Source organism: Schistocerca nitens, chromosome 6 (assembly GCF_023898315.1).
Source record: "Schistocerca nitens isolate TAMUIC-IGC-003100 chromosome 6, iqSchNite1.1, whole genome shotgun sequence".
NCBI lineage: Eukaryota > Metazoa > Arthropoda > Insecta > Orthoptera > Acrididae > Schistocerca > Schistocerca nitens.
In genome coordinates, this window is record NC_064619.1 from 89477014 (window position 1) to 89621192 (window position 144179).

At 41.6% G+C, this 144179-nt stretch overlaps 1 protein-coding gene across 1 annotated transcript; it reads left to right on the plus strand.

The window, feature by feature from the left end:
- Positions 1-15828: 15828 nt before the first annotated feature.
- LOC126263239 (ESX-1 secretion-associated protein EspK-like) lies at positions 15829-114179 on the plus strand. The gene is made up of 3 exons (XM_049960323.1): positions 15829-15879; positions 99586-99995; positions 113954-114179. Exons 1-3 carry the CDS (start codon positions 15829-15831, stop codon positions 114177-114179), a joined length of 687 nt encoding a protein of 228 aa, XP_049816280.1.
- Positions 114180-144179: the final 30000 nt, after the last annotated feature.

Sequence of the window (144179 nt, forward strand, 5' to 3'; positions counted from 1 at the left end):
GACACGCTTGTGTACAGATATACAGTTTTATTAAAACAGACTTTCGTCGTAAGGTTATCGTGGGTAGTTTTATTTCATTTCTTATAATACAGTGCACAACTTTCGTAAGGTTTCTTACAGTGTTGTTAAAACAATAGTAAATACGAGAAGGAAATTAATCATCAACGATATATGCGAATTCTCTGATGTTATCTATAACAGTCTGACAATGCACATGCAGTTTATTAATTACAAACATGTAGAAAACTTGTTCTGTGTTGAACATGTCAAACAAGGTTTTAAGAAGAATAAAATGTCACTACTACATGACAGATAACGTAGAAAATACTTTTCTGACGTATTTTGGCACAATGCTCTCTGCCCATACATAATACAAAAGTTTCGAGATGCAGCTGTTGCCTGGCCATCTATTAAACCTGAAAAGAAGAAAATGTCACAGAAGCTACCCCCTTTTTCCACATGCGACTATTTTGGGTTGAGAAGTGAAGGGAATTATGTTCAAAGTTCCATTAGCTTGATAAATTCAGTAATCAGCAGAATTGCGTTTTAAAAAATGTAGCAGTGAATGTACTCGAACTCACGACATCTTATGAATGGAGGGTGACGCCTACCGTTACGCAACTACCTGACACATAGCTACAGCCTCCCTAGAAGCCCAAACAATTTCTCCTGAACTTCCACATTCCACAGTGCTGTGAGCTAATGCATATGGCCTAATCTAGACTCATGAGAGACAGACAGTTACAGCTTTTCTTTTGCACTGCACGACGTTCTCAACAAACAGATAGCGCAATAGAGTAGCTCAAGTGGAAAGGAACACTTACTGTTTACATTTCTGCATCCTACACTGTTGGCAGTTGTGTGAAGGTGGCAGTTACATGATTTTATTTCGGTGATTACAAAATAAAGTCGAATGTATGCACTGGGTAGCCGAGGCAGCTAGTTCATGGCGATTCGGTCAATCAAGTAAATGAATGTACTGAACATGTTGCAAACCACTGCAGGGAGCCTGTGTGTCAGAATTCTCATCCAGTGCGGCACAACGGCGTTATGATAGAAAAATGAGTCACAGATATGAGGAGTTGGTGGTCTGCTGGATTGATGATAAATTCCTTTACTTATAATCTGGGTTCGATTCTAACTTCTGCCTATGAATTTCGATAGGTAGAGACAGATTTTATTCTCTTCTGACTACGCCAAGTGCAAATATTATGGCATTGTGCTCTGAAATTCACATTAAACATGATATTCCTTCTCTACCAAGTAGATGTTCGGTGGAACCACAGTAAAGTCAGGAGTAGCGGCATGTAGAAACTCTGTCACCAGTAACCTTTCTTATACTAGTTATTTATTTCTAGTGACGAAAAGAACGCTATGTAGGGTCACAGGACACTTATTCCATATTTTATTTCAGATTCTCTATGTCCATAAAATTGTTTCTGAAATGGAAATGCAATTCAGACCGCCCTTAACGCGGAATTTGATCCCTTCGTGACAATACAGCTCGACTACAATTTGTTGTTTGTTCAAAACTGCAGATTCCCCAACATCTCCACATATTGCGCGTAAATGGATTCGAATCCTGGTCTGGCACAAATGTTTTCATTATGGATTATCAAGCTCTAGCATGAGAACACCTATCTGCTGGTGGATAATAATTTTGATTTTTAATGTAGTTTCATTCGTGGTCCACACTAACGATATTTGACGTTTTTGACTTCCAGTGAGACACAGAACTATTTGCGAGATCACTGTAAGTTCATGGATGTTATTCCGAGCTGCTGGTGGAGAAAAATTCGGAAGCTGACGTCTCTTTGTGTGCAGTGAACAACGATATGTGTGGGGTTCGATTCCCTGTCAGCACTGACCTCTTCGTCATATTATTTCTAGTTCAAACATGCTAACATGTCTTTGTTGGTGTAACAAACCCATATTTGACGTTCATTTTTTTCCAGAATATAACAGCGATAGGTTCCGGGTTGGAGTCCTGGGAAGGAAAAAATTAATGTTTCGTCTCGTCATTTCAGTTAAAACATCTAGCTACTGCCGAGAAAATCCGATATGTCGCAATCGATTGTGCTTCGATATCGATCCGACTATTTTCTGGGTTCGAATCCCTATCCAACACAAAGCTTTACCTCACGTCATTTCAAGATAAGTTACTTGTGAAGAAGCAATATTTAACATCTCTCGTAGTTCGTTAACAGGGACAATAAATGCTGGGTATGAATTCCAATCCGTTAAAAACGTTTACGTTATGTAATTTAAGGTTGATATTTGCTAAATGATACTGTCTAAAATCGAGGTATATCACTTTCTGTATGTCTAGTCAGGAATGACTTAGTTTCTGTCAGTCACGAAATCTTTGCTGATTCTGCATGACCTGGGTTTGAATCTATATGCAGAATGAGACGGTTCATCTTGTCATTTGAAGTTCATACATATTCTCAACTAGCTGTTCGTGAATAACAAATTTTCAATGTGATTTTGTATTAAATAATACGTACGGCATGTTACTTTGAAGAGGAAATCATGAATACGACGAACTTACTACGTGCATCACCTATCTGACGTAATAATAAGATTGGTAACATTTCAGGTATGCCATTCATTGTTATAAATGTGAGCTTACAACCCTTACGGACAGTCTTATCTGTGCTTAGATGTTCCCTGATATTTGTAGTATCGTGGTATTACTTTACATCTTGAGTTACTGTGATACAGAGCAGTGTTTTCTAGTGGTGACTTGATGGAACCATTTTCAATAGTCAAACGACTGTACCAAGGAGTGATTAGAGTACCTGCTAGATAGCTGCGTTATGCGGGTAGCATGCGAATCAGTCGAAATTCAGTTCAGGTCGTTCGGATACTTTTGAGCACCGCTGTAGATGATTCACAACCGTACAATGCTGTTGTCCAACTGTACAAACTCAGATATTTCTTTCTGAAACTAAGACCTGTATACGATACTGATGGACTTCTTTTGACGAGAAATGCGCTTTTTTCGCCTGATAGTCTTTTTTTTATGTACTCCTCGCTTCGTTCGCAATGTGTTATCTTACTGCAAGATAGCAGAATTGCTTCACATCTTCTACTGTGTGATCACCAAGTTTCATATTAAAGTAATTGGTACTCCTATTTCTTCTACTCCAGACACTAATACATTATTATTGCAATTAATGCAACAAATGGAAGAAAATCAGAGACAAACACAGCAAAAGCTTCAAAAGTTAGACACAATGGAACAAAATCAGAGACAAACACAGCAACAGTAAGACACAATGGAACAAAATCAGAGACAAACACAGGAAAAGCTTCAAAAGTTAGACATAATGGAACAAAATCTTCAAAAGTTAGACACCACACTTGAACAAACACGTGAAGATTTAACTACTGAGTTACATAACATTGAATCGAAATGTCAAAAAGTCTGTAATGACGTAAAAACACAAATTTGTGAGCATTTTCAACCTATTTTTTCGCGGCAAGAAAATGCATTACAGAATCACGAAGCAGCCATAAAAGAACTGCAAACTATTGTTCATGAAAATCATGAGACCTTGCAAGCTAAAATTGACTCAGTTGCATCTACCGATTCGGTTACGCAACTTGCAAAAACTCAGGAAAACTTAAAGGACACAGTAGATACTCTGAAAATTGGTTCAGAAAGACACGTGGAGGAAATTAGTTCATTATCAGAGAAAGTAGTTGAACTTTCGGATCAGCTAAATAATTTATCTACGAAGGTAGATGATAATCTGAATGACACAAAACCGGTAGTCTTTAATGACACAGAAGAGTGCGAACAAATTAGGAAATTCAAACAAAATCAGAACCAAATTAATACGCAACACCAAACATAAATCCGGGAAGTACAAGATCAGCTGACACAGGTAATACAAGAATTACGTATTTCAGAGGACACTCGCGCTCCAATACGGGAAGAGGGACATAGAAATACGGAACAGCCACAAAATAATAACACAGGGCACTTCGGAAATTATGAAAGAAATTGGCAAGGTACACCGAATTTTGAGATGGAACCGCCGACACGACGTAACAATGACCGATATGCGACTCGCCGACATGATGACTTTGACTATAAGCTGTTCATTACTACACGTAAATTCAAAACATTTAAGAATTCTGGCAACGACATTCATCCACAAGCGTGGCTCCATCAATTCTCTCATTGTTTTCCTCCCAACTGGTCATCAGAGCACAGATTAGAATTTATGTGCGGCTACTTAGAGAATGAACCAGCTGTAAGAATGCGATCGGTCATTCACAATTGCCACAGTGAAGGAGAATTTTACCATGCCTTCCTCTCAGCATATTGGTCTCAAGCCACACAAGACCGAGTAAAACATAGCATCATAATGATGAAACATTTCGAACAATCTGAATTTTCCAGACTTGCGAAATATTTTGAAGACATGTTGCACAAGAATCAGTACCTGTCAAACCCTTACAGCCCCTCAGAACTCATCCACATTTGCTTAATCAAATTACCTGAACATTTACGACATATTATTTTGGCAGGACGTTGCAAAGACGACATTGAAGCTTTTCAGGGACTGTTACAAGAATTGGAAATTGACACTGACAATTGCGCGACGCGAAAACAGGAACACAACAATTATGGGTCACATCCGTCACAATTCTGCGATGAAAGAAATAATAACTGGACATGACAAGGCTATTCTTACAACGTAAATCGTCACCAAAGCAGACACCACCCGTATGACAACTTTTGACAGAGTAAACATAATTACAGAGAAAGATCGCATTTCCGTAGTAATGACTATCACAGAGACGACCATAGAAACAGACAATATGGGAACCAAAACAATTATTATTATGGGAGACAGAATAACTTCAGATACAACGGTCCACCATGCAGTGATAATTCAGGGAGAAATTCTCCACCACTTAACCGACAAGAAATAAACTATAGGAACTACCGACATGACGACAGACGATATAATCGTAACGACAGACCTGAATTGCATCAGAACTGGCGGGATTCAAACAGGGCAGGGCCCTCTCGACAAAGTGAATTTGTAAAAGTTAGGTCTCCTAATCCCAATAACGATGCGTGCCAACAAAGAGACAGACAATGACTTACACCGCAGACAGCCACGTGCGCCTGCTGGCTCCAAGAAAAATAACATAAGACGCTAACCTTGAGAAAAATTTTAGCATTCCTTACCGACGTACACAACATGATAATTGCGTTGAAGTTGAAACTCTGCGTACTAGGAAGAGTAGAGGTTTACACACATTTCACATGTAAAACCGTTTATTGAAAGATAATCTGCTTTTTAACTTTGTCTTTGCCATAAAACTTTTCACTTCACACTTCTAGTATGCATTGTCAGACTTACAAACTGTTACCATGCAACAATGTTTGGAGTTAAATATCCAATCAAGAACCAAGAGAACTTATTTAAACAGAAATTACGAATGCATTCTTGTAGTGAACAGACGTCACAGTGTTATTGTGTGTGTACATTCTTGCTTGTTAGTTGCATGATCACGCAACGACTATAAGGCTTACATACTTAGAACATATACCGGCACTGCTAATGAGATTTTCATGCAACATTTTGGTTTACTTGAAATGACATTCTTTATTTGAAGTACTTTCTGTGGGATTAAATATGACTTAGCATTTGGTTTCTTTGACAGCTACACGATTTTATCACTACGCTACTAATGAGTGACCATTTACAATGTTGCTTTTGAGGTGTTTCTGTTTTATATCTGCACAGTTTTTCTGAATTCTTCTGGAAAGTAAAACATGTTTTAGTAGTAACTTTTGTGGTATAGCTACAATGAGACAGCCTTTTCCGTAATACAACAATACGTTACATTATAGTACTTTCTTGACCACGGTAAGGTACGTAATAACCACGGTATCTATACGCAAAGCATTTCACTTTTGTTTATCATGAGGTAAGTACATTGACTTCTGCAGAACTTAGCTTTCGGAGGACGATAACTACGACACTTCCACAGAGATTATCTTACAAGACGCACAGTTTAGCGCTACAGTACACGTATTTGAGTGATTAATGTTGTACTTAATACATTTATTTTTAAAGATTTTTGAATTACAATGATACAAAGGTTTTCTGTGATACATTTCATTCCATTGCTGTAATCTGTAACACCTGAGGGTATAATTACATTAATCCTCAGGGGGGTACACGCTTACTTTGTGTACCACGTGTTTGGCAAGCACAAGGAGCCCTAGCTAATATGGTATTCACTTATACAACTTTACACATCGGTACGATATTTCTCTAAGACATAAATTACACAGCTATCTCATCATTTAACTGAGAGAAACAAATATTCTTTTTACTATGTCTGTGACACATGTTTACGCAATTACACAGCTGGATAATTTCACACTTATGAAATTGTATTTTGTCTGCACTGTGTGAACTGTTCATATTTTTTTCAGAACCATTGTGATGCTATGAGAGCTTTGAATGATGTATTTGGTATGGGATCATGATTTTTAAAGTACGTTTGAGGTAGATGACACTATTGAAATGAGCAGAGAATGTTTCTTAGGTCTTGAAATTATTGAAAGAAGCTGCGACGATTTTGAGATGTGATTGATCTGTTATGATGTTATTATTGCGATGACGATGTGTATTATGCTGTTGAGGTATGTTAATGATCAATAAGCTGATGCTATATGAGGAATCTGATTATGCTATGTATTTATTATGATGAAATATTGAAGTGTCGACGCAATATATATATATATATATATATATTGACTTTTGAACACTAATAAGGTAAATACATTGTTTGTTCTCTATCAAAATCTGTCATTTTCTAACTATGCCTACCAGTAGTTAGTGCCTTCAGTAGTTTGAGTCTTTTATTTAGCTGGCAGTAGTGGCGCTCGCTGTATTGCAGTAGCTTGAGTAACGAAGATTTTTGTGAGGTAAGTGATTTGTGAAAGGTATAGGTTAATGTTAGTCAGGGCCATTCTTTTGTAGGGATTATTGAAAGTCAGATTGCGTTGCGCTAAAAAATATTGTGTATCAGTTTAAGCACAGTCATGTATAATTTTTCTAAGGGGACGTTTCAATTTTTTGGTGTGTCCAGGATTTTTCCAAGTATTCCTCCTTCTTTTCCTGCTCATGAAGTATGTGCTTTGGTAGTGGCAACTGGAACTTGCTAACGAACTGAAGGTGACTTTTTCCTCTCTCATTCCTATTCTCGCTCCAGTATTCTTCCGTAACTCTATCGTCTATTTATTCTGTTACTACAGTTCCCCATGGTTATTGGATTATTCGCCCCCCTTTACATTATGAGTTGCTCCCGCAGTGTCCTCAGTTATTCTCTCTATCTCTTGACCTTCTTCTTAGTAATTCTTCGTTGTTACGTGTAAGACCTTCAATTGAGACTGAGATGAGGAACATCTGTGGCTTTGAAAAGCGACGCTTTACTACTGATTTGTATGTACAGGGGAAACGGAGACTAAAATTTTAGGCCCATTTCGCGTGGAAGAACAGCAGGCATTTATAATTCTAAGGCCGGTAAGGAAGCAGGAATGGATGACATGAGAATGGAGCAGACAAACACTTCGGTTATCAAGCGACAGAGTGGGTTTCGCCGCTTTTCAACAGCTGTATATAAGCCCGTAAGTTCCCTAATGCCTGGAGGAAATCAAGTGTGATTCCTATCTTAAAACCTGTAAAATTGCCAGTTAAGCCAAAAAACTGAAGGGAAATATTCTCGTTATGTCATGTGTTTCACATTAGAGAGCGAATGTTGCTGAGTCGATAATGTCAAGTTGTTGAACGAATTCTGACACAAGAACAAGCAGGTTTCATCCCAGGAAAAAGTTGTACATCTCAGTTCGTCAATCTGCCGCAATTTCTTGAGGATGCCTCCGTTTCACCACTCTTCCTCCTCCATCCTCACAGCAAGCGTATGACCTCAGGAGGGCTGTTCTTAGATGTGTTCGCTTGCTTACTCAGCAAGCATCAGATGCGTCGAGACGTGTTAAGAATTTAGTAGACATAACCGTAAATGACGGCATGATTACGTAAGATGGGCTGACAAGTTCACAGACTACACGAAAACCATGCGTTTTGTGTAATGATAAGTCACCTTAGTCGAGGTAATGGCAGTCGCATGTTAACTGACCCTTTTCCTCCGATAATATCCAACAGTTGTTGGGGAGGTCGTAACAAGCTGTTACAATTTACTTTGATGACTATCTGTAACTGAATATAAAATGGCGATGTATGAGCCATTTTGCTACAGTTTCGTTGGGTCAGTTGTTATGGTCTGCCAACCTGCCCCATGTCACCGAATATGTGTTAAATTCCGATGTTAAAACTACTGTTCAGTATGTTACTTCATCAAAGCGCCATGCGGTCTCTACTGGGAGACAGCGTTAGTGAGCATTATCAGCAGAGGATGAAAAACATTTTGTACTGAAGGATGAAGCTTTTACTCTACCGTGGAGCCGCTATCATGTTTTGCTGACCTTGAAACGTTGTAAATTTGTAGCTGAAAGCGCAGTCATCGTCCTGCTTTGTTATAGGTAAAGTTCAGGTGTTAAGATTACTGTTCCACATGCTTTCATCAAAGTGTTATATAGTCTCCACTGAACAACAGCGTAAATCAACACCCACCAAGTGTAACGGAAGCTGTAAGTTTGTTCAGTAATGCCAGATGTATCTTATCCAGTGACAGAAGGTATCTTTACATATTTGGATGAATAATGCAGATAATTTTTAAGTTTTTTTGAAGTGTGATCGAAAGATCGGCATCTGCACCTTAACGTGTAAATTAGATCAGTAGTGCCACGTGTTACAGAATAAATATTTACATAGCTTGATAAATAATACACATAATTGGAAAAAACAAACTGAACATTGCTTACAAAGCTATTACACGGCGTTTTGTACTTTCAAACCTATACTTGCATATTCTAGAATGAGTTATACAGCAAATCAAAGATCCCACCAAAACACATCAAGTTTAGTACGCTTTGTTGTGCTGAAGTGTCGGAAAACGTGATGACTGTGTATAAACAGCATCTAAATTTTGGTATTATTTAGTAGTTGACTATGGAAATACAGTTTGCAAACTTTTGGTGAGAGCGTTGGAACCCTAATTCCGATCAGTAAATGTCACACACTTCCTCGAGAATTCCTTTTTGTACACCAGTCGAACATTACCATAGACAGGCGCAGCATTAACAAACTGTAGCCAGTAAACAACATGAGTCATATTTTCACAGTTTAACATATGATGCAATACCTTCTTCCCTCCTAGAATGGTGCTTGGTCAGGTGATGAATGTTCCTCTGTGTATCGCCAGAAATATAACCTCATTTAGGCCTAGTAGGAACTGTCAGCTAACACTGTCTTGCCTATTTACATGTTATTGTAGCTAACGTGTGTTTTGTAGATTTATAGAACAGTAATACAGTCAATTCGGATGTGGAAATATTTAATTTGGGGCTCTATTGTGTCTTGCCGCATGAGTGATGTAAAAACAGAACTTTGCTCATTGCACTATATATCTTAACCTTTGGCTTAGATCGGTAGTTTCACGTAAATTTTGGTAAATAATACAGACGTTTTTAACATGAGAATACTGTAATGTACATTAGTAATGTCACTATCTTCACATATACTTGACTTAATTTTTAGCCATAGATATAACATCACAACCTTTGACATAAACAATGTGTATGTGTTACCGACGAACTTACGTACTTTCGATAAGTAATACAGACTTTTAGATGTGGAAATGCTGTGAAGTTACACAAGTATTGTCATTATTTTTATGTGTTTTGATGCTGCACGCACGCACGCACACACACACACACACACACACACACACACACACACACACACACACGTACGTCAGAAATATATCACAAAAAGGAAATGGAGATACGTACAAAAATAAATTAATGCTAGTAAAACAGAACAAAACTCAATATACTGATCGTTACTGAACATTCTGTAGATACGACAAATATTTACGGAATAGAGTTTTGACAACTTAATAACAGCAAAAAGAGAAGGATGTGGCAAGCACTGGAAAAACAAGTACTTATGGTATCAAAATCGCTAATAATTAAGAATGGAAAAATAAGAAAACACAATGAGTTTAGAACCATGGTAACTACAGTGGACTGGGATGATGCTGGAAGGAGACCATTTGCAAAAGAAAACTCTAACGTATGTTCTTACATGAAGAAACAGAGGACAACCGTTGACATGATTAGTGTAGCATCGTATTATCAGAGTCACTTTTCGTACATACATACATACCGCAGCAAGCTTAGTACTGTACCCATGACGTTTCAGGTACAGATTGCCTATATGCAGTGGCAGGATAGTGTCTGTGAATCTGATCTCTCTTTCTCCATCTCAAATGCAAAAATGTGTGTGTGTGTGTGTGTGTGTGTGTGTGTGTGTGTGTGTGTGTGTGTGTTTGTGTGTATGTGTGTATGCGCACGTGTTTGCTCTGGATCAAGAGAGATGAAATTCACTAATAATTTAGAATTGTTTTGATGAAACTGTATCAGGTTACTGCAGACAAAACATCTTGCCACAGACCTGCCTCTGTAGGAACTTGTCGCAACCTTCACTTTTTTCTCTTATTAAGTCGTCAAAATTTTATTCCGCAAGTATTTGTCAAATCTACAGACTGTACAGTGGTGATTTATATATTGAGTTTTGTGCTATTTCACTTGCATTAATTTATTTTTGTACGTATCTCCATTACCTTCTTGTGACATATTGTGACATCTTTTAATAGTATTATTCTTTACATTTCTAGTGTTTCAAGCAACTTTCAAATATTTGTTTCTTTAATATTTAGAACTAGTCTTATTTTATAAATAGCCCAGCATACAAACTGTCACAAAAACGGAGTACATGCTGCTGAAAAATTAAAATTTTTTACCACGTATTCCATAAAAATAACATGGTGCTAGCTGGAGGTCTGAAAGCCACAATATTCGCTTACTGTGAGTAGTTTTTATCACTGGACATTGCCAGTCTTTACTCAAACATGGGTAAGGAGGTGTCCTTCTGCTGGGTGCCTGGTCATGTAGGAATATGGGGCAATGAACAGGCCGATCGGGCTGCCAAGGAGGCCTGCAGAGAGCAGGATGTGGTCCAGTGTCCTATTCCCGTGCAGTCTATCATTTCTGCACTCCACAAGAAGTGCATGGAGTTGTGGGAGGAAGAATGGCTGGCGGTGACGGCCAATAACCTGCGGTTGGTGAAGTCAACAACTCGGCCGTGGCGTTCGTCCTGCCGGTTGCCCAGGCGGGAAGAAGTGACCCTCACGCGTCTTCGGATTGGGCAACGTTCTCTCACACATAGCTTTCTATTACGGCGGGAGGATCCCCCGTTTTGTGATGCTTGTGGTGTGCACATCTCTGTCCGCCACATTTTAAAAGACTGTCTTTTATACCGTGATGCAAGGGCAGAAGCACAAGTGGATGGGGATCTGCCCTGTGTTTTAGCTAATGATGAGGCGTGTGCGTCTAAGGTTTTAAAGTTTTATGATGTGTCTGGACTCAAGCCTAAACTTTTAGGCTGGAGGTTTTAGTGTATTGCAGAGTGGCTGGCTCCTCCCTTGTTTCCTTGTGGTCAGGCAGCCACTTCCATCTGCTGTATTGTTTTAGCTCTCTCTACCACTTTCTTCCTGTGTTGTCCATGTTTTACAGCTGACGACATGTTTTCGGTTCTGTTTTCTCTTCCTGTTCTGAGAGTTTTCTTGACACTCGTCTCAATCCGTTACTGAGCGGGCGCTGAAGACCTTGCTGTCGTGCGCCAAAACAACCCTCTACTACTGCTACTACTACTACTACTACTACTCAAACATACCTATAGAAGAGGCTACAGCAGTATTCCAAAATAACCGTGTGAAAGATAAGAAACCTACATACACAGAGATTGGTGATTTCATGGAACTCCTCCATTTAACTCATAGTTACAACTATTTTACATTTAACGGAAAATTTATTAGCAGCCAGGTGTCGTAACAATAGGATTATTTATACATGGCACCATAGCTGCCACGTAAGTAAATCATTTAGAACAAAAATTGTTTGACGGCCAAAAACCCATCTAAAAGGAAACTGTATTTTATAAGAGATATGTAGATGACCAGTTCTAGCAAAAGGGGATGCCAGGCACACAGTAGACAAAGAACTTGACACTATGAGCCCTCTACTAGCATCACTTTGCGCTCCCTCTGGTCTGGATGTATGCGCTGATACATTAGGTAAGTATGCGGTGAAACCATTGTGTCCTCTCCTACCGCAAGTTGGCCCACAGATGTTGCAGTTTGTCCTTGATGTACTGCATACTGGCGCTGGCACGGAGTTGACGTCCACTTTGGCCCCATACACCCTCTGTCGAGCATTGCACTCTCATTTAAATATATGACCGAAAGAGTAAGCCTACAGGAATCGTGAAACAAACCCTGTCGCCCAGGACCGCGGGCCACAAAGGGCGCAGATTCACCACCAAATGGGGAAACTCACAGGCGTCTGTTGTCTATTGAGACCTAAGCGCTGAAGTGTGCCAGTGAGGCAGAAGAGAACCAACGTCATAGGGAAACCCAGTAGAAGCCTTCTGTGACCAAGGAGCCATAGTAGTGTTAAATATGGCGCACCTAAGATCGGCCATAAAGGGAAACATTTATGAAAACTATTTAGTTCTGTAGTAATGCAGGGAATTAAGCCACAATGATTTTCATCTACCATCCTTCACAAATTTTCATGGTGATCCCAATAAAACTTGAATATTGATCATTTCTACAATAGTTTAGGATTTACTGTTAAAGAGAAATGCTAAAATCTGAACGCTTTGGTCGATCTTAACGATCGACATTTTATATAGAAGCACATCATGAAAATGACAAATGTTGTAAATATCAACTCTGTAACTTTACTTGTTTAAAAGATATAATAAATTGAATTGATCAGTATTTTTAGTTATGCATCAGATCATCATTTCCTCCACACAAAACACATTGAACGAGGACAGCATGACACATGAATTATTAGGTAATAGAATATTTATTGTAAAGTTTAGTGCACAATAGTTACTTTTGTTTTTATTTATTTATCAGAAAGCACATTGGTGCAAGGCTACTGGCCATGGTGTTCAAAGGTAAGAAGGAAATTGCATTGGTTTTATGTAAAAGAATTTAACGTTTATTATGTAATGGATATTACTGCTACTTTATTTAGAACGTGAAAGTGGTCAAGCTATGATTATTTAAGTATGTTAAAATGTAAAATGATGTAGAATAAGCTGTAGCCAATCAGATGGACGGCTTCAGGAAAGGGAACTACCGTAGTCAGTTGAGCGAGGAGGTTCGGCTCGTGGGGAAAGCTGCCGGGGACGGGCAGAGGGACAGTTCGGCTGGAGACACCGAAGTGGACAGTTCTGGTCGAGACACCAAGGGGGACAGTTCGGACTGAGACGCGAAAGCGGACAGTCGGTCTTTAGGCAGCTAAGAGGTGAAACAACTTAGAAAATTTTGCTGGACTTAGTCTCTGATCGGTGAGCAGCCGCGATCCTGGAGTGAACTCTAACTTTTTGTGTAAATATCGAGGTGGAGTATTGTGTTTAGCGATGAGGTTGTGAATGATCGAACTGTGTCAAATGGATATGCGCTCGAGTGTAACAGTAACTCTGAATATGACCACTTTCGCTGTTAGTTTGCTTTCTGAATAAACATTATTCTAACTAAATCGCAACTATGTGGCCTACATCATTTATGGATCGTTAATTTAGTTCTCGATATTATTATTACTGTTATTATATGTTATGTTAACTTTGAATTTCGCAAACTTTCCATCAGCCAGACAACTTTAACAAAGGGTTACGAGTGTCTAAAATAAGGGTGTATAATGCGATACGTGCGGTTCAACCCCTAGACGAGTCTGAGCCAATACGTTTCGACGAAGAGGATCCGCAAGTGAGCCCCAACATCTATCGGATGTTAGCTGGCACAGGACAGATCTGGGGAACTTGCTACACACATGAGTATGTCAGCATCACAACAGACAATGGTAGAGACTCGTACCACATGCGGACGACCGCTGTACTGTTGAGAGATGGCACCACAATATAGACGCATGTTGGATAACAGATATGGACGTAGGATGTCTATGATGTACCGACGTCCTATCAGAATTCACTCACTCACTATCAGCTGCAGCCTGAAGTCATACCCAATAACTCCTCACAAAATTGCCCCAGAAGTAACATCACTGTGCCTCTACAAGGTAGTGGTGGAATGGGACCTCTCCCCAGATCGCCACCTTCTCGTCGGCGATGGTCATCTAGGGCAGTTCAAAAGCATGAGTCATGGCTGAACTCAGTGCGAGGCCATTCGTCAGCAGTCCACGCTACCCAGTCGCAGCACCACACCAAACACAGCCGCTTGTGTTGTTGTGTTAACGGACGGTAATTCCGAAGTCCGGCTGTTGCTAGTATCCGAACAATGGTGCGGGATGAGACAGAATGTTGCAGGGAGTTCATGTATAACATACTCTCGTATGGCAGGAGCAGATGTGAAGGGGTTACAATGTACTGGGTGCAAAATACAGTGCTCCTCCCTCGCGGTAGTCCGACGTGGTCAGCTCGAACCCTGAGGACAAGTGCGCCTGCAGTCACGTTTCATACCTTTAGGCGTACGGCCACCGTCACATCCGAATGGGCAATAAATCTGGATACTGCACCATTCGAACAGATGACCGAATGGATACACAAAATGAGCCCTCTTTTACACTCTGCCAGGTGTTGATAACACTGTCTCTCAAATGCATGTGGCATCTGTTCACACCCCTTATATACCCTAAGAGACCTGGTAACAACAATAAATGCGAACAATGCGAATGTACTTTGGTGTCCTTTCTACTCATCACGGAAATTTCCGACTCTAATCAATTACACACCCACTGAAGGTTTGTGTGTGTGTGTGTGTGTGTGTGTGTGTGTGTACGAAATTACACGGACATCCTACCATGTCTTCTGGATGCTAAACTGTTCTGTCAGGCAGTCGGGGGTAGAAATGGCAGTGTGTGCTGATTTTTGTCCCATCACAGCGGAAGGTAGCAAGATTGGAAGCCCCAAAATTGTACAACAGGGTAGCAGCAATCTGTGTAATGTAGTGGCGGAGGATAAAGTTGTGTACGATTCACGTAAAGTTAATTTGTCGACGGAGGAAAGTAAGGTTTCTGATGTGAATTTATGTAGTGATTTAAATGGTGTATCAGCAGATAAGGTTGCTGAAATGAACGTATATGGTGGTGATGGCTTAGGCATCGATGTATTATATCAGGAAGATAAAATGTTTAACAGTGAAGTGATGTGTAATTTTGTTGAAGCTGCAGGGGTCGATATTTTGGAGGGGAAAAACAGTAAAGTTGTGCATGTTGTGGGTAGTGAATCGGCCAAATGTGTGGAAAAACTAACAGAAAATTTAGAGAGGGGTGAAGTAAACAGTGTGGATGGAGATGGTTTGTGTAATGAAATACGTACAAATTGGTATGTGAAGGAGGAGTGTGATTCTAGTGACACTGATTGGCGTTGGTGCGGTAGAACGTTACGGTCGTTGCTGCCGCATATGTGGAAACGAGAGAACTTTAAAATTGCTAAGGGTATATAGAGAAAGGCAGAAGTGAAAAGATGTTCTAGTCTGTAATTAGTGGTAGTAATTTTGGAGGGATAACTTATATCTTTACTTGGGGATTCATTAGTAATTTGTTAGTTTGTTGTGGCACTGTTAGTGTGCAAAATGGGGAAGTATAGGTACTGGGGGTGCGAGGAGGTCAGTGACCTCGTGAACGTAAGTAAAATAGTATTAATTTATGCTTTGTATAAGACTGTGGCAAAGCATTTAGTGCTCAATTTGAAGGGTATTAAAAATTGTGATTGTATGTGCACGCAATTTTTGGTGCGTGGAGGTAGGAAGGATTTAAGTCAAGTAAATAGAACTTACGGGAATTTGAGCTTACTGTGATTCAGTCGTTTGCCTTGTGACTTTGTTCCTACAGTATCGTTTTCCACTGGAGGGAATCTTTAGTGAGGATCTTGGTTGGTTTGGGAAGTGGTTTGTTGAGGGGTTTCTACTTTTGGTTTTCGTTGTAGACAGATTTGTCACGATAAACGGTGGAACTCGGAATTCAGAGGCAGACACGATTTCTGCGAGGCACTTGGTCAAAAGACTGTTGTGAGTTGATCAATACTTCATGTAAAAATCAGTGCGAGCGTGCGTACTGCAACGGAAACAAAAAAAAATTGTGCATGAATAAGCCTTAGCGCTGAGTGAGTGGCACTAGAAGTGCTTACAAAATCTCACGTAAGTGAAAGTGCATTTAAAAATTTTATTTCTTGTCCAAAAGTTGTTTTGCATAACTGAAATACAGGCATTTAAATAATATGCCATTTCGTTGATAATTTTTGTTAGTTTATTTCGAAATTCATGTTCATTTTTGCATAACTGGAATGCAGGTATTTAATTAATATGCCATTTCGTTCATAATTTGTCAGTTTAAGTTATTTCGCATTTCATGCTGCTCCCACACCACTACATTGATCTTGTAAACACTATTTGGCCTGGCGTTTAATCGTTTAACTCTGGTCTTTGAAATCTGTTTTATATGTACTTGTATGAACTGAAGGGTGCTCTGAACGTTCTGGCAAGCCAGAATGTTAATAACTGGAGGCGTGTGAGGTAACTGAAGAGTCGTCGCGCCCTGAAAATATTCTAAGTTTGGAGGAAGCAGTGTCTGCACAGGCAACTCGGCAAGTGTGGGCTGCTTGGCACGCCGACCATATGGTGCCGGACGTTGGCCGAGGGGTCCAGCTGCCGCGTGGCTTGAAATTCCATAGCGTCAATGAAAGAGACTTGTATGCCGAGAGTGCGGACTTTGTGAAACCGTCATTGCAGACATTTCACAGTTCGTATAGAAATTAATAGTAGCCAGATGAATAATGATACCTCAAAAAGAAACAAGAATATTACTATTATTTGCATGACGATTCTGACCACGTAATCAGATTTTCAATACCTTTATTAGTTTAAATTTTAGTATCAGACGGTAAATTATATAAGTAACACCCAGCAACGAATTTCCAAAATTTAGACGCTTCATCCGATTTCGTCGATCGACGTGTCTTTAGAAAGCTATTAGTGTAAACCTAAATTGGTATAAATCACAGGCATGTAACTTGAATAGTATATGAGTTATTGGAGGTCAAAGTGGCCGATTACTATCGATCGCGTCGGGCCGTAAGTACTCCACAGTTACACTAATAAACGATAGCAGCATGCTTATAAATATATTTATTCATCTATGTCTTTGTTTATATTCGATATATACTATTCATGAAGAAATTGGTTAAATGTTTACTGTGTTTTAGAAAGCACAGAGACATTAGGCTCCTGGCCTACCTTTTGCTGCTATTCCTCTCCTCTGATATATGTTTATTTAATTTGTTTATGTATTTAATAATGTGTGTTAGAGTGTGTTTATGGTCCAGCCGTAGGAATATTTATTTAATTTCAAGTTATTTAAATGTAAATCCAGTATTTAGTATGTGTTTCAATATGTTTGTGAGGGTACGTTGGCTTGGAGACATGGAGGGAGTGCTCTAGCCAATCACAGTACTCGTTACTAAGAGAGAAGTATGGAGGCTGGGGAGGAGCATCGTTTCCGGAGAGGACACGAGGTAGTTCTGGGCAGTGCGGCAGTTCTGGAGAGTACAGCACAGGACACGGGAAGTGCTGGACGTGATGGCGTGACGGACGCTCGGTCGCGGCAGAGACTTGGAGAGTGTGGAGCGGTTTGCGCGTGGTCGTGGCAGATAGAAATACTTTGGAGTGCCAACTTGTGCACTTGTGAGATTTCTGTGGCTGCTATAGTGAAGACGTAGTGTGCGTTTAGAAGTGAATATCCCGTCAGCTGTGTTGTTGTTTATAACTAATTACGTGCTGTAGGAATCTATTGTTTCCCTGTTATTCAACTTATATTTTATTTAATTGCTGGACCATCGACACCAATAAGGGGTTTCCAGAAATATACCGCATTCTCAGAAGTACTTCTACTATCGTACTCAGAATTTAAAGTTGTTAAGTAGTACCTGCAGATTTTATTTAATTCCAATCTTTCATTTATAAATTTATATCTTACACTCATAATTCGCAATTGCCGAGTGATAGAAACCTTCGACCGTTCGACTCATGTGTGTATTCTTATCGTATACTGTAGACTCAGCAGTATTTGGCCTGTAATGCGCAACTATGTATCCCAGTCCCTAGACATCGCAACGAGCCAAAACTTTTAATATTGCAACTCTGACTCGGAGGGTATGTAGTTGGGGGTCACCGCCACAACATCATTACATTTTATTCATTATTCTTGAAAGCCTGCACACTTAACTACATGTGTATTTAATAAAGATAGTAAAAATAGATAACCCTCCTGAGTGACTGATGGACTTCCACGATATTGCTATCACTGTCGAAGGGCGTTTATGATCATATTTTTAGCATGAAGAAGATCCTAATCTTCCGACGACGTAATGCTCAGTCTCTAGCAAGAAAAATTTTTCGTAGGCAAAACTCACAGCCATAGTTAGTACTACCGTTTTCTTGCTTATTGTGCTTCTACTACTTCCTTCTCAGCTGCATGCCATTTTGTGGGTATCACATTACTGTTTGCCGTCTCTATTTAGACAACATAGTACCGGTCTGCTAGATTCAAAAATAATTCAACATGCCTTCCATCATGTTGACTAAAACTCAGTGATCTCCAAGATAATTTCACATAAGCTGTTTTCTAAGAGAGGAAATGCTAGACATCGACACAGAATGCGTTTTTTCGCAAATACCTGCCGACTGTTCTGTTGTTTCTCTAAATCGCATGAGCGGAATGACACTATCGTTCCTCCAAAGAAGGGCACTGCTGATTAGTTCCTCTCGTACTATTGAGAGGAGATGTTCGTTTCTAATGATACTTCGATCATGTGAGTTGCAGTTGTGTAAAAGACCGATGCCACACCAATCTTTTGGAAGCTATGAGTTTCTTTTGACGAAGACTGCTCACAAATCAGCAAAACATTCGCTCGATTAATGTGTCAGTATTGCTCCTCCGTGTCTTGTGTTAATCAGGTGTAAAAAATCTAGATGATAAAAATAAAAATAGCGCAATCTTCTTTAGTTAATGGGGAACTGCAAACGACACCCTTCACATCTCCAGTATTTAACATTCCCAAAAAGAAGGGATTCATCTTAAATTTTCTAGAACTAGCGTTCCAAGGAGAGATAATAAAACTGTGACTAACTTTCATGTAATATATGAATATATGTTACATAATGTAATGATCATTAAATGAGTGTACTGGAGGTTTGTAAACAGGCTTCACAGCAACACGAATCTGAGGGAGTAAATGAAACTGGTGACCAGTTATCAGTGTGCCACGGATCGTACTGTGCTCTACAAGTACACTTGCAGATCTACATACAGGAAGGGCAGGAATCCTTCAACAGTACAGCTACCCTTCACATCCAGTATACCCTGACAAACAGAGGATATGTATCTGAGTCAGCTTTCCTGTGATAACGGAAACTTTATTAAAACTTTCACGTATTTCTTGTAGGTAACTTCCTTTCCTTGTAATTTACATGCCAATTACTTGGTTTTCCTGTTCGTACATCGAGTACCAATTACTCACAACTCTAGCTTTAGCCACGTACGCTCTATGATACTTAGCTATATTATAAAGCTGCTATCTAGGTAGCCTTCTATGTGCCTTCGTTGTGCCTCATCCTTGAGTTTGACCTTGCGCTGAAATTTATTTTTGTGTTTCTTCAACTTTAGTCTGATATTTGTCACCATCCCAGCTCATTGTTTCAGCATCTCCAAGTCTTTAAATCAATATTGACGTAATGTGGAAGATGAAACGCCATGAACCTTTTTTCGAAAGTATTTCTTCCTTCCTCGTGGAAATAATCGCCTACACTCTTAAAAAACAGGTCAGTTTTCCTGTATTTGGCCACAGAAAACTTGGACATTCACCTTGCAGCTAACAATCTCTGTTCGATAGAGTTTCATTTTGGCGACGATTTCGGTGACAGGTCCAATGTCGGACATACAAATGAAAATCATATTCAAGTTGTTTCATAAATAGTTTTAGCCTGCCTTTTAGAACCGTAAAAATTTTAGTGATCGAAATTCCCGGCCGGCGTCTGCATTTCTCGTAGCTGCCAGTGGAAAATAAAAGCAACAGGCAAGATAAACTAACAGTCTGCCTCTTCTGGCTTCTGTGTCGTTCTATGAGAAGCCAGGTTTCTGTCGCTGCGAATAAGCGTGCTGCCTGATGTAACGTTTCGACTTTGGATTTATTCGCTCTCGTAGGAAGACGCCGTCCTAGCGAGACTAATGTAACCAGGTAATGCAAATAAATTTATAATGCCACTTTCAGGTGAATGCCAGAGGATACCATCCCACTGTGGCGGTGTGGTGCATATCAATTACGATTCTGGAACTTCGTCTATTTTGCTAACACACCGCCGTAAATTCTTTACTGTCACATTAATTCAGCTACGCTACTTTGTCTGTCCTCTGTAGTAGTACTCGCTTGTCCAAGAAGCACAAGGAAAAGAAAAAAAAAACGTAAACCGGTCGGTTCTGTGTACATGTTGACTAACACGTAAATGAGGCCGTGAGTCTTCTTTCGCCATCTAGTAGCGGTTGGCGGAGTCGTGCGTGAGTAGTGTCAGTACCTGTGTTGAGATGTCGCTGCGTTCACTTCACGTGATACTCCTAACACTGGCTGCTGTTGTAGACTTTTCCCGCGGAGAACTGAGCGCTTCCAAAGAGGCAATGGATAATAACTTTTATTGTACTCTAAATCCGTTTAATGGCTTCGTCAAAAATGTTCTATTCCATGGAAATAGCCGCCACGAACCCATTGTATCTAACTAACCTCTCCAAAGACTGATAAACATGAAGAGAAAGTAGCTTGTTACACGATCATAGAAACTAGTGTTAGACTGTGTTACTTGCCAGTAACATTTACTTTGTCATTGTGGACAAGCAAAGACTTGCTGCTTGTTACACGAAGCATTGACTTGTCATGAAGGTCCCACTTACTGGCGAGCTCATTCGACGAGAAACCGTTTCTGTAGAATACATCTAATTTTCGGAGAACACCGTTAATATTCAACTGACAATTATTACTTTTACATTTTTTTTTACATAGACGTTACCATCCATTATGTGAATCATCGTCCAAGAACAAAATCAAAAGCTTCACTTGCATCAACACCTACTTCACTGTATTGTTCAATACCGAAAGTAATCTCTATGTGTGCGTGTTTTAATTCCGCACTTAACATTCATTAATGTGTTCATGTGTATATGAGTTTCAAACCATTGTTTATTAAACTGTATGGGTTTTTCATTCCAGTATAGCTGCCAGTTTCCCTTTTGAGGCAATTCACTATATGAGGCAAAAACATCATCGGAATGTAATGGTTAACCAATTACAAAAGGTAGCGCCAGTTTTTTCCATTTACAGTTTCTACACCTCTTCCAACACATATTTTGCCTTTGGTTTACACTGTAAAACAATTATCGTTGCTGGCAGAACTCCTTGAATTGAACGATTCGTCATAACTTTAAAAACAACAAGTACCCAAAAATTAATTCTATTCTGTTGTACATCATTTACCATCTAAATCAGTTATTTCTTCTGATATATGTTTATCCGCTTTCTGCACACTTTTTGGCTATGGGCCTACGGGACAAAATAATGATGAAGCAGACAAAAGTTTCAAGCATATTTCAGTAGAGGTGTTAGAAAGGATGCCACTGGTCAAAAGTTATTCATTACAATAAAGGCACAATTATAAACAATTCCCGCACTTTTTACTTACTTTGTTTATTAACGTAGCATGTGACACAGGCAACATGAGCTTGTATCTGAGAGGAGACCAACCACCAGGTGCTATGGGAAGGTCTGGGGAAACCTATAGAGCAGCACTTGTTACCAAGTGATCGTTAAAACAATTTATTAACCAATAATACAAGGCTCAACTAAAAACACATTAATGATTAAACTTGAGCTTTCACCCTTAATGAAAGCATTAAATGTGAAATGCCAGAAGCAAAACAGTTAACATATTCTTTTTAAATATTTTTTTTTTCAGAGAAAACTGCAATTCATCAAAACATTAAAAATTAATAATTTATATTGAAGGACATGCAGTGATACAAGATAACCTGAAAATTGCAATAAAGTAATAGAGAAGCACCACGTCAGGTAAGGGTGCAGATCCACGGGCGACACAACAGACCACAGAAGTAGACATCGAGACTTAACCCTCGGCAATAACAAGCCGAGAGAGGATAGGTAGTGCACTGTTTTATCAGATTGTCAACTTCTCAGATGATCCTACAACCGAGATGGTTTCATTGCGTCATTGCTGAACATTTAGTTGCGTAAAAGGCCCAGAGGTAGTCGACTGTCCGCCTATGATGGAATGAATCCTAGCTTCAAATAATTAACACTTCATTGTCTACGTTTCTTTTTAGATTCGGCCATGTTTAATATCAGTTATATGCGAAAAAAATGTAAGGGGGGGACGTTGATGAAATTGACCAGAAAATGTCAATTTTCGATTTACTTTTTCATTTCTTAGTACAACTCATCTACAATAAGTAATCATAGTTTCAATGTTTAAATCGCATCCGAAATGCCTGAAAATTGATTAAAAGTGTGATGTGGCCTCCCTGCCACGCCCACGTTTTGAAGCAGCACTTACATACCAGCTCAGTGAACAACGATTCTGTGTATTACTTTCAACCAAACGTGTGCGTGATACATGTACAAGGCCGTGATACATAGTCTTTGGTTTTATAGATTATCTTTGACTCTGTTCTGTATCTTATAAACAATAACATACTACCTGCACCGTTTATGATGAAGCAATTCTTTTTTGCCTTGTGATACTGACGGAGATTTATACAAGTCTTTGATTCTTTCTTCATTCAGTTATGCCACGACCACAAAGAGTATATAAAAACTGGATAAACTGCGTTTGAATTAGTTAGTGAATGGAAGGCGTGAGAAACAACGACAAACCAGCAATGAGGCTACGTCTCTGCAGCGCGTCTCTGCAGCTGAAAAGTCAGTTTAAGACCCGGTAAAGGAACGAAGACAGACAACAAGAAACCAGAAAAGAAGCCTTGAGGGGAAAGATGACCCAGAGTACAAATGACAAATGTAGTGCCTTCTGAAGAAGTGACATAAGGAAAAAGCTAGGTTGAACTTTAAATTGCGTTTCCTGAAAAGTTTGTTTTTTAAAGTTTATGCACCTTTACTTAGATTCTATGAATGCTAGAATTATGAAATATTCTACACATATTTCTGTAAATCTAATAAAGGTCGTCTCTAGAGCAAATTTTGAAATTCTGATTGCAAGCTGAGATATGCAGTAAAGTGCTTGGAATTTAACATCAATTTAAAATTGTACTTGTGGAATTATAAATAAAAATTACGAAAATACTCCTATTTGACCTGTTCCACCTGTTCCAAGAATCTCATGTGTTGAGTGGTACTTAAGTAAATAAATTAGTGAAATAAAAGTGAACTAGAAATTAGAATATAAATGAAAAACTTGGTTTAGTTTAGAGAGTTACATACTCGCAAACAGCGGGCCGAACAGCAGAACAGAAGAGACAATGACCGTGAAGTCAGCTAGTTCCACATAAGCGGGCGCTGTCGATTCAGCCGTCAGGGCATCGCCCGACCGGCTCACGTGTTTCTCAGTTGTCGTATGTGAGCAAAGGCCCTCGCCTACATCCCAAGAGCCAATGACCGACGTTAAGAAGATTCTTCGAGAAGCTTTTCAACGTGACAGAAGAGGCAATGACCGGCTCACGTGTTTCCCAGTCGTCACATGTGATCAAAGGCCCTCACCTACATTCCAAGAGCCAATGATCGACGTTAAGAAGATTCTTCGAGAAGCTTTTCAACGTGACAGACGAGGCAATGACCGTGAAGTCGTTCACCTCCAGTAAACTGAAGTGAATAAATACGCGAGACGCAGTGGGCCAGATAGATGAAGACGGAGACGAAGACGGAGTCGGAGACGGAGACGGAGACGGGGACGGAGACGAAGACGAGAGACGAAGGAAGAAAAGAAGAGTAGCAGTAGTTTTCAGTCAGTTTCGGTGCTGAAGTCCGTCATGCAAGAAGAGTCTGCATCATGCACAGACGAACCAAGTCCGCCGCTGTAATGGAATAGCAAGCAGCAGCCGCGGCGCCAGAAGACAGAAGTTAAAAGGTATTTGAAGTTTGATTTTTACGTACCCGGGTGACTCGTGAGGACGGGAAGGAGACGGCCTCACATCAGTAGTCACCTGTGAGCTGGGATGAAGACCTGACAGCCGAAGACTGGCAAGCGGGAGTCCGTGGTTCGAGTCTGCCACACTGGCCTTCCCCCGCCGCGCCGCTCCGCTGGCCGACGCAGAACACACGCCGCCGCTTAGAGAAGAGAAACACTGGGACGCGACACCCAAGGTATCATCCGATGCACGATTTCGCTCGCAATAATTAAACGGGCCATCTCGCGCTGCGCATCTCCAGTCAACTGGACGAGACGGCGACACGAGATACACACCGCTACGCGTAATCAGACGCCGCCGCCGCCGCCGCCGCTGCCGCAGCAGAAGACTTCACAAACGACACAGCTGCCGCTCTCCGAACCAGAATATTCCGTAAGATACAGTTGTACAAATCTTCAATAAAAGTTATTCTTATGTAAAAATGATGTTTCATTCGACCTCATACCCGAGCCAAGGAAGAACCCACCCTGCCCACATGTTGTTAAGAGAGAAAAGTTAATTTATTTAATATTTTCACCCTGACAGAATGCTTTAGAATGCTCATCCTGACAATTGACAGCATCAAAAGAGAAAACCCAGTTACATTTAGTGACAGAAGTGTCACATTTAGTAACACAACTGTTACATTTGGTATCAGAAGCCGTTGTAGTTGTTACATTTGGTGTCAGAGAAAAAACCCTTGGCTCAATATGAGGTGTGAATGACAGTCACTAATGGTCCACAGTTAGTATTGTTTAATGTGTGAAAGGATAGAGGTTTGCATAGCAGTCGTAATATTTTCTTTATTTAGAAGTGTATTTTCTCTCATAATTTTAAGAGGTTGTCGAAAATATCTAAACATCTTTTGAATTCAGTGTGGTAATATTGTGTAACTAATAGTTTGTAAAATGGCGACACGAAATCGTACAAAGTCAGAGTCAGCACCACAAGCGGTTTCTACTGAGGAAGCTATTCAGAGCTTAGTTAATCAAATAGCACAGCTTAAAAATGATAATAATGCATTATTTAAACAGTTGAGTGAGGTTAGGCAAACCAGTTCAATCCCTCCCACCCTAGATTCCTCAGCAGCAGCCTTAGTAACTCCTTTTTCAGGCAAACCTGGCGAAGACATAACAGCATTTTTTGATGATTTAGTAGCAGCTGCAAAGTTAGGATCATGGTCAGATGAACAGCTCTTACAAATGACAAAGTTAAGATTGCTAGGAGAGGCTAAAGCACACGTCTTATATCATGAAGAATTACGGAATGCTCCAACATTTGAGGAATTGAAGAAAGGATTGCTTAAACGTTTTCAAAAACAGAACAGCTGTAGATTTTATAGGGAACAGTTAAACACTATCACTCAGAGGCAAAACGAGTCGTTAGAAAGTTTTGTAGATAGGATTAGAAAAGTTAATATTAACACCTATCAGTTGACAACTAGTGATGAAGCAAATAAAGTTATTTTACAAGAGGCAGAGGATAGAGCTCTGGATACATTTTTACGTGGGTTACCACCTGAAACTTCCCGTCGTGTCAGGGCAGAGTTTCCTAAAAATTTAGCAGAAGCTGTATCTGTGGCGACGGCTTTTGAAGAAATTGACATTGCCACCAGATACAAGGAGAAGCGAAATGTATTTTCAGCAGGAGTACGATGTTTTAGGTGCGATCGACAGGGACATATAGCAAAAAACTGCAGACAACCTCAATGCACTAATTGTCAAAGAATAGGTCACACATTCAAGGAATGCAGGTCTAAGAAAGTGTTTGGAAATAGAAATCAGTTAAACTCAAACGGGAATGCCGGAGCCGCCGCCAGGCGTTCCCAATAAAATTTCATGCCATTAAGGCGAATGTGAAGGCGGAATGCTGGTTATCTGCTACCATACAGGATAAAGAGGCAAGGATACTAGTGGATACAGGCGCAAACGTATCAATAGTAAGTAATGAATGTATTGGAGAAAAGAAATATGACCCTCCAAGGTATAGATTGAGTGGAGTAGGAGGAGGTAGAGTGAAGTCATTAGGATGTACATCATTGATTTTCTATATTCACGGTGTACAATTTCAAGAAGATGTAGAAGTGGTAACGAAGGTAACTGACGGGTACGACGCGATCCTAGGACTGGATTTCCTGAATAAACATCACGCTAAAAGTGACCTCAGACAGCAAACTGTAGAACTTAGCGGAATAGTGTTTCAGCTAGGTGACACCGCTGCAAAGGGCCCGCTGACGCAAGATTTCCCCAACCGGAAGGCGAAATCAACTATACTGCGTGCAACGTCCTTGAAGGTTGATTCGCGGGATCAGATACCATCTGGCTCAGGAAAACTTTTCTGGATGACCGTTGACCCCGAAGTACCTACAGATACAGTGTGTCTAATAGAGCCTTTAGAGGAAAACGAGGAATTAGATGTATCACATTGTTTTGTACGTAGAAGTGTTGTACGGGTTCAAGACGTTGAGGGAGAAAGAAAAGTACCGGTACATATTGACAATTTCGGAGTGGAGGACAAAGAGTTGCATAAGGGAATATTAGTAGCTACAGTCAGTACTTCTGAAGAAGAAGATTTCATTTGGTCAGATATTAATGATGGTCAGAAACCAGACGCCTATAAAACCGCATTACGCCAGAAGATTGAGCATTTGAAAGGAAATGATAGAGACACGATAGAAGCCGTTTTAGTTGAGTTTCAAGATTTATTTAATGCAGAAGGTCCACTGCCAGCAACAGATATCACACAGCATAGGATCCCAACAGGAAATAGCCCCCCAGTTTATAGGAAGCCTTATAGAGTTGCGCATCACTTACAGCCAGTACTGGATGAATTTATAGAACAGCATCTAAAAGATGGAATTATAGAATATTCTGATTCGCCTTATAATTCAAATATCGTAATTATTCCAAAGAAGTCTCCCGACGGTACGAAACGATATAGATTCTGTTGTGACTACAGACACCTTAACAAACAAACTATCTCAGATGTTTATCCTCTTCCAAACATTACAGACATCATTGACAGTTTGGGTAACAGTAAATACTTTTCAACAATCGATCTACGTAGCGGATATCATCAATTGGAAGTTGCTCCTGAAGATAGGCATAAAACAGCATTTTCTACCCCTGGAGGCCACTGGCAATTTAAAAGAATGCCTTTCGGTTTGAAAAATGCACCAGCAACTTTTCAAAGACTACTCGATGGAGTATTGCGAGGACTCAAAACTCAGCAATGTTGTGTATATCTAGACGATATTATTGTATTCTCCAAAGACATTAATGAACATGCTGTGTGTCTGCGTAATGTTTTTCAGAGACTTAGAAAAGCTAAATTAACATTAAATATCGAAAAATGTACTTTTGCATTGACAGAGGTTACATACCTAGGGCATGTCATTAGTGAAAAAGGAATTAAAACAGATCCTCGGTTAATTTCGGCAGTTAAGGACTTCCCAACACCACAACGCGTTAAGGAAGTACAAAGTTTCATTGGTCTCGCATCGTATTACCGAAAACCAAATTTTGCTGAAATTGCCCGACCCTTAACCCAATTATTGAAAAAGGGTGTGAATGTCCTAGTTGAATCTTAGTAGACTGTGGACAGTATACAAATGTAAATAATTATTAAATTATAATGGTTTATTTTTTAAGAAAGAAAAGTTGAACGTAGAAACAGGTAGATCTTGTAGTTAACAATGTATTACTTCTTTTCTTTGTTTTTGTTTTTACTAGCATTTCCTACACAAAACCTGTCCTACCTCAATGACTCCCTTGACAGTTCCCTTCTGAAGTCATTAGATACGTTCATAAACTCACAGCAAGGCAAAATTGATGCCAATGTTATGATGCAACATGTTTTAAAATTTTAAAGGTGAACACAAAACTAAAATTATAATGCTAGGAACGGGTATATCTGGAACCTTTGTGTTGGTGTTTCTACTTCGTACAGTTTTCTTTTATCTAAGACGAAAAAATAAGCCAAATAATAATATACCATTTCATCAAATCCCTGTTCACTGGATACCACACTCTTAACTGGTGTACTTCAGTAGTTACTTTTGAGCATTAGTGTATTAATTTTGTTTATTGTACTTCACTCTTTATTAAACAGTCTCTGGTTAAAATAAACAATACTGTAGACTAGATATTCTTGCATTCATATAGGGTTGATTAAACAGGTGTTGCTATGTAAATTTCTAAGTGAATAATCTATTTTTTGTTTATTCCTTGTCATCAAGATTTGTTACACTTATTATAACCATTTATGTGTGAACTATGTGATTTATGAGCGTACAGTGCTTTAGTAAAGTGATAAAGTATTTTCAACATACTTAATGTGAAGTGTGTGTAATCTTCTAAGTCGAGAGTTTCATTGCTTATTTTAGTGCTTTTGCCGTGTGAAGAGTGGAGGAATGTTGAGTGGTAAATTCGAGGGCGAATTTCTCCGAAGGGTGGAGGAATGTTGAGTGGTACTTAAGTAAATAAATTAGTGAAATAAAAGTGAACTAGAAATTAGAATATAAATGAAAAACTTGGTTTAGTTTAGAGAGTTAGATACTCGCAAACAGCGGGCCGAACAGCAGAACAGAAGAGACAATGACCGTGAAGTCAGCTAGTTCCACATAAGCGGGCGCTGTCGATTCAGCCGTCAGGGCATCGCCCGACCGGCTCACGTGTTTCTCAGTTGTCGTATGTGAGCAAAGGCCCTCGCCTACATCCCAAGAGCCAATGACCGACGTTAAGAAGATTCTTCGAGAAGCTTTTCAACGTGACAGAAGAGGCAATGACCGGCTCACGTGTTTCCCAGTCGTCACATGTGATCAAAGGCCCTCACCTACATTCCAAGAGCCAATGATCGACGTTAAGAAGATTCTTCGAGAAGCTTTTCAATGTGACAGACGAGGCAATGACCGTGAAGTCGTTCACCTCCAGTAAACTGAAGTGAATAAATACGCGAGACGCAGTGGGCCAGATAGATGAAGACGGAGACGAAGACGGAGTCGGAGACGGAGACGGAGACGGGGACGGAGACGAAGACGAGAGACGAAGGAAGAAAAGAAGAGTAGCAGTAGTTTTCAGTCAGTTTCGGTGCTGAAGTCCGTCATGCAAGAAGAGTCTGCATCATGCACAGACGAACCAAGTCCGCCGCTGTAATGGAATAGCAAGCAGCAGCCGCGGCGCCAGAAGACAGAAGTTAAAAGGTATTTGAAGTTTGATTTTTACGTACCCGGGTGACTCGTGAGGACGGGAAGGAGACGGCCTCACATCAGTAGTCACCTGTGAGCTGGGATGAAGACCTGACAGCCGAAGACTGGCAAGCGGGAGTCCGTGGTTCGAGTCCGCCACACTGGCCTTCCCCCGCCGCGCCGCTCCGCTGGCCGACGCAGAACACACGCCGCCGCTTAGAGAAGAGAAACACTGGGACGCGACACCCAAGGTATCATCCGATGCACGATTTCGCTCGCAATAATTAAACGGGCCATCTCGCGCTGCGCATCTCCAGTCAACTGGACGAGACGGCGACACGAGATACACACCGCTACGCGTAATCAGACGCCGCCGCCGCCGCCGCCGCTGCCGCAGCAGAAGACTTCACAAACGACACAGCTGCCGCTCTCCGAACCAGAATATTCCGTAAGATACAGTTGTACAAATCTTCAATAAAAGTTATTCTTATGTAAAAATGATGTTTCATTCGACCTCATACCCGAGCCAAGGAAGAACCCACCCTGCCCACATGTTGTTAAGAGAGAAAAGTTAATTTATTTAATATTTTCACCCTGACAGAATGCTTTAGAATGCTCATCCTGACAATTGACAGCATCAAAAGAGAAAACCCAGTTACATTTAGTGACAGAAGTGTCACATTTAGTAACACAACTGTTACATTTGGTATCAGAAGCCGTTATAGGTGTTACACATGAGAGACGCTCACAACATATAGAGAGATGCAACAGAGAAATTTTTGTAGGAATCTCTTGAATACTTTCTGAGAAAAAGTAACATTCATTATTTTTTGAAAATAAAACTTCAAATTTCATTAAAAAAGTTATATATATATATATATATATATATATATATATATATATATATATAACTTTTTTAATGTAATATATATATATATATATATATATATATATATATATATATATATATATATATATAATCAAAGGATTTTATATGTAAATGTGTTACTTTCATGTAAAGCGTGGTACAAAATTTCATTGCCATATCTGCAAAACTGTGGATTTGGAGCATTTTTGAAATAGTGTGTGGTTTTCATCAACGTCCCCCCTTAAGCTATCTGGTAAATATTATGAGACATAGCAATCAAAATCCACCCTCTCAACATTAAGTCATAAGCGCCGCGTGCCTGCACAATAGAAGGAATTACAAAAATAAAATAATAACTAACTTACTTTTCTCTGCCACTCCTAAACAACTTGACATTAATTCACTTCAACTATTATGACACCTAATTGTAGTCTGTCACTGAGAGAAGAACAGGGGCTCCCTAGTTTTGGACCGGCAAAGTCGGTAGAAGTCAGTCGACTTCGGCCCGCTCTTATTTTTATCTGGCTGCTGCCAACATCAGAGATGTAACTCAGACCCACTGCAGCCACCTTGAGGTGACTGTCGAGCAGTTTTGTGTCGTGTCGCAAATTAGTACACCTCTTGATGCGGACGGAACAATTTCTGGCCCTTCACGGGCAGCGCCAGATACCCTTTGTACCCCTCGCAAAAGGACAAGGGGTAGTACTTCACGGTGTGGAGACAGAAAAGTAATTAATAATGTCGCTGATTCTTGCGTGCTCTCCTATCTAAGCCGATGAAACGAGCAGTGACGTACACAGACGCAAGCTCCAGCTCTATTAGAGAAATTCGAAATTTTGATTGCGACTTGCCTAAATTATATTTACTCTCGTTGACCTCCAGTTACAGCTGTTTCGGTGTCAAGGACCCCTTGCAGGTTGGGATCGACCTCTTTGGTTTGATACAGACCACTTCAGGAATCATTCGCCTAAATACACACTGGATTCTACAATAATTTAGGGAACGGTTGTGTCTGAACGAGGATAGCGGCGCTAACATTTCTAAAAATAAAAAAAAATTTAAAAAAATAAAAAAAATTTTACAATTGACAACAGTGTATCGCGACACTTGTAAATTTTGCAAAAGTAAGTAAATACATCACGATACACGCGAGCTCTGGTACAATCAATGAAATAATAATCGAAAACGACAAAAATTTCCGATCACATCTATATGTCACACGTTGTTCCACAGTAAGTGAGATTTGGAAGTCATCTTTTATATGAAAGAAAATTTATGAACCGAACGGATTTTGTACATAGCAAAATTTGTCACACCTTGTAAGACGTATGCGTTGCCGGCGATGGGCGAGGCATGGCAGAGTCTCTGACCAGTAGTAGGTAGTTAGTTGTTGCTTGTCGCGAGTCGGCTTTAGTCAGACGGCTTTAGCAGTCTGTCCGTGCTAGTAAGCAGTAGTCTGTGTGAGTAGGCAGTAGTTGGCGCGTGCGTGCGCGTGTCGGCAGTCTGCTCGGGACTCTGGTCAGAACTCTGGAAGATGAGTATTGTTGTAGAAGGTAAAGAAGCAGCCTTGCGCATATCTAGTAATGTATATTAATTGTCATTTAATTTCTTTCAAAAAAATGCCCCAATAATAATTTTTATAATATAAAGTAACTTTTTTAAAGAAAAGCATTCATTTCAATTTAAAGAATATTTCCAATGCATGATCATTCCTTCCAAGAATCAGAAAAAAATATACGCCAGCATTGCACGAAGCTGTGTCAAAAAAATTTCTACGTATGAGCAGATATATTTGCAGTTTTTATTGAGGTAAGAATTTTTTGCTTTTTTATTCAGAATACAGGGCCGAAGGGCAGCGCTGCTGTCCTCATAAAATTTACCAGGTTACTAATTTTTTTTAATTATTTTTGTTGTTTAGGAATTTTTCTGTTTCGAACTTAACATTAAATGAGAAAAGAATTTTGTGGGAACATTAAATGTGAATGCATTTATGCATGGAGACTATAAATGGGAACTAATTTTGTTCAGAGGTTACAATATTAATAGCAAATTCATTTCATTATTATTTTTGTGGGGAGTTTACGCTTGGTTCATCATTTAATTAATATTTTTTTGTGGGGAAGTTACACTTGGTTCGTGGTTTCCATAATTAATATATTTGTGTGTGGAGGTCATACTTGGCGACATCTGGCCAGGATCGTATTTCTTTGTGAATCTTCTGAGAAGTAGTCATATATCTGCTCTTATTTACTTAAATGTAGTTTGCATCTGGCGCAACGCATTTACTAATTTGTCACTCTTTCTTTCACAGATCATCGGCAATTTGTTGCTCTTTGTTGTAATTGTGTTTGTTGCATTTTGCATTGTCCTTGTTTCATTTGTGAATTATTTTGATTTGTGTAAAAATGCCGCGAAAAACTGTTAACAGTACATCGCGATGTGTAATGAGTGAAATAGCCGACTCAAATAATTTGATCGATAATACTTGCGACACTCAGTGTAATGATGACAATCCTACATTTACAGACAATCAGTGCGTACTGACCACTAGTAACGATTTTTATCCTAGTGATAAGCAAACAAATTCGATTGTGTCTTCTGTTAATTTAACGACAATTGATGACGCGCACGTTCTGTTACAATGAACGCTGCCCAGTTTAACACACCCGGTTTGCAAAATTTGCATAGTGAACAGATGAATTTTTCTAACGAAAATGAAGAGTGTACTCAAAATACGGCAGATTTCTTTGATTCCGAGGTAGTGACTAACAGTGCACATCCGATTGGAAAACCTTTTCGAGAATCACAGAATGACCAAATGGTTACACAAAACGTGACAATTGCAGGTACGCCTTCAAACAGTACAGAGAATAGAGTAGGCAATATTGGCATGGATCAAGTTATGGCATTATTGCTACAACTTCATGAATCAAACAAACAAAATAATGAAAATCTCAAACAACAACTTAATGAAAATTCCAAACAACAGAATGAAAGACAAGAGAACAATCACAAACAACATAGTGAAAATTTCAATCAACTTAATGAAAAATATGACAACCTGAATGAAAAACTAGACAACAATTCCAAACAGTTGAATCAAAAACACGACCACCTAAATGAACAGAACAAACAACTTAGTGAACAGATTGCAGCCGTTCCCGCGCAATGTCATGATACTAAAGAACAATTACGTGGAGAAATTAAGGCTTGTGCTAGGAAAAGTAGTGAAGAAATTAGATCTGTTGCTCAAGAATTAAGGAATATGCAAGCAGCTATAACAGAATCACTTAGAGACGAAATTAGTGCAGACGGTAAACAATGCTCTGAAAACGCAACACAGTTACGCGACGAGTTTAAATTAATGTCAGCAGAACTTTCGCGCACACTGGATGCAAAAGTAGACGCGAAATTCGACCAACAGAACAGTCAAATTGACGAACGTTTTAATCATCACCTACAAAACAGTGAAACGCGTTTCCGCAAATTTATACAGGAGCAGAATAAAGTAAAGCAACAAGTCATGGAAACAATTACCGCCCAGAGACGGGAAGATAAACGTAAATTGTTTACGAAAGCAAAAACATACGTAGACAACAATATTGCTACAGTATCAGAAGAAATTAATACTATCAAACAGTTGAACACCGAATTGCGTGATTTCCGATCTTAAAACAAAAACAGATACACATACAGTAGACTTTCAGACAGTGACCGACAGACTTGAACAATTAGAACTAATTCAGGATCCCGATGTCATCAAAGCTGACGTTAAAAAATTGAACGAAACCACACGTAAAATACAAAAACAAAGTAATGCTTGTGACACTAAAAACGATGATCAGGTAAAAATACTGACTGAAAAATATGATGAATTGGCCAGTCGTATTGACGTTATTGAAAATAATAATGACACCAAATCAGACGATACTTCACTGATTTCGTTTAATCAAACACCTGAATTCCAAAATTTACAGCAGACGATCAGTGAGATAGATTCGTCCAATAATACATTACGTAGAAAATTGTGGACTTTACAGCAAGAGGTGACAGAGATGAAAAATATTTCATTCAATAACACGTCACAGAATACGGCACATTCCGAACATTTGTCACACTCACACAGCCAGTATAATTTAGGTAATTTACAGAGAGTACGTGAGTTAGATTCCGAAAAGACACAGACAAACATATTCTGATGCAATCGTGAACCTGTTCACACATTCAGAGACGATAACGTTGATTACGAGCAATTTTTATCCGTAAGAAAATTTAAAGTATTTAAAAATGACAGAGCACAGGTACACACTTTGAACTGGATACGTCGATTTATTTTTGTACTCTCACCACCATTACCTGTATTGCAGAAACTAACATTGGCTTGGATACAGCAATTTGTTTTTGAATTTTTACCACCATTGCCTGTAACGCAAAAGCTAAAATTTATTTGTAGCGCGTAATTGACTTCAGGGGATTCATTACACTTTAATGAATATGTGCCGTAGTGTGCACAGGGCCCCGAGCCATAGTAGTGCTGTTTCATCTTTACTTTCCTGCACTGCTGCTTTCTCTTCTACTATACTTTATATCTATCTGAATAGCTCTTTAACTATCGATCTATCTATAATTATGAAAGTGTAAAGAAAACCTGATAAGACAACTTTTACCGAAAGTGATAATTTTTGATTAGACGCTTCAGAAATGACAACCACAAGAACTTTAATACCTGACAAAAAATTTAATCATCAGTATGTGTAAGATTAACAGCAACAGCAAACACATTTTGGTAACAATAAAGGTTTTTCACCGCAACAGCATCAAAGCCAGCCGGTTAGCATACCTAACCAACAATGTAATGTACAAGGTCAACCAAGCTTTAATGTTTCGCCGCCTGCACGTATAGCGTCAGCTCCAACAAATAGTAACGCACAGCAACAAGGAAACCAGTACGTACAGAAAACACACTATTTCAATTCCTATCGCAGTGCACCGTATAGAAATGACTATCATGACAGACGTAAAAATAATGAGCACAATTTTCAGCGTACGTTTAATAACAGTCGGTCTTATCAGCAGCAGAATCATCCGCAACAACATATCATGAATGAACCAGACAGTGGGTATCATCCCGAACGTAATACGTCAGGAAGAAATAACAGAACAGTACAAATAGTGGAAATGCCACAGTATCCTCCTACAAATAATAGCACGTCAGATAGAATTTGACTAGATACAGTACAGGTTGCATCTTCCAGCAACGTAAGCAATACTTCAGATACACAGAATCTTGTTCACGAAAATGTTATTTGAAACATGCCTTGTTGAATGCACCACTTTTATCGCACCCAGATCTTACTAGAAATTTTTCCATTGCCACCGACAGCTTAACACCGCTTTAGGCGTACACATTTTTCAGGAAATTGAAGAAGATGGTTCTACAGTAATTAAAAACATAGCCTTTGCGAGTCGCATTCTGTCACCTGCTGAACGCAATCATTCTGTTACTGAACTTGAAACATTATGTGTTATATGGGCATTTACAAGATTTCGGCATTTTCTTTATGGAAGACATACGACCGTTTACACAGATCATAGAGCTATACAGTTTTTATTTTCGGCTAAATTTACACACGACAGATGGAAACTTTATTTGCAGGAATTTAATTTTACAATTGTTCACATTCCCGGCACACAAAATATTGTAGCAGACGCACTATCCCGTTCTCTCAGCAACAATCAGCAAGACATCGCAACCAACTTCTGCAAAGCAAATTTCAGCGTCATGTACATTCAACAAGTTGCATTTGAAAATTTCATTTCGTCGTCATTACAAGACATACCACAAGAGCAGAGTAAAGACAACGTGTGGAAAGAAATTAAACACCTTTGGCAAGATAGGAATAATGTTACCATTAGAAACCATTACACTGTACGCAATGACATTCTGTTTCGCCGCTCTCATCGTGACAGCATCAATTGGTTATTATGCATTCCTGACGAACTTGTTAACAAATTAATCTGGTATATTCATTTAAGTTACGCACATTACGGAGCCAGAAAATGTTTTCTTATACTGAGACAGAACTGTTATTTTACCAACATGGAGAAACGTATTCGACGAGTTTTAGCGTCATGTAAAATCTGCCAGAAAGCTAAATCAGACACGACTTCACATATGCCTCAATTACATCCCATTGTACCTGTTAAATTGAGACACATGGCCGCTGTAGACATTTTTGGTCCGATTCCCAGAACTAATAGAGGTTTTTGCTACATCTTTGTCGCTGTTGAACTCACTTCAAAATTTGTTACCTTCACTCCGTTACGCAAAGCTACTGCTAATACTGCTTCGAAAGCATCTGTAAAACATTTTCTATTTCATGTATGGCATGTGTTGAAAGTAATCTCCGACAATGGATCACAGTTTCGATCTGCTATATGGACACGTATGTTGCGAGCTAGAAACATTTCTCCGATCTATATATCCAGGTACCATGCTTCTTCGAACCCTTGTGAACGATTAATGAAAGAAATTGGTAAACTGTGTAGAATATACTGCCATAAAAACATATTGATTGGGACACACACATAGTCTCATTCCAGGATGTAATTAATTCCATACCAAATGAATCTACTATGCTATCTCCGTCTGTTATACTGAAAAATGTTGAACCACCTAACAAAATTAAAGAATTAGTAACCTTTCCTACATCTCGTCGACTACGACACCATGAAATAATTGACATTGCGCTGAAAAACATCAAACGTGCCGCAGAGCGCCGGAGAAGACAGCAAAAACAGGTTTGTACACGCCGTGACTTTCACATTGGACAGAAGATATTAGTACGTACACACTATTTATCCAATAATGGAAAGAGTAGATGCAGTAAATTTGAGCTTCTATTCGCAGGTCCATATCGAATTCGCAGCATTCCTCACCCCAATGTAGTACACGTCGAAACTTTGAGAACCAGAAAAACCAAAGGGAACCACCACGTCTCCAACGTCAAACCTTTTATTGAATGGACATACTTTATGATTTATCACATTGTAATGCTATTTCCTAATTTTTTTATGACCACTTATGCAATTATATTTATGTGACTACTTACTGATGATTATCGTATTTTTTTCTTGGCAAGTGCCCGGCAAGGTAAGGTTAGTAGGTCGCTTTTCTTGTCGTTACACATCAGATCGTGCACATTTTTCCAGATAAACTTACGTATCTTACAAATAATTATGCAATTCTATCTAGTGACATATTAATTTTATTAAATTCTCTCTCCATTAAAGTCTTCAATTCTCGCCTCTATTAACTACACAACATACAAGCTGAACACAAAGAAGGTCACTTTCCTTGTCATTATGTATCAGAGCGTGCTTATTTTCCATTTTTCATGTATGTATGATTGTTTTCCTGTTTTGTTTGGATGCACTATCAAATATTTAAGATATAACAAACACCAGTTCACTTTGACATTTTTGCCTTATGATATCTCAACATCGTAACTATTTTACATTTTTTTTTTTTTTTGCTGCTACATTGTGATACTCTGTATACATTTTTTTTCACCTGCACACTGTCGATGTTTTTGACATATTACGTTTTCTGTCATGCTATGCTGTATGCTCAATTATGTTACTATAAACTAGTTTTTATTTAGTGGGTATATGATTTAAATGCAACACGTTAATCATCGTTCATCATTTTCAGAAAGAAATAACGTGTAAAAGAAATAAATTAAACAGAAATGGGAATTTCACCTTCGGAATGAACGAAAGAAGATGCAATACCTCGTCACGAAGAGTAAATGGATCAGAATTAACAAGCATTAGCAAGAATATACTTTACACATCGTAGAATAGCAGTCTTAACTAATTTTTTCTTTCAGAATACGAGGCGATTAATGCAGGCTGTCAGACAGAACTGCACATCTTAGTTTTAGTGATGAAATATGCTAGAAATAAGGAATAGTTGTATAATGAATAATGAAGTGACTTTTTTGCAGATGATAATGAATGGTGATGAATAATGATGAAGAGTATGCTACTATTGATAATGAAGTTTTTCTTTACAGGTGATGATAATAATGGAGTTATGATGATATGGATAATGAAGTTTTTCTTTGCAGATGAGGATAATGCTGAAGTTTATGTATTTATGCTATGTAGTTATTTAAGTATTTGCAGCAGTGCGTTTTGACATTATGTCTTATGTCGCATGGTATGATGACTGAAGGTTTTGGAAAGGACAGCTAGAGAACATATATATTTCATACACATTTCACTACCTGTTAATTCGAAGTTCACTACTTTTCATCATAATATGCGTTTCTTCTTTCAGTTTAATAATCCATTTTGTATTTTTTGCAGGAGAAATTATTCATGAAATTAATGTGCTATAAGCAGTTGGTCATTAAACCTGTGTCATTTATGAATGTGATCACATATACTCTACTTGTTTCATAACCTTGCTCATGACGAATGTCGTTACACATCTTCATTTGCAGCAACAACTCAAAAGCAAATATTGTTGTGCCCCAGTAATTAATTATCGATCTCAACGCAATGCATTGCTAGCACAAAAAAAGAGAGTTCTGAGTAATACTGAATAATGTTTTCTAGTCACAGACCTTGAATAATAGTTATGTATGTTACATTTTCAATATGTCCTATGTCACTGGAATGATCAGTTCTGAGTAATATGTCATTTGAATGATGAATTCTGAGTAATATTGAATAATGTTTTCTAGTCACAGACGTTGAATAATAGAGTGTTACATTTTCATTATGTTCTATGTCACTGGAATGATGAGTTCTGAGTAATATGTCATTTGAATGATGAATTCTGAGTAATACTGAATAATGTTTTCTAGTCACAGACGTTGAATAATAGTTACAATATGTTACATTTTCCATATGTCCTATGTCACTGGAATGATCAGTTCTGAGTTATATCTCATTTGAATGATGAATTCTGAGTAATGCTGAATAATGTTTTCTAGTCACAGACCTTTAATAACAGTTACAGTATGTTACATTTTCAATATGTCCTATGTCACTGGAGTGATCAGTTCTGAGTAATACTGAATGATGCTTTGTAATAATGCATACATACTATGCCCATAATTTCTGTAAATAATATTTTGTTATACTCTATAAATGCTATGCCAATAATTGACTCTCATTTTGAATGATAACTTCTGAATAATACTGAATAAGGTTTTGTAAAAATATAAGAATACTTTGTAACTGGCCAATGAGTGCCAATAATTATTTTAAATATGTCGCATGTCACTTGAATGATGAAAAATGTTTTGTACTATTCAATACTTGCTATATGTTTTGTAACTGGACAATGAGTGCCAATAATTATTTTAAATATGTCGCATGTCACTTGAATGATGAAAAATGTTTTGTACTATTCAATACTTGCTATATGTTTTGTAATTGGACAATGAGTGCCAATGATTACTATAACTAAGTGAATTATGTTAATACTATGCCATTCATTAGCTCCTGTTTTGAATGATGACTTCTGATGGTTTGTAACTGGCCAATGAGTGCCAATGTTCTCCGTAAACAGATAATTTATAAACATTATTCTGTAATACTTCATACATGGTACATTAATGGTCAGTAACTGGGCGATGAGTGCCACCAATTACTCAAATGAGTTGTTAGACTAGTGTAATTCTCAATGAAGACTAGTATGTGACTTAATGTCCTTCACCTTCTGACCTAATTACCAGAAATTACTGCAATATCCGTTTGTCCTGTCTATCCTCATGATCATGGAGCACTATATTTGGTTTTTGCACTAATTCTACGTTGGTGTACTTTACAAGAACGTGGTGTTGACACGACATGCTGTCCACCACCTTGAGCGATGGAGATGTTATTATGGTCCCACTGTTTGGTGTACCTAATGTACTACCAAAATGATAACATGGAATATTATTACGACATTTCAGTGTCTTGGCTACACTGATTAATACTTCAAGGAAAAGAACTTCAGATTGTCTCACTTGGTGTTGTGCTTCTGTAGAAAGATATGGACTTTCAGTGCAGCTGCGTGCAACCTAATGTGCTACAACCATGATGCAATCCTTCCCATTCCTTTCCTAGTTCTTGTAAAATGGTAAACACTTATACAATGCGTTTAAATTCTTGTAAAATGATAAAGACATGTACAGTGCGTGTGCACTTCATTTCATTTGTTAACAAGATCAGTTGTCCTAAATATGCTAAAGACTTATACAGTGCGTGTGCACTTTATTTCACTCCATGATATGTTATGTAAAAATGCTAAAGACTTCTACAGTGCGTGTGCACTTTATTTCACTCCTTGATATATTTATTTGTTGTAAAAATGCTAAAGAGTTTTACAGTGCGTGTGCACTTTTGTCATTTCTCAATATGATTTGTACTCATTGCCTATACATTTGTGATTTCCTGATATGTTCAGTACTACAGTGCGTGAGCACTTACATTTTGTCATTGCCTGATATGTTCTGTATTCAGTGCATGTGCACTATATTTTATTTCATGTTCTGCACTTATATATATATGTATATATTTTGTGATTGTAAAGTTAGTTAATTAAGAAAAATTTGTTGCTCATGGCAAGTCCAATTGACTCACCATCGCTGCCAAATTTTTGCCCCCCCCCCCCCCCCCCAGTGGAGGGTTATGTAAGACGTATGCGTTGCCGGCAATGGGCGAGGCATGGCAGAGTCTCTGACCAGAGAGTAGTAGGTAGTTAGTTGTTGCTTGTCGCGAGTCGGCGTCTGTCGGCTTTAGTCAGTCGGCTTTAACAGTCAGTCGGCTTTAGTCTTCTGTCCGTGCTAGTAAGCAGTAGTCTGTGTGAGTCGGCAGTAGTCGGCGCGTGCGTGCGCGTGTCGGCAGTCTGCTCGGGACTCTGGTCAGGACTCTGGAAGATGAGTATTGTTGTAGAAGGTAAAGAAGCAGCCTTGCGCATATCTAGTAATGTATATTAATTGTCATTTAATTTCTTTCAAAAAAATGCCCCAATAATAATTTTTATAATATAAAGTAACTTTTTTAAAGAAAAGCATTCATTTCAATTTAAAGAATATTTCCAATGCATGATCATTCCTTCCAAGAATCAGAAAAAAATATACGCCAGCATTGCACGAAGCTGTGTCAAAAAAATTTCTACATAAGAGCAGGTATATTTGCAGTTTTTATTGAGGTAAGAATTTTTTGCTTTTTTATTCAGAATACGGGGCCGAAGGGCAGCGCTGCTGTCCTCATAAAATTTACCCGGTTACTAATTTTTTTTAAAATTATTTTTGGTGTTTAGAAATTTTTCTGTTTCGAACTTAACATTAAATGAGAAAAGAATTTTGTGGGAACATTAAATGTGAATGCGTTTCTGCACGGAGACTATAAATGGGAACTAATTTTGTTCAGAGGTTATAATATTAACAACAAATTCATTTAATTATTATTTTTGTGGGGAGTTTACGCTTGGTTCATCATTTAATTAATATTTTTTTGTGGGGACGTTACACTTGGTTCGTGGTTTCCATAATCAATATATTTGTGTGGGGAGGTTACAACCTTCTACATTGGGACGCCAAAGATGAACACTGCAGTGACTGTAGATGCCAGGCAAAATTGTAACAGGTACTGTAACACAAACGAAGCACGTGTTCTGCTTGTGGTGGCTAGTAAAACCACATCTTTGGCGGGATATTCCTCAGCTTCACATAATTTAAGCGACTACATTCCATTATCTTTGTTCTGTTTTCGTTGATGTTAATCTTATATGCTCTTTCAAATACGCTGTCCAATCCGTTCAATTGCTCGTACAACTCTTTTGCTGGCTCTGACAGAATTACGGTATCACCAGCAAACCTCAAAGTTTTTATTTCTTCCCCTGAGTTTTAATTCCTATTCCAAATTTTATTTTGATTTCCTTCACTGCTTGCTCATATACAGACTGAATAATGTTGGGGATAGATTTCAACCGTGCCTCATTCCCTTCTCAACCACTGCTCCCCCTTCATACCCCTTGACTCATAACTACCGTTTGGTTTCCACACAGGTTCAAAACAGCCCTTCTCTCCCTGTAGTTTACCCATACTGCCATTAAAATTTCAATGATAGTATTCCAGTGATAGTTGTCATAAGATTTACCTATATATACCATTGCTATAAAAGTAGGTTTGCCGTTGCTTAACCTAAGAGAAGTTGTAGGATCAAGATTGACTTACGTGTTCACACATTTCCCAGGAATCCAAACTGATCTTTCCCGAGATCAGCTTCTACCAGTTTTTCCATTCTTCTATAAAGAATCCGTGTTAGTATTTTGCAGCCATGACTCATTAAACTGATAGTTCGGTAATAATCACACCTGTCAGCATCTAATTTCTTTGGAATTGGGATTATTACCTTCTTCTTGTAGTCTGGAGATATTTTGCCTGACTCTTGCACACCAGATGGAACAGTATTGTCTCGACTAGCTTCTCCAAGTCTATTAGTAGTTCTGATGGAATGTCGCCTACTACAGGGACCCTGCTCAGAATTAAATATTTTAGAGTTTCATCAGATTCTTCTCGCAGTATCATATCTCCCGTCTCATCTTCATCTACTCCCGCTCCCTTTCCGTTACTCTGCCCTCAATTTCATCCCCACATTTCAGCTTTCTTTCTTTGCGCGGTACTTGTTTTCCATCGGGACTATTGATATTCACACAGGTGCTTCTTTTTTCCCAAAGGCCTCTTGAATTTTCCTGTAGGCGGTATCCATCTTTCCCATAGTGAAATATGCTTCGAAGTCCTTACATTTGTCCTCTAGCCATTCCTGCTTAGACATATTGCACTTCGTGTCAGTCTTATATTTCAAACATTTGTATTCCCTATCGTCTGCATCTTATTTTCTCCTCTCATCAGTTAAATTCAATATCTCCCGTGTCATCCAAGGATTTCTACTAGGCTTTATGTTCTTACGTATTTGATCTTCTGCTGCCTCCACCATTTCATCACTGAAAGCTACCCATTCGTCTTCTGCAGCATCTATTTCCCCATTTCTCGTCTATTGTTGCCTAATTCTCCCTCTGAAACACCCAAAAACCTCTCATTTTTCCAATTTATCCTTATACCAGCTGCTTAATTTCCTACCTTTTTGCAATTTCTTCAGTTTTAATCTACAGTTCAAAACCGTTAAAACGTGGTCAGACTCAACATCTGCCCTTGTAAATGTCTTACAGTTTAAAATCTGGATTTGAAATCTCTGTCCTACCATTACATAACCAATCTCAAACCTTCAGGTGTCTCCAGATCTCTTCCAAATATACTCCCTTCTTTCATGAATCTGTAACCTAGTGTTAGAGATGCGCCGGCCGCGGTAGTATCGCGGTTCTAGGCGCGCAGTCCGGAACCGCGCGACCGCTACGGTCGCAGTTTCGAATCGTGCCTCATTCATGGATGTGTGTGATGTCCTCAGGTTAGTTAGGTTTGAGTAGTTCTAAGTTCTAGGCGACTGATGACCTCAGAAGTTAAGTTCCATAATGCTCAGAGCCATTTGAACCATTTGAACCTTTCCCCCAGTTCATATTCATCTACTTTTTTTCCCCTTCTTTTTCCTACTACCGTATTTCAGTCATCCATTACAATTAAAGTTTCTTTTTAATTTTATCCATATTCACAATAGGACATGAGGACAATAAAAGCATAATTTACCTGGATCTTAGAATCACCAACCACCAACAAAAAGTTCAGCATACACAGAAAACGCACATACACAGACACAACGCTGGACAACTCATCATGTCATCCTACCACACAGAAACATGCTGCGTTTAGGTCCATGACACACAGAGTACACTCCCTTAATTTAGAAGAAAACACTGTCAAGAATGAAATAGATACAATAAAGAGCATTGCCTTAAGCAATGGCTACACAGTCAAAATAATCGACAATTTAAGCAGAGAGATACACAAAAGCAAGACAACGAATGGATACACTGTGAAAGAAGAGAAAATATTCGCCAGTATCCCATACCTGGACCCCATATCACAAAATTCGCCAACCTTTTCAGAAAAACACATGTAACAGTTGCGTGCTCAACCAATAATAAGTTAGGAAACCTACTCATCCATAATGTAAAATCAAATACACAAACATACAAAAACAGTGTACTGTACAAAGTGTCATGCCCCAGTTGTCCTGCCTCCTATGTAGAGAAAATAGGCAGAATCTTCAAGACCCGTTTTCAAGAATAGGCTCAAGATTTTCGAAAAATCAGTCACTGCACAACATATGTTGGAAACGAAACATGTCATCAACAGTCTAGAAAACAATTTTATAATACTACATAATGAACCTAATAGTAAGACCCTAAGTCTGTTAGAACAACTGGAGATATACCTACACAAAATCAAAAAGCCAGAATCTATGTTAAATGAACAAACAGATTACGCAAGCCACAGTTATTTCAGTAATTTAAAGAGATATTCTAAAGTTATTTCTTGCAAATGTCAATTGTTTAATATTTATATCTTTAGCACTACGAATAAATTCATCTCTGACACCACCACGTACAAAAACATCTGTGAAGTGTTTATAAACATGTGTGTGCAAATGTAGATCCTGAATGAAGCGACATGTACTAAAACGACGGAGAAAAGAATGTGTGATGGTACCAAATTGTTACAAATGCTTTCCTTGGTTTATGTGGTAAGTTTATACTGTTCATTTTCCACTATTTTGCACATATTTTCCGCATTCGACTTACGAAATTCATAACCAAACATTAAACCTTTTCGTGACAGGAATATGCATTTCACCTCATGCAGGAGAAGAAACAAAACATGTATTAAGAGAAATTACACCCGACGATGGACCCACAGGGTTCAAAATGCATCGTGTGGTTAATAAAACACGAAAACGTTGTGACTGAAGGCGTTGTTTAATTCATTCCCCCAAAGAATGAAATTTTCCTTTCCCTTAACTATCGGGGTAATTTCTTTTATCTCATCATACGTTTCTTCAATCTCTCCATATGCAGAACCAGTTGGCATATAAACTTGTATTGCTGTGGTTAGCGTGGTCCTAGTTTCTATCTTCTCTACGATGATGCGTTCACTATGCTGTGCGTAGTAGCTTACGTGCATTCTCATTTTCTTATTCATTGTTAAACCTACTACTGCATTAGTCCCATTTCATTTTATATTTGTAATCCTGTGTTCACCTGACAAGAAAGTCCTGTTCCTCCCGCCACCGAACTTGACTAATTATCACTACATCTAACTTCAACCGATCCATTTCATTTTTCTTTTCATTTTTTTTTTAAATTTCCTAACCTACTTGCCTAACTAAGTGGCCTAACATTCATAGCTGCGCCCAGTAGAATGGTAGATTTGTTACTTGATGACGACATCCCGGCCCCGAGATCCGAATGGGGTACTGTTTTACCTCCTGAATATTTTACCCTAGAGAATACCATCATCATGTAACCATACAATAGAGCTGCATATCCTTGTGAAAAATTAAGGTTGTAGTTTCTCCTTGCTTTCTGCAGTTCACAGTACCCGCAGAGCAAAGCCATTTTGGCTGATGTTACTAGGTCGGATCAGTCAATCATCCGGACTGTTGCCCCTCCAACTACAGAAAAATTTGCTGCCTTTCTTCAGGAACCACACGTTTGTATGGTCCTTCAACAGATACCCCTCCGTTGTGGTTTGCACCTACGGTACGGCTATCTGCATCGCTGAGGCACGCAAGCCACTACACCGACGGCTCATCTCATTTCTGGACTATTTAGAGGTCACGTAGTGTGAATTACCATATTTACGCACTCTGTGTGCGCCGTACAGTATATTTACTCTGAACGTTGGTGACTCACTGTCTGTTGATGCACAGTATGTAAATACGACATTATCCCTTTGAGAGCCATGATGAAATTACTGTAGTATTTCATTGGTTTACTGCCGCTGTCTCTAGCGGCTCAAATATTGGTCGTACTGCTTTAATAATCTCGTTGCCAGTTTGACACGCCTACCGAGAGAACTGTTATAGCACAAACCGTTCTGCATTCGAAACTGTAACAATTATCGGCGTAAACGTGTGAATAAATGTAGACTATACAGTGTTCACAGCGCATATTATGTTAAAACAAGAAAATGAACAACATGATTATGCTGAAAATACCCACTAGTGAAGTATAAGAGAAAAAAAAAAAAACACAAAAATCTTCAGGACCTGTTAAATTAACGAAAACCTATGGATAAAATGCACCTTTGACTTAAATATCAACACTCAGCCCGGTAACACAATAATGATACAATGAATGTAAGTCACGGGTTTGTCTTGAATTTATAAATTAAGAAAAACTTCTTCCTCATTTTAAAAAAATCTGAGCCAACAGTTCTTGACAAATGGACAAATGAAGTATTGATTTTAAAATTAAAGAGTCCGCTCAAGACAGAAATGTATTGCATCCGACGGAGACAAGTGGACCAGATCTCTTGAAGTTTTATAATAGGCAGCTGCGGCAACACCAAAATACAGAAGGTATCTATAATAATTAGAACCAATTTCACTTTCGGTAATCCAGATACAGATGGTAGAGTATCATATCTTGACGAGTAATTCAGCACATGTAGCTCCACGGCTCAAGTTTAGACGGATGTTCGACTAAGACTGGATACAAACAGGTGTCTTACAACATTTTACGATGGACGAGACCCCATTTGGAATACAGTGATAAAACTTCGAATGAAACAGCCACTACCGAGTAAAGTAGTGATGCTGACACGGCTGTAGCAGAAGATCATTGGAGCGGAGAAGCCCAGCAATGACCAAACGCTGTAATGTCAGATGTAGCAACACCACCCACCGATTACGACGTTGTGGGTGTGACGAGGAGCCAGCACCGTAGTAACACTGACATAGAAGAAAGGCAGAACTACTGTGGTACCAGTGGGGCAGTTACTACGCGTCCCAGTCAAGTGATTGTTGTAGCCTATGTGGCAGAAAACGGTGATTTAGCAAATAATTACACACTGAACTAAGATAAAGAAAGACTCGTCATTTTTAGTCACACCAGCAGATAGACGAAAAGACCGTGGTGGCGAGCACTAGATATCAAGGGAGTCTGAATACTTATTATTATAGATGATTTGTTAAGGATACGTTTTGCACAGAGGTGTTGTGGATCGGCCGGGAGGCGTGTCGAGATACTCCTCACATTTGTGATGAACAGTGTGTCCGGATAAACAGTGGGTCTGGTCTGCCTAGTAAAAGGGTCATCAGGGTAAGAATCCCGGTGCAGCACAATTTTCGTTCTTAGCCGCTGAATGCATATGAAGTCCCAATGCAGCTGATATCAATAGTTCCTTCCCTTTCTTCCCTCACCCCCCCCCCCCCCAATTTACATAATATTTTCAGATTGTTCTATATTTTCGGCGATGATTTTAGAGGGGGTCACTATGTTGTTTGTTGTTGTGGTCTTCAGTCCTGAGACTGGTTTGATGCAACTCTCCATGCTACTCTATCCTATGCAAGCTTCTTCATCTCCCAGTACGTACTGCAACCAACATCCTTCTGAATCTGCTTAGTGTATTCATCTCTTGGTCTCCCTCTACGATATTTACCCTTCACGCTGCCCTCCAATGCTAAATTTGTGATCCCTTGATGCCTCAAAACATGTCCTACCAACCGATCCCTTCTTCTAGTCAAGTTGTGCCACAAACTTCTCTTCTCCCCAATCCTATTCAATACCTCCTCATTAGTTACGTGATCTACCCACCTTATCTTTAGCATTCTTCTGTAGCACCACATTTCGAAAGCTTCTATTCTCTTCTTCTCCAAACTAGTTATCGTCCATGTTTCACTTCCATACATGGCTACACTCCATACAAATACTTTCAGAAACGACTTCCTGACGCTTAAATCTATACTCGATGTTAACAAATTTCTCTTCTTCAGAAACGATTTCCTTGCCATTGCCAGTCTACATTTTATATCCTCTCTACTTCGACCATCATCAGTTATTTTACTCCATAAATAGCAAAACTCCTTCACTACTTTAAGTGTCTCATTTCCTAATCTAATCCCCTCAGCATCACCCGATTTAATTTGACTACATTCCGTTATCCTCGTTTTGCTTTTGTTGATGTTCATCTTATATCCTCCTTTCAAGACACTGTCCATTCCGTTCAACTGCTCTTCCAAGTCCTTAGCTGCCTCTGACAGAATTACAATGTCATCGGCGAACCTCAAAGTTTTTACTTCTTCTCCATGAATTGTAATACCTACTCCGAATTTATCTTTTGGTTCCTTTACTGCTTGCTCAATATACAGATTGAATAACATCGGGGAGAGGCTACAACCCTGTCTCACTCCTTTCCCAACCACTGCTTCCCTTTCATGCCCCTCGACTCTTATAACTGCCATCTGGTTTCTGTACAAATTGTAAATAGCCTTTCGCTCCCTGTATTTTACCCCTGCCACCTTCATAATTTGAAAGAGAGTATTCCAGTCAACATTGTCAAAAGGTTTCTCTAAGTCTACAAATGCTAGAAACGTAGGTTTGCCTTTTCTTAATCTTTCTTCTAAGATAAGTCGTAAGGTTAGCATTGCCTCACGAGTTCCAACATTTCTACGGAATCCAAACTGATCTTCCCCGAGGTCCGCTTCTACCAGTTTTTCCATTCGTCTGTAAAGAATTCGCGTTAGTAATTCACAGCTGTGACTTATTAAACTGATAGTTCGGTAATTTTCACATCTGTCAACACCTGCTTTCTTTGGGATTGGAATTATTATATTCTTCTTGAAGTCTGAGGGTATTTTGCCTGTCTCATACATCTTGCTCACCAGATGGTAGAGTTTTGTCATGACTGGCTCTCCCAAGGCCATCAGTAGTTCTAATGGAATGTTGTCTACTCCCGGGTCCTTGTTTCGACTCAGGTCTTTCAGTGCTCTGTCAAACTCTTCATGCAGTATCGTATCTCCCATTTCATCTTCATCTACATCCTCTTCCATTTCCATAATATTGTCCTCAAGTACATCGCCCTTGTATAAACCCTCTATATACTCCTTCCACCTTTCTGCCTTCCCTTCTTTGCTTAGAACTGGGTTGCCATCTGAGCTCTTGATATTCATACAAGTTGTTCTCTTCTCTCCAAAGGTCTTTTTAATTTTCCTGTAGGCAGTATCTATCTTACCCCTAGTGAGACAAGCCTCTACATCCTTACATTTGTCCTCTAACCATCCCTGCTTAGCCATTTTACACTTCCTGTCGATCTCATTTTTGAGACGTTTGTATTTCTTTTTGCCTGCTTCATTTACTGCATTTTTATATTTTCTCCTTTCATCAATTAAATTGAATATTTCTTGTGTTACCCAAAGATTTCTATTAGCCCTCGTCTTTTTACCTACTTGATCGTCTGCTGCCTTCACTACTTCGTCCCTCAGAGCTACCCATTCTTCTTCTACTGTATTTCTTTCCCCCATTCCTGTCAATTGTTCCCTTATGCTCTCCCTGAAACTCTCTACAACCTCTCGTTCTCTCAGTTTCTCCAGGTCCCATCTCCTTAAATTCCCACCTTTTTGCGGTTTCTTCAGTTTCAATCTGCAGTTCATAACCAATAGATTGTGGTCAGAAGACACATCTGCCCCTGGAAATGTCTTACAATTTAAAACCTGGTTCCTAAATCTCTGTCTTACCATTACATAATCTATCTGATACCTTTCAGTATGTCCAGGATTCTTCCAGGTATACAACCTTCTTTTATGATTCTTGAACCAAGTGCAAAATTCTACAAGGCGGCTTCCTCTTTCATTTCTTCCCCCCAATCCATATTCACCTTCTATGTTTCCTTCACTCCCTTTTCCTCCCGACGAATTCCAGTCCCCCATGACTATTAAATTTTCGTCTCCCTTCACTAGCTGAATAATTTCTTTAATCTCGTCATACATTTCATCAATTTCTTCATCATCTGCAGAGCTAGTTGGCATATAAACTTGTACTACTGTAGTAGGCATGGGCTTTGTGTCTATCTTGGCCACAATAATGCGTTCACTATGCTGTTTGTAGTAGCTTAACCCGCACTCCTATTTTTTTATTCATTATTAAACCTACTCCTGCATTACCCCTATTTGATTTTGTATTTATAACCCTGTAATCACCTGACTAAAAGTCTTGTCCCTCCTGCCACCGAACTTCACTAATTCCCACTATATCTAACTTTAACCTATCCATTTCCCTTTTTAAATTTTCTAACCACCTGCCCCGATTAAGGAATCTGACATTCCACGCTCCGATCCGTAGAACGCTAGTTTTCTTTCTCCTGATAACGACGTCCTCTTGAGTAGTCCCCACCCGGAGATCCGAATGGGGGACTATTTTACTTCCGGAATATTTTACCCAAGAGGACGCCGTCATCATTTAATCATACAGTAAAGCTGCATGTCCTCGGGAAAAATTTCGGCTGTAGTTTCCCCTTGCTTTCAGCCGTTCGCAGTACCAGCACAGCAAGGCCGTTTTGGTTAATGTTACAAGGCCAGATCAGTCAATCATCCAGACTGTTGCCCCTGCAACTACTGAAAAGGCTGCTGCCCCTCTTCAGGAACCACATGTTTGTCTGGCCTCTCAACAGATACCCCTCCGTTGTGGTTGCACCTACGGTACGGCCATCTGTATCGCTGAGGCACGCAAGCCTCCCCACCAACGGCAAGGTCCTAGGTTCATGGTGGGGTGGGGGGGTCACTGTTTCGCATGAAAATTGTTATGATAAGGGTAGCAACGCGTTTTTCTTAGTGATTGTATATTGTGCAAGAGTGCAGGGATGTGGACGTAGGTGATTAATGATGTAGCACCCTTAAGGGATTTCTGTTTGACAATTAATAAGGGATTTAAACGATTTGCGGCATATTGAAAATTTGCCATTGGTTCTATGAATTACCCGCAATCACTGCTAACACTTTCATTTTGTCTTGCATAATTTTGTAGCGAATATCGTTTATATCATTTCATCAGTGTACATGTAATAATACTGATTTGTTATAAGTAATTGGGAGGATGGACATATTGTGACAAGGTAGCAACAGGGAACGAGTTGTGGACTATATGTGAAGCATAAGATAGAATTGAGGAGGACCACTTGCTGTGAAAAACGAGTAGTTAAGAAAAATAATTCTCTGTTACTATTTGTAATTCGTTTAAAGAAGTGTCAGCTACGTAAATTAGATATAAATGCAGTTCTGATAGGCATAAGGACCTTTTTAAGTGAGTCACTATATTGTTAAGTAGTTTTTAGGGAATAATAAGCTGGTGCGAAGAATCGGGTAACATTACTCTGTCAGTTTGCTGATTAAAAGAAGTTGAAACTTCCTGGCGGATTAAAACTATTCGCCGGACAGAGACTCGAACTCGGGTAGAGCACTTGCCCGCGAAAGACAAAGGTCCTGAGTTCGAGTCTCTGTCCGGGAGTTCCAAATCAGCGCACACTCCGCTGCAGAGTGATAATTTCAATGTAAAAGAAATTATTGGTCATGGGGAAATGGAAAATTTAGTGGGATAATGCTGTAGATTAAGTATGCAGTCAGTGTTTCTTGAAGTTTCAGCTGATTACTCTAAAGCAAAATTACTGCACACAGTTATCAGTTTGACGATGTAAGTTGAGTCTGTGCAGAATGACCGTGAGCTAAGATCTGGAAACGGGAATGACAGAGAGGAGAGGTGTGTATTCCACAACTGTGTTTCAACACTTGTGAATAAACCAGCGAGCTGCCATGGCTATGAGATAAGGTCGCGGAAGCAGGCGAGCTCGGCACCGACCAAACATTGTTATGTCAGATGAAGCAACATTGCCGGTTGAATACTGAACTTGCGAGCAAATGAAGGAGCCAGCACTGCAATAAAGACGACACTGTAGAAAGGCAGAGCTACTATGGCATTAGAAGGCCAATTAGTGCGCATCCAAACCACGGGTTTGTTAAGGTCTACGTGGTTGAAAGTGGTGCTTCGGCGAAACAAGTAATCAGCAAGCCAGCATAAACCCTCGTCATTTTTTAGTCAAAGGTATTGCTGTCTGGCATCCATCTTCTGTAAGAAGAGGTCAGCACTGGTGTACGATGCGACTTGGTCCCACAAGTAGCCGCGAAGTGACTTGGCGTCCACTAACTGCAGGTGTACTGCTGGCTCGACGTCCAATGCTGCGGACGTAGCACCACCGGCCTCCCACCAGCTGCAACCAACTTTCAGCCCTGGATGGCAGTCATTCCAGACCAGGACAGTGATGCTGCTCAACCACCTACACCTACGCTGTCATAGTGATGGCGTGCACGTCTACTCGCTTTAGCCGGCTACTGTCTTCCTCCACAAGAACCACAGCAGAAGTCCATGATTACTGGTGCAGTCTTCTTTGGGCTGCAGGGCTGTGCCCAGTTGCCATACGCGCTGTCACATACTATACGCACTTCAGCGGCCCTGCCAAGCTGCTAGCGAGACAGCAGGTCGTGGTCAGGTGGTTGCACTAGTGCTTCACCACTTCATGCCACGCAGGGTATCGTCATCACAGAGAGCCACTACGAGGGTTGCAGTCTCTTGTTCAGTAAAATGTATGACTAACATTGATGTATCTCTGAGCAGCCATCAGTCATCACCTTGACAACTATCCCCATTTTAACCTGAGATGCGGCAGTGACATGGGTGTCCACTGCCCACGCTCACAGTACTCCTCGTCCACATTTGATTAATTACTATAACTAAAGAACAACTGGGCACGTAGCAGCCTACCTATAGAGAATTTTACTAGGATAACTATGGTGATATTCCGCACAAATATTGGAACTCGTGAGGCAATACTGACCCTACGCCATATCTTAGAAGATAGATTAAGGAAAAGCAAACCACGTTTCTAGCATTTGTAGACTTAGAGAAAGCTTTTGACAATGTTGACCGGGGTAAAATACAGGGAGCTATTTACAATTTGTACAGAAACCAGATGGCAGTTATAAGAGTCGAGGGGCATGAAAGGGAAGCAGTGGTTGGGAAGGGAGTGAGACAGGGTTGTAGCCTATCCCCGATTTTATTCAATCTGTATATTGAGCAAGCAGTAAAAGAAACAAAAGAAAAATCTGGAGTAGGAATTAAAATCCTTGGAAAAGAAATAAAAACTTTGAGGTCCGCCGATGACAATGTAATTCTGTCAGAGACGGCAAAGGACCTGGAAGAGCTGTTGAATGGAGTGGACAGTGTCTTGAAAGCAGGATGTAAGATGAACATCAACGAAAGCAAAACGAGGATAATGGAATGTAGTCGAGAAAACTGGGGTGATGCTGAGAGAATTAGATTAGGAAATGAGACACTTAAAGTAGTAAATGAGTTTTGCGATTTGGGGAGCAAAATAATTGATGATGGTCTAAGTAGAGAGGATATAAAATGTACACCTGCAATGGCAAGGAAAGCGTTTCTGAAGAAGAGAAATTTGTTAACATCGAGTATAGATTTAAGCGTCAGGAAGTCGTTTCCGAAAGTATTTGTATGGAGTGTAGCCATGTGGTGAAGTGAAACATGGACGATAAATAGTTTGGGCAAGAAGAGAATAGAAGCTTTCGAAATCTGGTGCTACAGAAGAATGCTGTAGATTAGAAGGGTAGATCACACAACTAATCAGGAGGTATTGAATAGAACTGGAGAGGAGAGAAATTTGTGGCACAACTTGACTAGAAGAAGGGATCGGTTGGTAGGACATGTTCAAAAATGGCTCTGACCACTATGGGGCTTAACTTCTGACGTCATCAGTCCCCTAGAACTTAGAAGTACTTAATCTAACTAACCTAAGGACATCACACACATCCATGCCCGAGGCAGGATTCGAACCTGCGACCGTAGCGGTCGCGCGGTTCCAGACTGTAGCGCCTAGAACCGCTCGTCCACCCCGGCCGGCTGGTAGGACATGTTCTGAGGCATCAAGGGATCACCAGTTTAGTATTGGAGGGTACCGTGGAGGTAAAAATTGTACAGGGGAGGCAAGAAATGAATACACTAAGCAGATTCAGACGGATGTAGGTTGCAGTAGGTACTGGGAGATGAAGAAGCTTGCACAGGATAAAGTAGCATGGAGAGCTGCATCAAACCAGTCTCTGGACTGAAGACCACAACAACAGCAACAACAACAACTATGGTCAAAATTGCAACGTGGTTCGAATAACGGCTCACGAGACATTTGCGTTTTAATTCAGCTAATCGATCATAATTCTCAAGTGTTCGAAGTGAGCTGGCTCTGCAAAGAATCCGGAGCGGGATATTGTGGGAAGACCACGTTTCGGGCGGAAGGTTCGAAAGCTGACGGAGTGATACAAAATGTACCCTAAATCAAAAATACCTCGCAGTTTGCAGCAACGGTCACTCCTCATTTTCGAACAGTTGAACGAGTCCAGACTAACATGAAAGGTCCTGATAATGTTAACGATTCTAATAGGTAAAACAGGTAAAATTCTGGCAAATATCATTTTTCAAGTGTCTCACTTTTAGATGCCGGTGTATAGTATTCAAATATTAAAAAAAAATTCACAGTTATTAAAGGTAGTAGCGTGACGTCATTTTCGGCCTAGTGGGGCAACAAGCTGGAGCATGCACCATTGTTCGGGAGAATGCGGTTCGAGTCTGAAGCGAACGGACGTATCGAGAGGCAGGTTGACAGTAATGGCAAAATAAGGTTTGTGTTTATACATATTACATAAATAACGTTGTCGGTAGTCAAGACGTGTAGGAATTATACTGCTTTAGTATATATTTCGCTATTACCAGCTGAAATTCAGATCAGAACTCAATCAGTCTTTCTACTCTCTTATTACTAATATCGTGTCCACATTCTCCTGTAAGTCATTCTTCTACTACCTACTGCAGCATTCAATTCGTCAATGATTATTAGAGGTTTGTCTCCCATTACTGTATCATTTGTTCGATATCCTCAAATACTTTCTCTATCGCCGGCCCCTGTGGCCGAGCGGTTCTAGGCGCTTCAGTCCGGGACAGCGCGACTGCTAAGGTCTCAGGTTTGAATCCTGCCTCGGGCATCGATATGTAGGAAGTCCTTAGGTTAGTTACGTTCAAGTAGTTCTAACAAGGGAACCTCCCCATCGCACCCCCCTCAGATTTAGTTATAAGTTGGCACAGTGGATAGGCCTTGAAAAACTGAACATAGATCAATCGAGAAAACTGGAAGAAGTTGTGTGGAACTATGAAAAAATAAGCAAAAATATAGAAACTGAGTAGTCCATGCGCAAGAGGCCAAATCAAGGACAATCTGCGCGCAGCAGCGCCGTGGTCGCGTGGTTAGCGTGAGCAGTTTCGGAACAAGAAGTCCTAGGTTCAAGTCTTCCCTCGAGTGAAAAGTTTACTTCCTTTATTTTCGCAAAGTTATGATCTGTCCGTTCGTTCATTGACGTCTCTGTTCACTATAATGAGTTTAGTGTCTGTGTTTTGCGACCGCACCGCAAAACCGTGCGATTAGTAGACGAAAGGATGTGCTTCTCCAATTGGAACCAAAAACGTTTGATCGCAAGGTCATATTTCAACCGATTCCTTCACAGGAAAAGACGTCTGATAGATTCTATACGACACTGGTGACGGCATGTGCGTCACATGACAGGAAAATGTTGTCGACCCACCTAACTTGTACACTTGGCGAATGGGTAAAAAGATTCTTCTACCTTGCCCGATTTAGGTTTTCTTGTGGATATGATAATCACTCCCAAAAAAGTGATGAAAACATAAGAGTTTGTCAAATAAACTGAAAATAAAAAATTAAACCTCTCGCTTGAGGGAAGATTTGAACCAAGGACCTCTCGATTTGCAGATGCTCACGCTAACCACGGGACCACGGCGCTCCTTCGCGCCATTGCCCTTGATTTTGCCTATGTTGCACATGGACTACTCAGTTTGTATATTTTTCTTATTTTTTCATAGTTTCACACAACTTCTTCCTGTTTTCTCGATTGATCTGCGTTCAGTTTTTCAAGGCCTATCCACTGTGCCAAGTTATAACTAAATCTGAGGGGGCGCGGTGGGGAGGTTCCCTTGTAAGTTCTAGGTGACTGATGACCTCAGATGTTAAGTCCCATAGTGCTCAGAGCCTTTTGAACCATTTGAACCCTTTTCAGATCTTCTAGTTTCCCTTCCACGTTCAAACATCTTAAATTTCACGCGGCGACTCATGAAACTATACCCTTTCGTTGTTCATTTAATCTTTTTCTCATGTTCACGTTTTCCTTGTCATCTCCCTGCCTGAGTTCCGAAGGAGGGACTAATATGGATAGTGCTCAGAGCCATTTGAACCATTTTCAACTTTCTCTATCTCTTCACATTCTGCCTCTGATGTCGGTGTGTATATCTGAACTACTGTTGTTGCAATCGGTTTGCTGTCGAATCTGAGCAGAATAATCCTGTTACAGAACTGCTCCCACTAATTCACTATGTGCCCTACCTTCCCATTCATGACGAGTCGTACTCCCGCTACTCCATTTTCTTCTGCTGCTTCTGTGGCCGTATAATCGTCTTACCAGTTCGTCTTTCCATTTAGTTTCAATGATCCACACTATATCTAGACAGAGTATTTGATATTTTGTGTATTCTAGTTTCTGACATTTCAAGCTTCGATTCTTGGTAGGAAAGATGCATATTTTGTTAGACAGAGAATCTTCAACAGACATAGAATTATTTTCAGTTGTTTCATCAGCGAAGTGTGTTGGGCTGCTGTTCATTTCGTTTGTTAATGATCTAGCAGACTATCAACAGTAACAGACTTTTTGCGGATGGTGTACTTGTATTTAAGGAAGTAGGGGTGAGTGGGGGATACTGTTCATAGGAACGCATGATATTTCCTGGTCGACGTTTCAATCTAGCGACTGATTTTAGAAGCACATAAGGAAATGCGCACTCGAATACACCAAAAGCAGTTTACGAAATTTTTAAATGTTTTTGTTGTTTTCAACGAGAAGTTGTGCTTTCTGCAGCAGTTGTAAATATTTTGAGTTTTACTCGTTTAAATGGTGCAACCACAACGGAGGGGTATCTGTTGAAAGGCCAGACAAACGTGTGGTTCCTGAAGAGGGGCAGCAGCCTTTTCAGTAGTTGCAGGGGCAACGGTCTGGATGATTGATTGATCTTGCCTTGTAACATTAACCAAAACGGCCTTGCTGTGCTGGTACTGCGAACGGCTGAAAGCAAGGGGAAACTACAGCCGTAATTTTTCCCGAGGACATGCTGCTTTACTGTATGATTAAATGATGATGGCGTCCTCTTGGGTAAAATATTCCAGAGGTAAAATAGTCCCCCATTCGGATCTCCGGGCGGGGACTACTCAAGAGGACGTCGTTGTCAGGAGAAAGAAAACTGGCATTCTACGGATCGGAGCGTGGAATGTCAGATCCCTTAATCGGGCAGGTAGGTTAGAAATTTGAAAAAAGGAAATGGCTAGGTTAAAGTTAGATATAGTGGGAATTAGTGAAGTTCGGTGGCAGGAGGGACAAGACTTTTGGTCAGGTGAATACAGGGTTATAAATACAAAATCAAATAGGGGTTATGTGGGAGTAGGTTTAATAATGAATAGGAAAATAGGAATGCGGGTAAGCTACTACAAACAACATAGTGAACGCATTATTGTGGCCAAGGTAGATACGAAGCCCACGCCTACCATTGTGGTACAAGTTTATATACCAACTAGCTCCGCAGATGAAGAAGAGATTGATGAAATGTATGATGAGATAAAAGAAAGATAGTGAAGGGAGACGAAAATTTAATAGTCATGGATGACTGGAATTCGATAGTAGGAAAAGGCAGAGAAGTAAATGTAGTAGGTGAATATGGATTGGGGGGGGGGGAGAAATGAAAGAGGAAGCCGCCTGGTAGAATTTTGCACATAATATAACTTAATCATAGCTATAACTTGGTTCAAGAATCATAAAAGAAGGTTGTATACATGGAAGAAGCCTGGAGATACTAAAAAGGTATCAGATAGATTATGCATATAATGGTAAGAAAGAGATTTAGGAACCAGGTTTTAAATTGTAAGACATTTTCAGGGGCAGATGTGGACTCTGACCACAATCTATTGGTTATGACTGTAGATTAAAACTGAAGAAATGGATAAATGTCTCTGAACACTATGGCACTTAACATCTGTGGTCATCAGTCCTCTATAACTTAGAACTACTTAAACCTAACTAACTAAGGAAATTCTACACATCCATGCCGGAGGCAGGATTCGAACCTGCGACCGTAGCGGTCACGCGGTTCCAGACTGAAGTGCCTAGAACCGCACAGCCACACTGCCTGCAAAACTGAAGAAACTGCAAAAAAGTGGGAAATTCAGGTGATGGGACCTGGATAAACTGAAAGAACCAGAGGTTGTAGAGAGCTTCCGGGAGAGGATTAGGGAACGATTGACAAGAATGGGGGAAAGAAATACAGTAGAAGAAGGAGGGGTAGCTTTGAGAGTCGAAATAGTGAAGGTAGTAGAGGATCAAGTAGGTAAAAAGACGAGGGCTAATAGAAATCCTTGGGTAACAGAAGAGATCTTGAATTTAATTGATAAAAGGAGAAAATATAAAACTGCAGTAAATGAAGTAGGCAAAAAGGAATACAAATGTCTTAAAACTGAGATCGACAGGAAGTGGAAAATGGCTAAGCAGGGTTGGCTTGAAGACAAATGTAAGGATATAGAGGCACATATCACTAGGGGTAAGATAGATACTGCCTACAGGAAAATTAAAAAGACCTTTGGAGAAAAGAGAACCACTTGCATGAATATCAAGAGCTCAGATGGAAACCCAATTCTAAGCAAAGAAGGGAAAACAGAAAGATGGAATGAGTAAATAGAGGGTGTTCTTGAGGACAATATTATAGAAATGGAAGAGAATGTAGATGAAGATGAAATAGGAGATGAGATACTGTGTGGAGAGTTTGACAGAGCACTGAAAGACCTGAGTCGAAACAAGGCCCTGGGAGTAGACAACATTCCATTAGAACTACTGACAGCGTTGGGAGAGCCAGGCCTAACAAAACTCAACCATCTGGTGAGCAATATGTATGAGACAGGCGAAATACCCTCAGACTTCGAGAAGAATGTAATAATTTCAATCCCAAAGAAAGCAGGTATTGACAGATGTGAAAATTACCGAACTATCAGTTTAATAAGCCACTGCTTCAAAATACTAACACGAATTCTTTACAGACGAATGAAAAAAGTTGTCGAAGCCGACCTCGGGGAAGATCAGTTTGGATTCTGTGGAAATGTTGGAACACGTGAGGCAATACTGACCTTACGACTTATCTTAGAAAATAGATTGAGGAAAGGTAAACCTACGTTTCTAGCATTTGTAGACTTAGAGAAAGCTTTTGACAATGTTGACTGGAATACTCTCTTTCAAATTCTAAAGGTGGCAGGGGTAAAATAGAGGGAGCGAAAGGCTATTTACAAATTGTACAGAAACCAGATGGCAGTTATAAGAGTCGAGGGACATGAAAGGGAAGCATTGGTTGGGAAGGGAGTGAGACAGGGTTTTAGCCTCTCCCTGATGTCATTCAATCTGTATATTGAGCAAGCAGTAAAGTAAACAAAAGAAAAATTCGGAGTAGGTATTAAAATCCATGGAGAAGAAATAAAAACTTTGAGGTTCGCCAATGACATTGTAATTCTGTCACAGACAGCAAAGGACCAGGAAGAGCAGTTGAACGGAATGGACAGTGTCTTGAAAGGACGATATAAGATGAACATCAACAAAAGCGAAACGAAGATAATGGAATGTAGTCGAATTAAGTCGGGTGGTGCTGAGGGAATTACATTAGGAAATGAGACACTTAAAGTAGTAAAGGAGTTATGCTATTTTGGGAGCAAAATAACTGATGTTGGCCGAAGTAGAGAAGATATAAAATGTAGACTGGCAATGGCAAGGAAAGCATTTCTGAACAAGAGGAATTTGTTAACATTGAGTATAGATTTAAGTGTCAGAAAGTCGTTTCTGAATGTAATTGTGTGGAGTGTAGCCATATATGGAAGTGAAACGTGGACGATAAATAGTTTAGACAAGAAGAGAATAGAAGCTTTCGAAATGTGGTGTTACAGAAGAATGGTGAAGATTAGATGGGTTGATCACATAACTAATGAGGAGGTATTGAATAGAATTGGAGAGAAGAGAAATTTGTAACAAAACTTGACTAGAAGAAGGGATCGGGTGGTAGGGCATATTCTGAGGCATCAAGAGATCACCAATTTAGTATTGGAGGGCAGTGTGGAGGGTAAAAATCGTAGAGGGAGACCAAGAGATGAATACACTAAACAGATTCAGAAGAATGTAGGTTGCAGTAGGTACTGGAAGATGAAGAATCTTGAACAGGATAGAGTAGCAAGGAGAGCTGCAACCAACCAGACTATGGACTGAAGACCACAACAACAACAAATGGTGTTTAACATATTAAAGTTTTTTGGAGGATCTACATCTACGTCTACATCTCATCTTCATCTAATCTGCAAGCCTCCCTAAGGCGTGTGGCGGAGGGAATTTTGTATACCATTGTCACTTCCCGTTCCAGTCGCGTACAGTCCATGGGATGAGCGACTGTTGGTATGGCTCCGCGTGGGCTCGAATCTCTCTCTTGTTTTATCTCCAAGGTATTTTAGAATGATATTCTTTGGAGGAAGCAATGTATTGGTCGACTCTTCTAGCAAACGTGTGCTACCGGAATTTCGACCGTAGACCCTACTGTGATACACAACGCCTGTCTAGCAGCATCTGCCACTGAGCTGACTGTGAATCTCCAGCTTTCGTGCTTACTAAATGAACTACTTTTGAGTATGAAATATTAATTCTATTGAAACTTCCCGGCAGATTAAAACTGTTTGCCGGACCGAGACTCGAACTCGAATTCTTCTGTTACAGAGTTTTATGATGAGTAAAATTCTGCTTAGTTTTGAAGCTAGTTATGTAATTTAATTTTATCCATGTTTTGCAGCTTCAAACGTAACTGTAATTAATACCTTGTGAGCTTTTCTTGGATTATGTGGCAAGTTTATACTGTTCATCTTTTCCACTATTTCGGACATATTTCCGCGTTTGACTTACGAAATACATAACCTGACAGTAAACCTTTTCGTGACAGGCATATGCATTTCACCTCATTCAGGAGCAGAAACAAAACATGTATTAAGACAAATTACAGCCGACGATGGACCCACAAGGTCCGAAAATCATCGTGTAGCTAATAAAATACGAAAATGTTGTGATCAACGATTCAATCCCTCTAATGCGATGCGTAGCGCAATATCCAGATAGTATAAGTTCATAACAGAGGCACGCCTTAGATAAACAAGCTTGTCTCCCGATTTCACTCATCAGGGTCATCATACTCTGCTGTTATAAACAGTGTCACACCGGCAAGGCGAATGCCCGGGGGGGGGGGGGGGGGAGGAACGAGCTGGATAATACTTTGTAGTCATCTGCTGATTGATGCAGGGCTCTGCAAGACGTATTTCGTCCCAGTCGAACTCAGAAATTGGCACTTAAACACCATTCGATGCATTTTCAATTTCTATTCTCGCATGCAAGACCCAGACATGATGTGCTTCTATACTAACATTTACACATTTAGTTCCACTGGGAGTTAAATTGTATATAGAACTGAAAAGCATAGGTACATTTGATGTCTTCTTATCCACAGCATCTGCACTCTGCACCTGCACTAGCACAGAGATGTTCTGCTGGGATGGGTTGAATGTTGATGACCAGTACTGTCCTCCCTCTTGCTATTGTTTAGGACCTCCAGCAGCGTTCTATGAATTGGGAGCAGACTACGAGTCTCCATCACAAAAATTGCACGCAGACTATACACAAATTATTGTGTAATGTAAAACTACTCACACTAAACTCAAATTCTTAAATAATGTAGAGCTATACACACTGTCTGTTAGTGTTAGGGCCATAGCGACGACGTTTGGTTTCCATTTTGTGTACCGCAGCTCCTATTTGCTAGCCTAAAAAACTGAGTCAGGCTTCCCTCTATAATGAATAAAAGTTGAGTTCAGAAGGAAAATATGGGGTTAGCATTGTGCATTTCATAGTTTCGGAAGTAAGGTTTCCCAGGAAAAAGTAAAGATTACTATTACCCCTATTCAGCGCACGTAGAGGCGTTTAAGCAGTTTCAATGACCAACTATACTTCAATGGAAAGGGTAGAAGCCCTAACACATTTTGATCTAGATGACTCTGCCGTTGACTAGGTCTTGGCAAATGGTTTGTAGAATCACTTTCAAAACACTTCCCGTCAAGTTCCACACTCGATCAGCACTTGAGAAAAACGAACACTTAAATCTTTCAGTGCGAGATACGATTTCTCTCGTTTTATTAGGATGGTCACTTCATCCTACGTAAGCTGGAGCCAATGAAATATTTTCGCATTCGATGAGAAGATTGTTGACTGAAATGTAATCAAAATACCTCTTTACAAAGAAAAACGGTTTTGTTTTAATAATTTCCACCTTATAGAATTTTCTTGTTACGCCTATCACCTTTTCAAGTTTAGACATAGTTCTGTATTAGATTTTAATCTTATCCATTGCTGCTTTTGAGACGTAGTACTTTTTTACCATTCTTTCAAGTTTTGAAACAATAATTAATAAAGATTGTAACAGAATGACTACAGAAATATTTGACTTACTAAACAATTTCAAATCCATAATGACGTAGCTGAGAGAAGAAGGAAGAGATATCGAAAATGTACTAGTCAGCTTGGACATAACAAGAAACAGAACACTTTTTAAAAACGCAGCAGAAACGACAGGCTTCTAGCGCAGGAAAATATCAAGAAGTGGAAGAAAAAGGATACAAGAACACAAGGAAAAATATTTTCGAAGAATGAAATAAGTATGGGCCCAAAGGTAATGACAATTGAAAGCACAGAACCAGAAACAATGTAGTCTTACAGTACGCTCCAAAAGGATTATTTGATGTATAAACAAAAATTGCTACCGCAGCTGACGTATCATGTCCGTGACTCGCTCCCACCTAATTCGCTTAAAAAAAAAAAAAAAAAAAAAAAAAAAACTTGCCTTTTTTTAACATTGTCGATGTCCTCTATCAATCCTATTTGCTTACGATCCATATCATGCCGCTTTTCTCCAGAAGAGGATGGAAAAAAGTAGTGTAGGCAACTCTTTATTAGGTTCGTTGCATTTTCTAAGTGTTCTGCCAATAAAACATAGTCTTGGCTTTGCCTTCCCGACAAAATTTTCTGCTGGGTATTTGGGATATAAGTGCAGATATTTCTGTTGACGACATCGTACTGAAGAGTGTTACACCAGTATTTCCTTCATTTGTTGACCAATAATTATATTTGTCACGAGTAGTATGTTGCCCGCCGCGGTGGCCGTGCGGTTCTAGGCGATGCAGTCCGGAACCGCGGGACTGCTACGGTCGCAGGTTCGAATCCTGCCTCAGGCATGGATGTGTGTGATGTCCTTAGGTTAGTTAGGTTTAAGTAGTTCTATGTTCTAGGGGACTGATGACCTGAGGTCAGTTATTGACGTGTAGACAGTGTTTACAGGAAGGCTGTAAGACGCAAAGAAGAAACCACTAAAACACTGAAGTGGGTACATTAAGGTACCAACTACCGCAATATCTGTACTTATACTCCCGACTACATGTTCTACAGGATGTTATGGATATAAGTGCAGATATTTCTATATGACCGATGACAGTGTACTGAACTAGGTTACATCAGTATTTCCTTAATTTGCAGACTAATAATTATAATTATTAGCTATAGTTACAGCAATAAGGAGTAGTAGTTTTTAGATTGACTAGTATCTCCAAGTATGCATGGCACAAGCAAGCCTCCAATATTTCATTTCTCCTAAGCACCAAGTCAAGTACTGAAGTGTGGTTGCATAACAGACAGTCTATACTGACAGCCATAGTCCACTTTGTGGCACACTTCTGACTGTGCTGAAAATACCATATAGTAAATTATGTAATGTGTTTACAGGAAGACTGTTAGAAGCAAAAAAAAGAAACCACAAAAAAATACACTGATGTGGGGACATATCTGTACCTACATCTCTAACACTTTGTATGTGATGCTTCTGATTTACCTTGTTCGTAATTGTAATCCCTAGGTAATTACTTGAATCGACAACGTTTAACTTGATGTGATTTATAATGTATCCAAACTTTAAAGCAGGGTTTTTCTGATTCACGTGCATTCCTTACACTTTTTATTGTTTAGGGTCAATTCACCATAACATATCTCGAAGATAACGATCTACTGACAAACTGCCTGTATGGATACAAAAAATAGTTATCTTTTAAAATTCAACTGGCACTTTATACACATGAAGTAATGAATGCTATCGGCAGGGGATCTCAAACTGAGATTATATTCATAAAATTCGTTGACACTGATATCTTACGTCTTCAGTTTAATTTTGCGCCTTGCTACTCCCGTTCCCATTCTGGTTGAGAGTCTTCTTGGGACATTTATCTCTACAGCTCAGTTTGGCGAGCTTCTGCTGCAGTTGTAATGGCTGCTGTTGGAAGGAGGAAGCTTTGCCTGGATTTCAGTCATGATGTAAAACCAATATCCACGAAAAGGACGCCCTAGATGTGTTTCTTGCTTCTTCTTTTCAGTCTCTGAGACTACCTGCCCTCTTTTATCTGGACGTGCCAGTCCCATGAGTGCAAAAATCTTGTTGACTGGAGTTGGTCTTGGTCACCACGACACTGTGCACCATGTCTCAAGAAGAGGCACATCACATTGATTAACATTTGCTTAGATCTCCCACACTCGTGTGGAGTACTCTGCAGCAGAGGAACACAGAGCAAGGGGAGATGTGCAGAAGACGCTCGGCTGCACTCCCCATTTGGTGTTTGTCAGTTTTCGGAAGAAATTGTTTCTGTTGCGTACCTTTTGTCTTGCGTCTATTCAGTGTTCTCTAAAAGTTAAAGCAGTATCCAATTTTAACCGTATGTATTTAGGGCGAACACAGTGATTTAAACTGCATCCTCTCCAGTAGATGTTCAACTTTCTTGTCACCTCCCTTATTGCGTAGCTGGAATGCACACCATGTAACAGGGTAAGCCACTTCACAGGTCGGAGGAAGTTACGACACACCACCTCCAGTAGGACTGTGTCTAGTAAGACACTGAGAGCGAGGCGAAAAGAAGGAAGGAAGGAAGGAAGGATTCGTTCACTTTATGTCCATACATGTGACACGGTTGCAGAGCAGGACGAAGGGAATGTGTTTGTGTGTGTGACGAAGTGTGATGTCAGCCATTGACGCCATCACAGCGCAGGTCATCCCACGACGTGGATGGCGCCTGTGTTCGGTGCTGCCTGAAATCACGTCCCGGGCCTCGACAAACTCTTGTTAGGCGCAATCTGGCGCCCCCGGGGGGCGTTTACTTGTCGCTAAGAGCTGCTCTGCGTCTCCACAAGTTTGGCACCAGCTCTGCGGTCGGCGATCGCTGAGGGGTGGGCACCACAGCAGTGGGTGGAAAAGGCGCCGGCCCTTCCGTTTCCGCTCTCTGAAGACCAGACTCGCACAGACGGCGAGGAAAAATAAAAGGAAAATAAAGGAGGTAAAAGAGAGAAAAAGAAGGCTGAGAAAAAAAAAATCTGGGACCAGCGAATTCCCCCGGTGACCTGCTCAGCAGGAAGAACTGGCAATGAGGAAATGGCGCGAGAAACGTCAGAAAATGCCAAGTGAGCAGTTACAGTTGCTCATCTGAGATCTGTAGGTTCGCAGGAAACTTTGAAAGAATGTTCTGCTTCTTTCTGCTCGGATTTTGCTAAATTTGTTTTATCGTGATTATATTACAGAATGTCTAGCTTTATTGAGTGTTAAGACTAGACGCGAACACGTGATTTTCCGTTGTGCGACTTGTTTGTCGCAAGCATCTGCTGCAAAACGGCCGCAACTCACTCACAAATAAAAATATTCAACCTATTCGTACGTAACATTATTTTATGAAAAATATTAATGACGTATGCTTGAAACAAGACAGGTAGACAGATAGATGTACAGATAGACAGACAGAGAGACGACAAATTATTGAAATTTTAGGCTCCAAAGACGTCTAACATGGTTATCCACGTTCGTAAACTGTGTTTAAGTGTTTTTGCAGGTAACGTGCTTTAATATTATTTTAAAGCTTTAAAACTGTTGACGTTTGTGGATCTATGACACCTGCTCCGCTCACCGTCATAACGTGCCATCATAGTGTAACGTAGTCTGAAGATGGTCATATTGTCATAGAACCGGTTACCATTACCAATAAATATTTTATTGCCATCAAGACTGTTTTTAAGCCAATTTTAAAACATTTTATTGGGACCACTGATATCCTGCACGAGAAATGTTCGCAAAAATTACTATTTTGAAGTTTGTTTCTACAGGAATACACACTTTCGTTAGGTTTCCTCAGTTCCTTTTGCAATGAATCCTAGAGGACGTGGTTCAGATCTTCCCAGTTTCTGGATGTCTTCTGTATGTTGGAAAGTCTATCCTAAAGAGATACTATAATGTCTTCTGGCAAGACATGCTTTGTAACCATGCAATTACAATTTAATTTATATATAGGCACTGATTACGTCTGAATAATAATAGAATAGAGACAATGATGTTATATTTTGTATTTGTAAAGGATTACGTACTGGATTTGTGAAATAATATCTGCATCGGCGAGTTCTGAAACCGTCACAGACAAGAATTAGTAAAGGAAAACTCAGAGATTTCATGACAATCAGCCGTTGTATAGATAGTAGTGTAAGAATAATAATGTCGTCGTCTTCTTGGAGTCACGTAGAGAGGAGCAATCTGTGACGCTATGTTTAACGCACAGGTAGCTTTCATTTGTCAAGATCGTAAGCAGGACGCCATTAGGCGCTGATTATAAAGAAAGGTGTGTGAACTTGTTATTATTCGAGTTTTAAATATAGTTATTTAATGAGAACTCGCATGGTATTATTAGAAAGCTTGCCTCGTATTTTATCCATTTCTTTAAGACATTTTCAGCCTTTTTAAGTAGAGTTCGTGGTGCAGAGCTACGACACGGCGGAACGAGCCACCACCGCGGCAGATTCAAATCTGATAATAAGGGCAATCATACGGCAATAAGCGGTCAGGTAAAAGGTGAATTTAAAATTATTTCTTACAGTAGTTCGCGATCGGAGTACAAAGCTGCAGATTTTACGTTGTGTTTCACTGGCGGACGCGGGCTGCTAATATTGTAAACTTTAACAGTGTCAAAATTAAAATACTTTCATGTTTCAGAAGGAAATCTTGCTATGCAAAAATTCTGGACTGATAAGAGTTACAGAAAAATCATCTTCTAGTTAATAATGATGGTCTCATGCTCTAGTGTTAGCCGTGGCACTGGTTAATAATTAATGTTGACGAAAAATCCACTGCAAGATTTGAGGTTCTTTAAGCATTGCATACGTTAACTTCATTATTTTTGATAACAGAAATAATTTCATAACATTTTTACGATAGTTGTAGCAGAAATGGATATATTGTGCATTCTATTGAGTTACAGTAACAAAACTGTTCATTTAATAAGAAGCCAGTTCCAGTATAATAATAATTAATCTCATTTGTTCGCAACATACAATTAACCAAAGTAAACCAGTGTCAGAAAAAATATTGGAGCGCGAAAATACACAGGATTATCATGCGTGCTTCAGCTTTAGTCGAAACAATGGCAAAACATGTCCTTTCGGACCTTCTTGATATATCTCGGTTTTTAGGATTCCGTACCTCAGTCGGTAAAAACGGAAGCCTTGTACTATCACTTCGTCCGATTGTTAAGAAACCCTTTTTCTCAGGAAGGCGTAGACATATGAAGTTGAAATTTGTGTGATTAAAGTCTATGGACGGTTGGCGATGTAAAAGAGTGAAGCTTATAAGGTCATTTATGTCACAAATTTTCATTCCCTCAAGCTCACTCACCAAAACCCGTATGGTACTTTCCATTGAGCTAAAATAATTTGGCAAGCAGCAAGGTTTCGCACTGCAAGTAAAAGAGAAAATCCGAAATTCGAAAATTGTTAATTTGTAAGCAAAACCATCTAGTAAAAAGATTTGTCGAATATTTGAATGCTATTTAAGCTGTACTAAATGAAATTTTTCTTCCTCTCTTTGTTGCCATGCATCACGCGCCAAATACCTAGTTGGCAAGTAAAATTACAGCAAAAAAAGGATAACAAATAACTAAATTAGACTTGCTGTGTGTATACAGTGTAGGAAGAATAGATCACTGAATTTATGACGCACAGGGGGCGAAATGTAGTACACAGAGCACCTCCTGTCCTAGCAACAATGACTCGCTTACTATAGAAATGAATTGAGCTTGGATGACGAATGACGTTACGTTAATTCAAACTGCTTCAAATCTATGTCGGACTTCAATGATCGTATGGTTGATGCGTCGTGGCGCCCCAGTCTCTAGGCCGCTCATGACCAGATGTTTCTGACCGGTTAGAAATCTCAAGAACCTGCTGACAAGGGTGACAATCGAACACACTCTGCATTAATGTAGGTAAAGAGAGTACAGGGAGTATGCGGTCTTGTATTATCTAGTTGAAATATAAGGTCATACAGATATCGAAGATAAGGCACGGACCCCGACCCTAACACATTGTAAGTAGGCTGTTTAGGTTTCTATGTTGGTAACGCCACGTAGCGCTCTGTATGAAAATCACTGGCTGTGCTGTGTGAAGTCTGTGGCTGGTTGGCATTGTCGTAATATTCGCTATTGTAGTGTTGGGCAGTTGGATGTGAACAGCGCGTAGCGTTGCACAGTTGGAGGCGAGCCGCCAGCAGTGGTGGATGTGCGGAGAGAGATGAAGGAGTTTTGAGAGCGGATGATCTGGACGTGTGTCCATCAGAGACAGTAAATTTGTAAGACTGGATGTCATGAAATATATATATATATATATATATATATATATATATATATATATATATATATATATATATATAATGACTTTTGAACACTATTAAGGCAAATACATTGTTTGTTTTCTATCAAAATCTTTCATTTGCTAACTATGCCTATCAATAGTTAGTGACTTCAGTAGTTAGAATCTTTTATTTAGCTGGCAGTATTGGCGCTCGCTGTATTGCAGTAGTTCGAGTAACGAAGATTTTTGTGAGGTAAGTGATTCATGAAAGGTATAGTTTATTGTTAGTCAGGGCCATTCTTTTATAGGGATTATTGAAAGTCAGATTGCGTTGTGCTAAAAATATTGTGTGTCAGTTTATTGATGATCTGAATAAGTAAAGAGAGAAATGTCTGTGCACGTTCAGTTTTGCTCAGCTGTTTGAAAATCAAACAACGTAAGGGGTTTATCAGCACAATCATTCATAAATTTTTATAAGGGGAGGTTTCATATGCCGACCCTTAGCCGAGGATACCTCACTGGAATCTTCTGATTTTTTCTTGTAGTTTGTGTAATTAGTGTAGCTTTTGTTTATTGCTAGCACGTAATTCTAGAGACAATCTTCTTTGTAGTTGTAGTCTTTCATTGTTGTACAGTAAAACAGTTGTAGCATGCATGTAGATTTGCACCAAGTATTTCGCAGCTGCGCTTGCGATTAACTAGATATTATTTTCAGTGCTATGTTAATGTGTTTTCTTATTTTTGCTCTTCAAATTGTGCTTTTCTTGTTATCGTTTGAAATTATAGTGACGACGAGCGTAGCTTATCAGCACCAAAATAATGGTGTAGACAGTGACACAATTAGTGAACAGGGAAACGTTGTCGATCGATCGGTCGACAACGGCTCGCCTCAGGAATCCGAAATGACAGGACAAAATTTTACAAATACTGCAGATTCAGGTTTTGCGTCATTACCCGTTTCTCAATCAATTCAAGACACTTTTCTGCCTTTCAAAATGCGAATGTTGCCTGTTATGCACCGCCGATAAGCAGAAAGAAACAAGTTCCAGACACTAATACACTGTAATTGCAATTCATGCAACGAATGGAACAAAATCAGGAATGAACACAGCAACAGCTACACAAGTTAGACACAGTGGAATAAAATCTTTAAAAGATAAACACAATTGAGCAAACGCTTGAACAAACTAGTAAAGATTTAACTGCTGAGTTACTTAAAGTCGAATCGAAGTCTCAAAAAGTCTGTAATGACGTAAAAACACAAATTTGTGAGCATTTTCAACCTATTTTTTCGCGTCATGAAAATGCATTATAGAATCACAAAGCAGCCATAAAAGAACTGCAAACTATTGTTCATGAAAATCCCAACACTGTAATTTTACTGTGATGCACGATCAGGACTGTCTTTATGGACTGTGAGAAAATCTTTGCTTTTGACCAACAGTATATTAATAAGTGTGTTCATTTGATTTCTTTGTTATTGTAATTATGAAAAAATTTATGAAATCATTATTGGCCACAGCCAAAAACAATTTGTAAATTTTTTTTTGGGGAGCATGAGGGCTATGTAAGTAGGCTGTTTAGGTTTTTATGTTGGTAACGCCACGTAGCGCTCTGTATGAAAATCACCAGCTGTGCTGTGTGCCGTCTGTGGCTGGTTGGCGTTGTTGTAATATTCGCTATTGTAGTGTTGGGCAGTTGGATGTGAACAGCGCGTAGCGTTGCGCAGTTGGAGGTGAGCCGCCAGCAGTGGTGGATGTGGGGAGAGAGATGAAGGAGTTTTGAGAGCGGATGATCTGGACGTGTGTCCACCAGAGACAGTAGATTTTTAAGACTGGATGTCATGAACTGGAAATTGAAATAAGAACACCGTGAATTCATTGTCCCAGGAAGGGGAAACTTTATTGATACATTCCTGGGGTCAGATACATCACATGATCACACTGACAGAATCACAGGCACATAGACACAGGCAACAGAGCATGCAAAATGTCGGCACTAGTACAGTGTATATCCACCTTTCGCAGCAATGCAGGCTGCTATTCTCCCATGGAGACGGTCGTAGAGATGCTGGATGTAGTCCTGTGGAACGGCTTGCCATGCCATTTCCACCTGGCGCCTCAGATGGACCAGCGTTCGTGCTGGACGTGCAGACCGCGTGAGACGACGCTTCATCCAGTCCCAAACATGCTCAATGGGGGACAGATCCGGAGATCTTGCTGGCCAGGGTAGTTGACGTACACCTTCTAGAGCACGTTGGGTGGCACGGGATACATGCGGACGTGCATTGTCCTGTTGGAACAGCAAGTTCCCTTGCCGGTCTAGGAATGGTAGAACGATGGGTTCGATGACGGTTTGGATGTACCGTGCACTATTCAGTGTCCCCTCGACGATCACCAGTGGTGTACGGCCAGTGTAGGAGATCGCTCCCCACACCATGATGCCGGGTGTTGGCCCTGTGTGCCTCGGTCGTATGCAGTCCTGATTGTGGCGCTAACCTGCACGGCGCCAAACACGCATACGACCATCATTAGCACCAAGGCAGAAGCGACTCTCATCGCTGAAGACGACACGTCTCCATTCGTCCCTCCATTCACGCCTGTCGCGACACCACTGGAGGCGGGCTGCACGATGTTGGGGCGTGAGCGGAAGACGGCCTACCGGTGTGCGGGACCGTAGCCCAGCTTCATGGAGACGGTTGCGAATGGTCCTCGCCGATACCCCAGGAGCAACAGTGTCCCTAATTTGCTGGGAAGTGGCAGTGCGGTCCCCTACGGCACTGCGTAGGATCCTACGGTCTTGGCGTGCATCCGTGCGTCGCTGCGGTCCGGTCCCAGGTCGACGGGCACGTGCACCTTCCTCCGACCACTGGCGACAACATCGATGTACTGTGGAGACCTCACGCCCCACGTGTTGAGCAATTCGGCGGTACGTCCACCCGGCCTCCCGCATGCCCACTATACGCCCTCGCTCAAAGTCCGTCAACTGCACATACGGTTCACGTCCACGCTGTCGCGGCATGCTACCAGTGTTAAAGACTGCGATGGAGCTCCGTATGCCACGGCAAACTGGCTGACACTGACGGCGGCGGTGCACAAATGCTGCGCAGCTAGCGCCATTCGACGGCCAACACCGCGGTTCCTGGTGTGTCCGCTGTGCCGTGCGTGTGATCATTGCTTGTACAGCCCTCTCGCAGTGTCCGGAGCAAGAATGGTGGGTCTGACACACCGGTGTCAATGTGTTCTTTTTTCCATTTCCAGGAATATATATATATATATATATATATATATATATATATATATATATATATATATATATATATAATGACTTTTGAACACTATTAAGGTAAATACATTGTTTGTCTCTATCAAAATCTTTCATTTGCTAACTATGCCTATCAGTAGTTAGTGACTTAGTAGTCAGAATCTTTTATTTTGCTGGCAGTATTGGCGCTCGCTGTATTGTAGTAGTTCGAGTAACGAAGATTTTTGTGAGGTAAGTGATTCATGAAAGGTATAGTTTATTGTTAGTCAGGGCCATTCTTTTATAGGTATTATTGAAAGTAAGATTGCGTTGTGCTAAAAATATTGCGTGTCAGTTTATTGATGACCTGAATAATTAAGTAAAGAGAGAAATGTCTGTGCACGTTCAGTTTTGCTCAGCTGTTTGAAAATCAAACAACGTAAGGGGTTTATCAGCACAATCACTCATAAATTTTTCTAAGGGGAGGTTTCAACATAAGAAATGATAGGCTTTCTATTCAAATTTTCAGCTATGTTAACCGGACGTTGTCGTGTTTTGCGTCCAAGCGAACCACACACAATCAGACCAGAGATACTGCTTACGTGTGACTATTACACATTCTGACAACGTTAGTTTACCTCAGATCTTTACGGCAAGTTAAAAAAGAGGGAGTTAGAGAGAGAAGGAGATATTTATACGTGCGTGTGATAAACCTCTTCCCTCAAAGATATTTTTTTCCTTCATACCTCCTCAGTGTTAGTACAGGTGACGAGTCACTGATGTCGTTTTTACTAAGATTGCAGTATAAGTGAGGTGCCTATTTGCTTCCTCCACCCTGATTGGTATGCGTAAGTCCCAATAGTGTTCACCAAACTGCAGTCTTCTACAGTTGTTGTTCTCTGCGCCGAAAACAAGACGTTGGTCGTGGATCGGTAATCTTTAGGCTGTAAGAAACTCTTAGCGAGGAACTGTTGTTTTAGAAATTATTAAATTTCCAATCAGTTTGTTTATACGGGATGCCACTCGCTTTTTATTAACAGAACACGAGAAACTGCACAATTACATTCCACTTTAGAGTCACAAATTATTTCTATTCTTCAATAAATTAATGAACTGCATATTTCCCAAATTAGTATCATACTGTTTTCAATTATATGTCCAAATAACCATTCATTGCTAATAAAGTCCCAACTAACACCGACTGCGGCAGAGTACATGTCTTCTGACACTGCCGAACCAGCTCTGATTTACACAGTACACATTGCTAATTAAGTCGTAAGTGATACCGCTGCAGACAACATACCTGTACTCCGACACTGCCAAACTAGCTCTGATCTACAGCCGAACTACTTCGCCTGCCATCCAAGTTAGGCGCTATCCGAAGATCACCGAAGTGCTTCGTCTGCCTTTTCGTCTCAGTTGTTAATTAATCTGCTGGTTACTAATACTTGTGAGATAATGAAATGACAGCACGCTTTTGAGAGATGCTTTAATTTTGAAATGCAAGCAAATACGCTGATTAGTTTGTCTAATATTAATAATAGAAGATTGTCATTATGGCGCGCAACTTCCGAATGCAGCAGCCAATCGCGGAGAAGGAACACAATTTAGTCGGTCTTTCTCACCATATCCGTGCCTAACAAACCAACTGTCATCGGTACCTCACACCACATTACATCTTGCAACTGCAGCCTTCTCAGCTGCACTACGAAGAGCTTCTTGTACCTGAATATGATGGCTGCTAAGCCAGAAATATTATAGCTTCAACAAACGTTTATAGTGACGCAATGCGCACAACAGGGACTCGTCTGAAAAGACAATATGTTGTTATTTCTGTCTTCAGTTCTGATGTTTTACGCACTACTCTCTGCAGCGTCGTTAGATGAAAAAGCAACAGTGATCACCTTGCTGAATGTCGATGGGGCTTCAGACGTCGTCAGACTGTCAAAGTGTTTTCCGCAACGTAGTCGCAGGGTCTGTTGTTGCTCAGGATCAGCTCCGTCTTCTGTATCCAACTGTACTCCACACCATCGCACCAAGTGCTAGGTCTGTATGACTGTGATGCAGTATAACAACGTAGACTCTTCTCCGAGTTTCCTCACAGAAATACGTGTACCGTAACGCAATATGCAGAACCAGGACTCGTATGAAAATAACACGCGGTGCCACTTCTGTGTCAAGTTTCGACGTTGGGCGCGCTTCTCCCTGCAGCAGTGTCGATGAAAAGCGCGACAGTGATCACAGACCGACAGTAGGCAGTGCTTCAGGCGCCTTTGCACTGTCCGAGCCTGTCAACGAACATGGTCGCTGGCCCGCTTGTGCCTTGATTTCGGCGCTGCGTTGAAATGACACATTCGCGTTGTAATAATTGTTGTTAACAGCTGGTGTTTATATTCGCAAGGACCGTGACATTTGCCATGGTGGGTGAAATTTTGAACTATTTCTTAGTTTACTGATTCTGAGAAGCAACGGTCGATACACGATAATACGAGGGGCGTTCAGAAAGTAAGCTCCGATCGGTCGCGAAATGGAAACGACTATGAAAATCCGATAAAGGTTTGCACAGATGTGTTGGGTAGTGTCTCTAGTATAACCCCAGTTAGCATCACGTCGCTCTTCTCATTTCTGAGCTCGCAGTGGGTGCGTAAAGATGTCTAGAAAATAGTGTCTGCCGCCAAGTACGAGGGCCTGGTGAGAAATTTCGCCTGAAGCTATGCAGCTAACATTACATAACTGTCGTGCTGTTTCTTCTTCAAGACAATTCTCAGCCGCATTCTGCAGGGGCAATGAAGATGCTCCTGCATCGTTTTCAAATGGAAATGTGAGATTACCCACAATACAGTCCGCAATTGTCTCACCCTGAGTTTCATCTCTGGTCACATGAACCGCTGTCTTTGAAGACAACATTTTGACACAGACAACGAAGTGTAGGCCAGCGTGGAGAATTGGCGGAAAGCACTGGCGGCTGCCTTCTATGATGAGGCTATTGAAAAGTTGGTACAACGCTATGACAAAAGTCTAAGTCAGAACGGCGACTACGTAGAGAAGTAGCTGAAAGGTGTAGCTAATTGTTACAAGTAAAACATTTCTGATGTTCACTGTGGTTTCAATTTGGCAATCAATCGGAGCTTACTTTCTGAACAGGCCTCGTACATTAGAGAAGACAAATTTCTTTGCCAATACCGCTAATAAACAAACTTTATTTTCGATAACCCATTTCAGTAATCAATGTTACAATCTTCAGATCTTCGAAAGCATTTATACAGTGTGACGAAATAAAAAAAAAATTGTAATATACAGGGTGGTCCATTGATAGTGACCGAGTCAAATATCTCACGAAATAAGCATCAAACGAAAAAACTACAAAGAACGAAACTCGTCTAGCTTGAAAGGTCAAATGGAAATCATCTCCGTTTTTTAAAATACGAACCCCCATTTTTATTACATATTCGGGTAGTACGTAAAGAAATATGAATGTTTTAGTTGGAACACTTTTTTCGCTTTGTGACAGATGGCGCTGTAATAGTCACAAACGTATATCACGTAACATTCCACCAGTGCGGACGGTATTTGCTTCGTGTTACATTACCCGTGTTAAAACGGACCGTTTATCTATTGCGGAAAAGGTCGATATCGTGTTGATGTATGGCTATTGTGATCAAAATGCCCAACGGGCGTGTGCTATGTATGCTGCTCAGTATCCTGGACATCATCCAAGTGACCGGACCGTTCGTCAGATAGTTACGATATTTAAGGAAACAAAAAGTGTTCAGCCACATGTGAAATGTCAACCACGACCAGCAACAAATGATGATGCCCAAGTAGGTGTTTTAGCTGCTGTCGCGGCTAATCCGCACATCAGTAGCAGGCAAATTGCGCGAGAATCGGGAATCTCAAAAACGTCGGTGTTCAGAATGCTAACTCAACATCTATTGCACCCGAACCATATTTCTATGCACCAGGAATTGCATGGCGACGACTTTGAACGTCGTGTACAGTTCTGCCACTGGGCACAAGAGAAATTACGGGACGATCCCAGATTCTTTTGCACGCGTTCTATTTAGCGACGAAGCGTCATTCACCAACAGCGGTAACGTAAACCGGCATAATATGCACTATTGGGCAACGGAATATCCACGATGGCTGCGACAAGTGGAACATCAGCGACCTTGGCGGGTTAATGTATAGTGCGGCATTATGGGAGGAAGGATAATTGGCCCCCATTTTATCGATGACAATCGAAATGGTGCAATGTATGCTGATTTCCTACGTAATGTTCTACCGATGTTACTACAAGATGTTTCACTGCATGACAGAATGGCGATGTATTTGCAAGTGATGGATGTCCGGCACATAGCTCGCGTGCGGTTGAAGCGGTATTGAATAGCATATTTCATGACAAGTGGATTGGTCGTCGAAGCATGGCCCGCACGTTCACCGGATGTGACGTCCCCGGATTTCTTTCTGTGGGTAAAGTTGAAGGATATTTGCCATCGTGATCCACCGACAACGCCTGACAACATGCCTCAGCGCATTGTCAATGCATGTGCGAACATTACGGAAGGCGAACTACTCGCTGTTGAGAGGAATGTCGTTACACGTATTGCCAAATGCACTGAGGTTGACGGACATCATTTTGAGCATTTATTGCATTAATGTGCTATTTACAGGTAATCACGCTGTAACAGCATGCGTTCTCAGAAATGATAAGTTCACAAAGGTACATGTATCACATTGGATCATTCGAAATAAAATGTTCAAACGTACCTCCGTTCTGCATTTTAATTTAAAAAACCTACCTGTTACCAATTGTTCGTCTAAAATTGTGAGCCATATGTTCGTGACTATTACAGCAACATCTATCACAAAGCGAAAAAAGTCGAACTAAAACATTCATATTTCTTTACGTACTACACGAATGTGTAATAAATAAGGCGGGTTACTATTTAAAAAAAAAGCAGTTGGTATCCGTTTGACCTATGGCAGCGCCATCTAGCGGCCCAAAGTAGCGACATCTGGTTTCCCCCTTAAAGCTAGACAAGTTTCGTTCTTTGTAGTTTTTTCGTTTGACGCTTATTTCGTGTGATATTTGGCCCGCTCATGATCAATGGACCACCCTGTATACACAGTTATTCACCACATTCATCTGTCTCACGTCACTAGCAACGGAGTACATCAATGCAGTCGGGGCACTTCTAGATAACAGACGGTAAGTCGTAAAGGACAGGCGGTCACAATTGGACCGACAGGTGTCACTAACGTAACACGTTTTTCTTACTTAAAATTATGTATGTGATTACATCACAGTGTACTAGCCAAAGAGGTGGACGAAAAAAACATCTAAAAACCTGTTTACAAAATTATTGAAAATTAATGATCAAGCCAGATGTTGAAGAATTATAATTATAGCGTTAATTACGCAACATACCTTTTTAGAAGGTGAATGCACATTTGGTAGAGTTACCGCAAACTTGTATTCAATAGATTAGTTAAGACAGGATCTCTTAATTAACAAAAAAAAAACATTCACACCTAAAAAGCCATAAAAAATACTCAAAAAATTTAAAAAGGTATTTTACGAATCTTAAAAATACAGTGGTGAAAATTACAATCTGCATTTCTACAATGTCATTAAAGTAACAGTGTAATCTGTGGTTACATTCAAAGAAACGGCTCTGTACTCGAGTAATAATATATCAAAAAAATTATTTAAAAAATGCGGAGGTATAATTATCAGCTGGGCTTTGTGAATCTGGGCTTCCATCATGTCATTTAAGTAGCAGTGTAAACAATGGTTACGTCCAAATTAAGAACAGTGTCCTCAGTAACATAATAAAAGTAAAATTAAAATAAATTTTTTAATAATTGTGTGGAAATAGAGTTATCAGGAGGGATTTTATATGTCTTTTTGGTAATCTTACTTGCTGCAGAAAACCTGAATAAGCACCACGCACGGTAAAAAAGAATAATTACAGTAATAGTGGTTACATAGTTCATCGTGGTAGCATAGATCGACGATGTGATCACCTACTTCAGAGACACACTTTATCCAGACACTGTAATTACATTAAATATACACAGTGTACATATTACAGTGGACTAATATTTGATGTGGTAACCAAAAATTACAAATGTTTACTTAAAACACGTTTAGCAATTTATGAAATCCACAGAAACAATTACAGAGCTATCAAAAATCCATAAAAAATTTTGAAAAAATTTTCCTTTACAATCCAAAAACTAAAGAGGTAACGCTACAAAACGTACAGCCACAAAATCATTTGGCCAGCAGTGTACGCTGCGGTTATAGTCTCAGTCAATCTTCCGTAATCACAACAAAAACAAAAAATAAAAAAAATTAAACACAAATTTTCAGAAACGCGGAAATATAGTTGCATCCTAGGCTTACACAATGTCATTTTAGTAACAGCCTACGCTGTGGCTACATCTTTTGCATATCAGTAATTAACGCTGTAAGTTTAATTTTGTAGAGCCTACCTTTATTATTAATTGGCAATAATTTTGTAAACATGTTTTCAGATTTATTTTCGTCCACATGATGGCTAGTAAACAGTAATGTAATCACATACACGATTTTAAGTAAGATATACGTGTCACACTAGTGGCATCTGTCGCTGCAATTGTGAACGCTTATCTTTCACTCCTCACCGCCTGCTACCTAGCGGTGCTCTGGCTGTTGTGATGTACTGTGTTGTGAGTGGTGTAAGACAGATGTTTATGGTGAATAACTGTGTATATAGCTGTTTTAATTTTGACAGGCCTGTGTATCACTCTTCTAGTCTGTTTCGTATCTGGCAATTCTTGAGAAAGAGTACTTTTACTGTTATTTTATAATGTATGCAATAATCTACGCTGTCGAGGTATGCTGTTTTTTCTGGTTTTTTACTTTTTTTTATGGGGCTGGTCCAGGTGGAGGTTCGAGTCCTCCCTCTGGCATGTGTGTGTGTTTGTCCTTAGGATAATTGAGGTTAAGTAGTGTGTAGGCTTAGGGACTGATGACCTTAGGAGTTAAGTCCCATAATATTTCACACACTTTTGAAAATTTTTTATTTTATGTTGTGCGTGATACTGTATATTTAAAGTTTTCTATGTACGTATATTCACGCTGTATAAATGATTTCTAGATCTGAAGATTGTAACATTCATAACGAAATTGGAAATTTGTGATAAGTTCCTAAGAGACCAAACTGCTGAAGTCATCGGTCCCTAGGCATACACACTACCTAATCTGTCTTAAACTAACTTACGCAACGGACAACACACACACCCATGCCCGAGGGAGGACTCGAACCTTCAACGGGGAAAGCCGCGCGAACCGTGGCAAGGCGCCCAAGACAGCGCGGCTATCCAGCGTGGCATCATACCGAAACCTGTTATCAAAAATAAAAATTATTGTTAGCCATCCCGGCAAAGAAGCTTAGATCCACTAATGTATTAGGTGTTAATAAGCCCGTGGGAGTAACAAAAGTTGTAAAGTGTAATCGGTTACCACCAGCGTGGTGGGATCACTGCAGTCCCATGGTGCTGCGCACGAGAAGGTGTTCGCGCTTTGTCAGCGCTTCATGTAAGCCCACCTGAGCTGCGGTAACAACACGTGGACTTCACATCTGCCTCAGATGTCAGCAACTGCGCGTGGTTCAGCGGACCCCCTAGTGGAACCTGTCTGCAGCATTCCAAAACTACATTTCCGGGATGTTGTTTCGGAGGTATTCTCAAGAGCGAGATCTCTGAGTGACACTCTAATCGAATGTCACAATCTATCCATTAACGTAAGATGATAATTCCATGGCTACTGCTGTTGGTCTAGGACGGGCAAAAATGCCGCCGCAGTCTCGCACAGTGTAAACAGGTGGTATCTCAGTTCTTAACGCTTAAATTCGACAGTAATTCATGTACTTTAGTGGGGAGAGCTGGTGGTTGGCCGTCGTTTGGCATGTGTAGACTTGCGATCATCTCGGTGAAGTGTTTGAAACACGAAAGGTCAACCTTTTGACCCATGACCTTACATGCTCGCATTGTTAAGTGCGGACATTTGAGCACTCTACGAGGTCTTCGCTCGAGGTAGCTGCCGCTAGTCCAAAGAGCGAGGAAGGTGGTACCCTGAGGTCATTGTTAACTGTAGTATGGAAGGCGAGTAGAAAATTGACACCACTAAGTAGGAATACAGGTTCTGTAAAGAGGTTCAGTTCCTGTGCATGGCTGTCAAAGGAGCACATCCGAGTACATCGCAATTGAGAAAATCTCAACAGTTGATAAGACTGTAAAGTGACCTACAAACCAGGCTGACGAAAAAAAAGACAGTAACATCTACAACAATATCTGCTCAAATTAGAAACGAAATCCGTGTACTGGCACTGAAGATAAAATTCAAGGCCCAGGACAAAGAATTCAGTATAGAAAACGAACACCTACGTCGTGAATTCGCAGCATCGGGTGCGCCAGATGCGTAGGCGAAAACAGAAAGAGAGGCTTCAGAAGCTAAGAAGCTAAAGCGGACAGCACACAACTTAGAATCGAAGGAACACCGCCCGCACACCCTGCCACATTGATTCACGTCGACGGTCCTAGCTGGCACTGCTCTATTTTTTATTTTTAGTCATCAGTCTAAATCTTCAATTATTTGTGTGATATCTTCCAATCGCTGTCTCGCCCTGCATTTTTACACTATACAACTCCCTCTAGCACCGCGCTGTGTGTACTCTGCAGTCTTAAAGTATATCCTACTCTAAAACTTATATTTTTCCGCGACTTATCACCCACACATGGGGAGGCATCAGTAGCAGCATCGTCCAGTCCCTTACAAAGGATGAGTACTTAATTATGAGGGTCACTCCAAAAGAAATGAACACTATTTTTTTAGAAATACATCTTTTATTCTACATGTTTGAAAGTTTTACAGTGTGTAGATACAAACTTTAGGAACAATATTTTCATTTCTCCACATAATTTACATCCCTCTCAACAGCCTTACGCCATCTTGGAATCAGCGCCTGTATACCCGCACGGTAAAATTCTGGACCAGTCTGTTGGAGCCACTGTTTGGCAGGGTGCACAAGGGAGTCATCATCTTCAACCTTTGTTCCACGAAGAGAGTCTTTCAGTCTCCCAAAGAGATGATAGTCAATCGAGCCAGGTCAGGACTGTAAGGCAGGTGTTTCAGTGTTGTTCATCCGAGTTTTGTGAACGCTTCCATGGTTTTTTGACTGACATGTAGCTGTGCACTGTCGTGCAACAGCAAAACATCCTGCTTTTGTCGATGTGATCGATCACGACTCGGTCGAGCTTGCAGTTTCTTTGTCGTCACATATGCATCAGAATTTATGGTGGTTCCACTTGCCATGATGTCCACAACCAAGAGTCCTTCGGAATCGAAAAACACCGTAGCCATAACTTTTCCAGCACAAGGTGTGGTTTTGAATTTTTTTTCTTGGGTGAATTTGCATGAAACCACTCCATTGATTGCCTCTTCGTCTCTTGTGAAAAATGATGGAGCCATGTTTCATCACCTGTTACAATTCTTCCGAGAAACTCATCTCCACCATTCTCATACTGATCCAAAAGTTCGCTGTATACCGTTTTTCTTGTTTCTTTGTGAGCCACTGCCAACATCCTGGGATCCCACCTGGCACAAACCTTTTTTAACGCCAACACTTTCAGTATTCTGCAAACACTTCCTTCCCCTATCCCAACGTAGCGTGACAATTCGTTCACTGTGATGCGTCTGTCAGCAGTCACCAATTCTTTAACTCTCTGCACATTGTCTGGAGTGTGTGCAGTACGAGGCATGCCGCTGCGAGAACAATCCTTGATATTGCCGTGCCCCCTTTCATCACGTAACCTGCTTGCCCACCGACTAACTGTACTGCGATCCACAGCAGCATCTCCATACACCTTTTTCAACATCTTGTGGATGTTTCCCAGTGTCTCGTTTTCACAGCACAGGAATTCTATGACAGCACGTTGCTTCTGACGAACGTCAAGTGTAGCACCCATCTTGAAGACATGCTGTGACGGGAACAGGTTGAACTAAGTTTGAAAATAAGCGGGGAAGGATGTATCTACACACTGTAAAACTTTCACACATGCAGAATGAAAACTGTATTTTTACAAAAATAGTGTACATTTCTTTTGGAGTGAGCCACGTATTTCAGTAATAATATTTCCAGTCACAGATTCTTACGGGACGCAAAATTACAAATCCAGTGACAGTAATCACGGGCCGATTTTGTGAATCGTTGGCATTTTGGAAAACTAAATAGCCATATTTCAGTTACAATATCAATTTTTCTCGACCTTCCGGACCCACGCATTGCCTAATTCAACACCATGAGATGTTGGGAGCGAATCAGATAAATAACTGCAGCGAGGATTAACATGAAAGAAAGGTTCATTGGTGATGGGATCCTACTCTGAATGATGGAAGGTGGCAATATGTACAAGCGCGCTCGAGAAATGAAATGAGGTCAGTCATGTTTAACAACTCTTCAGTTAAAGGGCACACTAGTACAAGCCTACTAAACCAAGATTGATGACTAGGGCAAGAGTATTAAAGTGGTCACAGTGCTGGTTACCGTTTCTGCAACTAAATGCTTTTAATGATATCTAGGACATTTTTAATCACCATCCACTTTCCATTGATGAGGTGGTCTACATATGCGCTGCCTACGACGATGCATGGACATCAGAAATAAAATCGGTATGGCATGTGAGGTGTCGAGTGCACTAGAAGACAGAATCTGTCGACTAGGAATCGAACACGGGCCCTTATGACAACACGAGGGTGATTAAAGTACGTCACAACCGTTTACGTGTTAATAAGAGATAGCGTTCAGGTCTGTTTTTTTTTTTTTCTTTCTTTCTAACAAAACTACATACACTATTATGTGAGAAATGCGGACGTCACAGTATGTTACAAATGCATAACTCTTTGGGATGGAAACGATGTGAGAAAGGCCGTACCAAGTAGTCAGTAACACAGATTGCATTTTGATAACGGCAGCTTTCTATAAATGCTTACTCAAAAGTTTGATTTCTGAAAGAAAAAAAAAAGTTGTGGGTTATGAACGTTCTGTTAATCCATTATTTCGCTGTGGAACTAGGAACAGTCTACCTGCGTTTGTTCCAGCTTCGACTCGTCTCTGCAGAGGCAGATACTACTGACAATGCTGGAAAGACAATCAACTCTGCCAAAGTTTTCTGATACATATTCACTGGAGCCTGAAAAATGTTTTAACACTATTGGCTCAAAAATTAAAATAAATGAGTTAACACTGTGAAAAGTATATGCTACAAGAAAATTAGTTTAATTATTTAGAATACGATGCCACCCAATGCAAAAATGGCTCTGAGCACTATGGGACTCAACTTCTGAGGTCATTAGTCCCCTAGAACTTAGAACTAGTTAAACCTAACTAACCTAAGGACATCACATACATCCATGCCCGAGGCAGGATTCGAATCTGCGACCGTAGCACACCCAATGCAGAGTAGGCGCCGAAAGTAAATAGCAATGTCGTGTAGGAAAAGTAAGTGAATTGATATCTATGGCAGCAACAATAGTGTTTTATAACAGAAGTGTTTACTAATGTTCAGTTGGCTAGAAGAAGCCTGACGGAACTCTGTCCCAGGGTACTTCATCAGTCGTTAGATTTAGCATTAACTATATCGCTGCGACAGAATAATTATGACATTCTAGATAACATATTTTCATTATTCTACATAATACTGCAAGCCTTGACTTGCAAAGAGTTTATTAACCTTGAACTTATGCTAGTGATTTGAAGAAAGCTATGTTACGAGTATTCCAAATCCAGGTTTCATGTTTCCTGCGTGGTTTGCTTTAATATCGAAATAAAAATCGTAATAAACCTTGGAAGCAGAATCATTCCTGCAAGTGGCCTGTAACGTAACACACACACACACACACACACACACACACACACACACACACACACACACACACAAAATTAGAGGAATGTCGCAGGGGAGTTAGAGAAAGTCCTTAGAAATAAGAGTTTAAAAGGAACCAAAACTATTCTCGAAAGTTAAGCACGAATTTACCATTTTATTACCGCTGTTAATGTAATCATACAAAGCGTTGCTTTCTAATATACACTCCTGGAAATTGAAATAAGAACACCGTAAATTCATTGTCCCAGGAAGGGGAAACTTTATTGACACATTCCTGGGGTCAGATACATCACATGATCACACTGACAGAACCACAGGCACATAGACAGAGGCAACAGAGCATGCACAATGTCGGCACTAGTACAGTGTATATCCACCTTTCGCAGCAATGCAGGCTGCTATTCTCCCATGGAGACGATCGTAGAGATGCTGGATGTAGTCCTGTGGAACGGCTTGCCATGCCATTTCCACCTGGCGCCTCAGTTGGACCAGCGTTCGTGCTGGACGTGCAGACCGCGTGAGACGGCGCTTCATCCAGTCCCAAACATGCTCAATGGGGGACAGATCCGGAGATCTTGCTGGCCAGGGTAGTTGACTTACACCTTCTAGAGCACGTTGGGTGGCACGGGATACATGCGGACGTGCATTGTCCTGTTGGAACAGCAAGTTCCCCTGCCGGTCTAGGAATGGTAGAACGATGGGTTCGATGACGGTTTGGATGTACCGTGCACTATTCAGTGTCCCCTCGACGATCACCAGTGGTGTACGGCCAGTGTAGGAGATCGCTCCCCACACCATGATGCCGGGTGTTGGCCCTGTGTGCCTCGGTCGTATGCAGTCCTGATTGTGGCGCTCACCTGCACGGCGCCAAACACGCATACGACCATCATTGGCACCAAGGCAGAAGCGACTCTCATCGCTGAAGACGACACGTCTCCATTCGTCCCTCCATTCACGCCTGTCGCGACACCACTGGAGGCGGGCTGCACGATGTTGGGGCGTGAGCGGAAGACGGCCTAACGGTGTGCGGGACCGTAGCCCAGCTTCATGGAGACGGTTGCGAATGGTCCTCGCCGATACCCCAGGAGCAACAGTGTCCCTAATTTGCTGGGAAGTGGCGGTGCGGTCCCCTACGGCACTGCGTAGGATCCTACGGTCTTGGCGTGCATCCGTGCGTCGCTGCGGTCCGATCCCAGGTCGATGGGCACGTGCACCTTCCGCCGACCACTGGCGACAACATCGATGTACTGTGGAGACCTCACGCCCCACGTGTTGAGCAATTCGGCGGTACGTCCACCCGGCCTCCCGCATGCCCACTATACGCCCTCGCTCAAAGTCCGTCAACTGCACATACGGTTCACGTCCACGCTGTCGCGGCATGCTACCAGTGTTAAAGACTGCGATGGAGCTCCGTATGCCACGGCAAACTGGCTGACACTGACGGCGGCGGTGCACAAATGCTGCGCAGCTAGCGCCATTCGACGGCCAACACCGCGGTTCCTGGTGTGTCCGCTGTGCCGTGCGTGTGATCATTGCTTGTACAGCCCTCTCGCAGTGTCCGGAGCAAGTATGGTGGGTCTGACACACTGGTGTCAATGTGTTCTTTTTTCCATTTCCAGGAGTGTACAACACAGGGAATGGATCTTGAGGAACAGATTCAACTTTCAGTAACGACTGATTCATGCGACAAAACTTGTAGCGTAGCATGACTGAATAAATATACAGTAGCGCTATTTAGCCAACGCCCTTGCCGCAGTGGTAACACTGTCGGGCTGGGTTAGCACTTGGATGGGTGACCATCCGGTCTGCCGAGCGCTGTTGGCAAGCGGGGTGCACTCAGCCCCCGTGAGGCAAAGTGAGGAGCTACTTGACTGAGAAGTAGCGGCTCCGGTCTCGTAAACTGACATACGACAGGGAGAGCGGTGCGCTGACCACATGCCCCTCCGTATCCGCAACCGGTGACGCCTGTGAGCTCAGGATGACACGGCGGCCGGTCGGTACCGTTGAGCCTTCCAGGGCTCTTCAGACGGAGAGAGAGTTCTATTTAACTGCTATAGCTGACTCGTAAAACTCATACCGATTTGATTACAGGGTTATCGTCAGCAAAGAACTAATGACTGAATATTTGTTTCATTTGTAGCTGAGAGTTAGTGCAGATAAAGAAAATAATAATAAAATATAAAAACTAATCTTACAGGAACTTCGAAATGGCCAGTCTTACAAAATACCTACCTTGCAATCTCTATTTAAAAAAATCTATGAATGGGAGCGGTAATTGGTTGCAGTTTCGACTTTTGATAAGTAATTTTTTACTGTGTTCCACAGCTTTGCTAAGTCAGAAATTAAATTATGTAACACGTGGAGCTGCTGCATCATTTATTTTTGATTGTACGACCAGTTCTGTCAGACCATTTTCCATAACAAACTTTTATTGGTAACTGGGGTTTATTATTATTATTAGTCGTAAAGCTCCCAACATGGAAGACGCTAAGTAAAGATGGTTCACTTCTGGGGCTTCCTATTCTTCTTGTTTGCCCACCAGGTCTTCATTCTTTGCGAGAATTCAGCTTTTCTTTCTTCGCTCCATTTTGTTCCAGTTCTCGGCGCTTTTGTCTCTGGTTTGACCTCCCATTTGTCAACTTTAAGTTTGAAATTGTTTCTTTTGTTCATGTCTTCAGTAGTAATGTTGGCTAATTCCAGATCTTTCTTTACATTTTTGATCCATTCTCCTCCATTAACAAGGGATGCTACGTATCTTACTATTTTTTTTGTGAGTCTGTGATCGGGAAGTCTCATTATGTGGCCATAGAATTTTAGACGCCTCTTCCTCATGTCTATCTCTATGTTAGAATATTCTTCAATTTTAGAATTTTTCTGTAATCTATACCCCTCTTTGGTCCATCTTGGTCCCAGAATTTTCCTAATGATTTTCCTTTCCTCTTTCTTCAGGTTTTCCATATCTGTTTTCCTTTTAAGTGTCAAGGTTTCGCTGGCATATAGCATTATTGGTTTAATTACCGACTTATAATGTTTAATTTTTGTATTTATAGATAGACATTTTTTATTGTAAATGTTTTGGACCAGCCCTAGACCCCTACGAGCTTTTAATATTCTTTCTTGTTGTGAGTATTTTTCAGAAATTATCTCTCCTAAATATTTAAAGTATGGTACCCTCTTAATTTCTCCATATTTGGTTTGTAACTTAGAAATTTCTAGATTTGTTGTTGTAAACACCGTTTTCTCAAAAGATATTTGTAGGCCAACTTTTCCTGCACACTCTTTTAAGGTTTCTATCTGTTTGACTGCCATTTCACTAGAATCTGCCATTATTGCAAGATCGTCTGCGTAGGCTAAGTAGGGGATTTGTTGGTCATCTTTTTTGGTTCCCAGTGATATTGGTTTCCAGTACTTTTCTTTTTTGAGTTCTTTTTCCCATTCTGCCATGACTCTATCCAGAACTAAGTTAAATAACAGAGGTGATAATCCATCACCTTGTCTAACCCCAGTTTTTATCTCAAATGATTTTGAAAGTTTTCCCATGAATTTCACTTTGCATTTTGTATTTGTTAATGTCTGCTCTATGATGTTCCGTGTCTTCTTATCTAGTCCTTGTTCTTCAAGAATTTTAAATAGTGTGGGTCTGTGAATTGAATCATATTCCTTTTTAAAGTCGACAAAGACATATACTGTAGGCTTCCTTCGCATTTGTCTCATCCTTGTAATCAATTTCAAGTTTAAAATTTGTTCTGGACATGATCTGTTTGGTCTGAAACCAGCTTGGAAATCTGAGATTTTGGGTTCTAGCAGTTTTTGTGTTCTTTCAAGAAGACAAGCTGATAATATCTTGTATGTGACGGCAAGTAAGGAGATTCCTCTATAGTTGTTCACATCCGATTTATCCCCTTTTTTATGTAACGGATGTATTAGGGCACATTTCCAATCTTCTGGTATTTCTTCAGTAACCCATATGTTTTGAATAATTTTAACTAGCTCATTTCTTGAGTTAGACCCTAGACTTTTGAGAAATTCGGCTACAATTCCATCTTCTCCTGATGCTTTGTTATTTTTGAGTTTGTTTATGTGTTTGATAATTTCTTCTTCAGTTGGCGGTACAGAGTCTTGCTGTTGCGGGGCTTTAGTGCTGGATATTGGAAGAGCTTCTGTTGGTTCTGGACAGTTTAGTAGCGTTTCAAAATATTTGGCTAATTCTTCACAGTTTTCTTCGTCGCTTAGTGCCAGATTCCCATCTGATTTCCGAAAACAGACATTTTGAGGGATATACCCTTTAATTTGGTTTGCAAAAGTTTTGTAGAATCCATGCGTATTATAATTTTTAAAATCTGCTTCTATTGATTCCAGTTGCTGAGTTACATACTTTCTCTTCTCTTGTCTAATAAGTTTATTTGAAAGTTTCCGTGTTTCTAAAGAGTTTTGAAGAGTTTTCTCATTTTTATTTGAACTGTACTTCGCAAAGGCTTCTGTACGAACTTGAATTGCCTTTTCGCATTCCATATTCCACCATGGATGTTTGTGCTTCTTCTTCAGTGGTATTTGCTCCTTCGCTATTTTTGTGATTTTTTCCTTGAATGTTTCCCAGTTGTTTGCGGGAGAATTTTCCCATTTTTTAATTGTTTCTGATTCTGTTAGTTTTTGTAGGTCAAATTTTGGGATTGCTGGTGGAATTCTTGGTGTTTTCCTTCTTGGGGTGAATTGGACCCGAACTCTTGTGAGATAATGATCTGAGTCAATATTTGCACCTCTCCTAACCTGGATATCTCTGATCTCTTTTTGGAAGTTATATGAGATGGCCACATGGTCAATTTGAAATTCTCCCAGGTCTCTCCAGGTCTTCTGTTTTCTTGGTTTCTTATTGAATGACGTTGAGCTGATTTTCATGTTGAATTGTTGACAAAGTTGGATTAGTCGCATGCCATTTTTGTTGGTCAATTTGTGTGCTGGGTATAGCCCAACCGTCTTCCTGTATTTCTTTTCTCTGCCAATCTGTGCACTGAAATCTCCAAGAAGTATTTTGACATCATTCCTCGGTATCTTTGACATTTCAAGTTCTAATCGTTCCCAAAATTTATCCACATTGTCTAGGTCCTTTCTATTGTCAACGTTGCAGGGTGCGTGAACATTAATTAGGGTGTATTATTTATTCTTGTGTTTCAACCTAAGAAACATTAGTCTATTGCTAATAGTTTTTACAGATTTTACAAATTTAACTGAGGATTTTTCGACCATAAAGGCCATACCAAGCATGTTTGCCCCTTTACCAATTTTTCTGTCCGTTCCACTTTTGAAAATTCTGAAGCCATTGTAGTCAGTGATTTGATTATCAGGAAATCTGGTCTCTTGTACTGCTAGGATTTGGATTTTCAGCTTCTTTAATTCTTCTGTTAATGTGTATAATTTTCCGGTTTGTATTAGTGTCCGTATGTTTACTGTTCCAATGTAATCTTCATTTTTGGGAAGTTTTCCAGAGTGCTCCGATCCACTCACAAGTCGTGTAGGTCCGGTCTCCCCAGAATCCGATAGACCGGTTGCCACCTTTCTGCTAGGTGGGTGGATTTCACCACCTGGGGTACTTTTGTTATTACATACACGAAACATGATTACTTGTAATTGTATTTTGGTCTGACATGTGCCAGTTGGTAGGATAAAGGTTGTGGAGCCTTGAAACACAAATCAGCCGCCACTAACATGTGGAACAGACGCTGTCGGGAAACCGCCACTGACATGTGGAACCGTCGTGCCCTAGTTTGCTAGTTTTGGTCCACCCCGGGTATTTTATTTCCCCGGTACCCATCATATCTGGTGAGCATTCCCCTATCCGCCACATGGGGAGGCGCCTGGTAGGAGACTAGCAACTCCCAACTGGGGTTTATTATGTATATCATAAAATAAATATCAAAATCTGATGCTTATGTATAATACCTTGTTATGAAAAAAGGTAGATGTATAAGTATTATGTAAAAATATTATACTTTCACATTTATTTTATGATATATAATTATAATAGCTGACACCTGTGTGGGGTTGTTAGGTGCCCCATCGGGAGCCTCTCCAGGTGGAATTACAGCAAAAAATATACAATACCCCAGGCCCCACTAGATATACTGAACTTTTCCGGTCATCGGATATTGGGAGAGCAGGAACATCACAAGAAGGAGAAGAGTTGGAGCTTCCTGAAATCTCTTCGCAACTCTGTGTTGGCACACTCACCACAATTACGATTGTCAAGATGGGTAAACTCAAACAGCTTACGGATATTCTGGAAAAGTTTCACTTCAAAAACCTCGCAACAGAGACCCGTTTCACAGACGAAAACCACTGCAACACAGAAAACTACAGAATATACAAATGAAAACCTGAATGTTAGAAGAGGAACACCGACAATGTTTGGCACAGGATTTGTAGTTCACAAATCAGTCATAGACAACATCCTAGATTTCAATTCAATGTAGAAAGAAACTCTACAATAATCTTCAAATCAGGAAACAAAAGATACACAATCGTCAATGCACATGCACTGACATACGATCACAACAGAATGAAACCAGAAGAAGTCTAAGACTTTTGGGAAGACAAGGAAGAAATAACAAATAAAATACCACAAAGACATATTAAAATTGTATTAGGAGATTTCAGTCTACAACCAGGCAAAGAGAAGAAGCACAAGCAAATCATAGGGCAGCACACATCACACAAATGCACCAACAAGAGGGGGGGAACATCTCGTACTTTACTGTAAAAATTTTAACTTAAGAATTGTGTCAACGCATTTTCAAACGCCAAAACGAAGACTCACAACATGGAAAACGCCTAAAAACGTATGGGGAGAATTTCAAATAGATCATGTAGCCATAATAATCAAACATACAAGCGAAATTCTAAACGTGAAGACACCCAAAGGATTGTTGTAGTACGACCATCATTTGCCACAGGTAAAAATTAGACCACACCCAAGAAACAGAAAGACAGCACAGAAAAAAATTATAAGATCGGATCCAGAATATTTGAAAATAAACAAAGAGAAAATTACTGAATGAATTAATCAAAGTTCCACAGAAAATTGGACAGAAGTCAGTAAGAAAATTCAGAATGCAATGCGTTAAAGTCAGCCTCCAAGGAGACGTGATCAGGACATTCAACATAGAATCCAGGCCTGGAAGAAGTTCAACAGTAACAGAACAAAAGAGACATGGCAAGATTCCCACAAAGTCCAGAAAAAATCTTCGGAAGATATTAGAAGAGTAAAGAGGACATACGGCAAAACAAGACTAAATGAAATCGAGGAAGACTTCAAGAGAAATAACACGAGAAATTTCTACATAATACGCATGTAAAATATAAGGGATTATCAGCCTCCAAATACATGAATCAAAAGAACAGACAGATCGCTGGAAATAAACACTAAAGAAAATTGCGAAATTCTTAAAAACTATCTTGATAAACTTCTCGGTTGAGAAAAGTCTAAAGAAAAATTACGCTTCACGAAAACAGTACCAAACTCGGATTCAAAACCGCCTTCAGTAACAGAGGTAGAAGAGATTATAAAACAAATAAAAACAGCTGAGCCGCAGGAGAAGACGGCATTATCTCCGAGATTTGGAAACTCGAAGACCAAACCATGACAAAGAAAACCCATAAAATACTCACAGAAATATGGAATACACAGAAAATTCCACAGGAATGAAAACGAGCGTTGATTTAAGCATTCCCGAAAAGGGCGACAAGACAGACCCTAATAGCTACAGAGGTATCTCATTGTTATCGGTCTCCTACAAAATTATCTCCAAGGCATTACTCAACAAACTAGAATTACAAGCTGATAGAAACACTGGTGAATACTAAGCAGGCTTCAGAAAAGTATGGCCGCGCGGGATTAGCCGAGCGCTCTTAGGCGCTGCAGTCATGGACTGTACGGCTGGTCCCGGCGGAGGTTCGAGTCCTCCCTCGGGCATGGGTGTGTGTGTTTGTCCTTAGGATAATTTAGGTTAAGTAGTATGTAAGCTTAGGGACTGATGACCTTAGCAGTTAAGTCCCATAAGATTTCACACACAGAAAAGGATGGTCCTGTATTGAACAGATTTGGAACCTGCTGTTGCATGCCAACCTTGTGTAGCGCAGTAATACGGGTAAAGTTTTCAGAAGACCCAGAGCGAAGCTACCTCGCTACATTACAACGTCGACACGTGGCGGCCGCAATGAAATTATTTCGACACCGAGACTGGGTCAGGGCAAAACACAACATCGGCTGTCTGGTGAGCCAGCCAGCAGATGTCAGCAGAACGTAGAGGGTCAGAGCAGCCAAACAGGCTCTCGTCACCTTAGTTATGTAAAGAAAGAAGAGCTGAGACGAGTCCAGCAAATGGTACCAGGAGCTTTTATGAACCTGTTCAATACTATATCAAACTCATCAAGCAAGCAGGGCAGAAGGAAAACTGCTGATACTTTCGTAATAGCGTGTCCCATGAGGTCATGACGAATGACGTCGGGTAAACATTAGCCATTACTTCGCTCCATAAATACCCCACCAGTTTGGTCCGTAAGTCCGTGGGTCAGATGGATCGACGTCGTACATGGTGCTCGCACTCGATTCCCTGATTTCAGCGAGGTGACATCTGGCACAAGTCATTTGTAGATTTCCTGCATGTTACGGACAACAACAGCCGCTGCTGGGAGAGTTGGATACCTTGCCATAATCACCACAGATTTCAACACCACAGTCTGCCTCTGTGAGGACGTCGAGGTCTTTCCTTCCCTCCAGGATCAGGACACCAGAGTCCCTGACATTCCGGCATACTGAATAGGGCCTACCTGGATGGCAGACCAATACCATCGAACTTGACGGCTACACGGAAACTGTCATCGTGGTGAGGTGGATGACGAAGAAGTGTGGTGAGAGGGAGGCGACGGAGCACCACCCAAGTCGGAGTGTGAAAGATCAAGAGACGCGCCGCCACCACTCACAGCCTTTACGTCGATGTACAGCTGGTCCCGGGGTGACCGCTAGCGGCGAACCGGCAGTGCAGCAGCCGACTGGAACGAAGCCGAAGTAGTCTGTTTAGGTTTTTATGTTGGTAACGCCTCGTAGCACTCTGTATGAAAATCACTGACTGTGCTGTGTGCAGTCTGTGGCTGGTTGGACTCATTGTAGGAATATTCGCTTGTGTACTGTTGGGCAGTTGGATGTGAACAGCGCGTAACGTTGTGCAGTTGGAGGTGAGCCGCCAGGTGTGGTGGATGTGGGGAGAGAGATGGCAGAGTTTTGAGAGCGGCCGATCTGGACGTGTGTACATCAGAAAAAGGAAATTTGTAAGAATGGATGTCATGAACTGTTATATATATATATATATATATATATATATATTTTATGACTTTTGAACATAATACATTGTTTGCTCTCTATCAAAATCTTTCATTTGCTAACTATGCCTATCAGTAGTTAGTGACTTCAGTAGTTTGAATCTTTTATTTAGCTGGCAGTATTGGCGCTCTCTGTATTGCAGTAGTTCGAGTAACGATGATTTTTGTGAGGTAAGTGATTCATGAAAGGTGTAGGTTATTGTTAGTCAGGGCCATTCTTTTGTTTGGATTTTTGAAAGTCAGACTTCGTTGCACTAAGAATATTGTGTGTCAGTTTAGTGATAATCAGATTAAGTAAAGAGAGAAATGTCTGAGTACGTTCATTTTTGCTCAGCTGTTTGAAAATCAAATAACCAGTACAGTCATTTATAATTTTTCGAAGGGGACGTTACACCTTGAGCAGGCTGAAGGCCACTTACGACTCGATTCCTCAGCGGGCAGTGACAGACGATGCCAATAACGAGTCATGACGCTACCTGTATTTTTGTGGAAATAAGTAACTAATTCTGAATCATCATTCTGTGTGTCTACCGGAAACCGCAGGTCACTACTATCCTTCCGAGGAAAACTGGCAAGGAGCGAACTGGGAGATTGTCTCCTGTCACAGAACCAGCTCTACTTCCACCCTCCCGACATTCCCTCTTGCACTGTGAACAATCCTGAAGGTCAGACAGAGGAGCAACACTGTACTCGCATTCGTGGACTTTACGAAAGCCTATGGCTCCACAGACAGGCAGATTCTCCTTGTCACACTGTAAGAATGTGGAATAGACAGAAAAAAGTAGGATACTCATACAACAGACACTTACAGACACTACATCCGAAACGAAATTTATGGGAGAAATATCAGACCCATTCGAGGTACATACAGGGGTCAGATAACATGGTCTTGGACAAAATTATCAAACAATGGGAAGAAAAAGTGTTATATCCTAGCCAGTAATGCCACCCGAGACCGCTGCCAAAAGGTTGGCAGCATCAAAGTCCGGACGCCGTCCGCATAAGCAGCGCCAGCGAGACAGGAAATCGCCGCAAGTCTGCGCGCGCCACCGCTGGCTTCTGGCTTCTTAAGCGCTGGAGTCGCGAGCGCTAGGACAGTTCTGGATTCGCCGCTCAGTTGTATACTCGCCACCGAATTGTGTACCTGCTAGTCAGTTGTGTGTTCATCGCAGCAGAGTTGTTGTTTGTCGTCAGCCGACGCTGACCAAGCCGCTCCGACTCGAACTAGACAGATTTCTGTAGACCATGTTCACCACTGTGTTCTGTATCGTCGTTAATAAAGATAAGTACCGACTTTCATTTAATCCGAGTGTTTGGGTTTTCATCTTTCTGTTCACTGTTCCAGCGGACCGGTCGGCCCGCTATTAAAAGTGTGGCGGTGACTTCGTAGGCCGTTTCTACAGCGAAGTGTTGTCGCTACGAAGGCCGTCACAAAACTGGCGACGAGGACTTCCGAACTCGTGTGCAGGGCTGGTTCAACTTGTTTCTTGAGATAGAATTTTGGGGGCTGGTTTAATTTGTGTTCACTATGTCTGCCGAATTACAACAGTTGATCTTGTTACAGAGTCAGCAAATACAAAGTCTGGTGGAAGCAATCGCCAAACAAGCGGCTAATCCACCACCACACAAGGAACAAGCACAGGCAGCACCGCCTTTTCGTGCTTTTGAGGCATCACGAGAAGAATGGCAAGAATATTTCGCGCAGTTGCAGGCGCACATGTCAGTCTACAAAATCACAGGTAATGAGCGGCAGCTTTATTTAATTTCCACTGCAGGCGTGGAGGTCTATAGACTACTTTGTAAGTTGTTCCCGGAATCCAAGCCAGAAGCTTTAGACTATGACGTTGTTGTTACCAAGCTTGCTGAGTATTTCGAGTCGCGAGTTCATGTGGCAGCGGCCAGATTCAAGTTCTCCAGATTAAAGAAACTGCCACATCAATCTAATAAACAGTGGTTAACAGATTTACGGGGCCTCACCCGTCAGTGCCGATTTAATTGTGTGTGTGGAGCTTCCTACAGTGATGTCATGTTACGCGACGCTATTACTCAAAACATTACAAATTCTCGTATTCGTGCTGCTATCTTAAAGTTGCCTGACCCGTCATTAGAGACTGTGATGAACATTATTGAAGCCCAAGATACTTTTGACTATGCTGAGTGTGAGTTAGATCAGCCATGTATTTCTCAAATTGCCTGTGCTAAGCAAGTTATGTCACGCCCGCGGCCCCACCGGCAGAGTCAGTCTGTAAACACTAGCCGGCCGCGTCATGTTAAACACATTCGTCAGCCGCGTGTGCAAAATGATAGACTTAAGTCTTGCCCTAAGTGTGTTCTTGCTCATCCTCGTGAACGTTGCCCGTTAAGAAACGCGGTTTGTCACTTTTGTCAAAGGAAAGGACACATCCAGACTGTTTGTTTGCGTAACCGCAAGAACAATCCTAGTGCTGCCCAGCCCTTGGATATTCATGTTCTTCAAAGCCAGCCCGCCCAGAAGGTTGCGTTTAAAGACTCTTCCACGGTTCGTGTGGGTAATAAACTTGTTCGCAATAAGCCACCCACCCAGCCCTCTGCTATGCGACCCAAGCGTAATTCAAACGCTGTAAAAAGTAATGTACAGACTGCAAGTGAAGCGGGAGTTGTTGTTCCACCCGCCCAACCCACGAGTTGTCGTAAGCAGCGAACACGCGCTAAACGCGCTGATTTTGTGTCTTCCGCCTCCACTGCACCGATCCAGAGACAGTGTAATAAACTATTTGTGAAGCTACGCATCCAGGTTAAGACCTTCAATTTTCAATTAGACACTGGTGCGTCTGTGACTCTCATAAATAGTGCTACGTATGCGGCTATCGGCCGCCCTAAACTTTCAGCGGCAAAACATTCTTTGGCTACTTATAGTGGAGAACAAATTCCTGTGTTAGGTGTATGTAGCGTGCCAGCCACATTCCGGGGCAACACAAAAACAGTTTCATTCACAGTGCTCCGCGCTACAGACAGTGTAAACATTTTCGGATTAGACTGTTTTGACTTGTTTGGCCTGTCTATCCAAGACAATGTGTTGCAACTTAATTCTGTTGTTGTTCCTCAAGACAGCATCACCGATTTGTGTAAACGATACAGTGACATATTTAAAGACGAACTCGGTTGTGCTGCGAACTTTGCCGCTCATATTACGTTAAAAGATAATGCTCAGCCTCGATTTTTTCGTGCTCGTCCAGTGCCTCACGCCCTCCGGGCACCTGTAGAAGATGAACTTCGTCGTTGGCAAAACAACGGTGTTATTCAACCCGTTTCAGCGAGCCAGTGGGCTTCTCCCTTAGTTATTATAAAGAAACCGTCTGGCAAGTTACGTTTGTGTGCTGATTTTAAGTCGACAGTTAATCCTCAGACTGTCATTGATTCTTTTCCTTTACCTAGACCGGACGAGCTGATGGATAAGTTAGGGGAAGCTCGTTTCTTTTCCAAAATTGATCTCCGTGAAGCATATTTGCAATTGCCCCTCGACGAGCAATCACAACAGTATTTTGTCATAAACACGTCGTTGGGGTTGTTCCGTTTTCTGCGTTTGCCTTTTGGTTGTGCGTTTTTTGTCACAACTTCTGGCTAATGTGCCATCGTGTTGCAACTATTTAGACGATATTGTTGTGTCCGGTCGGACGCCTGCTGAACATTTCCGTAATTTGGAGTGTTTGTTTACAGTGTTGTCTCAGGCAGGCCTCCGTTGCAACATCGATAAATGTTCATTTTTCCTTACGGAGTTGGAGTATCTGGGACATGTTATTAATGCTCAAGGCATTCATCCCTCCCAGTCACATTTAGCAGCTATTCGTGATTTGCCCGCCCCTCGCAATCTGCATGAATTGCAAGCAGTTCTTGGCAAATTGACATATTATATTAGGTTTATACCTAATGCATCACAGATTGCTGCACCGTTGCATCGTCTCCGCCGTAAGAATGTTCCGTTTGTGTGGTCAGCTGATTGCCAATCAGCCTTTCAGCAGCTTAAAGAGGCTTTATTGAATGATCGTTGTCTGGTCCATTACGACCCTAACAAGCCTCTGGTGTTAGCTTGTGATGCCTCTTCTTTCGGCCTCGGTGCTGTGTTGTCTCACCGAGTCGGTAACACCGAACGTCCTATTGCGTTCGCATCTAAATTGCTAAACAAAGCTCAGTGTAATTATAGCCAATTGGACAAGGAAGCGTTGGCTATTGTGTTCGGTGTCACAAAATTCCATCACTACCTCTATGGTAGACCATTCTATTTAGTAACAGATCACAAGCCCCTGACGTCACTGTTTCATCCGTCTAAACCAGTTCCTCAGCGGACAGCTCAGAGACTACAACGTTGGGCTCTTTTGTTATCACAATACCAGTATGAGATACTGTATCGCCATACAGCCCAGCATGCAAACGCTGACGCGCTTTCTAGATTGCCGATTGCTGCGGATGATGTCTTCGATTCCTCTGACGACTCTTGCCATCAGATTGACGCCGATGAACATCAATCCCTCCGGGATTTTCCGATTGATTATCGTCAGATGGCACGTGAGACAGCTACGGATCCTCATCTGAGTTTACTATTACGTTTTGTTCAACGTGGTTGGCCGTCCAAGGCAAAGGACATATCGGATCCTGTGGTTCGAAGCTATTATCCGCAACGTCATCTGTTGTCTGTTTCGCACGGAGTTTTGCTGTTACGCACCGAGAATGACCAGCTTCGTGTAGTGGTTCCCCAAGTGCTCCAATCCAAGGTCCTCGACTTGTTGCATCAAGGTCATTGGGGAGTGGTCCGCACCAAGCAGCTAGCCCGCCGTCATTGTACATGGATCGGCATTGATAAGCAGATTACGCAGATGTCTACAGATTGTTCGACGTGTGCCGAACACCAAGCTGCTCCGCCTCAACGCTATTTTGAGTGGGCACGCCCTGCCGGTGCCTGGCAGCGAGTACATATTGATTTCGCTGGTCCATATTGGAATTCTCGTTGGCTCATCGTGATAGATGCATTTAGTAATTTTCCGTTTGTTGTGCCCATGCAGCCTACAACGTCTGCACAAACTATACAGGCGTTGACTTCAATTTTTTGTATTGAGGGTTTTCCAGAAGTTTTAGTGTCTGACAATGGTCCACAATTTACCTCTGCTGAATTTGAAGGTTTTTGTTCTGCCAATGGCATTCGCCATGTTCTTACTCCGCCGTTCCGCCCTCAATCGAATGGTGCAGCGGAACGTTTTGTACGCACATTCAAGGATCATATGGACCGCCTTCGTGCTACGCACTCTCGTCAGCAGGCCCTCATCACGTTCCTGTCGTCGTACCGGACCACGCCACGCGACGGCCCTTCGCCTGCGGAGCTTCTCCACGGCCGTCGTCATCGCACCCTACTACGGTTGTTGCACCCCCCGGATCGACCCGCCGCTTCTGAGCATCGCACGCGTTTTCAGCGCAACGACGCCGTTTTTTTCAGAGTTTATCACGGTCGCCGTCGTTGGGAACGTGGTACCGTGATAAGTGTCCAGGGTCGCGGTTTTTATACTGTTCAAGGTGCTACTGGGGTGCACAGGAGGCATCAGAACCAGTTGCGCCGCGCTGGCCGCCCGGATTCTGCCGCTCGTTCTTTGTCCACAGATTTGGTCCGCGGCGGGTTCCATCCGCGCCTTCAGACTTCGCTGCCGCCCCCAGGGCCGACAGCCCGTCCCGTTGATGCCTCCCGCGCAGCTTCATCCGGGAGCGCCCCAGGTGGTCGCTCCGGCGCCCGCGGTCCCTCTTCAGTCGCCACCGCCTTCGGAGCTGATGGACGTCGACCCCTCAGCCGGGCCGCCTTCCCAAGCGGTGGCTGTGCAGCCTGTCCTGCAGCCGCTTTCCTTGGGCACCCCCAAGGAGTCTGACAACGCAGCGCCTTGTCCGGCGCCCACTCAGCAGCCGTCGACGCAGCGTCAGGAGACGCTGCCTCTCTTCGTGGGTCCCGACGCCCCGTCGCGTCCAGTACCAGAAGCTGCGCCCGTGGTCACAGGCGTGCACCCTGACCTCGGTTTTCAGTCGGTGTTTCCCGAGGCCCCGCGCAGCCAATGCTGGGGTGCGGACCGGGGACTGCCACCGACAACAGTCTCCGCCCCGGTCTCTTCTGCTACGCCTGCGGCCAGACCCCTCCCCCGCCGTCGACGCTCGCCACGTCATTATTCAACGACGGTGCGGCGATTTGGGGGGGAGGAGTGTTATATCCTAGCCAGTAATGCCACCCGAGACCGCTGCCAAAAGGTTGGCAGCATCAAAGTCCGGACGCCGTCCGCATAAGCAGCGCCAGCGAGACAGGAAATCGCCACAAGTCTGCGCGCGCCACCGCTGGCTTCTGGCTTCTTAAGCGCTGGAGTCGCGAGCGCTAGGACAGTTCTGGATTCGCCGCTCAGTTGTATACTCGCCACCGAATTGTGTACCTGCTAGTCAGTTGTGTGTTCATCGCAGCAGAGTTGTTGTTTGTCGTCAGCCGACGCTGACCAAGCCGCTCCGACTCGAACTAGACAGATTTCTGTAGACCATGTTCACCACTGTGTTCTGTATCGTCGTTAATAAAGATAAGTACCGACTTTCATTTAATCCGAGTGTTTGGGTTTTCATCTTTCTGTTCACTGTTCCAGCGGACCGGTCGGCCCGCTATTAAAAGTGTGGCGGTGACTTCGTAGTCCGTTTCTACAGCGAAGTGTTGTCGCTACGAAGGCCGTCACAAAAAAAAAGTAAGAGGAATTAAGTTAGGAAGAACGTGTTCAAACAAGACGACCATAAAATGCCTAGTGTTTGCACACGACCTGGCAATACTCAGCAACAACAGTCATGAAGCAAAGAAGCACTGGAATACTTACATGAAGTCTCTGCCAAAACTGCCTCTACAGATACCGTGTGAGAAAACGCAGTACATGGAAAACAGAGTGGAAAAATTAAAATATCTTGGGAATTGTATACAAATAGGAGTTTAAAACAAGGCTTCCAACATAGAAAGAACAGTAGAACTTTAGGAAACGGGCAAACTGATGCGGACGCACTATAATAAAAGAAATGCTTCAAGACAGGCCAAACTCAGGCATTACACCATAATTCTACTACCAGAAGCACTCTAGACATCAGAAACGTGCTCAATCAGAGCATGACAGAAACAGAACAAATATAACGTAAAATCCTCCGAAATGTTTTTGGAGCAATAAACAGAAATTGTATATGGATGAACAGACCAACCAAAGAATTATATGAACGCACAGACAGGCTTACAGACATATTCAGAAAACGCCGACTAAGATTTTTATGGACACACACGTAGAATGAACAACAACTGCCTCACAAAGAGGATTTTTGATGCAGTAAACAGTTCAGTCAAATAACCAATTACTTTCAAGAAATAGCAGAAGACCTAGAACAAGCAGGGATCAGTACTGAAATGATGTATGAAAGAGACAAATTCAGAAACAAAACTGTGAACACGAAATCTTACGTAAAAGAAAGGAAGAAAACAGGCAAAATATTGGCAGAGCAAAGGAAAAAGAAACACAGCTAAAGAACGAAGAGGTTATGAGTAGAGAAAAAGAAAAACGAAACAAGAAAAAATGAATAATCATATAATACCCAAGTTAAACGCTGTCCTGGAGGCAAAAATGTGTAATAATAATACTGCCTGACAAACCTGGAATTGACCACGTATTCGTTTTGCCGGTTTTATATTAGAAATGAGAACAAAAATTAACGGTGTTTGTGGTGTAACATCGAAAAAATTTAATTTCAAAAGTATTAGTCAAAGCACCTTTGAAATTCTGCAGCAGACTCGGTATGAAATGACCTCAGACAGTTGCAGTACGCTGGGCGCCGTTACTTCGAGTGTCTGAAATGCGATTTTGTCCGTACATGGCTTTATAAACGGCTATTCTTTTCGCCTAAAGCTATTTATGCTTCGCAATTAAGAGCTCTCAAAAGCTCCGCCAGGTGTCATGGATTTCCGTAAGTTGACTCGATTGTAGGAGTGTCTTAGTGGTAAGGAATAAATGTTTTAAAATTTCATGCATTATGAGGCATTTGTTCACACATCTCAATGTTCAAGAATTCGTATCTCATGAACTGTGTATCGCACAATTATATGAAGGGCTTATTTCAATAGTGGTACAAGTCCATTTTTGTTCATTCTGAGATACAGAGTCCTAAAGTTAAATGAGCGCTGAAACATCTGGAGTTGAGATACCAGAAATATTCAATCATATATCAAGTGTATATATATATACAGGGTGGTACATTGATCGTGACCGAACCAAATATCTTACAAAATAAGCGTCAAAGGAAAAAACTACAAAGAACAAAACTTTTCTAGCTTGAAGGGGGAAACCAGATGGAACTATGGTTGGCACGCTAAATGGCGCTGTCATAGGTCAAACGGATATCAACTGGGATTTTTAAAATAGGAACCCCCATTTTTTATTACATATTCATGTAGTATGTAAAGAAATATGAATGTTTTTGTTGGACCACTTTCTTCGCTTTGTGATAGATGTGCGTTGTAATAGTCACAAACATATGGCTCACAATTTTAGACGAACAGTTGGTAATAGGTAGATTTTTTAAAATTAAAATACAGAACGTAAGTATGTTTGAACATTTTGTTTCGGTTGTTCCAATGTGATACATGTACCTTAGTGAACTTACCATTTCTGAGAACGCATGCTGTTATGCGTGATTACCTGAACATTCCACATTAATGCAATAAATGCTCAAAATGATGTCCGTCAACATCAATGCATTTGGCAATACGTGTAAAGACATTCCTCTCAACAGCGAGTAGGTCGCCTTCCGTAATGTTCGCAGATGCATTGACAATACGCTGACGCATGTTGTCAGGCGTTGTCGGTGGATCACGCTAGCAAATATCCTTCAACTTTACCCACAGAAAGAAATCCGGGGACGTCAGATCCGGTGAACGTGCGGGCCATGGTATCGTGCTTCGACGACCAATCCACCTGTCATGAAATATGCTATTCAATACCGCTTCAACCACACGCGAGCTATGTGCCGGACATCCATCATGTTCGAACTACGTCGCCATTCTGTCATGCAGTTAAACATCCTGTAGTAACATCGGTAGAACATTATATAGAAAATCAGCATACATTGCACCATTTAGATTGCCATCGATAAAATGGGTGCCAATTATCCTTCCTCCCATAATGCCGCGCCATACATTAACCCGCCAAGGTCGCTGATGTTCCACTTGTCGCAGCCATCGTGGATTTTCCGTTGCCCAATAGTGCATATTATACCGGTTTACGTTACCGCTGGTGGTGAATGACGCTTCGTCGCTAAATAGAACGTGTGCAAAAAATCTGTCATCGTCCCGTAATTTCTCTTGTGCCCAGTGGCAGAACTGTACACGACGTTCAAAGTCGTCGCCATGCAATTCCTCGTGCATAGAAATATGGTACGGGTGCAATCGATGTTGATGTAGCATTCTCAACACCGATGTATTTGAGATACCCGACTCGCGCAATTTGTCTGCTACTGACGTACGGATTAGCCGCGGCAGCAGCTAAAACACCTACTTGGGCATCATCATTCGTTGCAGGTCGTGGTTGACGTTTCACATGTGGCTGAACACTTCCTGTTTCCTTAAATAACGTAACTATCCGGCGAATGGTCCGGACGCTGGGATGATGTAGTTTTTTTCCTTTGACGCTCATTTCGTGAGATAGCTGGCCCGGTCACGATCAATGGAGCACCATGTATATATACACTTGATATATACGTGAATATTTCTGGTATCTCAACTGCAGATTTTTGAGCGCTCATTTAACTTTAAGACTCTGTATCTCAGAATGAACAAAAATGGACTTGCACCACTATTGAAATAAGCCCTTCATATACACTAATGGAAAAAAATCGCGTCACCATAGGGAGTTATGTGACATAAACGAAAATTGGTATGCGTGTTCCTGTATGTAAAAGATAACGTCTATTCAGATTTCGCGCCAGTCGCGTAGCGCCACTATGAGGAGGAAAGTCAAGGTATGCTTTAAATACACTCTGTAACGGTCGTGAGAGTTACCTTTCAGATTGGACGGGGTGAGATGATGCCTTAAGGCGTCTCGATTATCAGGTCGTGTAAGAGGGCAACGACAAGCTGCATGGTCCATCTCCGATTGTGCAGAAAAACGTGTAGGAATGTAGACATTGCACATGATTGCTGTCAATTGTGATCAATAGAAAGTACGGCCGAAAGAAGATCGGGCTCCGATAGGCCACTTGGCACTACCGGGACGGAAGATCATCGTGTGCGGCGATGGCCCTGGCGCATCGTACTGCATCTGCAGCAGCATCGTGAGCAGCTGTTGGCTCCACAGTGACTCAAATAACTGTCAAAAATTGGTTACTTGAAGGACTGATCTGAGGGAGACGGACGGTACTGTGTATTCCACTGACCCCAAACCATCGCCATTTGGGACTTCAATGATGTCAAGCTAGAGCTCACTGGAGGGGGGGGGGGTGGAGGTCTGTTGAGTTTTCTGATGAAAGCTGGTTCTATCTCAGTGACAGTGATGGGCGTGTGTCGGTTAAGGTACCCAGCTGAGGGCCTGCATCAAACTGTCTACGTGCCTGCCACACTGGGCCTAGACCTGAAGTTACGATCAGGCGTGCGATTTCGTATGACAGCAGAAGCTCTCTCGTGGTTATGCCACTCACCATGACTGCAAGTTTGTACGTCTATCTGCTGATTCGACCTGTTGTGCTGTCATTCGTGTACAGTATTTCAGGGGATGTTTTCCAACGGGATAACGGTCGCCCACATACCGTTGTTGTAATTCAACACGTTCTACAGGCTCTCGATATGCTGCCTTGGCCTGCTCGATCACATTGATCTGTCTCCAATCGAGAACATATGGCACATCATTGAACAAGTCGTCCGCCCCTGGTAGCTGAGTGGTCAGTGCGACGGAATGTCATATCTAACGGCCGGGCTTCGATTCCCGGCTGTGTCGGAGATTTTCTCCGCTCAGAGACTGGGTGTTGTGTTGTCCTTATCATCATCATTTCATCCCCATCGACACGCTAGTTGCCGAAGTGGCGTCCACTCGAAAGACTGGCACCAGGCGAACGGTCTACCCAATGGGAGGCCCTAGCCACACGGCATTTCCATATTGAACAACTCTAGCGTCACCCACGAAGAGCATAAATCATCCCTGTATTGACCGATCAGGAGAAACGGGCATGGAACTCCATCCCAAAAACTGACATCCGCCACTTGTGCGACACAATACATGTACATCTGGATGCTTGCATTCAACATTCTGGCTGTTACACCACTTATTAAAGTACCAACATTTCAGATATGCAGTGGCTTATCTCGGGCTTACATTATCCTGTGGTCTTGCAATATCAGTCACTTAAATATCCCAGCTAGAGAAATTTTATTGCCCAAATTTCATTACTCTACATGAACTACTTTTATTTTGGTGTTGCGATTTCTTCCTGTCAGCGTATTTGTGCAGGTACCTTCAGCGGCAGACGTGGATGCTGTCTGCAAAATGTGTTCCGCATGGAAGTAATAACTTTAAACGACACGCAGAATGCAGCATTGTTTCACGCATCTCAGTGTTTATAACGTCATATCTCTTGAAATATGTTTCGTACCATGATATAATTTTTTAATTCAATTTAGAGGCGTAGGCGAATACTGTCAGGAAATTTATTGCGAATAGAGTTAGTAACAGAGAAGTAATAAATTTAAACGTCAAAGATGATGCGGCAGCTTTTCTCTCGTCTAATTACTTACGACTTCATGTCTCCTGAACTTTGGTGGTATATGGTTCTTACCCGATAAAAAATTGTTGCCGGGGGATAAGAGATATGTATACCAAGTTTGCTTGAAGTCGGTCCACTCTTAAGAGGAGATGTGGAACATACACGCATACACACACATGCTTACAAAAAAATGGTTCAAATGGCTCTGAGCACTATGGGACTCAACTGCTGAGGTCATTAGTCCCCTAGAACTTAGAACTAGTTAAACCTAACTAACCTAAGGACATCACAAACATCCATGCCCGAGGCAGGATTCGAACCTGCGACCGTAGCGGTCTTGCGGTTCCGGACTGCAGCGCCTTTAACCGCACGGCCACTTCGGCCGGCACATGCTTACATCCCTTTTTGTAATATTTGTGGGTGTAACACCTGCTAATAACAGAAATTTGTACTAAAAATGATCTCTTACCGAAACCAGTCGTAAAATTAAAAATGAATTACGCAGGAGCTTCACGTTTTAGGGTATGCCGTTTCTAAGATTTTTACACTACTGGCCATTAAAATTGCTACACCAAGAAGAAATGCAAATAATAAACGGGTATTCATTGGACAAATATATTATACTAGAACTGACATGTACTTACATTTTCACGCAATTTGGGTGCATAGATCCTGAGAAATCAGTACCCAGAGCAACCACCTCTGGCAGTAATCACGGCCTTGATACGCCTGGGCATCGAGTCAAACAGAGCTTGGATGGCGTGTACAGGTACAGCTGCCCATGCAGCTTCAACTCGATACCACAGTTCATCAAGAGTAGTGACTGGCGTATTGTGACGAGCCAGTTGCTCGGCCACCATTGACCAGACGTTTTCAATTGGTGAAAGATCTGGAGAATGTGCTGGCCAGGGCAGCAGTCGAACATTTTCTGTATCCAGAAAGGCCCATACAGGACCTGCAACATGCGGTCGTGCATTATGCTGCTGAAATGTAGGGTTTCGCAGGGATCGAATGAAGGGTAGAGCCACGGGTCGTAACACATCTGAAATGTATCGTTAGAGCCATGCGAATAAGATGCCTGTCATCTGGACTACTAGTGATACGAGGCCGTTGGGATCCAGCACGGCGTTCCGTATTACCATCCTGAACCCACCAATTCCATATTCATTAGATCTCGACCAACTCGAGCAGCAATGTCGCTATACGATAAACCGCAATCGCGATAGGCTACAATCCGACCTTTATCAAAGTCGGAAACGTGATGATAAGCATTTCTCCTCCTTACACGAGGCATCACAACAACGTTTCGACAGGCAACGCCGGTCAACTGCTGTTTGTGTATGAGAAATCGGTTGGAAACTTTCCTCATGTCAGCATGTTGTAGGTGTCGCCACCGGCGCCAACCTTGTGTGAATGCTCTGAAAAGGTAATCATTGGCATATCACAGCATCTTCTTGCTGTCGGTTAAATTTCGCGTCTGTAGCACGTCACCTTCGTGGTGTAGCAATTTTAGTGTCCAGTAGTGTACACGTACATAGTAGGCTGTATGAAATATCTTGCTACACTCAGTAAGCGGTAGAGGAATTTTATTGGAAATTAGAAGGGAGACGGAATTTGTTCCACATTTTTGTCTTTGATGGGTAGTGATACGAGCCTCTACAGCATTTAGGTATTTTAGTGGCAGCTGATGACTGATGGGGTTCAGAGACTTTTGTAAGGCTTGTTACTAGTTGGTATGTCCGGCTCGGGGCTGAAAGCTGCGCCTCCAGGGCTAGCTGTTCCTCTCGCTTCGGTGTTCCAGCAGTAAGTGAAAGGAATAGCCGGACTCTTCCAAGTCTCCCGGCTCACCGACCAGCGGTGGCGGACAGATACGTCCTCCTTACTGCTTCCCAGCGGAACGCCTGCTGTGACTGTGGGGCGTCCATCGGTTTAACCATAAGAGATGTGCCCTTTGTTGCGAAACGTACAAGGGTGTTAGAGTCTGCTGCTATCCCTAAGAGAATTTAATGTAAAGAAAGAAACCAAATATTGTCAATTGTTTCACGCTGTGCCAAATCAGTGGAGGAAATATTACGCAGTAGAACGCAGAACACTCGCCATAGCCAAGTGCGTCACTGTAAGGTGTTTGAGCAGATACACGGAAAAATTTATAGTAGTGAGATTATGAAATTAACCAATGTGAGAAACTCTGAGCTTGAGACTCTAGGAATAACTGTAGAGCGTTTTTTATCTGTTACCACTCCCACATTTTAACAAGGCTTCTATTTAGAAAGAGACCTTGTACCAACACTTAGTCACCGCTCTATTTGGCTATAAATACAGAAATATATTCCTTACTGTATTTCTCCAGTGAAAGGCTTAGCTTTGATGATGACCTGTGTACGTGTTGGAGAATATTCAAGTCGAAAATTGCTGAAGGAAAATGTAAGTGATGTATTATTTCCAACATTTTTATAATGTACTAAAGTTGACAGATGTGAAAATTACCAAATTATCAGTTTAATAAGCTACGGCTGCAAAATACTAACACGAATTCTTTACAGACGAATGGAAAAATTGGTAGAGGCCGACCTCGGGGAAGATCAGTTTGGATTCCGTAGAAATGTTGGAAGACGGGAGGCAATACTGACTCTAGGACTTATCTTAGATTAAGGAAAGGCAAACCTACGTTTCTAGTATTTGTAGACTTAGAGAAAGCTTTTGACAATGTTGACTGGAATACACTCTTTCAAATTGTGAAGGTGGCAGGGGTAAAATACAGGGAGCAAAATGCTATTTACAGTTAGTACAGAAACCAGATGGCAATTATAAGAGTCTAGGGGCATGAAAGGGAAGCAGTGGTTGGGAAGGGAGTGAGACAGGGTTGTAGTCTATCCCCGATGTTATTCAATCTGTATACTGAGGAAGCTGTAAAGGAAACAAAAGAAAAGTTCGGAGTAGGAATTAAAATCCACTAAGAAGAAATAAAAAGTTTGAGGTTCGTCGATGACATTGTAATTCTGTCAGAGATAGCAAAGGACTTGGAAGAGCAGCTGAACGGAATGGACATGATCTTGAAAGGAGGATATAAGATGAACACCAACAAAAGCAAAACGAGGATAATGGAATGTAGTCGAATTAAATCGGGTGATGCCGCGGGAATTAGATTAGGAAATGGGACGCTTAAAATAGTAAATGAGTTTTGCTATTTGGGGAGCAAAATAACTATGATGGTCGAAGTAGAGAGGATATAAAATGTAGACTGGCAATGGCAACGAAAGCGTTTCTGAAGAAGAGAAATTTGTTAACATCGAGTATTGATTTTAGTGTCAGGAAGTCGCTTCTGAATGTATTTGTATGGAGCGTAGCCATGTATGGAAGTGAAACATGGACGATAAATAATTTGGACGAGAAGAGAATAGAAGCTTTCGAAATGTGGTGCTACAGAAGAATGCTGAAGAGTAGATGGGTAGATCACATAACTAAACAGGAGGTATTGAATAGAATTGGAGAGAAGAGAAATTTGTGGCAGAACTTGACTAGAAGAAGGGATCGGTTGGTAGGGCATATTCTGAGGCATGAAGGGATCGCCAATTTATTACTGGAGGGCAGCGTGTAGGATGAAAGTCGTAGAGGGAGACCAAGAGATGAATACACTAAACAGATTCAGAAGGATATAGGTTACAGTATGTACTGGGAGAAGAAGAAGCTTGCACAGGATAGAGTAGCATGGAGAGTTGCATCAAACCAGTGTCTGGACTGAAGACCACAAGAACAACAACTATAGTTTACATCTCACGTTTGTGCGGTTTTGGGTATACACTCAGTGCATGATTTTTGCATTGTTGTAGCTTTTTGCAGTACCACTTGAAAATAGCCCAGAGGCCGAAATTACGATTGTGAAATATGAGGTGCGTTCAATCAGTAACGCAGCACATTTTTTCTGACGGCAGGATGGTTTCATTCACGATACCAGTACCCACATTATTCGCAACTCCTACTACACAAGGAGGCCCAGGTTCGATTCGCGGCAGGGTACTGGGTGTTGCGTGTCCTTCATCATCGTTGACACGCAAGTCGCCGAAGTGGCATCAACTAAAAAGACCTGCTATACGGCGGCCGAGCGCCGAAGGGATATCCCGGCCAATAAATGCCATACCATCATTTCATTTTATTTCGCTAAAAAACCCTATTTTTCAGCATAATCTGCGTTCAATGCGACGGCCTTACGCAGCCTTCCTGGGAAGGTCTGTATGCCCGCATGGTGCCACTCTAATGGTCGACTTCAGAGCCAACGTCTCGCTGCATCAGTAACCCCCCTATCACCCATGAACTGCTTCCCGCGGAGTGTGTGAACCAAATACGAGGGTCACTCCGAAAAAATGCAAACAACTTTTTTTAAAATCCATCTCTTATTCTACATATTTGAAAGTTTTGCAGTGTGTAGATACAGCCTTTAGGAACAATATTTTCATTTCTCCACATAGTTGCCATCCCTCTCGACTGCCTCACGCCATCTTGGAACCAGCGCCTGTATACCCACACTGTAAAATTCTGGACCAACCTGTTGGAGCCACTGTTTGGCAACGTGCACAAGGGAGTCATCATCTTCAAACCCTGTTCCAAGAAGAGAGTCTTTCAGTTTCCCAAAGAGATGATAGTCACATCGAGCCAGGTCAGGACTGTAAGGCGGGTGTTTCAGTGTTGTCCAGTTGTCCATCCGAGTTTTGTGATCGCTTCCATGCTTTTTTGACTGACGTGTGGCCGTGCATTGTCGTGCAACAGCAGAACGTCCTGCTTTTGCCGATGTGGTCGAACACTACCCAGTCGAGCTTGAAGTTTCTTCAGCGTCGACACATATGCATCAGAATTTATGGTGGTTCCACTTGGCATGATATCCACAAGCAAGAGTCCTTCGTAATGGAAAAACACCGTAGCCATAACTTTTCCAGCGGAAGGTGTGGTTTTGAATTTTTTTTTCTTGTGTTGGGCATGATGCCACTCCATTGATTGCCTCTTCGTCTCTGGTGAAAACTGATGGAGCCATGTTTCATCACCTGTCACAATTCTTCCAAGAAATTCATCTCCATCATTCTCGTGCTGTTCCAAAAGTTCGCTGCATACCGTTTTTCTTGTTTCTTTGTGAGCCACTGTCAACATCCTGGGAACCCACCTGGCACAAACCTTTTTTAACGCCAACACTTTCTGCATTCTGCAAACACTTCCTTCCCCTATCCCAACGTAGCGTGACAATTCGTTCACTGTGATGCGTCTGTCAGCAGTCGCCCATTCGTTAACTCTCTGCACATTGTCTGGAGTGTGTGCAGTACGAGGCCTGCCGCTACGAGGACAATCCTCAATATTGCCGTGCCCGCTTTCATCACGTAACCTGCTTGCCCTCCGACTAACTGTACTGCGATCGACAGCAGCATATCCATACACCTTTTTCAACCTCTTGTGGATGTTTCCCTCTGTCTGTTTTTCGCAGCACAGGAATTCTATGACAGCACGTTGCTTCTGACGAATGTCAAGTCTAGCAGCCATCTTGAAGACATGCTGTGATGGCGCCACTCACGGGAACAGGTTGAACTAAGTTTGAAAACAAGCGGGAAGGATGTATCTACACACTGTAAAACTTTCACACATGCAGAATGAAACCTGTATTTTTAAAAAATAGTGTGCATTTCGTTTTGAGTGACCCTCGTGCATAAGAGTCAGAAGGTGCGAGATCCAGGCTGTGGTGTAGATGAGGCTCCTCCCAGATACGTAGACTTGTGAGAGGCCTTGCATTGTCATGGAGAGGCAGAAGTTCTTTTGAATGTTTGTAGCGACGGACACGCCGAAGCCGTTTCTTCAATTTCATGAGGATAGCACAGTACACTTCAGAGCTGATCGTGGAACTATTATGGGAACATCCAAAATAATCCGTTCAGAGTCCAAGAAGACTGTCGTGTTACTTTCCAGGCAGAGCGTGCGGCTTTGAACTTTTTCTTAGGAGGAGAGGTGGTGAGTGAGAGGTACTGCATTGACTGACCGTTTTGTTTCCCATTGGAACTGAAGTATCAATACTTCATAACATTTGACGACGTTCCACAAAACATTGTTACGATTAACCTCGTAACGCGCAGGCAATTCCATACAAGTGATCTTTCATTGTTCCTTATGGTCTTCTGTTAGGCCGCGAGGAGTCAAGCGGGGAAACACCTTACAGAGGCGCCCAGTTGAACATTTTTTTTAAATTTATTTATTGTCAAATTATAGACCTGTTACCTGATGTGTAAAACAGGTCGTACATCTTACAATTTTCGTTTTTCACCTTTTTACAGTTTTCTTTTGTTTTACCTTCAATATTTACAAAGAATGATACTTTTCAAAATAACAATATTTTAAGGTTGAAATATAAATAAAATTTTGTTGTTTTTTAAGAAGAATATAAAAAGAAGATAGGATAGAGGAGAGATTTTTTAGCACCATCACCGAATGTGACTGACGGTGAATACCTCGGAATGGTTTCTTCGAGCCGTTGACCGCCAGTCACACACACACACACACACACACACACACACAAATGGTTGTTAGTAGAGAAATAATGTTGCTTATCCTATTTATTACTAATCCTATGTATTAACCACTTTAGGTGCCCATCCATGTACAGCATTTGGTGGTTTATTGGCTAGATCGCCAGCGCCTTATGCTTATTTACTGTCACATCTCAGCTTCCTCCTCCTGTTCCTCCTCACTGTCACTATTTTCGCTGTCACTGTGGGTATCGCTATTCACCCTCTGGAGATTGTTGTTACGCTGCACATAGGCATGTCTGTAATGTCGTGTCCGCATGTACTCTTCATGTGTTGTTTTTGAAATACTGTTTGTCAGTGCGTTTAATTGTGACCATTGTTCTTCGAATCTTATTGCTGTGTATATATCTACGTCGGTGTCTGTGTAGTCTAAGTGTAGTGTATGTCTATTGTTCGCGTATTGCCCGCAGAAAAGACAGTGTGTTCTGGGGAACTATCTTCCCCGCATGTGCATGTAGGTGTCTGCCTCAGACTCACGCGGTTTAAGTGTGTGGGATAAGGTCCGTGTCCGGTTGAGAAATGTACCATCCGCACCTGGGATCGATATGTCTCATTCTCAACCTCTCCCTTATGTCAGGGAAGAAGTCGTGCAGTCTACGTCTCTTATCACTTACATCCCAGTTGAGCAGCGAGGTGTTTGACTGTGATCCGTCCATCGCATGGAATGAAAGTGTCCACACGTCCTAATATTACAAGAGTCCAATCTGTGAGCGGCCGGCCGGCAGGTGGAAAATGGGGCATGTTTGGGAGATGATGACAGACGCGCCGCCCTAGGATTCACCGCGCTTTTGTTCACTGTCAGGTCTCCAAAGTACCTGTGAATATCTACGATGCTCTGGTGTTCCACACACACACACACACACACACACACACAAAAAAGGGAAAACTTAATGAATGTAATGATTATAAAGAATATGCCTCGACTGCAAATAGAAACCGGATGTTGACTCAGGTTTCGGCGCCGATAACCACGCCTTCTTCGGAACACACTAAAACTACAAACTGCCTAAAGAGGCATGGTCCACAGTTTTACTGTGTTCCGAAGAAGGCGTGGTTATACGTGACGAATCCTAGGTCAACATCCGGTTTCTATTTGCAATCGAGGCGGATTCTTTATAATCTTTAAATTATTCACGATTGCTGACGAGCTGTAATGTTAAAAGTTCTCAACTCAATGAATGCTCACCGCCTGGAATTCATCTCCGTTACAGACGCCGTATGAAGGTTACATATAACGCCGCCAAATATCGGAATTTCATGAACCTACAGAGGCAGAAGCAGGAATATTCCACAACGACCCGTAACAAATATTCATTTTTTCAACCGAATTTATTGAATGCCCACAGTAAACAGTTTCTACAGTCAACGGCGAATACGACATCCTTTAAAAAGTTCTACTTGAGTGGGAACCCCGACCACGAGAAATTTATCGGATGCACTGAGTGTCTGAACTCATGTACGCGTCACGCGCATTGCTTCAACGCAAGTAGTGGCTTCGCTTGTAGAGAGAGCTGGTGCTCAGGCGGCTGCCTGGAATTTCAATTAGGGAACTGTGTTGGTCCTCCCCGAGACTTTAAGCACTCTCCAACTGCCGGTTGCGTCAGACTCATTTGGCTCTCGCGGGGAAACGAGAGGCAGTGGCCATTGGGGACGCATCGCATCGCATCGCATCGCAGGGCTGAGGGTGCCTCAGCTGAGAGGCGGCGCGTGTTCGAGGGCGGCGGCGCCGGGCTGGACCGGGAGCGGCCTAGGGCCCGCCGCCCACGGGCCGCCGCCCACGGTCCACGGCAGATAACGACTGCCGCCGCCCACCGGTCGCCATTAGCCGTCTCCGGCGCGCCGGACCACCGCGCTTCCTCTGGCCGGCCCTTGGTCACGCAAGAGGCTGTCCGTCCTGCCTAACGAACCGGACCCCGTGTCGCGGCGACAGTTTGCGGAAATATCCTCCACGTCTCCGGCGATCCGTAAAGGGCCGGAGAGGCTACCAGAGAGGTCACCAGGCCGAAAAGACCAATATATCGTCTCGATATCGACCGCGGGGAAGTGGACGTCACGGGGGAGGAGGCTTGTGAGCATCCGGTTTCGAGTCTGTAGAGCAGGAATATCTTCGGAGTGAGCCTGTAGACTGCGCGTGTGGCAGGCTTCGAACTGTGATTGACACGCCAATTTCGTAGAAAGCTGTTTGCTACGTTTTGCAGTAAGTCCAGAACTTAAGAGTTCGTATAACAATTTACTACATCACGATCACCTACAAATGTGTAATATTCAAATTATCGGCATGAAGTTGGTACCTTTATATGTCACTAATCCACCAGACCGTATCCTCACGATATATAGCAACTACAGTTGCGCGTTTCTAGCACCACGAAGTCCAAAATAGTCAATCAACGTGCATGATATCGCCACATGGTAAAAAAAGACCTGCACTAAACTACTGCATTGTGTTATTTATACTCGTGTATTGGTTATGTGGGAAAGTTCTAAGGAAAATATGAAGAGGAGAAAGGCTACAGGCAAAGCTCTTTATGTCTCTTAATATTTGTTCTAAGCAGTGCCTAAAATTGGTATCTTAAAAGCACCGACAGGAGTATAAATAATTAAAATTAATTGAAGTTACACAGTCATAAGTTTTAAAAAAATCTTAAAGTATCAACGTGTCATACCCTATACATATGAAAGATGAGGCATTGATGCCAAAACCGCTAATGCGAATGTTACATATTTTTAGGCAATCATGGCATATTAAATTGTTATACTAAAATTTACGAAGGTCGCAGACTTTCATTTGGCAACTTGTCATTTCTTATGAAACTGGAATACCACAAATATTCGCTCTGTTTTAACACATTATTACTAACAGAAATGGTGAATGATTATTGTTGATGGAGATGCAAATTCAAATATGTCAGAAGCAAGAAGATTGCTTTTCATGAAGAAATATCATAAAGGTGTAATTACAGCTATAATACTAGCAAGATGCGCTTTTTGTGTTGAAAAATGTCGAAACAGTGTAATAAACAGTTACAGCAGGACTAATTTACGTGAGGCAAGTGCTAGCATGCTGCCAGCCAGTCTAGTCAATCGAATTTACTTACATTTCGAGCAACTGTTCACCTCTAGATGAAATTTATATATGCCAGTTAGAGTTATTTCCTGCGAATTATGCAAATATAAAACTATCATGCTTATTTTAAAGGAGTCACAATAGGGAACTGTACTGTTCGAGTCTCGGTCCGGCACACAGTTTTAATCTGCCAGGAAGTTTCATATCAGCGCACACTCCGCTGCAGGGTGAAAATCTCATTCTTGAAGTTTCAGGGAACTGTACTGCTACTAGCTATGACATGCAGAATGACTATATGCCGTTAATGTTTATATTAAACTTACGGCAAACAAAGAATAAAGTGTGCGTGATAAACAGCAAAATTTACTCCATGTCACAACAGCAAGATCTAAGTACATTCTAACACACACACACACACACACACACACACATACACACACACACAACACACACATACACGCAAATAGGAAAACCACGGACCACGAAGTAATAATCCGAAGGCAACGGATATCAATACATGCGATGTACATTGGCAGACATACAAGTGATGTCAGTTTAAGAAAAATTGGATTATTTTTATCGGGAGAAAAAGCTTCGCAAATTGAGCAAGTCAATAACGCGTTGATCCACCTCTGGCTCTTATGCAAATAGTTATTCGGCTTAACATTGATTGACTGAGTTGTTGGATATCCTCCTGAAAGGCGCCGTACAAATTCTCTATAACTGGCTTGGTAGACAGTCAATATTCCTTGCTGGTTGGAAGGTGCTACCCGTAATGCTCCAAACGTTAGCAGTCGGGGAGAGATCCGGAAACCTTACTCACAGAAAGACCCGTACCGAAAGACTGGAAAATTGCTCAGGTCACACCAATACCCAAAAAGGGGAATAGGAGTAATCGGCTGAATTACAGGCCTATATCACTAACGTAGATTTGCAGTAGGGCTTTAGAACATATACTGTATTCGAACATTATGAAGTACCTCGAAGAAAACGATTTATTGACATATAGTCAGCACGGATTCAGAAAATATCGTTCTCGTGAAACACAACTAGCTCTTTATACTCATGAAGTAATAAGTGATATCGACAGGGGATGTCAAATTAATTCCATATTTTTAGATTTCCAGAAGGCTTTCGACACTGTTCCTCACAAGCGTCTTCTAACCAAACTGCGTGCCTACGGAGTATCGCCTCAGTTGTGCGACTGCATTCGTGATTTCCTGTCAGAAAGGTCACAGTTCGTAGTAAAGTCATCGAGTAAAACAGAAGTAATATCCGGCGTTGCCCAAGGAAGAGTTATAGGCCCTCTATTGTTCCTGATCTATATTAATGACAAAGGAGACAATCTGAGTAGCCGTCTTAGATTGTTTGCAGATGATGCTGTCATTTACCGTCTTGTAAAGTCATCAGATGTTCAAAACGACTTGCAAAATGATTTAGATAAGATATCTGTTTGCTGCGAAAAGTGGCAAATGACCCTGAATAAGGAAAAGTTTGAAGCTATTCACATGAGTACTAAAAGAAATCAGCTAAATTTCGATTACGCGGTAAGTCACACAAATCTGAGAGCTGTAAATTCAACTGAATACTTAGGGATTACAATTACAAATAACCTAAATTGGAACGATCACACAGATAATATTGTGGGTAGAGCAGACCAAAGACTGCGATTCATTGGCAGAACACTTAGAAGGTGCAACAGGTCTACCAAAGAGACTGCTTACACTACGCTTGTCCGCCCTATTGAGGAGTATTGCTGTGCGGGGTGGGATCCGCCTCAGGTGGGACTGACGGATGACATCGAAAAAGTACAAAGAAGGCAAGCTCGTTTTGTATTATCGCGAAATAGGGGAGATAGTATCACACACATGATACGTGAATTGGAGTGGCAATCATTAAAAGAAAGGCGTTTTTCGTTATGTCGGGATCTTCTCATGAAATTTCAATCACCAGTTTTCTCCTCCGTTTGTGAAAACATTCTGTTGGCACCCACCTACACAGGGAGAAATGATCATCACAATAAAATAAGAGAAATCAGGACTCGCACAGAAAAAAATTAAGTGCTCGTTTTTACCGCGTGCCTTTCGAGAATAGAACGGTAGAGAGACAGCATGAAGGTAGTTTATTGAACCCTCTGCCAGGCACTTTATTGTGAATAGCAGAGTAATCACGTAGATGTAGATGTTACTGGCCAAGGTAGGGTTGGGCAAGAACGAAGAGAAGCAGTAAATACTCTCGCGGCGTACAGGAGGGCATTAACTTATTGAAATGCAACCCCAGGATGGCTTGCCACGAAGGACAACAAAACAGAGCGTAGAATATCGTAAACGTACCGATGTGCTGTAAGGGTACCGAGGATGACAAAACGGGGGCTGCTGCTATCCAGACCGTCTCTCCTGACTGCCGAGCCGTACAGGTATGCCGGGCGACAATCCGTTTGGCATCCCATCGCTGTCTCGGGCTTCTCCAGACACCTCTTTGATGGTCATCGTGGTTCAGTTCGAAGCGGGACTCATCAGTGATGACAGTTCTACTCCAGTCAGTGAGATTCCAGGCCGAAGGTGTGGCTGGAGACGCCCCAGACGGCGATGGGATACCACCCTGAATGTCGCCCGCTATACGGCGTGACAGCCAGGAGTGATGGTCTGACTGGCATTTCTTTTCATAGTAGGAGCTCCTTTTTTGTCATCCGCGACGATATTCTACGCCCTGTTTTGTTGTCCTTCGTGGCAAGCCATCCTAGGCGATTATTTCAGCAAGGTACATAACGAGAGTTTCTACTGCCTGTCTTCGTACTTGCCAAACCCTGCCTTGACATACGGTCGCAGGATAATTCCCCAACGGAGAGCGTATCGAGCATTACAGGCAGTAGCCCAGTCTAATAATGCTCAGGAAAACCAAACAGCGGAAAGTTTTGCAGAAATTTTTTTGACAAGTTTTCCATATGTTTCCGAAGGTGCTGCATCCAAATTTTCAAAGTCTCATAAAAATTTGTGGCAGGCAATGGGTCAAAAATGGAAAAACGTGACTTTTTAGGATTTACCCTTGCAACTAAGAAACAACGAATTTTTTGGCAAGGTTGACTATCTTGACACTAAAGAGGATAAAATTTCCCACAGGCTACATCTATGTGACGTGTTTGTCAGACCAACCGTAAGGTATGTAGCGCGTGTTAAAGACAGCGCGATTTCACAATTGAGGAGATGGGGCCGTCTCCCTTCCCCCCCCCCTCACTCCCCCTCCCCACAACCTACGTCTCTCGTGTTCTTGCCGTAATTTTTGGAACATCGACTACCGAATTCCATGGCCCCGTAGCATCTCGATGTTTCTGGAGTGACAGGTTTGCCATGGTGGAGGGATAAGGCGTTTGTGAGATGTGACTGATGTAACCCTCCTCACAGGGGAAAGACCTGTCCTTTGTGTTTGTCCCGTGCGCCGGCAGTTATTTACCAATTCACTCTCGGGAGGTAGCTTAGAACGTATCTGCGGTCAGCAAAAAAAAAAAAAAAAAAAAAGGGTCTGAGCACTATGGGACTTAACTTCTGAGGTCATCGGTCCCCTAGAACTTAGAACTACTTAAACCTAACTAACCTAAGGACATCACACACATACAGTCCCGAGGCAGGATTCGAACCCGTGACAGTAGTGGTCCCGCGGTTCCAAACTGTAGCGCCTAGAACCGCTCGGCCACACCGGCGAGCCAGTAAATGCAGTTTAAAATAGTCATATATATAACGGGTGCAAGTGAGAAGTATGTTTTGGCAGACGGGAGAAAATTGCCATCACTTACACCCAGGTGGACTTGAAGAATATTCTTGAAAGAAGTAAGAAGAAGAAGGGTGGGATAGATGAAGGGCAAAACCGTAGTTAAGGTTCATGATCTATGTCGAACAAAACACACTAATGAAAAATTAAGGAGAAAGAGCGAGGCGAGAAGGTCCCACAAACACAGACATGCAGAAATAATCTTCAACGAAACCATGGTCACACGAATCGGCCAGTAAAAATTCCTCTGTAATTCGAAGAACGAGGAGTGCTTAATATCATTGTTACTGGTCAAACTGGCCAAAGAAGATATACCTTCTAAGCAAGTTGATACCTCAAAACAAGCGCTGGAATAATTTTTGAATAAAACACATGAAAGGTGGGACCACATTTTTCGTCATTTATTGTTTCATGGAATACACTTTATTCTCTAACAACGATCATTACGATTACATGTTAAAAACCTTGCCAAAATAATAAGAACTCTCATAACAATTCAAAGAACTTGAACAGGATCAATTAAATACTAACAAAGTTTATACCATCAAGAGCAGGGCTTGAAACCAGGAATATACAGTCCACAAATACACTCCTGGAAATTGAAATAAGAACACCGTGAATTCATTGTCCCAGGAAGGGGAAACTTTATTGACACATTCCTGGGGTCAGATACATCACATGATCACACTGACAGAACCACAGGCACATAGACACAGGCAACAGAGCATGCACAATGTCGGCACTAGTACAGTGTATATCCACCTTTCGCAGCAATGCAGGCTGCTATTCTCCCATGGAGACGATCGTAGAGATGCTGGATGTAGTCCTGTGGAACGGCTTGCTATGCCATTTCCACCTGGCGCCTCAGTTGGACCAGCGTTCGTGCTGGACGTGCAGACCGCGTGAGACGACGCTTCATCCAGTCCCAAACATGCTCAATGGGGGACAGATCCGGAGATCTTGCTGGCCAGGGTAGTTGACTTACACCTTCTAGAGCACGTTGGGTGGCACGGGATACATGCGGACGTGCATTGTCCTGTTGGAACAGCAAGTTCCCTTGCCGGTCTAGGAATGGTAGAACGATGGGTTCGATGACGGTTTGGATGTACCGTGCACTATTCAGTGTCCCCTCGACGGTCACCAGTGGTGTACGGCCAGTGTAAGAGCTCGCTCCCCACACCATGATGCCGGGTGTTGGCCCTGTGTGCCTCGGTCGTATGCAGTCCTGATTGTGGCGCTCACCTGCACGGCGCCAAACACGCATACGACCATCATTGGCACCAAGGCAGAAGCGACTCTCATCGCTGAAGACGACTCGTCTCCATTCGTCCCTCCATTCACGCCTGTCGCGACACCACTGGAGGCGGGCTGCACGATGTTGGGGCGTGAGCGGAAGACGGCCTAACGGTGTGCGGGACCGTAGCCCAGCTTCATGGAGACGGTTGCGAATGGTCCTCGCCGATACCCCAGGAGCAACAGTGTCCCTAATTTGGTGGGAAGTGGCGGTGCGGTCCCCTACGGCACTGCGTAGGATCCTACGGTCTTGGCGTGCATCCGTGCGTCGCTGCGGTCCGGTCCCAGGTCGACGGGCACGTGCACCTTCCGCCGACCACTGGCGACAACATCGATGTACTGTGGAGACCTCACGCCCCACGTGTTGAGCAATTCGGCGGTACGTCCACCCGGCCTCCCGCATGCCCACTATACGCCCTCGCTCAAAGTCCGTCAACTGCACATACGGTTCACGTCCACGCTGTCGCGGCATGCTACCAGTGTTAAAGACTGCGATGGAGCTCCGTATGCCACGGCAAACTGGCTGACACTGACGGCGGCGGTGCACAAATGCTGCGCAGCTAGCGCCATTCGACGGCCAACACCGCGGTTCCTGGTGTGTCCGCTGTGCCGTGCGTGTGATCATTGCTTGTACAGCCCTCTCGCAGTGTCCGGAGCAAGTATGGTGGGTCTGACACACCGGTGTCAATGTGTTCTTTTTTCCATTTCCAGGAGTGTACAAATGAGAAGTCACACCAATTACATGTGGCTGCAATCGATTTCAACAAGCTGAGTTTTACCAGTAGAATGAATTACAAGCGATTGCCACTAAATGTACAAACAATTCCCAAGGGTGGATAACACGTTAAACAGATAACGCCCATTCAAAAGGACAAGGCACACCACTGATTGTTGTCGTTAAAATGCCCTTAACGATCTATAAGTCTTAATAAAATCCCTTAAGAAATAAAATGCACAATCCCACAAAATACAAGCAAAGCTTGGAAGACATTCAATTTAAAATTTGACTCCCAACTTGTACACACCAGCAGATACATTGACAATGTTCTTGAATAAATATACAATCTCCCAAAGTACAAGATAAGCTAACAAATACAGCAGGCGGGTATCACAGCAAAGAGGCAACAAGCAGGTAAGTTTTACAATGAGTGGAGTTAGCTGAAGACTATGAATCAAAGAGGAAAGAACTTGACAGTTCATACTCATAAGTAAAGGGGTTTAAAACTTAACACACTCCAGAACCAGCAATAAGGATATAAGATTTAGACGAGTACTTAAAGAGCAGGTGTAATGACAAGGAACTTCGGGCTTGCAGAACACGCTTCAAAGCATATGTGCTTGCTTAATCCACAATGTTGATTAGGTCAAGATATCCGGATTAATTGGTGACACTCCGTCCTGCCACGTATCAAACGATCAAATTTACTTAACTTGAGACAATACGCGGTGACTGGTAGAGGCGTCATATTACCGGACGTCGTGCAACGACGAAAGTTACGCAACAGCAGAAAGAAAACACGTCTGTGCCCTCGGCTTGGGTTACAGGAATGCATCGTCCACTGCCAGAACAACCTTGCCAACAGACATCACAAGGGAACAACAATCCGCCCAAATAAGGCTACAGACAAGAATGTCTAGCATGTAGGCAATATTAAGTCATTGTGGAAACAAATACAAGGCCAAATATCAGCGCCTGCAAATCAAATTATTGTGGGTATGCTCATCTACAAAAGGGTCCCTTGTCTTCGACACAGACTATACTGCAATTTCAGTTTCAAATGGCTCTCAGCACTATGGGACTTAACATCTGAGGTCATCAGTCCCCTAGACTTAGAACTACTTAAACCTAACTAACCTAAGGACATCACACACATCATGCCCGAGGCAGGATTCGAACCTGCGACCGAAGCAGCATCGCGGTTCCCAGCTGAAGCTCTTAGAACCACTCGGCCACAGCGGCCAGCAATTTCAGTTTCATCAGCTCAATTTGTGACAGAGAATGTTCATATATTTGCACAGAATATGGCCTGGAACAACAAATTTTCATCACTTCCCCTGACCGCTGACCACGCACACAATCACTCGGAGGTGCGTTAATATGACAGGTCAAATTCCACATTAACGTAGACGTGGCGTTACGATAACAAGTACCAATAAACTCCACACACGTGTGAACGAGCCGCGACTTCCAGGATTCCAAGCAGGGTTGTTATTGCCTCCAATACGTACGGGATGTCTTCGAGGTGCCGTAAAATTTTAGCCTGCAGTGTTGGCCGTAACTTGCTGACCAGGTTGCACACGGTGTCCACTGCTCTTCCCGCAGCTCACCGCTATCAATCCTTAAACCATCCGACAAGGCTTGCCTCCCACCGATTTAATCACTCGCGGCTTCTCGAGACCCATACCGGACAGCAGGTTTCCCAAAAACCGACAACTTGCCAGAAACATGCCGCCCAGCTAACTGGTAGTACCACGGCACGCCAAAAACCAGCAGCACACTCCTCGACAAACACCCTAGCCCCCGACATATGATCAGGGTCGATATCGGCAGCCCAAGTAGTTAGCGGCTCCAGCGGAATGCCATGCTCGCCAAAATTAAAGGCGCCACGGCTCACAAGTTATGGAAGATGCAAATACCTCGATTGTCAACGCCCATTCAATCGTCGCATTTGTTGGAGAAGAAGTGGACCTTCTCATCACTCAAACGCGCCTCAGGCAACAAAGTAATACATTATTGATGAAACCAGAGAGAGGGAAAATCCCACACCAATTTTACTCTCCTCAGGGAATTAGCTACCCCGCTCCTGTTTCTGTATGCGCCACTGGTTTTGACACTACTTCTGCTTGACTTAAAAGATTCTGAGTGTCGTACCGCGTCATAGTATAAAGAGAAACTATACTGAAAAAAAACCAACGTTATGGCCACGGTTACAGCGGCCTTCTTCTGGGTCTAATGATGTGCTATAACCACGTAGAGCCACTTTTGTTTTGCCATCCCTGCTCACTGAACATGACGTTACTTCTTAATTTTAAAAGGAAAGTTGTTGTGGTTGGTCACTTGAGGAGGAAGGAGTGGAGACATTATTCACACATAAAAAAAAGGTTTGCATCACCTCGTTTCAGCCTGCCGCGGTGGCCGAGCGGTTCTAGGCGCTCATTCCGGAACCGCGTGACTTCTACGGTCGCAGGTTCAAATCCAGCCTCGGACATGGATATGTGTGATGTTCTTAGATTAGTTAGGTTTAACTAGTTCTACGATCTAGGGGACTGATGACCTCAGATGTTAAGTCCCATAGTGCTTAGAGCCATTTGAACCATTTGAACCTCGGTTCCGAGAGTTCCGGAATCTGTACAGAAAATTGTAATAGAGATCAATATAAACATCTTTTCCTCCCTTTTTATTACTCATGAAAACCACACATTACATGTTGTACCACCATACATCTAGACTTTCAAAGGTGGTGGTCCACACTGCTGTATACACCGGTACCTCTAATACCCAGTAGCACGTCCTCCTGCATTCATGCATGCCTGTGTGTGTCGTGGCGTACTATCCACAAATTCATTAAGGCACTGTTGGTCCAGATTGTCCCAACCCTTAACGGCGATTCGGCGTAGATCCCTCACAGTCGTTGGTGGGTCACGTCCTCCATAAACAGCCCTTTTCAATCTATCCCACGCATGTTCAATAGGGTTCATGTATGGAAAACATGCTGGCCACTCTAGCCGAGCGATGTCGTTACCCTGAAGGAAGACATTCACAAGATGTGCAGGATGGTGGCGCGAATTACCGTCCACGAAAACGAATGCCTAGTCAATATGCTGCCAATATAGTTGCACTATCGGGCGGAGGATGGCATTCACGTATCGTACAGCCGTTACGGCCCCTTGCATGACCACCAGCGGCGAACTTCGGCCCCACATAATGTCACCCCAAAACGGCAGGGAACCTTCACCTTGCTGCACTCGCCGGACAGTGTGTCAAAGGCTTTCAGCCTGACCGGGTTGCCTCCAAACACGTCTCCGACGATTGATTGGTTGAAGGCACATGCGACTCTCATTAGTGAAGAGAACGAGATGCCAGTCCTGAGCGGTCCATTCGGCGTGCTCCTGGGCCCGTCTTTACCGCGCTGCATGGTGTCGTGGTTGCAAAGATGGACCTCGCCATGGACGTCGTGAGTGCACGAAGAGCCTTATTCAACACGGTGGCGTTGCTGTCAGGGTTCCTCCGAGCCATAATCCGTAGGTAGCGGTCATCCACTGCAGTAGTAGCCCTTGGGCGTCCTGAGCGAGGCATGTCATCGCCAGTTCCTGTCTCTCTGTATCTCCTCCATGTCCAAACAACATCGCTCTGGTTCACTCCGAGATGCCTGGACACTGCCCTTGTTGAGAACCCTTTCTGGCACAAAGTAACAATGCAGTCGCCATGAAACCGGGGTATTGACCGTCTAGGCATTGTTGAACTACAGGCAACACGAGCCGTGTAGCTCCTTCCTGGTGGAATGACTGGAACTGATCGGCTGTCCGACCCCCTGAATGTGGTAGGCGCTGCTCATGAATGGTTGTTAACATCTTCGGGCGCATTTAGTGAAATCTCTGAACAGCCAAAGGGACTGTGTCTGTGATACAATATTCACAGTCAATGTCCGGAGTTCTGGGAACCAGGGTGATGCAATACTTTTTTTGATATGAGCAATAGGTTGCTACGGCCGAGGGAGAGTGGATCTGCTGTTGTCTATTGCTTCTCGCATTGCTTGCTATGATTGGTGCTCATCGGCGAATGAGGCGTGGGCTCCTGTATTCCTCCTGCAGGACGCATGCAGTGCGCCGGAAGTTGCTCGCCGGTAGCTCTCGAGTCACGTGTTGTTGGTGCGGCTTGTTGGACTCTGAGGGCTGCCAGCCAGGATTGGGGAAGCTTGTATCCACGCGCTCTGTTCACGTTGTTGGGGCGTTTTATAGTTTCTGTGGCTTCTCTGATCTTGCTTTTCGTCAAGGCCAGGTGCTCAACCAGTAGGCGAGTTTCGTTAAATCTGATTCCTTCCCGCGATCTTGACGATGTTCTTTCACTGCAGACATGCTGTGTTGCACCACATGAATGTAGCGCTCTTGTTCTCGTATGCGCGTTGCTTCTCAACACAGACTTTCCACCTTGTACACACATTGTGAAACCTACCACACTCTGGATCTTGCGGCTGCTGTGGTAGACAGGCTGGATACCAACCCGTCGATATAGTTTTTCAATCTGGCCAGCAACGTTTTTCACGTAAGATAAGCGCACTGCTGGATGTAGTTTGTCGATTTCTTGCATATCATTCTTTCCTCTGTTTGTTGCCATGGCTGTTTGTACCGATTTATGGATGTAAGCAATGGCCACGAACGTTGTGTGAAGCCTTTGGAGCTCATGTGTTTTGTTTTGAGCATCGCTTAAGGCGCTGCGAACGGATGGCCAAAGAACGGGTAACAGAACTGTTTTGCTCTGGATGGTGGTTAGTTTGGGAGTGCAAATACCTGTCTATAGATGTAGGCTTCTGGTGTACTCTGTATCCCTGTGTGCTTTCGGTTGCCATTTATACTTCCACGTCCAGGAAATTTGTGGTAAGGTCCTGTGGGACCAAACTGCTGAGGTCATCGGTCCCTAGGATTACACACTACTACTTAATCTAACTTAAACTAACTTACACTAAGGACGTCACCCATGCCCGAGGGAGGACTCGAACCTCCGATGGGGGGGAGCCGCGAGAACCGTGACAGGACGCCTAAGACCGCGCGGCTACTAGTCCAGTGAAACTGTCAGAAAAAAAGCTTGTACCTTGCAAAAGGTGGGGTAGAAGATTTTATTTTTTTAACTCGTTCATATTGTTGGAAAGGTTAGAAAACCAAGTTTTGCCAACAAAATTTCTCTTGGGAAAACTTTCTGCAGTCAAAAAACTTCGAAAATTTCGGACTTTTTTCAGTTGTTTCAAAATATCTCAGTTTCATTTGCTCCTATCGCTTTGACGTCTATTTTCTTTGTTGAAGAGCACAACATTCTCTACAAATTTGATTCTTACCATTTTTTTCTACTCCCAGTATCTAAGGCGCTACAGTGCGTCAAAAAATACCAATTTTTCAAATTTCGAGCAAAGTGGCAAATTACCTAATTTTTGAAAGCTGTTATTTCATTTTCTATTTGCGTAGTGTAAACATATTACTCATCATGTTATTCATTGGAATTTACCATCTCACTCTGCTGCAGGGCCAGGACAAACAGCATAATATTCAGTAACTACGAACACATTCACGTCGGATTGCGTGAAGTTTATTTGTGTTACAATATGTAATACGATTGCATGCAGGTGCCGTATATTTTCTACAGTTGATTGACGTTAATGATCAGTTATAAGAAAAACTATGTAGGAATTGTTCTTTAGCGTACAAAAGCGTATTTATTCTTTGGCGGGCGGAAGGCGATTATCTCTGGTGATTCATCACAGCGCACTGACAGCTATTAGCACACAACAATAAGGGTCCTACAGTTTGGAGTCGCTTCCATTCAGTATATGTTGTGGTGCTCAAAATGAGTATGTCTGACATGAATTTGTGTTTCATTTGCGAAAAAACTCTGGTGAGTGGTGGACGCAATATGGAAAAATAAGGACTGAGCACACTTATCGGTTGTAGTGCTAAACGCAGGGAGTCTGCTCACACCCGTTTTTTGAAAACGCTCAGTGAAGTGATGGTGCATGAAGCATGCTACAAGAAGTACATTAATGAGAGAATGATGGAAGCTAGCCTTCGACATCCTCAGGAACCAACAGGCGTGCTACGTCGGTCGCAGGAAAAAGGTCAGTTCAATTTCAAAGAGAAATGCTTCTTACGTGCAAAAGGGAATTCTGATGACTTTTTAACCAAGCAGTTAAGATTGCCATATGCCAAACGAAATTTTGTTTACAATGTAATGAAATTGGAAGTGCAATCGACAGTATTAGAACAGGCTAAACGACGTGGTGATGAATTTGGTCAACAAGTGATAGAGCGGGTTCAAAATGTAAATGATTTGGTTGCTGCAGATGGGTGGTACCACAGATTTTGCTACAGAAAGTTCTTTCACCATGTTTCAGCTATTGGACAGAAACGAGGTTACCGTCCTGCAACACAAGTAGATGAAGGCATGGAGGCTGTATTTGCCTACCTGGAAACCAATACTGAAGAATGTCAGTTTTCTATTGACGATCTGTAAGAGCAAATACCCACATCACTTCGTCCTGATATTCGAACTGTCAAGGATCGCCTTTTTCAGAAATATGGTGACGATGTGATGATACCTGAAACAGCTTCAAAGCCAGCAGTCGTATGTTTCAAGAATGTTGGGCACCAACTACTCAGTGAAAATTGGTACACCAAAAGAAATTCAAATCCTCAGCAAGGAAGACTAAGAATCGTCAAAGCAGCTGCAAATATCATAGTAGACGATATAGGATCAGTAGCGTACGATGTACAACAGAAACCTCCCTCTAATAATTTTTTATGTGATGTAGAGTCTGTCATACCAGAATCTGTCAGATTGCTCTTTGAAACTATAATTTTGAAACCCAAGCGGTCTCCCAGAAAATGGGGGAAAATATGTGTTGATTTTGCTCATGCACTCATAAGTGCTGCGAGGCCACGTTCATTTATTTAATCACTTTTGACTGCTATTAGTGCATACTTGTACCGGAAGTTTGACTCAAAACATCTCATCCAGGTTTTGTCTTCTCTTGGCTTTGCAGCATCTTTTACGGAAGCTGCCCTATTGGAAGTGTCTTCAGTCCTTCAGCTTGACAACGAAAGACAACGAAGTGACGCATTTTGCCAATTTGTGTTTGATAATGCAGATTTCAATGTAAACACCCTAGATGGAACTGGTACTTTTCATGCAATGGGAGGTATAATGTGTGTTACTCCTCATGATGCATTGCTTCCTCAGAAAAATATTAAAAAGATGAATCATCGTCCCTCAGCTCAACTTGTTAGTGAAGCCGGAAAAAATGATATACAGACATTTCATAGAACAGAAGTTGTAGGGCTGAAGGCTATAAAAATTGAAGATTTGGACATAATTGCTCCTGCAAAAGGTGAGATCGTCATCTCGACAACGGAAATTACGTGGTTATATTGTAAATGGTCTCAGAATGCAGTTGTTTCAGGATGGAATGGTTACATGGAACGCTTGATGGCAGGCAAAGAATATGAACGTTCTAAACTAAAGTGTCTTCAATTTCTTAATTCATCACCATCTCATTATGACACCATATATACTGCTCTGATGATAACTAGAGATGCCTGTAAAAGACATAATCAGACTACATGCTTTGTCACATTTGATCAGCCTCTGTATTGGAAGGCAAGGGATATTGTGGAGATTGACCTTCCTGAATTTCATAATGTGGAGGTCCGACTTGGAGGTTTCCATTTCCTTATGTCATTCATGGGATGTATCGGTATGATCAGGGTGGAAGTTGATTAAAGGACTTATTTGGTGTAATATTCGCTGAAAACAGCGTTGAAAAGATTTTGTCAGGACATGCATATTGCAGGGCTGTGCGAGCGCATTTACTGTGTGACCTTGCTTTGGCCTGTCAAGTGTGGGATCACATTGAACTAACAGAAGATGAACGTGGGACATTGAATGACTTGTCTTCTCCTTGTGGTGACTCAGAACTGTCAGTTGGCCAGGATACCAGTGTTCTCAGGGAACAAGTCATAAAAAAATTTGTAACTGCCCTGAAAACGATTGAAAGTAAGGGACCCACAGCAAAATTATGGGTTCAGTACTACAAGATGGTCACTCTCCTGAAACAATTTATTGAAGCGGATTGATCAGGCAATTGGAAACTTCATCTTGAAAGTGTGCGAAAAATGCTTCCCTGCTTCCATTCAGCTGGACATTTTATGTACGCTAAAAGTGGCCACCTCTCCTTACAGGATATGTTGAGACTCGAGGAAAAAATGGATTTATCAGAATATGAGAAGTTCACAACGAAAGGGCATTTTACAATCCGGCGGTCAGAAAAGTATTGGTCAGGGGTTCCTTCTGACATGACTATAGAACAAACATTGATGAGAACCATGAAGAGTTCTGGAGGACTTACTTCTGGCCGAGGAATTATGGATAGTGTATTAACCAGATGGACATTGGGTATGATTCACATGCAGAACGTTTATGAAGAAATTGAGTCGTATTGCGAAGTGAGCGCAGTAACATCAGAACAGCATGTAGATGCAAGAAGTTGTCGCATCGAACGAGATGGCATAGACTTGCGTAAGCTGCGTGATTGGTTTTCAGTGCACCCTCACTTCCCTGAAAGTGATTTTATAATGTCTATCAGCAGTGGTGTTGTCGGAACGGAGGATGTTAATTGTCATATGTGTCACGAAGAGGGGGGGAAAGGCATGAAAGGAATACTTGGTGAGAATTTCCACGATGTAAAGTTCCGTAGAAAAGATAAAGTTGTGACTCTCCTTTCTGCGTTCAATTCTGTAAAAGCTGGGAGCACTAAAATTACTCCTGTTGATCCTTTAACTCTTTTCCAAAGGATTTGTTTAATGAACCAAAGTGAAGAAGAGTTAAAAGCCTTTCTGAAATATGAACTTGCTCCTTACCCAATGTCCCTATTCTCAGAAAAAAGGCATGCGAAAAGGAACAAAATCTTCATTCTACAATGCCTTCGTTCCAGTGGAAGATGTGAAGTCAGGTGGACCGAGTAAATTTTTTGTCATTGATGGAGGGTACCTTATCCACAAAGTGACTTGGCCTCGAAGTGTTTGCTTCAAGTCAATAGCCCAACGCTACGTTTCTTACCTGCAACGTCATTTTGGATCTCAATTTGCTATTGAATTTGATGGGTATCCATGTGAGGGAGACAAATGTAGCACAAAGAGTGCTGAGAGGATTCGTAGGTCCATAAAACATTCTTCGGTTGACGTTGTGGTTGAATCAGAGATGGTGAACCAAGTCCCTCAGGAAAAGTTCTTGTACAACGAACGAAACAAGATGCGTTTGATCACACTTCTTAAAAAGGAATTTCTGGAGTGTAGCATTGAAGTGCACCAGGCACAAGAAGATGCTGACGTTATGATTGTAACATCTACCATTTCAAGAAACAAAGATTTTGGAAGTGTTGTCATTGTAGGAGTTGTTGACCTGCTTGTGCTCATGACCGGTTTGGGGCAAGGCATTTAAAACTTATTTTTCTTAATGCCAGGAAGAGGAAATGCAGAAGACAAGTGTTTTCCATTCCATCTTACAAGTTTGACAGTGAATATATACTGTTCACTCACGCCTTTAGCGGATGTGATACAACATCCGCTTTTTTTGGTCAATGAAAAATTAAGTGCTGCAATATTGTTGCGAAAAATGAACACCTAACCTCAGCGCTTTGCACCTTCAATAAATCACATTCTACCCGTGAAGAAATAATAACATCAGTAGAACAGGTTACTATCGCATTGTATAGTGGAGGTGTCAGCAGTTCCCACACACTAGACCATTTGCGGTACCAGCTCTTCGCCAAGTCTGCCACAAAAAGCAAACTGAATCTTGCACGGTTGCCACCTACACAAGATGCTGCAGAGCATCATTCGTTGCGGACTTACCAACAAGTCCAAAGTTGGATGGGAAACTAGAAACCTCCTGCGAAATGGGGCTGGAATCACAGTGACTACGGTCCAATACCCGTTATAATGAGCCAAGATCGAGCACATGAAGCACTTCTTCACATTGTTTCATGCTCATGCAAGCTGAACTGTGGCAGAGCGTGCTCCTGCAGAAAAGCGGGTTTGAAATGTTCATCAATTTGCAAAAAAATGGTTCAAATGGCTCTGAGCACTATGGGACTTAACATCTATGGTCATCAGTCTCCTAGAACTTAGAACTACTTAAACCTAACTAACCTAAGGACAGCACACAACACCCAGCCATCACGAGGCAGAGAAAATCCCTGACCCCGCCGGGAATCGAACCCGGGAACCCGGGCGTGGGAAGCGAGAACGCTACCGCACGACCACGAGATGCAGGCATCAATTTGCAAGAAATGTATTGGGGTCAACTGTGAAAACGTGCCAAAATTTTTATATGAAGACAGTGAAAAAGATGTTATGTAGGATGTTGAGGAAACCACTGACGGAATCAACGAACTTGCTGAGGCTGACTCGCTGTTTAAAGAAGAGGTCAATCTGGGATCAACTCTATGTACAGACCCTGAATCCGTAACTCAAGGTATTTCTGTTGACACTGAGGGACCTGGCCCATCAAAACGTTGGAAGTGATGCTCATATCTGTCTCAAGTGCGCTAAAGTGCGATATTACAAGTATTACACACCCCGAACTGTCAACATTTTTTAGTAACTGAGAATGCATTTTAATTGTAATAAAACTACTTATTTTTAATGTCAACTGTGTGGCTTTTATACACAAGAATAATTACCTACCTAATTAGGTTGCCTATTGCAGCTAATAATAGTTCAGTTTCCTGAGACAATTTATTTTGTGTGCGTTTGAATGTGTGTGTGTGTGTGTGTGTGTGTGAATCACAATAGTTAGTTGGGTGCCCAGCATACAGAGAAATTGAATACCTGAAAGTGATGTGGGAAATTCCAACATATAACATGATGTATAATGTATTCATACTACACAAACAGAAACTGAAAAAATAGTGTTAAAAATAAGGTATCTTGCCACTATGCTCAAAATGTGAAAAATTGGTTTTTTTAGGCGCTGTAGCGCCTTAGATATTGGGAATAGAAAAAAAATGGCAAGAATCAAATTTGTAGAGAATTTTGTGCTCTTTAAAAAACAAACTAGACGTTAAAGCGATAGGAGCAAAAAAACTGAGATATTTTGAAAAAACTGAAAAACGGCCGAAATTTTTCAAGTTTTTTGACTGCAGAAAGTTTCCCCCACGCGAAATTTTGTTGGCAAAACTCGGTTTTCTAATCTTTCCAACCATATGAACGAGTTGAAAAAATAAACTCTTCTACCCCACTTTTTGCAAGGTATATCTGCTACTTGACTGGACTATACCCCGCGTGGAAAGGAATGAAAGTGCACCTTTCTTCTCTACCTCAGACGTGAACTCCAGTGCGTTTTATTTTAACATTCGTGAAACGTGTGTAACTCTGGTTCACCATGACACTATATAGCGAACGTATCTCCGTATATCTTAACCAGCATCCTTGGTCTGTCTTCTATTGTGCAACCTTTAGCCTTTCTCAGAAATTTCATTTCTTGTGCCTGAATACAGCCTTCTTGTTTCTGGTAATCGTCTGGGTCACACTTCGACACAGCAGTCTGGGTACTGTTACAGTTTAGTATAATTTAATTTGAGTAGCTTTCCTAGTTTTGTTTTTATGTTTCTGTTAACTGTTTCACATACCTGTCTGAATTTATAAAGATTAATTTTTATACCTTTTCTGTAGCCACGTATCATATCACATCTAGGTAAGTGGCGTTTTTTACTTACTGTAAAATCTTCCGATCTAGCAGTATTTTGTTTCTAATGTGTCCTTTTCCCGCGAAAGCCATTGTCTTAGTTTTTCCTGTTGAGATCTCCATGTCAGATTTCGCTCTTATTTGTTTTGGTAAGTAAATTCCTTTTTCAAGGTACTTCTCTTTATCTGCTAAGATCACAGCATCGTCAGCATGTAGTAAGTTATTTAATAGAGTTCTACTGTATAGGCACGTACCTTCTGCATTTCTGTTTTCCAAATAATCGTCATTAGTGTATATAAATGTTGAAAGAAGTTGGGGAGATAACCTGCTTTATCGCAATCTTTGTTAGTTGGTATCTCATTAATAATTTCTCTGGTTGAAATCTAGTGTTCTGATATAAAATTTGCGACGCATTTATTTGATTTTTCGTGCATCTGCGATTCGTCATTATCTACCAGTATTAATTAAAGGTCTTCTTCTTCCCCTCCTTCACTTCCAATAATGGGCATAGAGGCTTTAGCGGGAATCTGTCCACACATACGGTCTACATGTTCCTTCCACTTTCTCCTATTTTCCTTTATTGTTGCGTTTAGGTTATATATTCCTAAATTTTTCCTTATATCTCCATTTCGTTTTCTATCTTCCCTTGTATATCCTTACACACTTCTTAGAAATCTCATTTCTTCAAACTTCATTCAACTTGGTGTCGTTTTATTGTCTGTGCTTCGCTTCCTTGAGTAAGGCTAGGTACTGCTAACGTTTTATAAAACTACAGCTGGGTTTCTTTCCTGGCTTTATTCGGGAAACTTTTTACGATGGTTCCACATATGTAAGTAAACTTATTTAATTTTTGGTTCACGTTATCGCTATATAAACTTATTTAATTTTTGGTTCACGTTATCACTATATTCGTAATGATGTCGCAACCTAGATATGTAAAATGTTTTACTTGCTCGAAGATTTTGTTATTAAAGACAGTTTTAGATTTACCGGTTGTCTTCCCTAAAGTGCCATCAATTCGTTTTATCTACTGACAGTGTTAGGCTGTTGTTTTAAGCTATGTGCTTCGACTTACAGACTCCCATCTGTAGGTCATTTCCACTCTCTGTAATCAGAGTCAGGTCATCTGCAAATGAAACAGTATCTTCGTCGTACCTCTCATTTTTGTTCATTCGCTTTATTGTTGTAGTTTCCATATCTATAACAGTTTCGGTGTCTGTGTATAGACTCTTAATAGCATTTATGAGGTGAGATGGATAACCTCGTTCAGCCATGATATTTCATAGCATTTCTCTATTCAAATTGTCGAAAGCTTTCTCAAAATCCACAAAAACAGGAATAAAGATGTAAATGCAAACTGAAAGTAAAAGAACTCGAGGCATTACCCCAGCTTCATCTGTTATGTAGACAACACATTTTTAATTCTGCTTCATGGCAGTGAAGGCCGAAATCGACCACATGAACAGTATACCCACAAACACCAGATTTAAAGGGGAGACTGAAAAGAGTAGGAAGTTGTCATTCACAGATATGTTGCGTGGACGGAATCTACTGTAGGTCTGTGTGTCTAAATCCGTCTACAAAAATGCTGCGATCTGTAGAAGATAATTTCGGACCGAAAGTGTCAGTTATTCATAACGCTCCAGTACGGAGTGCCAGCAGTTATATGGAAAGCTCCAAGAGGACTGTTGTTCATCTCAACTACAGAAATTCCGAACAGTATGCGGTTTTCGAGCATATTCGCATAATTAAGTACAATACTCAGGTCGTGCAATTACGGACGTGTCAAATAGGGAAGCTTCCATATGTGGACCTGCGAGTACAATTCCACTAAGAGCATCAACAATACGTCTTAAACCGAAACGTTTGTACATGAATGTACTGAGCCCAGTCAGTAGTGAGATAGAAATGACTATGGCTTTACTGCAGAAATCACTGCATGTGACAAAACAGCACAGTTTCTTTCCATTTATACAGAGTTCATCGTTTGTGTTTCAAAATCAACGACTCTGAGAAATGGAGTAATGATTCAGGGATCACTGATTGGACATCTGGTAAGAAATCATCAGGTGGAGGGTATTGCCAATTTTAACATCTGCACGATTGACGGGTTGAATACTTTCCAATCAATGGGAGGAATCATGGCAGTCACTCCCTACACAGCTATAGAGTTTGACAAGAGCATTGATCAGGAAACAAGACGTTCAACTTATGAATTTTTATCTACCCAAGTGGAGCTTCGCAAGCTCATGACAAAATTTGAGGATGGAGGTATTCAAGTGCTACAGGCGGAAGAAGATGCGGTGTGGAAACAGCTATTTCTGAAGTTGCTGAGTCCGAAAGTGTGACAGTCGCGAGTGGAGACATTGACATGCTTGTTCTCCTAACGGGTCGAGGAAACAATTACAACAAATTGTACTTCCATAAACCGGAAGAGGGAAATCAGCAAGAATGTGGTAATGTAATAGTTTTTTCCATTTTCGATCCTGCATTTGACCTTCCAACCAGGCCTTCACAGGATGTAATACCACATTCTCTCTTTTGGCCAACGAAAAGGGATATTACGAAACGTCGTAGAGCAACAAACACAAATCAAAGTGAAAGCTGCTGAATTTGTAATCCCTCAGTGTCTCAAGACGTAATAGCACTGGCAGGAGAAAAGATGATGTTATCACTGTATGGGAATTCCAATGCCCGACTGTGGGCGAGCTCAGCTACGAATTCTTTGTAAAGTCTGCTCCGAGACAATCTTTCAAAAACGAAAGGCTACCACGAGCATCGGACCCAGCAAGGACTCATTGTGATCCTACCATGAAGTGCAATCTTGGCTAGGGAAGAAAACTGATCCATGCCTGTGGAACTGGAAGAAAAACTTTTCAGGATTGTTTCTCGTGACAATGACGAAAGATACTGAAGATGATTTCCTGCGCATGTAGAGCAGGATGCACAGCAGTATGTGGATGTCGAAAATCTGGACGGAACTGCTCCTCGACTTGCCAACACTTTTGTGGCTTATCTTGCGAGAACGCCTCAAAAACTGGGCTCTACGAGAATGAGGAAGAGATCGAAGATATGTTCCAGGACGAGAAAGTTGGTGAAGGCGCCGCAACGAACACTGAGGACTGGATGCTAGACCGGGACCTGCTATAGTCTCCCAAACGCACCTCGATGGAATTGAAATTTGATAAAATGTTAATCTCCAACATTTAAAATGTGTTTATTTAATTTTGTCATACCTTTTTATTTGTTCATTTGTACAAATTTTTATGTGGCTCAAACGTAAATACATACTAGCCATTACTATGTGCTTGGTTTTCATTTTAGCAACCCTCTCTTACCAAATAAGGCATAGATAAAGATGAATAAAAATACACGTGAATGAAGAAAATTAAAAATATTTCCAGAGAGCGTCTTTCCACTGCAAATTTCATTTCATTGAATAACTTTGACTTACAAGAAACACAACAGACTGGAGTAAAAAAATTGCCTTTCAGATGTACGAGCGCCTAATAGTGCCTAAAACTGTGAAACTAGATGCTTTTTCAACATGAAATTTCATGCTCTACAACTTTGTTAACTTGACGTTTTTCGTTTTGAGTAGCCACTTCTGAGTTGCAGGCGTTGGAGTCGACGCTTAAGCCAAGCTTGTAAAAATTAATCACTTCATCAACTGATTATTGTTTAACACTGCAACGATTTTGACATTTAGGTAGGTCACCCGACAGAAATTTTAATGCTATTTCATTTTGGTAAGGGTAAAGTTTTCAGTAGGATGCATAGTTACCGAGCAGCAGGCAAAAACCTAAAAAAATAAAAAAAATCTTGATTTTTTTGGCCACAAAATGTTGTTCCGAGTGTTTTGGAGATCGAAAACTTGTATTCATCATACTCTCAACTATATACACAAGATTAAAAAATAAAGTCTTCTATCTCGTTTTTTGTGAGCAAAAGTATCCAGTTACAGGGTTATTTAGACAAGGAGTACGACCGTCCCTTTGAACTATTGGGTGGGTTAGGGATGCAGATGAAATCAGTGTGTTTGTCAACAACTGTAACAGACAAAACATCTATACAATTAGCAATTAATGGAAGTGGGTATTTGAAAAACAAAAGTCATAGAGGAAACTTCACATAATTTACCACTTGATATGAGTGGCAGCACAGCAAGCAATGCTGAAGTGCAAGCAATATTTCTCGCCAGCTGTGTAGCATCGTGATAACGTAAATGAGCCAATCAGAAGCCGACCTGTCCTCGTTAACATGGGATCCTCGTGACTTTGCTAGCGATCAGAATTAGTCCCTGGCGTGGTTACCGTTGAATGCATGGGATTTCTTCTGGGCTTGATGCGAAAGGTTAACCGATAGCTTTTTATCCACAGAGTCGATGGCGAAAAAAATTTTAGCGCTCCCAAATTCTGATTCATTATGGTTTCCTTAAACTACTTCAGTTGAATGGGCCCTAAAAATCGACTACGACTCGATCGAATTACGAGGGTAAGTCAAATGAAAACCTTAAATTATTTTACGTATTATTTATTGTACAGAAGTGGTACAAAGCTGTATCACTTTTCAACATAATCTCCCCCACGCTCAATGCAAGTCCTCCAGCGCTTACAAAGTGCATAAATTCCTTTACAAAAAAATTCTTTTCGTAGTCCGCGCAACCATTCACGCACCGCGTGGCGTACCCCTTCATCAGAACAGAACTTCTTTCCTCCCACTGCGTCTTTGGGTGGTCCAAACATATGGAAATCACTTGGGGCAAGGTCTGGTGAGTATGGTGGATGAGGAAGACACTCAAAATGCAGGTTTGTGATTTTCGCAGCGGTGGTACGGGCAGTGTGGGGCCTTGTATTGTCATGTTGCGAATCCACGTCGCTTTGATTTGATTTCAGGCCGTAGATGATTTTTTAGGAGATGTGTGTATGATGCACTGGTGACAGTGGTCCCTCTAGGCATGTAATGCTACAAAATGACGCATTTTTCGTCCCAAAAGAGAGTCAGCATAACCTTCCCTGCTGACGGTTCTGTTCGAAACTTCTTTGGTTTTGGTGATCAGGAATGGCGCCATTCCTTGCTAGCTCTCTTCGTTTCCGGTTGATGGAAGTGGACCAAGGTTACGTACCCAGGAACGATTCTTTCAAGGAAGCCATCACCTTCTCGTTCAAAGCGCCGAAGAAGTTCTTCACAAGCACCAACACGTGGTTCTCTCATTTCAGCTGCCGTGGCACCCATCTTGCAGAGACTTTGTGAAATTGGAACACATCATGCACAATGTGGTGTGTTCACCCATGACTAATCTGTAAACATGCTGCAATGTCATTCAGTGTCGCTCGGCGGTTTTCCTTCATTACGGCTTCAACTGCTGCAATGTTCTGTGGAGCCACTACTCGTGGTGCCTGATTGGGACGAGGAGCATCTTCCACCGAAGTCACATCATTTGCGAACTTCCTACTCCATTGGTAAACTTGCTGCTGTGACAAACATGCATCACCGTACTGAACCTTCATTCGTCGATGAATTTCAATAGGTTTCACACCTTAACTAACCAAAAACCAAATAACAGAACGCTGTTCTTCCTTGATGCTAGTCGCAAGTGGGGCGGCCATCTTTATACTGATGCTGCGACGGTATGTGTGCATCTGCACTATGCTGTCACCCACAGGCCATTCTGCACGCTGTTTGTAGCACGCTTATCAACTTATAGAATAACGGCAGGAAATTTCGATTTGTTATTACAAATTTAAGGTTTTCATTTGACTCACCCTCGTAGCTGTTGACATTGCGCTCACATTCAATTTTAGTCTTTGTTCCCATTTTTGTAGTGTTCAAATTACCTTCTATGGGCAATATGAAATATTTGCAACCAAAAATACAAAAATCTGTGTTAAACACTAAAATTATCACTTACGTTATCACCGATGAGAGTCACGATGTAAATTTAATTTAGAGTCCAAAGATGGTAAAGTTTCCAAAAGTGATTAGCATGTTCAGAAACTAATACTTCCACTAGACGTAAACGCAAATAAAATAGTATCGTACTCAAAAGAGTAATGTCTTCTAAATCTTAGAGCTCAAAGGCTTCTGTCGCTGATAATCGTCTGCCAACAATCATGTAGCCATTATTTTGAGTTACGACTAAATTCTTGTCCTAAAAGCCGAAATATTCTAATAACCCACTTAATGTTTTGGATAACATTTACGACACTGTTTACACTGAGGAGCGGCATTCGTTTGGCCGGTGGCTGCTCTGTCGTCCTGCACCAAGGTTACCCCTTTTTTTTGTCTTTTCCACACAGGGAAGTTGGAGGGCCTTACTGTAATTGTTTCTCGGCCGTCATCCCCCCGGCTACCACTCTGAGGACGAAAACGCGCGCTGTAATTAATGTTCCTCGGAATACTTGCTGCGCGTAAAATTAATATTTGGAGTTCTTTATGAAAGCGTCACCGGGAAAGAGAAACAAATTTGCTTACTGTTTCTGCTGGAGAAACACAATTCTTTTTCTCGGCTCTTTCTACTTTCACTTTTAATTTTTTTTTCTGCGTGGGGCTTCTGTTCGCCTCTTTCAAAATAAACAAAGGTAAGTAACAATTGGTTTCTCTCGTTTATCTCCTGCTGCTTCCCCCATGGACCATGGACCTTGCCGTTGGTGGGGAGGCTTGCGTGCCTCAGCGATACAGATGGCCGTACCGTAGGTGCAACCACAACGGAGGGGTATCTTTTGAGAGGCCAGACAAACGTGTGGTTCCTGAAGAGGGCATCAGCCTTTTCAGTAGTTGCAGGGGCAACAGTCTGGATGATTGACTGATCTGGCCTTGGAACATTAACCAAAACAGCCTTGCTGTGCTGGTACTGCGAACAGCTGAAAGCAAGGGGAAACTACAGCCATAATTTTTCCCGAGGACATGCAGCTTTACTGTATGATTAAAAGATGATGGCGTCCTCTTGGGTAAAATATTCCGGAGGTAAAATAGTCCCCAATTCGGATCTCCGGGCGCGGACTACTCAAGAGGACGTCGTTATCAGGAGAAAGAAAACTGGCATTCTACGGATCGGAGCGTGGAATGTCAGATCCCTTAATCGGGCAGATAGGTTAGAAAATTTAAAAAGGAAAATGGATAGGTTAAAGTTAGATATAGTGGGAATTAGTGAAGTTCGGTGGCAGGAGGAACAAGACTTTTGGTCAGGTGATTACAGGGTTATAAATACAAAATCAAATAGGGGCAATGCAGGAGTAGGTTTAATAATGAATAAAAAATAGGAGTGCGGGTTAGCTACTACAAACAGCATAGTGAACGCATTATTGTGGCCAAGATAGACACAAAGCCCATGGCTACTACAGTAGTACAAGTTTATATGCCAACTAGCTCTGCAGATGATGAAGAAATTGATGAAATGTATGACGAGATAAAAGAAATTATTCAGGTAGTGAAGGAAGACGAAAATTTAATAGTCATGGGTGACTGGAATTCGTCAGTAGGAAAAGGTAGAGAAGGAAACATAATAGGTGAATATGGATTGGGGGGAAGAAATGAAAGAGGAGGCCGCCTTGTAGAATTTTGCACAGAGCATAACTTAATCATAGCTAACACTTGGTTCAAGAATCATAAAAGAAGGTTGTATACCTGGAAGAATCCTGGAGATACTAAAAGGTATCAGATAGATTATATAATGGTAAGACAGAGATTTAGGAACCAGGTTTTAAATTGTAAGACATTTCCAGGGGCAGATGTGGATTCTGACCACAATCTATTGGTTATGAACTGCAGATTGAAACGGAAGAAACTTCAAAAAGGTGGGAATTTAAGGAGATGGGACCTGGATAAACTGAAAGAACGAGAGGTTGTAGAGAGTTTCAGGGAGAGCATAAGGAAACAATTGACAGGAATGGGGGAAAGAAATGCAGTAGAAGAAGAATGGGTAGCTCTGAGGGATGAAGTAGTGAAGGCAGCAGAGGATCAAGTAGGTAAAAAGACGAGGGCTAATAGAAATCCTTAGGTAACAGAAGAAATATTGAATTTAATTGATGAAAGGAGAAAATATAAAAATGAAGTAAATGAAGCAGGCAAAAGGGAATACAAACGTCTCAAAAATGAGATCGAGAGAAAGTGCAAAATGGCTAAGCAGGGATGGCTAGAGGACAAATGTAAGGATGTAGAGGCTTGTCTCACTAGGGGTAAGATAGATACTGCCTACAGGAAAATTAAAGAGACCTTTGGAGAAAAGAGAACCACTTGTATGAATATCAAGAGCTCAGATGGCAACCCAGATCTAAGCAAAGAAGGGAAGGCAGAAAGGTGGAAGGAGTATATAGAGGGTTTATACAAGGGCGATGTACTTGAGGACAGTATTATGGAAATGGAAGAGGATGTAGATGAAGATGAAATGGGAGATAAGGTACTGTGTGAAGAGTTTGACAGAGCACTGAAAGACCTGCGTCGAACCAAGGCCCCGGGAGTAGACAACATTCCATTAGAACTACTGATGGCCTTGGCAGAGCCAGTCATGACAAAACTCTACCATCTGGTGAGCAAGATGTATGAGACAGGCGAAATACCCACAGACTTCAAGAAGAATATAATAATTCCAATCCCAAAGAAAGCAGGTGTTGACAGATGTGAAAATTACCGAACTATCAGTTTAATAAGTCACAGCTGCAAAATACTAACGCGAATTCTGTACAGACGAATGGAAAAACTTGTAGAAGCGGACCTCGGGGAAGATCAGTTTGGATTCCGTAGAAATGTTGGAACACGTGAGGCAATACTAACCTTACGACTTATCTTAGAAGAAAGATTAAGAAAAGGCAAACCTACGTTTCTAGCATTTGTAGACTTAGAGAAAGCTTTTGACAACGTTAACTGGAATACTCTCTTTCAAATTCTGAAGGTGGCAGGGGTAAAATACAGGGAGCGAAAGGCTATTTACAATTTGTACAGAAACCAGATGGCAGTTATAAGAGTCGAGGGGCATGAAAGGGAAGCAGTGGTTGGGAAAGGAGTGAGACAGGGTTGTAGCCTCTCCCCGATGTTATTCAATCTGTATATTGAGCAAGCAGTAAAGGAAACAAAAGAAAAATTCGGAGTAGGTATTAAAATTCATGGAGAAGAAGTAAAAACTTTGAGGTTCGCCGATGACATTGTAATTCTGTCAGAGACAGCAAAGGACTTGGAAGAGCAGTTGAACGGAATGGACAGTGTCTTGAAAGGAGGGTATAAGATGAACATCAACAAAAGCAAAACGAGGATAACGGAATGTAGTCGAATTAAATCGGGTGATGCTGAGGGGATTAGATTAGGAAATGAGACACTTAAAGTAGTAAAGGAGTTTTGCTATTTAGACAGTAAAATAACTGATGATGGTCGAAGTAGAGAGGATATAAAATGTAGACTGGCAATGGCAAGGAAATCGTTTCTGAAGAAGAGAAATTTGTTAACATCGAGTATAGATTTAAGTGTCAGGAAGTCGCTTCTGAAAGTATTTGTATGGAGTGTAGCCATGTATGGAAGTGAAACATGGACGATAACCAGTTTGGACAAGAAGAGAATAGAAGCTTTCGAAATGTGGTGCTACAGAAGAATGCTGAAGATAAGGTGGGTAGATCACGTAACTAATGAGGAGGTATTGAATAGGATTGGGGAGAAGAGAAGTTTGTGGCACAACTTGACTAGAAGAAGGGATCGGTTGGTAGGACATGTTTTGAGGCATCAAGGGATCACAAATTTAGCATTGGAGGGCAGCGTGGAGGGTAAAAATTGTAGGGAGACCAAGAGATCAATACACTAAGCAGATTCAGAAGGATGTAGGTTGCAGTAGGTACTGGGAGATGAAGAAGCTTGCACAGGATAGAGTAGCATGGAGAGCTGCATGAAACCAGTCTCAGGACTGAAGACCACAACAACTCAACATCTCCTGCTGTCCGCAGCAAGGCAGCATGTGGGAAATGAAGGTGTCACTAAGAAAGATAACGAACAGAATGACACGTTGGTCGTATCGCATAAAGCATGATGCCGTCTGTTTCCATACACTGGTATATTTAACGACCTCCAATGTTATCGCAATTGCGGAAGATCGTAAGTAACTGTTATTACTCGGAAACATTACAAGTATCAATAATCTTCTTCGATATGTGAAACACTTTACGGAAACACCTCGTAAGACAAGTCACTATCTAAACATCCCTCTATATCTTTGTAACCTACTGATTATTTGATCTGAGTTGTTCTTTTTCCTTAGTCTTTTCCGAGTATATTTGAGCCCTAAGGTTTGTTTGCCCACACTTGTCCGTATACTTAAGAGTTACAAGAGACATCTAAAGTTACCGGACTTTCAGCATCTATTGAACTTATTGCATGATGTGATACGTTCAGACGCACTCATCCATCGCATTCTTAAACTTTCTGGTGCTAACTTCAGCTGTCAGCTGCTGTAAATTTATTTGTACTGCTGCAAAATTAGCAATAAATTGTACAATCAGATGCTCCTTCTCAATAACTGATGAGCGGAAAGGACAAGCATTGCAATTCAGAAACTCTAGCCCAGTCACAATAAACAATCTTCACACAGTGCGCCAATGGTCACGTTTCCACGGCACTTCACGCACATGACCACAGATTCGATATTTATTTTCTCCTATACCGATAATTTAAGCTGAATCTGTCAAGAAAAAAACAACGAATAGTAGACTTTTTATTTTTATTTATGTAAACGAAAACGACAACTTGCACTTGTTTGACGGTAAAAACGTATGTGTAACATAACGTAGGTAATTAAACATCAGGTTCCTAAGTATCGGTCAACAAAAGATGTATGCCTATCGTTTAGTAAATGCAACTCAAAAACAACATTTAACAGTCATTAATATCACACTACCACTCAACCTTAGTGTGACGCATAAAAGAATGAGATATTCAGCCGTAAATGCCTATACCACTTTCCTAGTGATGTGAGGAATCTAACAAATAACTGATTTCAAACGAAAACAGAAATCTCACCTGCTTGACATCACCTTCTATTCCATGTAAACATTTCTCAATGCATCATTCTATAATTTGCGTGTCTGTGTGTGTTTGTGGAGGAAGGGGGAACATGTGAGAGACAGAGCGAGAGACAGAGAGAGAGAGAGAGAAAGAGAAGAGAGGGTGTGCGTGAGTGAGAGAGAGGCAGTATGTACACTGATCAACCAGAACATTATGTACAACTACGTAATTCCCGGTATGTCCACCTACGATAGGGATAACACCGGTGAGGCATGGAAGCAGTGAGGCCTGGTAGGTAGCTGGCACCACATTTGTAAATTAGGGGGGGGGGGGAGGGGTGCTGATGAGCTCT

Bases quoted from the DNA above. Each gene is read 5' to 3' on its own strand.
- LOC126263239 (XM_049960323.1), top strand. From the start codon at position 15,829: ATGGGGAAGTATAGGTACTGGGGGTGCGAGGAGGTCAGTGACCTCGTG. The intron at 15,880-99,585 runs GTAAGTAAAATA...CTTTGTCCACAG, and splicing joins AGGTCAGTGACCTCGTGAAC to ATTTGGTCCGCGGCGGGTTC. The intron at 99,996-113,953 runs GTCGGTGTTTCC...ATCGCATCGCAG, and splicing joins CACCCTGACCTCGGTTTTCA to GGCTGAGGGTGCCTCAGCTG.